General features: G+C 37.2%; 3 protein-coding genes, 1 non-coding gene and 1 pseudogene across 4 annotated transcripts in view; all 5 read right to left on the bottom strand.

Annotated features, from left to right (window-relative positions):
* Positions 1-811, bottom strand: part of LOC136219747 (G-type lectin S-receptor-like serine/threonine-protein kinase LECRK4) — a 2,606-nt gene extending 1,795 nt beyond the window's left edge. The window contains exon 1 of the mRNA XM_066007252.1: positions 1-811. This exon is cut by the window's left edge and continues 1,795 nt beyond it. Within this exon, the coding sequence (XP_065863324.1) occupies positions 1-748 (748 nt within the window). The 5' untranslated portion in view covers positions 749-811.
* Positions 812-10,465: 9,654 nt separating this feature from the next.
* Positions 10,466-16,692, bottom strand: LOC136219748 (primary amine oxidase 1-like). The gene is made up of 5 exons (XM_066007253.1): positions 15,490-16,692; positions 15,104-15,317; positions 14,910-15,023; positions 12,525-13,066; positions 10,466-10,901 (listed from the first exon to the last, which is right to left on the bottom strand). Exons 1-5 carry the CDS (start codon positions 16,482-16,484, stop codon positions 10,736-10,738), a joined length of 2,031 nt encoding a protein of 676 aa, XP_065863325.1. The 5' UTR covers positions 16,485-16,692; the 3' UTR covers positions 10,466-10,735.
* Positions 16,693-19,852: 3,160 nt separating this feature from the next.
* LOC136219745 (amine oxidase [copper-containing] alpha 3, peroxisomal-like) lies at positions 19,853-24,596 on the bottom strand. Its single transcript, XM_066007251.1, has 4 exons — positions 23,215-24,596; positions 23,019-23,132; positions 20,603-21,141; positions 19,853-20,391 (listed from the first exon to the last, which is right to left on the bottom strand). The coding sequence occupies exons 1-4, from the start codon at positions 24,370-24,372 to the stop codon at positions 20,193-20,195; spliced, it is 2,010 nt and encodes a 669-aa protein (XP_065863323.1). The 5' UTR covers positions 24,373-24,596; the 3' UTR covers positions 19,853-20,192.
* A 13,298-nt stretch (positions 24,597-37,894) lies between these two features.
* Positions 37,895-115,275, bottom strand: LOC136217413 (amine oxidase [copper-containing] alpha 2, peroxisomal-like; annotated as a pseudogene).
* LOC136221110 (small nucleolar RNA R71) lies at positions 82,878-82,983 on the bottom strand. The gene has a single exon (XR_010684898.1). It is a non-coding gene; the product is annotated as a small nucleolar RNA R71 (small nucleolar RNA).
* Positions 115,276-144,179: the final 28,904 nt, after the last annotated feature.

The raw sequence follows: 144,179 nt of genomic DNA, 5'->3' as shown, positions 1-144,179 counted from the left end.
GGTCATTAATCATCAGCAGATGGTAGTAATCTTGAATTGGAGTAGGAGCTTTTCTTGTCAATGAGTATATAACTGAAGTGCCATTAAAAACATAGATCAAAGCACTAGTCTGATTGAAAATCAAGCTCACATTGGGGTTTCCTGCTGTTAAAGTGAACCAATAACCAGGATCAGCAATCTTGTAAGCAGACATAACAATGTTTCCATCCATTTGAACCTCTAACATGTATCTCCCTTTCGAGTAATCGGCTGTTCCATTGGCATTGGAATAGAGCTTCTGCCCCATAACCAGTTTTTGTCCCAACAGAAGAGTGTCTGTAGGAAAATCAAAACTTTGCCAGATGATTTTTGAAGAAGAAGATAGCAAGACAAGGTTTCCATTGTCTTGCAACATAGCTGAACTAGCTGATGTGCCATTATAGATAAAGTATTCAGTCCCATTCGAGTGTAGGAGGATGAATTGACCATTAAGGCTAAGATTAATGGTGGATCCAAGTTTTGCTGGATGATCACGGTTAGCTGACCATACAAGTGTTCTTTTGGGGATTTTATTGAACCAGATTCCAACCAGAAATTGACCATTAAGAAGAGGGTAGAAGCCAAAAGCAAAATCACCAGAGGGGGATTTCCATGAGGAATTAGACCCAGCAGCTATGGTGCTACCCAGTGTTTGTGCTGAAGAACTGAATATTAGAGCAGTGAAAAATAGGAGAGAAGAAATAATGATTGTTCTTGAATTCATGTTCATAGGAAGGTGAAGTGTAGGGGAAAACAATAAAGTTTGAATGATTTAGAATGGAACAACTATTTGATTAAAAAAATGGAAATAATCGTCATATCATATCTAATCTAATGTAGTAGAATTAAATACGGCAAGTGGGATTATACAATCTACAGCAATCAATTACAATTTCTTACAGTGAGTTAGTCAACGATTAAGTACAAGACTTAGGCACATATTATACGCTAGGATGGCAACCATCGGTGCGGTTGTGTCAATCCAAAACCTTTACCCGTTTATTTTTTAATTATTCATACTCGTTCTATTATCCTTAGGGGCGGAGTCAGGAGAGGGTCTCCCGACCCTCCGACCCTCCGGAACACCCTTAACGAACAGTGGTTCAATCCCGAGCAACTCCAAAATAGTTAAAATTAGTACTTATAATGTAGAATGTGATTATATGACATAAAACTAAGTTTGCATAGTTGGTTGTAGTGATAATTAAAGGAATATCTATATCCAATTGGTCCTATGTTCGAATCTACAATTTGATGAATAATTTCTCCAATTGACCAAATTTGTCAACGTTAGGGATAAAATTGCTCTTGGCTGCCAACGTTAAGGGTAAAATTGCATCATTTTAGACGTTAAGGGTAAAATTGTTCTTAGGTGTAAACATTAGAGTATTTTTACACTTTATCCTTACTTTACATTGAATCTCAGTTGTTTTGTACCTTAATGTTTCCAATTATGATCAAATTTACCCTTATATTATCAAAAATTTGAAAATTTTGATTTGACTACTATGAATCAAAGCCTTCAGTCGTTATTAAGAAAAAAAAAATCTTCATGCAATGGAGCCCCTCCAGACTTTGAGCTCTGGCTCCGCCACTGATTACCCTAATAGATTGCATCTCATATCCGTTCCATTTAATTCACGGATACCCTTAGCCGTTAAGAATCAATAAATAAAACAAAAAATATTACAAATTTAACAAAGTAGAAATTAATAAATCATCAATCTAAAAATTCAACAAATTGAACCTTAATCTATAAGAATCTCAATGGTTGAATTACAAAAGGTTAGGGTTTAGATATCACATTTACATCTGAAAAACAATGATATCTTTTAACATTTAAACAAGTGATGACTGGTACCGAGTACCGTGGGAGTATTCTCATACCCGTCTCTTTACCCTTACGGATAATGGTTTTGATATCATACCCTTTTATACAAGATATAGATAATCCTATTAGGGTCGAGTAGTGTCGGATACAGTGGCGGAACCAAAACCCAAACTAAACCGTGGCTTAAATATTTAATAATAATTTTTTATAACGTTAAAAATATTATATCACATAAAATTCAATAATTTTTAACACAATAATTTGGGAGGCTAATTTTAACAGTGCGGTTGATGGTAAATTTTCAAAGTCCATCCCAATAAGGCTGGGCAAAGTTTTTTTAGCCTCCAATGCGTTAAAACTGTAAAAATGTTATCATTTTTTAGAAACTAACATTGAACTAATGAATATTAAATATGTTTACTTTTTTTTAATGGTAAAGACATAATAAAAATGAATATTAAAAGATAAGGAATGTGGAACAAGTCCATTAGGCCCACTAAGCGTACTGGTGGAGGCCCAAGCCCACTAGTAGAGGCCTATAAATACACTCACTCAATTAAGGTAAAAGGGATACATACATAGACATTTGCTCTTCGATCATATGCTTAGAAATCATTTAGAACTATTAACTGTCTTGATCGTCGGAGTGTCTGTAGGGACCGCTCCCCGCGCAGGGACGTTACTCGCAGGATCCAAGATGCCGAGGAGCTGACCGAGCCACTGTAGTTCGTTACCTAATTATTAAATATGTTTACTTTTTTCATGGTAAAGACATATTAAAATGAATTTAAAAGTGTTATCAAAATAGGAATAATGAGTCCATTTAAATTAATTAACAATGGTAACATGTTTTTATAATTATTGAAAAATAAAATTAAAATACATAAAAACTTTTTAAAAGAAAATGAAGTTGAAGGGAGTTGAACATAAGACTTCTCAAATATAAATAAGCATTCTTAACCATCTCATCTACCTTTAAACATTGAAATATTACTACATATAGTCAATATAATTCCATCAAAAATATTATCAGACACCATTACTAAAAAAAATTCTCAATTTTCGGTGGTTTGCCAGGGCTCGAGCCCACTCCAACCCTCCTAGTTCCACCCCTGTCTGGATACCCTCTGGTACAGTATGCGTTGTCATCCCTAATTATACATTAGTGAGTGTATTAGCATGATTATTTGATGTGGGTTTCGGATTTTGGAGTTTTTGAACCCTATTTTTATTGAAAACGGGCCAATGATCCACACTCATGGATTTGTCTAGAACTCCGACGACCATGCTCTTTGCGATTCTCCTCTCTATCGTTCAATTTCTTTCTTTGGTTTGCTATGAAAAACGAGGATGCAGACTCAAAGGGAGGGAGCTGCGATTGACAACATCGATGAAAGGAGAAGCAAACCCAACTCCAGCGAGTGACGGAGAGACAAAATGAACTCCGACTCAAAGGGAGGGAGCTGCGATTGACAACATCGATGAAAGGAGAAGCAAACCCAACTCCAGCGAGTGACGGAGAGACAAAATGAACTCCGGTAAACGAAAGAAAGGCAGACAAAACTTTGGACAAAACTCCGGTGATATATGATTCATGAAGAGTTCGAGTCGTACTATAGATACAACTCGAAATCTTCATGAATCGAATCGAATCGTACGAGTCGACTCGCAACTTGTACGATTCTAACAACTATGATTCTTTAAATTAATGATTCTAATTTAGTATTTTGGCTATTTAAAGCATTGTTTTGGATGTAAGAAGAGATTTGTTAATAGTCATAATTTTTTTTTTTCAAAATTCTTTTCAAGGTTAACTATTCATAACAACGTGTTGTTGTGTTTAGGGGTGCACTCGAGCCTAACCGAGACCGAACAGAGACAAACTCGGCTCGAGAAATGTTGAGATTGGGCTCGGCTCAAGCTCGAAGCTCGCCGAGCCTAAAATTTTAGAACTCGGCTCGAGCTCAATATAGGTTCAGCTCGAGTTCGAAGCTCATCAAACAGCTCGTTGTGATTTAATAAAAAGCTTTTAACATATTTTTTTTAAAACCTGATTATTTAAAAAAATATTAGCCATGAAAACTAAGGACACAATCATCCCAAGTTCAATGGTGGTCACAACCTTAAGCCATGACCCTCACTAATCAGCCATTTATCCATGCAAGCAAGTATATTAAGCCAATTCTTCTTTCTTATTTATAGGCTGGTACCTCATTACTTTGAACATATATTTCCGATGTGGGATTGCTTCCCAAATGAAATCTTAGTTATTTGTGAATTCCAATGTTTGGACGTGTTGAGTTTGGTAAGCCTACTACTTATTGGGCTTGTTAAAAAGCATAGAGTTTAATATATTTGACAGGCTAATATCAACTGAATTATTATTCAATATTATATAGCAAAAATTAAAAAAGTTGGTAAAGATTTTTATTTAAAAAGTATACAACAGAATTTCAATTTGTTTTACACCAATCATTTTAAGATAATTATTTTTTTATCATTATTTGTTACATTATAAATTATAAATTAAATATTAATATATATATATATATATATATATATATATATTAATTAAAAAATTAATCGAGCTTGCTCACGAGCTTTCGAACCGAACCTAAGAAAGCTCGGCTTGGTTCATTAATGTCTCGAACTGAGCTCTATCGAATCGAGTTTTGACCGAGCTTTGACTGAACCGAGCTCGGATAGTTTGCGAACCACCATGGTTCGCTTGCACCCCTAGTTGTGTTCTCGGTATTCCATTACGTCATTCTTGAATTCATGTTCGTAGGAAGGTGTAGGGCAAAAATAAAGATGGGTAAGAAAATAACTTAAACAACAAGTTTATATGTATAATTGAATATTTAATGCAGCTAAATGAAGTTTGAATGATTCGGAATGGAATAACTATTTGATACAAAAATAAAAATGTAGACGTTAGAAAATGCAGATTGCCATGATTTTTGGAGTTGCGTCGTCATATCATATCTACTAGTAGAATTTAATATTGCTAGTGGGATTTCTGCAATCTGCAGCAGCGGTCAATTACATATATAACACCATATAATATGATTTTAATGGTTTTGCAGACACTTAGTCAACGATTACATTACAAGACTTTTTTTTTTCCTTTTTTTTGCATACATGAGTTAAAGAAATCGAAATTCCAAAAATGAACCAGACCTTGCCAAACAGGAGAAATTCCAATGTAAATTTCAAGCAATATATTGCATATGTTTATTTTGGATTTAAGAGTTGTTAACTTGGCTAAAAAGGTTGATTAGACTGATAAATTTATAAAGTGTCTCGTTAGTTTTATAAACTTAATTAAAATTACGAGTCAGACCAGAACAAGATTGATTTTGAACAAATTTAAATGTATATCATACAGAAAAATATATCTGACTGCTTGGTGGCAGTTTAGGCTATTTTATCTCCGGAGCCTAATTTCTTATATCGGTCGGAATTAATTGCGGGTTGTCGATTACTTTTACATGATTTAGTAGCTTGCTCTATTTCTTTTGTAAAACGTTAAGTGAACATGGTAGCTCATGCTCTTGCTAAAGTTGTCTATTCCGAATCTGTTTGTGGAGAGTGGGATTGTCTACCTCTATTTCTTATCGATTTGTTAAACTTTGATTCTTAATAAATAGTTTTATTTAAAAAAAAAAATCAATGGATAAATATATTAATATAAACAAGTTGATGAAGTTAATAAGCGATGCTAATGCATTAGCCTTTTTATTTTAAACATTATCTCCCAATGAAGTGATATATCTCTCTCTGTTGATTGTTTGCGTGTTTTATTCTAGGAGAATGATAGAGGATCTCACAAAAAAAAAAAAAATATACAATGAAAGTAGATTAATATCTTGCAAGTAGACTTTTACGGGTCTAGGTTCGCGCCCGATCCATCTACATCTTGTATGAATGGATCGGATTTAGACAAAGAAAATTAACATCATGCCGAAATTTGCAAAGGTTGTCTACTTTTAAAACAAACTTGGGTTTTATAAAATAAAATGGATCTTCCAGCCTGTATATTAATTTGTTTTTATCCTGTATATTAATTTAATTATTACATTTCTATTTTCATAAATTAATATTTATTTTTATTATTATCTATACTATATATAATTACGGAAGCAGAGAGAAATGAGGAGAAGTGTTTTAGAGGTTTATTTCATGAGTTGTCAAACACTTAAAAATCAAAATTAAAAAAGATTTAATTAATTAAAAAATATATTTAATACAATAATATAATTAACTTAATGAAAATCCGAGTGACTTAATCTACATAATAAATGACAATTCAAGTAAGTGAATGAGTGGGTACATAATAAATGAAAATTGAAGTGAGTGAATGAGTGGATGTATATATTAATTAATAATAAAAATGCTTTAATCTCTACAATAATGAATGTATAGAATTTGTAAAGCTCATGAAAAGTGAGTGCATGTATTAATAATAAAACGAATTTGTAAAGGTGATGAATAGTAAGGGATGTATTAATAATAAAACATAATTTAATATATAATAATCTATATTTATACTATAGATAATAGCGGAAGCAGAGAGAAATAAAAAGAAGTGTTTTAGAGACCTTTTTTATGGGTTGTCAACGTAGTAAAAAATCAAAATTAAAAAGATTTAATTACTTAAAAATAAATAATATATTAAATCATTAATAGCCCATTAATTAAAATAATAAAAGAAAGTAAGAGTTACAGGAAGATGAAAAAACACAAAGCAAAAGAAATCCAAAAGTCACAAATAAACTTCTATATAAAGCATGATAGAGAGTATTCCACCATTATATTCATCGGTCATGATAGATAGTATTATATTTCTGAAGGTAATTATTCGATTTTTTCATATGTTGTAGTTATTTTGTTCTTAATTGTGTTGTTGTTTTATTTTTATTAAACATTAGTTATTATAGTTCATCTTTCAGATCTATTTTTGTTGTTACCCAGGTTCTATATCTCTTGCTACTTTACCCATGTTTTCTTTTTTATTTGTCTTTTTTTTTTCAAACTGATATCTCCAATTAAAGAAATCCGATAGAAATAGAAGATGCATAAACAACTAAATCGGGAAACACAAAAGTGTCAAAAATTACAAGAAATTTTTATGTTTCTCAAGGTAACTATTCGATATCTTTTCATATGTTGTAGTTATTTTTATTCCCAACTGTGTTATTTTTTATTTTTATTAAACATTAGTTGTTATAGTTCATCTTTCAGATCTATTTTTGTTGTTACCCAGGTTCTATATCTCTTGCTACTTTACCCATGTTTTCTTTTTTATTTGTCTTTTTTTTCAAACTGATATCTCTAATTGAAGAAATCCGATAGAAATAGAAGATGCATAAACAACTAAATCGGGAAACACAAAAGTGTCAAAAATTACAAGAAATTTTTATGTTTCTCAAGGTAACTATTCGATATTTTTTCATATGTTGTAGTTATTTTTATTTCCAACTGTGTTATTTTTTATTTTTATTAAATAATAGTTGTTAAATAGTTTCATCTTTGAGAGATGAAATTCTATTTATGTTGTTACCCATGTTCTATACATCTCGCTACCTTATCAATGTTTTCTTTTTTATTTTTTTTTCAAAATGACTAAAATAAAAGATTTTGTATATTTGCATTCTTTTTTAGTATATGTTGATAGGTGTTATCGTTTTGATTGTTAACTCTAACTAAAATTTAGATTTTTGGCTTTATATGAACTCAATTTTTAGTTTTAGTTGAAATAGATTAATTTTTTTAATTCGGAACCTGTTGAAATCCACTCATTTTTTTAGTTTGATTTTATCTAACTGATATGGATTGTATTTTTTATTTTTATGCATTTTGGTACAAATAGATATAAAGCTTCACACAATAGTTGTTCATTGAAGTTGGAGATATATTGAATAAAATATTAAACAGGTATAAAAATATCTATCTATACTATATATAATAGCGGAAGTAGAGAGAAATGAAGAGAAGTGTTTGAGAGACCTATCTTTTCAAATTCTCAAATGTTGAACATACTGATTCTAATTAATATAATTAATTTCACATATTAATTATAAATCGTTTTTTTATTGGGTAGTTACAACTTCGATTTAATTTTATTTAATTAAAATTAATTTATGGAATTAATACTTCATTAAGAAAAAATAAAAATTTTATTTTAAAAAAAACAGAAAAAACAAAATTTTTAATTAATGGGTAAAAAATATTTCCACTATCCTCTTTATATGCTTATATCTTGACATTCTCTCTTATTTTCGAATAAAACAAAAGGGAGATATTTCTCTTCCAGTTATCATTTTTGTCCTTTCATTTTTGTTTTCTATTCTTTTGATTGTTTTTCTTGCTTACGAAATTCAAAAAATATATAATTATTAGAAAATATTAATGAAGTCAAATAAGTGATATCTGCGAGCATGAATGACATTCTATACAGTGAAAGAATGAAGAACAAATTGATTGAATGTCTTGATGAGGTATTACGAGATGAAAATAGGAGAAATCATCACCTTAAGCTGATTCAATTGGATATATTGGGTTATTGTAGCAGAATGAATAATTGAATTCGAATACTTGGTGATCATGAAATTCCATCAAGCAAAATGATTATCATTAAGATGAATTTGTGACTAATTGTTATGAAATTTATTTTTTTTATATGTAACATATTGAATTGATAAAGTTTCTTCATATGCAACATTAGAAAAGTATTGATTGTAATATATTATAGTATAATAACACATTTAATTTTTTTGTTGTAATAATTAACATAATATTTTGGTTAAAGCACTTGCTTTTTTGCGCATTGTGTGTAATTTTTTTTAAAAAAAAATTAACATAATATTTAAACCTCCAAACTACTATATAAACCAAATAAAATTTAAAAAGTAAGACATGTTTATTTCAATTTCATAGATTTATCAAAGATTTTAGAAAGCAAGTTAAAAATAATTTTAAGGAGGGCTAGAATTTGGTTGAAAAAACATCGTCAAAAAGTGTAGTAAATATTTTAAAATTGCAAGATTGTATAGAAAAAATATTATACAAAAACATAAAGGAATGACCTTTACAAACAAATCAACATAAACAATAGATTATGACTTCAATAACTTCTAAACATTATTATCAAACAATTATAAAAATATGTTTGTAAATTTAAATTACTTCAAAATAAAATATTAATATCACTACATATAATGATATAAAATTTAAAAAACATTAAAATATTAAATTTTTGTATAACAAATTTATCCACTCGCGCAACGCGCGGTCACAATGCTAGTTATATATATATAAGATAGATTTATTTGGAATGAGTTTTAAATTTTGATTTTTAAATCTCCATTGACACGTTGAGTTCTTTGTAATGGTCGCATAAATTGTTGGATTCCTTACGGGCCCAAATCCATTTTTTAGTTGTGAAATTTTCATGGGAAATTTACAGTGAAATTCAAATTTAAAAACTTATTTGTATTTTTATCAATCACTTATTACAATTATATCAAATATAAAAATATGGCGGTTAAAAAAAATTTTGAAGTTGTCATGGGCTTTATTTCTTTTTCAGGCCATGAGTTGATAAAATTTTGATTTGGATCAAATACATGAATATCATAATTAAGTAAAAAATTACAACTGAGTCATATCACCAAACTTAATTCTTAATATGTCATTATTCTCTATATATTATGATTTTACACCATAATTTAAAAAATCTAGACTCCAATTCATAAATCATAAAACCTAAAAAATATATTATAGATTTTTAATTTATAAATTGTAATCTTTAAAATATATTAAAAGTACTTATTTTACTAGTTTGACATAATCCAAAATCATGACTTGATATAATTGTAAATAGTTTTTAAAAGATGAATTTCTGTGTAATTTTCCCTTTTGATTTTTTGGGGTCAAATACATTGATATTCAAATTAAATAGAAATACAGAAATAGTGTCATATCATCAAATTTAATTCTTAATATGTCATTATTCTCTATATATTATGATTTTACATCATAATTTAAAAAATCTAGACTCTAATTCATAAATCATAAACCGTAGAAAATATATTATAGACTTCTAATTTATAAATTATAATCTTTAAATTATATTAAAAGTACTGATTTTACTAGTTTGATATAATAAAAAATTATGACTTGATATAGTTGTAAATAGTTTTTGAAAGATGAGTTTCTGTGTAATTTTCCCCCTTTTTTTTTCTTTTAGGAATTTACTTCCAAACATCTGGTAATTAGCACCCACGAGTTACATAAGTTTTGACAATACTTCTAAAAAATCACAAATTTTTATTTTGTTTAATAACATCATTTATCTTTCATTTTATCTCTTGCCAGAAATAATGATGATACGGTATTCACTAACAAATGTTAATACACATCAATGCTATGTGAACATCACATCACGTTTATTAAGGAAGAGTGAATTTAACCTCCACATATAAGAGAGTATAGTCTTAAGCCTAACATTTATCAAACGGTTGAATTTCAAAGTGTTAATATGTTAGCATTAGAATGAATTAATGTTAAAATCAATTATCAAAGTCTTAATGTGTAAAATAAATGATTAGAAAATTGAAGAATGTTACAGTGTGTTGCCTAAATATCATTGAATAATTGTATCCATTATTCACAATAAGCATGAATGTATAATGTATATATAGTCACAGAACTGTTCACATGGACCCTGATTACCACGTAAATTTGGTCATTCACCGTTAAATCTAGACGGATTAAAATGAGATTCAAAACATCTTAAGGCTTATATTTAATCCGCCTAGATCTAATGGTGAATGGCCAAATTTACGTGGTAATCAGGGTCCATGTGAACGCAACTGTATATAGTCAAACATGATCCATCAGCAATGGGTTGCTTTCAAAAAAATTGGCGGGTCGAAGCTCAAATCCATCATGGAGTGTGGCCATTATTGGATAATCTTCTTGACATGGGTTGTGGTGAAACCCTACGGTATACCATAGAACTATATCTTTGTTTTCAATTTCTCTATTCCTGCATCCCACATAATTACATATTTTATATTATATACTATAAAACATTTTAATTAACCTTAATATATATAACTGTACACCTAAACTTATTAAACGTATTACTTTTTTTTTTGTACATCTAGATTTGTTAAACATTCAACACAACTTATTTGTTAATTTAACAAATTTCAAAGTTAATATGACACTATCAAATTAAATTTCTGCAAAATTGTATCAAGGACCATTTCTTACCCAAAAAACCACCAATGCTGTTTTTATCATAAAAACGACACGTGTTATTCGATGTGAGAATCCTCCAAGGAAGAAATTACATCGTTCTATATAGTTCTGAGGTTGGAATTATGATAGAATGATAGAATTTCTCGTGTTAGACGATTGGTTAAAATTGTGATAGGTTAATAGTTTTACATGATAAATGTTACATATAACTTCCACGTAGAATAGAAAATTGATATTTCAAAATAATTGATAAAAAAAATTAATGTATTTTTTTCTAGATAATGCATATATGTGGCCTAATACATCATTTCCCTATCAACTTGCAAAAAAAAAATTGGATTAGTCGCATGAACTTTCAAAGTGGTTCGGTAGTTTTTTTAATTGTCATAAAATGTTCAAATAACTCCATCAACTTGTTTAAAATATAATCAATTAATTATTTGATTGTAAAAAAGTAACCTGCATGTGGAATATGTGTTGCACGCTTGCAAAACACATTATGTGTGCAAGTTACTTCTTTTTATAACCAAAATATTAAATGATTACATTTTATGCAAGTTGATGAGGCTATCTGAATTTTTTATACAAGTTGAAATCGAAGGAATCGCCAAGAGATTTAAAAATTTAGAAGGTTAATCAAACTTTTTAAACAAATTCACGAGACCAATGATGTATTAAGCCTATCTATTTAAAAGATCATGATTTAGCTCAAACTTTAGGTTTAATCAATAAAAATGGGTCTAATATATCACCAGCATCCTGAATTTGTCCAAAATAGTAGATTGGCTCCATGAACTTTGTAAGTGTCTTACCAGCTCCCTAAACTTGCCTATTTCGTATCACCAGCTCCCTAAACTTATCCATAAAAGTAGATTAGCTCCTTGAACTTTTCAAGTGTCTCACCAACTCCCTAAAATTGCTTATTCTGTAACAACTAAATACAAAAACTTATTAAACCTAAATTCAAAAAATACGTCTTCATCTATTCGAGAGGTAATTTTTTCGCTTCTCCTACCTTTCAACCTATTATAAGAGTTAGTATTGCAGGTTTGAGAGATTGAATGGATAGGGATCGAGAGTTACTATTACAGTTTTTGTATTTAGTTGTTACAAAATAAGTAAGTTTAGAGAGTTTGTGAGACATTTGGAAAGTTTAAGAAACTAATCTACTTTTAGGGACAAGTTTAAGGGAGCTAGTGATGCGAAATAAGCAAGTTTAGAAAGCTAGTGAAATACTTTTGTAAAGTTCAAGTAAACAATCTAAGTCGAATCGAGGGAGCTGTTATTACGCCGTAAAAATGTGATTGACCAAAAGCTTAAATATGCAATTTAAAAGAAAAAACTTAATGTGTAAAAAAAACAATATATATATATATATATATAAAAAATAGAGAAGATTAATTACCTGCTGCTCCACACCGCTAATCCATCATCACCGTGGCTTCTATCAGCGTAAAAGCCAGCCGGCCATCTTTCCGATTTATTATAGGCGGTAACCCAGATCTGATTTTTGGTATATGCCGCTCTAATCTGCGGATAATCATCATCAGATAGAAGGGAACTCACAGGTCCTCCCGGAATCAACCGGTAACCGACTTGATTACCCACTCGAGTCTTCTTATTTGGATTCACAAACCATAGATCGGCTGGTTTTCCGAGTTGAATCCTTGCATCCGCTTCAGTTTTCGCCGCTTTTTTAACCACCGTCCAATAACTTTTCCTTCGTGACGGCGGTTTAACGGTGGGTACCTTTTCCGTTACCAGATGGGCTTTGACGAATGAATTTTGGTTACCGTCAATGTCAAGATCAAGGTAGTATGTCATAAAATGGTCATGGTTAACGGCCACAGAATTCTCCGTTACTAAGGTGCCGTACACATTTTCAGTTACTTGGTCGTTATTTGTTGCTGACGTGGCTTTTATCTCCACTATACCCGTTAGTGACACCTGTCAATGCATTAGTACCAAATACTTGTAAGTTGTAAACATATGTAAATAATTATTAGCCTTTGAAATTAATGTATTGTACTTTACTTTATTATATATATAAACCGTGAGTTTACCTAACTTGGAAATTTTGTGACTAAAAACGTTTTTGAAAAATTGTTACGTTAACACGTGAAAATTATCATTATTAGTTAACCTTTTTTCCCAAACATATTATTTAAGGGTTGAAAAATATTTTTCCCTGAAGCCTAGAAGATGTAATCGTATTGTACCCACAAAAAGTAAGGTGTTTGTGGCTTATCAAACTCAACAGGGGTTAATATATATATTTGCTCTTGTATTATCACGAAAAAACAGATATGCCCTTATATCAAATAAACCCATCAAACTATCCTTGAATTTTCCACAAACCTGCAAAAATACCCTAATCTAACAGATCTCTGATGTGGCATAAACGGCGTACCCTCTAATTGATAAACTAATCTAACAAAAGCTTTTCATCTCAAATCAAACCCAAAAAAAATGGCAGCAGCAAAAACTTCTCATCTCAAATCAAACCCATTGAATATCTCCATTTCAGACCAAAATCAAACCCACAACTCCATTGCAGACCCATAACTCCATTTCAGACCAAAAGCTTCTCATCTCAAATAAAACCCATTGCAGAATTTTAGAGAGAGAAAGTTAAGAATATATAGATAGAGAAATCGAAGATTATATCAATTGGAACATCACAAGTCTGCCATATGATGTTGGAATCGAAATCATAAAGAACGAAGTTACCGGAGTCGAGCATGGAGGCGGAGGAGGTTGATGGATTGATGGCATGAAGACTCCAATGGAAAGTGGCGGCCATGTGGATTCAACAGTGTCTGTTGCTTATAAAATAGATTTTGAGGCATTCTATTGTTACTCAAGAAATGAAATGGGAGTTGTAAATTCAATTGTCCCTAAATAACCCAGTAGATCCTATAAGAACAATTGACCAGACTACAACAGTACCTTTATCTTTATAAGGTTGAATAACTTTCATCGGGAAATTGGAAATGTGAGATGAGTAGTTTAACTTAAACTTTCACATAATAAGCCTTGGTCTTTTTGATAATTAACTCAATTCTGAAATTCAAGAATTCACAGTAGAAATAGAACACGGTGACGAGCAGTAGACGGTGGCGGAAATGTCGGCAGCCATGGATGAAGCCCGATGGAGAAGGATGGTGATGGAGAAGATGGGTCTAAATTTTTTAAATGACAGGTGTTAAACTCTGAGTGGATGGTGATGGAGAAGATGGTCTTCAAGTGTGGCACCGTTAGTGTCGTATATTAGTCTGTTAGATTAGGGTATTTTCGCAGGTTTGTGGAAAATTCAGGGATAGTTTTGTGGATTTATTTGATATAAGAGCATATCTGTTTTTCCGTGATAATATAAGGGCAAATATGTATATTAACCCAACTCAACAGTATTAGATCATTTTCTTATGAGTTAGTAAGAAAATTAAAATAAGGACCATTACATGTAAAACTTAAAATTCCTAAACCCCTATTAAAATTCTATCTCAATTCATTAAGATGCATTAGTAAAAAGGATGGAGGTATAAGCGGTTATAAAGGGTTCGTTTAAATAGGGTTTCTGATAAAAAAAAATTATAATTTTTATTGGCGATTCCAATCTATTCAAACTTATAATGGATTTAGAATCTGGGACAATATTTGTGATAGAAATATCTGTAATTGATTCTTTTTTTTAAACATCTATAATTTTTAACATATGTGTGTCCATTTAGCTCCGTGCTAATTAGTATTACTTCGCTACCGAATTGTAAGATGAAATGCGAGAACTTACCCCAACTTTGATGGAACCACTTTTTTTGAACTCCCAATCAAGAATATAATCATAGTTTCCAACAGTAGCTACCATCCGAGCTACCAAATTGATTTCGGGCTCCCCACTTCGAATCTGCAAACCCCAAAACAAAACCAAAATAATTATATAAACTCTTAATTCACTAATAAAATAAACTAAATTTTGCAACTTACCACTTGGCCAGGAACATTAATTTCTGCATGTCGCATAGCTGGATCTCCACTATATCTTTCAAATATACATATAACCTTCGACATCTGTTGCGCCTTCCCATCTGCACCACCCACATATCCATCTAAATATACTGCATTGGCCGGACAATCAATCAGCGGTTGTAGACTATCGGCTGCTCGTCCAAACCCGAATTCCCCAATGTCCATAAACGTCCTGAAATCAAGTATTATAATTTCTGATGATTTATAAAGATAACTTAATCTACTATATTTATTTTTATTGCATTTATATTATATAATTATATGCAAAACGGACAAGTCCGAACACTTTATTGAACTTACGCATATAATATATAATAACGATAACTCAGAATTGTCACTTCTACCTGAAATACCATTCCTCAGTAGGATTAGAATAAGGGACAAATGTTTCAGCAATATGACCCCTATATAGCACCGGCCGATACTTCTTCAATTTCCCATCAAACACACAGGCCGTCGATATAACAATTCCAGCCCGAGCATTAAACGCTATATGAAAATCCCAATTCGCCCATTTAACCCTATTTCCATCAATTCTAAATCCACCATCAGACACATTATAAACCACCGATTTCGCCTTCGTCGTCGATCGAAAATCGTTCCCTTCAGATTTAGGCATAGGAGCTTTAAATCTGTCAACATATTCCGTAATCTTCATCAATTCAACATCAATCACAATCGTAATCCCTCCAATTGGCCTCGTAAATACATTCACCGATCCGTCTCTGTAAAAACAGGTGTCTTTGACTTGTCGTTTATCAACATTTTCGCCGTACCAACCCACCGTGAAAGGGACACAAGAAACTTCCGATAAATTCAGCCCTCTTTTCTCAATTGATTCGATGAATTTGGGGAATTTCAAAGGCAATTTGCTGGCTAAGAAAAGCTCGTTGAAAGTAAAAGGGGGAAATCCATGGCCAGTATGTATAGTGTTTGATGAAATGACACCTTTAGCAATGTCGACAATGAGCTCACGTGTCTCACCGGCGGCTCGAACAACCACCTTGGCTTGCCGGAGAATGGAAGAAACATTCTGATTTGATGATGATGACGATGAAGATAACCAAGCAAGAACCTCTGATTTATCAGGTTCTTCGACATCGATAAAATGGAAGGTTAAATTGGGGAGTTTTGAGAGGGTGGAGGAGTTGTTGATAATTAGGGCTATTTTGTTGATTTCATCGGCAGTGAGAGGGTCTAGTGGGTGATAAAGGGTAGCTACGAAGCAGAAGTTTAGAATAAAGATTAGAACTTTGAAGGGAATAGACATGGATGGATGGATGCTATGCTTTTGAGAAATTATTGGGTTTGGTTGGTAAATTTCAGGTTTGAATGACATGTATTGAGAAATAAATCCTAATTTGGTGGGTCAATTTTGAATATAAAATGGCTTGATTTAGCAATAAATCTGTAATGAGAAAAGTTTGCTGTACGTTTTGGTATCTGTAAAGATTGAATTGATTAGTGCAGAAAGTAGAGAAAGTGTATCTTGCAGTTCGAGCAAGAATCGTTGCAAATTTGTTATTCTCTTAATCAGCATTCATTTTAATGAATCCGATCATCAAGACTATTAGGTAGGCCTAAAAAACTGAATTTAAATAGATGCATGAATGGATATATGAAGCCTCACTAACAAAATAATATATACCCCGAATCGTAATCTCGGTAAATTATAGTGCGATAAGGTACCAAAATAGGTCTATACTTTTTTTTTTGGAAAGTATCAATTTAGGTATCACGTATAAAATAATATTAATATAGGTTTAACGTTTAGAAAAAGAATTTAGGCCTCGATAACGGAACGAGACACGCCATTGATATTACTCCGTTAAACTCTGTATGTGGATGGAGAAATCAGAACTTAACGAAGTAATAAGAATGACGTGTCCAATCCGTTATCGATGTCTAAATTGATACATTTTTTAAGCGTTAAGCCTATATTGATCAGGGGTGGCAACGGTACGGGGCTGGGACGGTTATGTATTTACCACTCCGTCCCCAAATGTTTACGGGACGGTTCTGGAGAATCCCCGTTAAGTGATTCAGGGATTTTTTTCATCCTTATTCCCTCCCCATACGGTTTCGGGGAATCCATGTGCCCAATAAATTAATAATACTCTTTGTAATCGACAATTAAAATAAACCCAATTTAAATAAACTAATTGTATTCCGTTGAAATTAGCTAGTTCTCAAAACAAAATAAACTCAATCAAAATTAATTATACCTCTAGCAGAATTTAAATCACAAATCTGAGTCAAAATAATTTAAAATACAAAATGGTAAACCTAATAATTCTGTGTAAAGTCTAATATGAGTTAGAAGAATTTAAATCATAAATCTGAGTTAGAAGAATCTAAACAATCACAAATCATAAATATAAAATCTGATATGAGTTAGAAGAATCCAATATATGACGAAGTAAAGTTCAATATTTTCCCCGATATATATATATATATATATATATATATATATATATATATATATTTTCAAACTACACATTATGTGTAAATATTAGATCAATCACTAAGGCCCTGTTTTTTTGGGGGAAAATACTTTCCCAATTTTTCAATGTTTGTTTGGGCAGGAAAATAAGTCAAAAGAAAATAAATGGTAAGTCAATGGAAAATGAAGGAAGAAATAAGGGAAAATATTTTACCCCCAAAATATACGCGTTTAGAGAAAAATGGGGAAAACATTAAAATAATATAAAAATACGAAAAACACAAATAACATGAGAACGTTACAAAACACGAGAATATGAAAAAAAAAACCCGCAAAAAAGCAAACACTTGAAAAAGCACAAAACATGAACAACGTGAAAAAGTGACAAAACACGAAATATACAAAAACGTGAAAAATACAAAAAAAAAACACGAAAACATAAAAAATACGAAAAACGCAAAAACGCATAAAATGCTAAAACACAAAAATGTGACAATACGTGAAAAACGCGATAAACATGAAAAGACGAAAAATACGAAAAACATGAAAAACGTGAATAACACGAAAAAGTAACAAAATGCAAAAATAAAAAAACACAAAAGAAAAGAAAAAGGGAAAACCCGAAAAACTAAACGTGAAAACACGAAAAAAATGCAAAAAAAAAAAAAACATAATAACGTTAATAACACGAGAAAACGTACAATTTATAGTAATAGTTTTGAGCGTAATATTGTCTTTTAAATGAAAAATTATATATTTTATTTCAACCAACCAAACATATAAATAGTTATTCCTAAGGAATTTCTATTCAATACTATTCCTTTGGAATAACAATTCTATTTCATTCCATTCCACGAACCAAACCAAACGACACCTTACAGTTTATGTGTATTTTTTGTGCTTAATTTGTACTTAATACATGTGAATCTCTTTTTTGTGTTTTATATATACAATTGAAAATAAAAAAATACAAAAAATCTATATTTAGTGGTTGAAAAATATTTTTCATTGTAGCGAAACACCGAAAAATATTTTATTTATTGCCAAACACAGAAAAATATTTTATTTTTCTGCATAATATTTTCTCCCAAATAAACAGGTCTAAGTGTTACTGAGCATTTCTCTGCCTCCATCTTTGGTTGAATAAGTCTTATTTTATGGGTTTTACAAATTATTTTATAACCTATTATTTGGATTTAAATTTTTTTAAGAAAATTTATGGATTCAAAAAGTTTTTTAGAAAATTATTTGGATTCAAATTATCTGCACTTTTTTTAATGTCTCCTAACAACTTTATAATATTTCAAAGTGAGCGTGACTTAATGGGTTACTATTTAGCTTTGGCTTAAATTAAAAACAAGCACTAATATTGTTTATTTCTCATTTTTTTAGGGATAATGTGTAAAATACTCTAACGTTTACGGTCAGGAGTAATTATACCCCCTAATATCTAAAATTATATGTTTTACCTCTAACGTTAATAGAAAAGAGCAATTTTACCCATAACATTGATAAGTTGTTTGGTCAATTTTAGATATCATTATAAAACATAAATATTTTATTTCTTATTCTGTACTAATTGTATATCCGTTGATTCTAAAAAAAAAATTACATTTTATTATTATTTAATAATAGAATTTTGTTCCTACCAAATGGTGGAAATACAATATAATCTTTCATAGGTGATGGTATGTCCCCAACTATCTCGCTTTGTTTGCTAAAATATTTTGAACAATATTGATATGGATTCATAGGTTTATAAACATGTTATAGCTAACACTAACACATGAGCAATTGGAATTAGGTGCTTATTTTATTTTATGGTTTAATAAAATCTAGTTCATACAATTAATATGTAATATTTGGAGAAACTATACTTTCAAATGATTCTTTATTTTCTTAACCCTTCTGAGCTTCTTATTTTCTCAAAATCCTTTTTTTGCTTTTGAGACTAAATAACTTGATTTTTGACTAAATTTTAATTTATGAAAATTATATGAAATTTGCTACTACAAAATAAAAAGATATAATTTTATAATTCAAAGAAATTAGTGTTAGACTTACTTACGAAAATTAAAGATATCTACTTTTAGCAGAAATTAATTGTAAACATGAAATAAAAGGTTTTTGGTACGAATTGGAAATATCTGCTTTTAACAGAAAAATCGTTTAATAACAACTACATGTCATTAAAAGTGAGAAGTTCTACAGTGGACTAGGTGCAATGGACCCGACCAATAAAAAAAATAGAAAATTCTATAATAAACCGTGTATAATTGTCATATTTCTATTAGCAGTGAACTGAGACCATAAAGAAAATACACAATCAATAATAAACAATTGACAACAACATTAAAAGAAAAGAACCCTAATAATACAATTTTATCATTTTACGTTAATACGTATATTGTTTTTCTACGTATATTGTTTTTCTAAAAAGGGTTAAAGATAATCTTCGATTTCTCAAAACAACTTTATAACATTTCAAAATTTTCTACCAATTTGTTGAATCATTTCCTAAGGAGTTACTATTTAGCTTTGGCTTAAATTAAAGCTAACCCAGTAATGTTGTTGATGTTGAAGTAAAATCCACCATGTTTTAATCTAACAAGAGCAATTTGTGAACTTTACATGTTGAGGTGATTTGACTTTGAGCATCGGATTTCTATCGAAGAAATTAGCTGGTCGGAGCTCAAATCCATTGGTTAATGTTGGCATCATCGGAAAATCTTCTTGATATGGTACATGATGAAAACCCATCGTGTACCATACCACTATATCTTTATTTTCTATCTTTCTATTCCTGCATTCATAATCAATAAATATTTGATTATATAATAAATTTAATTGATTGTCGACTAGTGTAAATATCGGTTGACCACGTGAAATGCTTGTAAATTAAACTCATTTGCTAATACAATGGCCCCTCATAGAGCGTGATTTATTGACATTTCACGTGATCAATCCGTATTTACACTGATCAACGATTATTTGGACTTAACAAAAGAGTTTACCTAAGACTCCATGAAGCTAAGGTATCGTCCCCTCTGCTCTGATCAGCATATAGTCCTCCGGCCCATTTTTCCGACTTGTTATATGGTGTAACCCACACATTATAATTAGTGAAGGCAGCTCGAATTTGAAGATAATCATCATACGATAAAAGAGGATTAGAAATTGATCCAGGGATCAGACGGTAACCAATGAAGTTACCCATATTAGTCTTTTTATTAGGATTAATCACTAGTAAATTAGCTTCATCTAGTCCAAGCTTAATCCTTGCATCGGCTTCAGTTTTCGCAGTTTCACTAATCACCGTCCAGTAACTTTTTCTAGGTGAATTGTGATGATTCACTGTGGTCGATTGCAACTTGGACTTAACAAAAGAGTTTGCATCACCGTCCACATCAAGATCAAGATGGTAAGTGATGAAGTGATCATGATATGAACCGATCGTATTTTGTGCTAATAATGTACCATATACTTCCTCTTTTATTTGATCTTTGTGGGTGAATTTTGATCCTGTCACTTCTAGCAACCCAGTCAGTCCAACCTGCAAAAAAAAAATCATAATATTTATTTCCCGCTACTTAATTTTGTTGTGAGATCCTTTGTGAAATAAAAGGAATTTAATTAATTTTATTTGTAAAATTTTATATTTAGAAAACTATGGAAATTAAAAAAAAAAAAAAACTATGCTAAATATGGGATTTTGTTAAAATTTTGTTGAAATACTACTAACAACTTGTTTTCCTCTACTTTTTTTTTATGCTTTCCATCCAATAAGCACAATAATGAAAATATTTTATTAATTATTAAATATATTATCCTTTCCAACTTAATTGACAACTCTAAAATTTCAGTTCATTCTAAATTATATATAAAAAATAGTTCATGTGTAAATAATTATTTTCTAACTTTCCTAGTAAAAAAGCATACAATGATTCTTTGACTATTGGATTGAACTCTTAATATTTCAACATACTATTAGATTACTTATCAATAATTATTGTTGTCACATTATGCTTCAGCTTTAATTTAATTAAAAAACTGCTACTCATTTCATTTATATCTAAAATTGTAAATTTTCATCTAAAATTGTAAATTTTCATTCAGAATAAAATTCTCTACTGTTTTTATATAAAAAAAAAACCATCACACATATTGCTATATTTTCGAACTATTAAAATGTAAATTTCATCTAATATGATAAAAAAAAAACAACTAAAGACTTAATGTATTGGAATAAAATACTAAAACTTCAATCCACCAAAATTAAAATGATTAGCGAATGGTTTTACCATCACATAATAATACATCAAGTTAACTTGAAATTATAAATATTTTACCAAATCGTAAATAATTAGTTGAATTATTGGGTATTAGTTAAATTCTTTCCCATGTAGGATTTTCTCAGACAAGAAGCTACTTAAAAAATACACTTAGAAAAATTTAAACTCTATTTTACGAGTTTTTATATTAAGCATCCGGTTTTTCATGTCACTCGGAGGACCCCCAATTTATATTTGGACACATGTATTGTAACTCCATGTAATAATTAAAATAGTTGGACCTCTTATAATAAATGTGGGTACATATTACACGTGTCAAAATATGTATGGGAGGTCCTCCATTTGACATGAAGAACCGAGTACTCCAAATAATTGGCCCTGTTTTGCATACCATTTTCATATTTGCAATGATAGTTATTGTTTTTTTCTTCTAATTATACTACTTATTTCTTAGTTCTATAATTAATATTAGGCAAATGATATATACAACCCTAAGGGTTGTATATAAGCATTAATTATCCATAAGTTTTCTTATATTTTTCATAAAAAAAAAGAGAGTTTTAATTCTAAAATAAACATTTATTTGTATTGGAAATATAACAATATATTATTACAAATGTATTTAAATATTTAAACATTAAAGTATCAGCAAATTTTATGTATTGGAAAACAAAATTAACACTAATAACAAGAATTTTAAGGTTTTTATTTACAGCCCTAAATAGTACTCCCTCCATTCTCAAATAAGTGTCGTTTTAGAGTTTTTCACACAAATTAAGAAACAATTAATATGCACTTAAATTAATAAATTTAAGTAGATTAACTAAATAAAAATTCTCTCTCCTATAATGGTTGGAGAAAAAACTTTGAAAGCTTAAAAAACACATAAATCAAGACAAAATTTAAATGCTTAGACCAAAAAATTATACTAAATTTTATTGAAAAACGAAAACGACACTTAAAAAAGAACAAAAACAATTATCTAAAACGACACTTATTTGAGAATGGAGGGAGTACTAAATGTCAAAATAAGGATAATTAAAATTGAAGTCAAATAAAAACCGGAAATAAATTATTTTCAAACACAAGATCATTGGGAATAGGAAAGGAAGGGTAAATGAAACCATTTTTTACTTACCTTGATCAGAATAGACCCACTTTGCTTAAACTCCCAATCATTAATGTAGTCATAATTTCCCACAGTTGAAACCATCCTTACCACCAATGTCATTTCTGGCCTAACCTCCCTTATCTGCAAATTCATAAATGCCCAATTCAGCTGCCACCAAATTCACAACATCAAAAATCAAACAAATTAATTTCAATTAAATTACCGGTTGCCCTGGAAACGAAGTTTCAGTATGTCGCCACATAATATCTCCACCGTACTTTTCAAAAACACAAAAAGTATTAGGCATCAACACCGGCATCCCATTTTCCGCCGCAAGATAAGCGTCAATGAACACAGCGTTTTCTGGGCAATCCCTGTTTGGTACCAATGCGACACCGCACATACCATACCCAAATTCACCGGCATCGAGAAAAGCCCTATAGTACCAATCTTCGCTCAAGTCCATGTACGGCACAAACATTTCCGATACGAATCCTCTGTATAAAACTCGACGATATCTTTGCTTGTCAGTATCATAAATTGATGCTAACGATATTATTGGGCCTGCTCGAGCGTCAAAACTCAAATGAAAATCCCAATTCGCCCACCGGATATTATGGCCGGTAATTTCAAAATTGGGCCGGTGAGGTTGCAGCATTGCGATTCCTCTCAACCTGGACGGAAACGGTGGAACTTGCTCGGATTCTCTATAATCAGTCCCATCGGACTTCGGAACAGGAACAATCTGTCTATCTATAAACCCGGTGATCTTCATCTCATCAAGATCGACGGTGAAAGTAATACCTTCAATAGGTCTTAAATAGAAATTAACACTGCCCTCTAAATAATAACAAATTACTCTAACAATCCTCTTACTTCTTTTTTTCTCACCAAACCATCCGACTCCAAGACCCATACATCCAGTCTCTTCGATTTCGAGTCCTCGACTCCTAATGGAGTCCAAAAACGGTGCGTGTTGGAATGGGAGTTGATTAGCAGCGGTTTGCTCTGCGAAAGTGAGAGTGGGGTAACCATATCCGTCGTAAATTCGATCGGAGACGATGCGGCGTCGTGTCAAGTCGACGGTTATTTCGTGTGTGGTTTTGTTTATACGGGCGATTACGAAGGATTGGCGATTTGGGTTAGTGTGGGAGGAGTTTTTGAGCCATGAAAGAATGGTGGATTTGGGTGGTTCTTCGAGGCCGACGTAGTGGAAAGTGGAATTGGGGTATGAATCGTTGATTATGGTGCGGAGGAGGTTGATTTCGGCTGGGTTTAATGGGTCTAGTGGGTGTGGGTGTGACTGTGAGTAAGTGGTGAAGAAAATGGAGAGGAGATGGAGGAGGAAGATGAAGAGAAGAGGATTTGAGATTGAAGACATGGTGTTTGAAAGAGGGGGGCACCCAATGGAAAGAAAGGGTGATTATAAATTTTGAGTCAACGGATGGTGTTTTAATTTCAACGAAAAAGCTATCCCGAATGAAAAGAAGATTTTGTTATTACTAAAATACCCCGTAGTTATCGGGGTATTTTTTTTTTTTTTTACGACGGATGCGGTTGAATCATGGAAATCTACATATCAATCAGCAACTACATAGCTTTAAAGTTAAAGGTGGCCGTTAATATGGCAAACACAGACCGAAATATCCAAAAATTATCAAGGCCCTAGAAATTTCAACTTAGGATTTTCATTGCATATGGTGGAATGGGGCATCTTTCACCACCCTCGTAGTATTTTGTAGTGCTCTGGTCTTCTTCCTCCCATCCTTCCTTTTATCCTCGTTATCAATTTCCACTGCTTCTAATTGCCTCTTATTTTCACCTACTCTGGCCCCTTTGAAAATATTGTCCTTCTCCCTTTTTGGTAGTTTCTCGGGCGAGCTGTCTTACTTTATAAGACTTCCTAGGGCGACCAAGTGATTTTACATAAGTCAGTCATATCAAACTCTTTTTTCACAGAATATTTAAACTCAAGCATCATGTCACGTCCGTGTCTAAATTTTTAAAATTTATATCTTGATATTAGTATATATTATGATTATTGGGTGTGTGAAGTTAATTTGGTGCTATAGAAAAAGTTTGGAGTTAATTTGATGGTTTTATATGTAAATTAAAAGTTAGGATAATTTTTAAAAGATTATAGAAAGATGGAGGATCAAACGTGATGTTTGCCAAATTTGATATATATATCTCAAATCTCAAGCGGTGATACAATCATCATTTCTTTCCTTTTCTTTTTCTTTTATATTTATCAGTTTTCTCTAAACCATTTCTCTATCGTTTTTTTGATTTACGGAGATTCGGTCGTCCGAATTACTTGAAATTTAAAACATAACATCCTTATACATAGATCTAAGTTCTAACTGAAGAGTTTTTATCTTTCGAAAGTGTTTGGAGGGAAAACGTCTTAGACAGAATTTAGAGACGAATCGATCGAGTGTATTTTCTTCAATTAGTAGCCAAGGTAAGTCACTATCAACTATTTTGAGTTTTATGTATATATATATATATATATATATATATATATATATATAATCAAAGAATTTTAAGAAATCGATATTTTAGGGTTATGTAAGAATTTTGTAAAATTGGGTTTTTCATGATTTTGCTTTTTATTGTGAAATTATGGTTCAAATGAAGCTATTGACTATGCTTCTATGTGAATTTCAGATTTTACTTGATTATATTGATTTAAGGTTTAATTTGATTGATTAATTTTGGAATTTTTATTGATTAATGATTGATATTTTGAATAACTGTGATTACTTTTATAAAAGGGCTAATTGAAGCCAAATGATTTATGGTTATGAAATAGTTTGGAATTTGATTGTGAAAGGAAATTTGAGCACGTTATGATTTTATGATTTTATATCCATCGAGAGGTATCTGGATCAATGGTTTTATATTTGAAGACCATGTTCAGTGAGAGACATGGTCTGTGTACACAGTCTGAAGACCTATCGAGTATGGCAGTGAAGTATCAGGTAAGACCATATGGGATAGGCAATGTTAAGAGACGTCTCGACTATATATGTGGTTATGGATTGATACTTAAGGGGAGAAACTCGAGGATGGATACAATGTTTTAAGTTCATTTGGATTATACTTTCGATTATGATTGATTTTGATATAAGGTTTTACGTTTGATTGATTACGAGTTGGTTTGATAAAACATTTATTTGTTTTGATTCGTTTTGATAAGATGCATTATATATATAAAGTTATATGAACTTAAGTTTTGAGTATATTTTATAAGGTTTTGATTAAATCCCTTTATAAATGTACATATGTAGCTATGTTAAGTAAAGTTGGTTTTTATAGCTGATAGTTTCTTACTGAGATTTTTGTCACACATTTTTAATATTTTTAGGTGAGAAAGTGCAGGATATAGAGAATGTTACCGACCGATTAGGCGAGGTTTGAAAGTTGGCTGCTTATTGTTAGAATTATGGTTAGAACTTTGGTATTTTAATTGTAATATAATGGAGTTGGTAAATATATGTTGAGGTCTTCGAATGACTAATGTAGTAGGAATATTAATTATTCTAGAATATATATCGAAGAAGAAGGCCAAAATAAATAAATATGATATTTGGATAAATTGAAGACTCCTAAGTATTGATTATGATCTTTCTATTTCACGTCCAATGCCGATTGAGGTCGTCTAGGGTCGGGTGTGACACATCATATCTTTATCATCACTAGTAAACAGCAAATCATCAACGTAAATACCCACAGTGAGAGTTGTACTTTTTTTTACCTTTTTTGATGAATGGAGTTTGTTCATTATAGACATCGCAATGGGCCGATGAGCCCGTCCGCCCGGCCCGAGCCCAGACCCATTGAGCCGGGCTTGGACACGTAAAATTAGTGTCAGGTCCGGTCCGGCCCAAGCCCGATTAAGCCCGCCTATAAATGGGCGGGCCTGGCCCGGCCCGGCCTGTTATATATATATGCTGCTAGTGGGATTCAAACCCTAGCCACTTCACTTATACTCCATGCCACTTACCAATAAGCTAATTGTTTTCCTTGTCCATTATGGAGCGCGCTGCTTAATATACCATTATCCATGTAGCTTTTATTGTTTAATATTTGACACATGCACTTATTAATATCGATTAAATATGCATAATAATAAATTATTAATAGAAAAAAATGTGCATAATAATGAATTATTAATTATTTATTTCGCAGTTTATTATTTATAAAAAATTCTAAAGAGGACAAGTGATGACGAAGGGAAAAGAGAGGGTTAGGGCACGCGAGAGATCCGGATCGCATGGGAGGCAGGCGGTCGGCGGTCTAACTGGCAGGTTTTGGGAGGAGGGGGCAGATCCGAAGGGGAGCAAGGGTTATGGCGTGGGGGAAGGGCCGGATGGGGTGATTGAGGGAGAGGGAAGGAGTGATTCGGGTACGGGAGCGGAGGGGAGGGGATTAGGAGGTTTATGCGGGGCGGAGGCCATAGAAGGTGATGGAAGGGGGGAGATGGGATCGATAGGGGGTGGGTTGGAAAAGAGGGTGAGGCGGCTTTTCTGGAAGGGGGAGTGTCGCGATCTGGTGTAGGGGATTGGAGGCAGGGCGCAGGAGGCGGGGCGGCAGATCCGGATGGGGGAGTACCGCGGGTTGGTGTAGGGGATAGGAGGCAGGGCGCAGGTGGCGGGGCGGGCGGCATTCTATGCCAGGCGGGGGATGTGTCCGCAGGCAAGGCGCAGGCTGGCGGTGAGAATTCAGGGAGGGTAGGTTTTTCTAGGGTTGGCCAGAAAATTTGGGGCGCGGATGCCTCCGTGAACCCCGTTATACCAATTATGTCACCTAGGTCCTTTGGTGATATGGTAAATAAAAATAATTCTAACTATGGAATTGGGAAAGCGTCGTGGAAGGATACTGTTATGGGAGTGGTTGAAGAGGAGACTTGTTTAGATGAAGTAATTATGGAGGGTGAATCGGTTGAAGTTTATTCGGAGTCTGATGAAGAGGATGAGGATCAGGATGATCCGTTATGTCCCGTAATACGTCTTTCCTCAGCTGATAAGCGGGCGCTTAGGGATAAGTGGAGGATCTCTTTAATAGTAACGATGCTTGGAAAGAGAATTAGTTTTAACTATTTCGCTCAGAGGATCCAAGCACAGTGGGCTAAGAAAGGGAAAGTCAGTATTACTGACTTAGAAAATGATTACTATGTTATTAAATTCACTCGGGTTGAGGATTATAACGCGGTGATCAATGGGGGTCCGTACATTATTTCGAATCATGTTCTGGCCTTAAGGTCATGGGTTCCTAATTTTAATCCGCATGATTGCTTGGTAAACAGGATTTTGACATGGGTTAGGTTTCCGGGCCTACCTATCGAATATTATAGTGATAGTTTTCTTAATAAGATATGAGGTTTTGTTGGGAAGGTTCATCATGTGGATAAAACCACCATTGGGGCTATTAGAGGTAAGTTTGCAAGAGTTTGTATTGATATTGATCTTGCTAAACCTCTTTTGTCAAAATTCTGTGTTCATAATAAGGTTTACTTTATTGAGTATGAATGATTACATAATATTTGTTTTGATTGTGGCATGTACGGACATACTTCTGAGGGATGCCCTAAGAGGGAGAAGGTGGTTGAGGAGGTAATCGAGGATGTTATTGGCAGAATTGGAGGGATTCAAGGTGATGGGGGGAACTTTGGCCCCTGGATGGTGGCTAAGAGGTCGGCCAAACGAAGGACTCGTCCATCTGTTGTTCAAAATCGTCCCCCTGACATTAATTTGGAGTCTACTCGGACCCATCCTATTGCTAATCATGTTGTCAAGGAAAAGCCTAGACCAATAATTAGTGTAGATTCTGGGGTTGCTTCGGGAATCACTTCAGGTTCCAGATTTGGGTCCCTGGCTATTGAGGAGGTCTTAGATTCTGACCAAGCGGACGATGTCATTGAGCAAAGTATGCCAGGTTTAGAATCTGCTGAACCTTCTAATAATGTGGTTGAGAATGTTAATCCCCTTTTTGTTTCCAAAGGCGAAGCCCAGATTGGATCTCAAGCTCTGGATTCTCAAGATAAGGAGAAGTTTAACGAGGTTAGTATTCCTAGCAACTGTGCTGAACCTAGTATAGGGAAGGCAATGGGTGTTAACAAAACTAGCCTGAAAAAGCCTAATGGTAAGCAGAAAATCGCCCATAGTTCTATGGGTTGTCAGATAAGAGGGGACCTGCTGATACCTCGTTGAGGCTCTCAGGAGCCCCTAATAAATACCTGGTTTAGGGTTGTGGGTGGGGTCAGTCTTCCTCCTTTCTATGGATTTGTTAGTTTGGAATGTTAGAGGAGCGGCTAGTAAGGCTACCCGTATCCATCTGAAAGATTTAATTAAACAATTTAATTCTTCTTATTTTGTTTTAATGGAAACTAAGATTAGTGGTGTTAAAGCAGATGATGTGGTTAAAAAGTTTAGGAATTGGAATTGTGTTAGATCGGAGGCTACTGGCCGGGCCGGCGGGATTTGGCTTTTCTGGAAGCCAGACCGTGTTCATTTCGATATCGTTGGTATGGATAAACAGTTTATTCATAGTAAAGTGAGCTTTTCTGGTAACAAACCCTTCTTTGTTACCCTAGTGTATGCTGATCCTGTCTTGGCTAATCGGAAACGGCTTTGGGAGGTTCTTTACTCTATGAGTGTTAGCATGACTGATTCTTGGTTTGTGGCTGGTGACTTTATGATATTGCTCTTATGAGTGATCAGAAAGGGGGCGCGCATCACTATGTTAATTGTTGCCTCAATCATAAGAATACTATGGATTTATGTGGGCTTTCGGATCTAGGTGCTGCTGGTCACAAGTTCACTTGGAAGCGCAACAACACCTTTGTTCGTTTGGACAAAGTTTATGCTAATGTTTCAGCTCAAACTAGATTTCCTGAAGTTTCTGTGTTAAATCTTCCCTTCCATCATTCGGATCATTGTCCTATCTTAGTCAGGCTGGTGAGAGGTAGTCGGCCTAGGGGGGAGAGACCGTTTAGGTATCTAGTGGCTTGGGATTCTCACCCTAAGTTTAAGGACTTCGTTCAAGACAATTGGAAGCCTCACTCTAATGTCCTTCAAGCTGTTGAGGGCTTCAGAAAGAATGTGCTGGGGTGGTATAGAAACGTCTTTGGGCATATTATTAGGAGAAAGAATAAATTATTGAGTCGAATTGAGGGCATTCATCATAGGTTGGAGGTTAATTTCGATCACAGTTTGGATGGTCTCCTCAGATCCCTTCAGAAGGAGTTGGAAGCTGTGCTTAGATAGGAAGAGCTTCTTTGGTTTCAGAAATCTAGGAGAGCCTAGATCAAAGATGGGGATCGGAATACCAGGTATTTCCATCTCTTTACCATTATTAGAAGACAGAACAATAGGATTGATGTTATTAAAGACTCTAATGGTGATTGGGTCTATGAGGATGAAGATATTCGTCACTTGGCCCTTGACTTCTATAAAGACCTTTTTAAAGAGGAACATGTTAATCTGGATAAGGCTCAAACTGTTGCTACCTTTCCCATGGTGGGAGAGGATATAACTTTGGAAGCCTTCCGCCCTATTTCCCTAAAAGAAATTGATCAAGCCATTTTTAGTATTGGGGCTACTAAAGCTCCTGGAGTTGATGGTCTGCCTACGGGGTTTTACCATAAACACTGGGAGGTTATGAAGGAAGGCATCTATAACTTTATCAAAGGTGTTTTAATGGCTCTCAGGATATTGGGCTTGTGAACAGAACTCTTCTAGTTCTGATTCCTAAAGTTGAGAAGCCTTCTTCTTTCTTACATATGAGGCATATTAGTCTTTGTAATGTTCTCTATAAGACTATTACTAAGATTGTGGCAAATAGACTCTGTTGCATTCTTCCTGAGATCATTAGTCAGAATCAGGCAAGCTTTGTGCCTGGTAGACAAATGATGGATAATGTGGTTATTGCCCAAAATATGGTCCACACTATGAAAATCAAAAAGGGGAAGAGAGGTATTGTGGCTCTAAAGTTGGATCTGGAGAAAGCCTATGATGGCATAAACTGGAGCTTCCTTCTTGAGAGTCTGGAGAGAGCAAGGATCCCGGACAATTGGAGGATTTTTCTCCTCACCGGGGTATCCGTCAAGGGGACCCAATGAGCCCTTTTTTATTTGTCATTGTAATGGAAAGATTGTCTCACCTTATCCAAGATGCTGTTGATAATGGGAAATTCCACCCGGTGGCCATCAATAAGTTTTGTCCCCAGGTTACTCATTTGTTATTTGCAGATGATGTTCTGATCTTTCTGGAAGGTAATGAGGAGTAGTTAAGTGTGATGATGGATATTCTTGATTGCTTCTGTTCTGCCTTTGGTCAGAAACTCAACATCCAGAAGTCCAAGATGATGTGCTCTAAGAATATGAACCAGATAGCCTGCAAAAGGTTGAGTGATTTGTCTGGAATTCCTCTGACTAGTTCTCTTGGGAAGTATCTTGGTATTCCCCTCCATAGTGAGAGAGTGTCGAAAGTGTCTTTTAAGGATACTTTGGATAAATCCAATAAGAAGTGTGCAACTTGGAAAGCTAAGACTCTCTCTCTCGCTGGCCGCCTTACTTTGGTTCAATCGGTCAATTGTGCGACTCCCAATCACATTATGCAGGCTTGTCATCTTCCTGAGCCTGTTCTCAAAAATCTTGATAAAATTAATCGTCGGTTCCTGTGGGGGGGGGGGGGGGAAGCTGAAGAGGGGAGGAAGATTCACCTAGTGCCTTGGAATGAGGTTTGTCAACCTAAGGATAGGGGAGGTCTGGGCATTAGGAAAGCCAGAGATAATAATAAAGTTTTATTAATGAAACTTCTGTGGCAAATGTGGCAACTTCCTTCAGCTCTTTGGGTTCAACTTTTATGCGTGAAATATCGAAAGGATAAGGTCTTTGGGGGTCCTAAGGATAGAGTGGTTAATTGTTCCTTTCTTTGGAAAGGCATTAGTGCGGTCTTTGCTGAGTTTTGTTCAGGGATTGGGTGGAATGTGGGGAATGGTAGATCCATCAACTTCTGGAATGATATTTGGATTGGCAATAAGCCATTATTGGAAGTTTGTGAGTCTTTACCGCCTTTAGAAATTCAGAACTGGAGGATTGCAGATGTGGTGGATTCTGAGGGGGAGTGGATTTGGTCTAAATTTTATTCTTACCTCAGTCTGGAATCACTCCTGAGAATTAGAGGAGTTCAAATTAGTAGTAAATTGGAGGACAGGGATAGTTACTGTTGGTCTTTGACGAACAACGGGACCTATTCTTGTAAATCGGCCTTTCAGGCTTTCTATCAGGAATTGGATACGTCGCACCCAGGGGTGTGGAAGACAATTTGGGCCTTAAAAGTGTCGTACCGTATTAAAAGCTTCCTGTGGTTAGGGGCCAAGAATAGGTTGCTTACTAATTCTGATAGGAAAAGAAGGCATTTGGTGGAGTCTGGAGCTTGTGACAGATGCAGAGGTCATGAAGAAACTTTGTGCCATGCTCTCAGAGACTGTGAGAAAAGTAAAGAGGTTTGGAGGAAAGTTCTCCCTATAGAAGTGCTATCTTCTTTTTTAGCCCACTCTGAGCATGATTGGTTTGTGGATGGGATTAATGGGAAACTTCTGGCTGAATTGAATCAGGGTGTTCTCTTATTTGTGGTGGTTTGCCATCAGATTTGGAGATGGAGAAATGAGGATATTTTTGGAGGAGAAACGGTTGTTTTGCCAAATTTCTTGGATTTCTTTTCCAAAAAGATTTGCACCCTAGTGGATAGCTTCGTTGAGGGTCCCTTGGCTAGGGCTATTCAGAGGAAGGAGGTCCATCTCTTAGGCTGGTGTAAGCCTAGGGAAGGTATGGTTAAGCTTAATACTGATGGCTCCTGTCTGAAGGATGGGAGAATTTCCGCAGGAGGGGTTCTGAGAGATGATGGTGGCGGTTAGGTTTCTGGTTTCTCTCAGAATTTGGGAATTGGTTCGTCTTTCTCTGCAGAGCTTTGAGGGATTTTTTCTGGCCTTAAACTAGCTAAAAGTCTGGGGGTAAAAAAGCTTCCGGTGGAGTCTGATAACCTTGAAGCGGTTAAAATGATTCCAGAAAACAATGCTATTTGCCGGAATAGCCAAAATTTAATCAAAGGTATTCGAAGGATTGGCTCCTCCTTTGATTTTCTTAGCTTCGATCATATTTATAGGGAGCAAAATCGAGTTGCGGACCGTCTTGCGGTTGAAAGTCATTCAAGGTTGTTGGGTCTCTCAACCTTTTCTTCTCCTCCGTTGTTCATTTCGTCTCTGATCTTGGATGATGTGGTGGGGGTCAGTTTTCCCAGGCTGATCCCAGACTAGTTTGTTTTGTTTGTTTTTTCTTTCCTTTCCTACAAAAAAAAAAAATAAAACAAAAAATCTAAAAACATGCTCCAATTTCTTATTTATTTAATTCCTCTATATTTTTGTATGGGACACTTGCTTTAATTTGTTCATTATACAATTCTTTTATTTATAAATTATTAAGTGCCTCTGATGCTAAAAAAAATTCAATACTATATTTTTTAAATAAAAATACACTTGCTTTAGTTTGTTTATTATACAATTCTTTTATTTATATATTATTAAGTGCATCTGATGCTAAAAAAAATCTAATACTATATTTTTTAAATAAAAATATATTATATATTTTAATAAAATCATATAAATATTTTTAGAACATATGATATATTTAGAACTTATGACATTAAATTTAGAACATATGTTTTAATTTTTAGAACACAAACTATAAAGTTTAGATTTTTTTTAAAGTATAAAGTATAGATTTTTTTAAACATTATACTTTATACTTTATAGAACATAAATATATTTTTTAGAACATATACTTTATACTTTAAAAAACTATACTTTATACTTTATAGAACATAAATATATTTTTTAAAACATACGTTAGTACATATATTTGAACTTTTAGAACACGAACTATGAAGTTTAGTATGTACGACATATTTTTTGGAACATACGTTATGTTTTTTAGAACATGCGTTACGTTTTTTCGAACATGAGTTATAAATTATATTATAGAACAAATGCAAAAATGATCGAGATATTTACTGATTTTTTTAAACATTATACTTTATTTTTAGAACATAAATTATAAATTTTAGAACATATGTAACATTATTTAGAACATCGTCCTTAACATTTTAAAACATAGATTACAAAAAATATAGAGAAATTAAATAAATAAAAAATTGGAGCATGTTTTTGGATTTATTTCTATTAATAATTCATTATTATGCACATTTCTTTTTTTTTCTAAATAATTTATTATTATGCACATTTAATCGATATTAATAAGTGCATGTGTCAAATATTAAACAATAAAAGCTACAAGGACAGTGATATATTAAGCAGCGCGCGACATAATGCACAAGAAAAGCATAACGTATGTTCTAAAGTTTATAGTTTGTGTTCTAAAAATTAAGTATAATGTTCTAAAAAAATCAGTAGATATCTGGATCGTTTTTGCATTTGTTCTATAATATAATTTATAACTCATGTTCGAAAAAACATAACGCATGTTCTAAAAAACATAACGTATGCTCTAAAAAATATGTCGTACGTTCTAAACTTCATAGTTCGTTTTTTAAAAGTTAAAATATATGTTCTAACGTATGTTTTAAAAAATATATTTTCTTATATAAATAAAATATTAATATAAAATTTTATTAAAATATATAATATATTTTTATTTAAAAAATATAGTATTGGATTTTTTTAGCATCAGATGCACTTCATAATATATAAATAAAAGAATTGTATAATGAACAAACTAAAGCAAGTGTATTTTTATTTAAAAAATATAGTATTGGATTTTTTTAGCATTAAAGGCACTTAATAATATATAAATAAAAGAATTGTATAATGAACAAACTAAAGAAAGTGTATTTTTATTTAAAAAATATAGTATTAGATTTTTTTAGCATCAGAGACACTTAATAATATATAAATAAGTTCATTGTGTAATAAACAAATTAAAGCAAGTATCCCAGCGATAGATGGCACGTGCGACACTCCTTCTATGCCCCAGTCCCAGGTTTGAATCCCTCCTCCCTCATTTTTTTTATTTAATTTTTAATTAAAGGTACAAAAACTATGTCGTTTCATCTTGTTCTCACCTAAGGGAGGGTTCTCACTTGATCCCTCCCCTATATATATATATATATATATATATATATATATAAATTTAATTATATAAATTAAATGAGTCCATATATAAATTTATAGATAGTTAAATAAATAACCAGTGTTACAATTTACAATTAGTTTTTCTAAGACTTATTAACTATTATGTTTATTATTTTTTATTAAAAAAGTTACTATTTTATTTTAATTGATTTTTTTAAATATAGATATGGGCTTGGGCGGGCGGGCTTGAGATTCCTTGTTTAGGCCCGAGCCCGACTCTAATTAGTGTGGGCTTGGACTGGACTTGGGCTTATCATGTTTTATCACAGGCCCGACCCATGCCGAGGTCTAGTTCATTATAGGTTTTCTGAAATCACTCCTTAAGAAAGTAATATTCAATTCGACCAAACTAGGCTCTTGGGGCTTGTTTTAGTCCATAAAGTGCTTTCTGAAACGTGTAAACCTTCTTATCCTAATGGTTGCTCCACATAAACCTTTTCACTTAACTCTCCATATAAAAAGGCAGATTTGACATCGAGTTGATAAAGTTACCAACCTTTATTTGCAGTAAGTGTTATGATCAATCTCACAGTATCCATTCTAGCTACAGGTGCAAAAATCTCTGTATAATCCACTCCATGTTGTTGTGAGCAGCCTTTAACCACTAGCATTGTTTTGTATTTATCAACCTCTCCATGCTTATTCAATTTTGTCTTATAAATACATTTTACTCCAATTTTCTTTGCTCTAGTTGGTAAATCTGTTAACTCCCAAGTTTGATTCTTCTCAATGGACTTAATTTCTTCATCCGCCATTTGGAGATTTTTACTGCTTCCTCAAAAGTCCATGGGTCTGAAGTTATGTTGAATGTCATATCTATTTCTTCTTCTTTTGATAGGCCTTCACTAGAAACATAATCTGTCATCCATGAGGGACGCTTATTTCTTCCCTCCTTATCATTTATACCTTCTCCATTGGTGTTTATTGGAGAGGCATATTCAACTCTTATTTCTTCTCCCCCTCCAGTTTTACTTGTTTCAGCTTCTTCTTCTGCTACAATCTTCACATTCTTCTACATCCTCAATGTCATCCATTACAGCTCTTCATTATAGCTTGTATCCCAATGCCATTGTTTATCTTTTTCAAAGACCATGTTCTAACTGACGACAATTATTTTGGCAATGGGATCAAAGAATTTATACTCAGTTCTCAAGCCAATAAGCACACACGTAGTACTTTTTTCATCGAGTTTTGTTCTTTTTGCATCTGGAGTATGAACATGCCCCCACGCACCCAAAAACTCTGAAATGCTTCACTAAGGGTTTTTCACCGGTTCATGCCTCTTCTGGAGTTATGTCTTTGATGGTTATTATAGGAAATCGATTCCAGACATATGCTGCCCATTTCACGGCTTCAGGCCATAAAGTTTTTGGCATTCCTTTTTTCTGACAACATTGATTTTACAAGATTCATCACGGTCCGATTTTTACGCTCGACTACACCATTCTGTTGTGGAGTGTAAGCCGTGGTCAGCTGCCACATTATATCATTCCATTTAAACTCATCATGAAGTTTTTCATTGATATATTGTTTCCCCTAAAATAAGCATCTTATGACCGATACCACACTCCCCTCCTCTAATGTGCTCTTTCTTTTAGACCGGCTTCATTTTTTTCTTTAAACCGCAGTTAAAGGTTCTCAATTCTGATGGTGTAACCCTTAAGTCTGGGATATAAGGTCATTCTCCTTCCTCGGTCTCTTCATGTTTTATCTCACAGTCTGCATAAACATGCCCTAGGAATGTCCCACATCTTAAGAGAACCGCTGCTGAAAAACCTAAAGAACGAAACCTAATCATACATAGGGCACGATAGGCATCAGTTCCTCATGTCAAGGCGGTATAATTTAATTTTTAATTCTCACTAAATCATTTTTTTATAAGAAAGTACATTAAGCAAGAGTTGAAATAGTATTACAAACTAACTTTCAAGCGGGAATAAGACAATCCTCCACCAACACAAACTAACTTTGGAATGAGCCACACAATTTTTTTTCTCTATGGATAAACTTGAACTAATGGGAAAGAAAAAAATGCACTCAAATGAACAACATCCACATAAACGAATTTAAAAGAGCTTTGTGGGGTGAAGCCCGCAATTAAGAGCATCAATAACCATCTTCACATCCAACTCAATACAAATATTCATTAACTTACACAAACCATAACAACAATAATATATATAAATCAACCGCTAATAGTCTTATTAATCTTGACGTAAAATCCTTTATTTTTTTCGATGAGATAAGGTATAAATTTAGCTTTATGATTATTTGAGGAGAGTGAATTTAGTTTTCACGTACACAATAATATAATCTTAAATCTAACGCTTACCAAACGGTGCAATTTCAAACTTCATTAATGAAAATTGTGTTTTTTACAAGAGATGTATTCATTAATGGAAAGTGAGTTATTTTTTCATTAACAAAAGATGTACTGATTGATAGAAAATGAGTTTTTTTTCATTAACAAAACATATATAATTTCAAATCTAAAGTTCAAGGTTGGAGGATGACCAGAACATGCAATTGCATGTAAAAAAAAATCATGTTCCTTTAATGAGATTTAAAATTGCACTGTCTAATAAATATTAAACTTAAGATTATAATATTTAATACGTGAAAAGTTAAATCCACTCTCCATCAATTACTATAAGACTAAATTTTTACCTTTTTTTTATCTCTTCTGTAATCTAACAAGAGCAGTTTGTGGACTTTAGAGGTGGTTTGACTTTCAGCACCGGATTTCTATCAAAGAAATTAGCTGGCCGGAGCTCAAATCCAGTGTAATATGTTGGCATCACGGGAAAATCTTCTTGATATGGTACATGATTTACACCCATTGTGTACCACATCACTATATCTTTGTTTTCTATCCACTACAAAAAAAGGATCTATTACGATGTTAAAATTTAAGGTTTAACAACGCTTTTCAACGTCTCTAAATACTTACCCACGCTTTTCAAAGCGTCATCGTAAGCGTCATTAAATCGCGTGTCGTTAAATTTAACGACGCATAAAACATTGTGTAGGTAAATCCAATCCGATGACATACCGCATACAAGCGTTGTCATGTTTCCAACGCTTATATTTTTCGCGTCGTGATTTTTTTTATATTATTTATTTTCAATTTCAAAAAGTTTCACTACATTTTAATAAAGCGTCGCAAAGTAAACGACACAAAATACTTGTTATGTCATTATTTTGCTTCAGAAAATATTGATAGCGTCTTGAATACCATGACACTTTAATTTAAAAGTGTCTCCAAATTGATGACATTTAATTATAAACGTCTAGCTACATAAAAATCCATTACATCCCAAATTCAACGACATTTTGCAACTGAAATATCGTCTATAAATTGCGACAATTGCATATTATTATTTCCTTGGTATAACAACATTTTCATAAATAAGCACGTTGAATGAATCTAACTACATTTTTATTAAAAAAAACATCTCTATGAGATTTGACTTAATAATGGTACATAATGAACAACATTTCCCCACTATCTTAATACAAAATAATATTTAACACAATTCTGAAATTGATTCTGTCAAGCTTAGTTAAGGATATAGTCTCTAAGTCTATATGTTATATGAGGTACTGCAACTAATAGTGAGCGGACAACACCAATAGTAGCATCATGGGATCCATCTTCAAGAAAAGCACCCATTTGAACATATATTCTACCAACAATCTGAAATACCACAATTTTGATGAGTTAAGCATATAAACTGCTCCTTCAAAATTGTAAATACAGCTTAAGGGTAAACATTTACCATTTACCATGTCATTTTTTAATGGTTGCGCGACATCTCCAAATGCATCTATTCTAGCATACTTTACATCTAAACTTTGATAGAACCAAGAGTAATCAGGGCAGGAAATATATGGGCAAAATCAACTTTTGCATCAACATATGGCACCTATTAAGAGAATGAAGTTTAACTGTAAATAAAATAAAGAATAAATAAATATAAAAAATAAAAATAAACCAAAGCTAGCATTAAATAATCGTTAAAGAAGATGAGTAACTCACTAAGGCTTTCAACAAATAGGTTGTTGGTCCCGTGTAACGTGACAAGATTAGTTCCAGGGGGGATAGGAACTATTCCAAATTTTTCATGTTAGGCTGACTGTTAATGTTGAACTTAGACTTGCTCGAAGTCTTTTAGCACGATGGTACTGAGTAAGTTTCAGATACAAGCTTAGTCAACAGGTGACTAAGTCTGAATCTGTTCTTGAGTCAGGAGATAGCACTTGAGTCTATTCCTAAACTCAGCTTCTCAGTTCACTCAACTCAGATTATGTTCTTTTTAGTGTTTAACTAGGCAGTGTTATAGCAAGCAATAATTCAAGGAGATAAAGGTTAGAAAGATATTACTCAGCAGACGTATCCTGGTTCGGCCTCTCCACCTACGTCCAGTCTCCGGAATTCCTTCCGAGCTTTTTGGAATCCTCTACTGAGCTCTTTAAAGGTAGAGCACAAACCTTTTACAATAGAAAGCTGAGTATACAAGAGTACCTTCCTCTATACCTCTACTCACTCCTATTTCTACTGCTGAGTACTATAACCGAGTACTCAGCTTCTCCTTTCTATACTTCTAGAAATGATAAATGTTTGTTTGTCCTAAACAACAATTGCTAAGACACTTTAGATGATTTAGATCACTCTAGACTTTTACACAGAATTGGAATTGGTGTAAGATTTGCTTTGCTTTTCTCACAGAACTTCGAATAATAATTTGGTCAGCGTTTCGACTTAATTGAAGATCTGCATCGAATGAAGCGTTTGAGTGGCCTATTTATAGTGACACTTTCGAATTTCGAAATAACCGTTGGAGGGAAACGGCTTCCTGTCACTTTCACTCAGTACGTGCTCAGCGTCCTCGACCAATCAAATTCTTGTATCTTCTGTCTTTGGCAGTGCTCAGCAGCTTTCCGTCAGACAGGACAGAATGTTTCCACATTTATGGTAAAGTCTTCTAGATAGCTTTCTGCATCTTCTGAACTTTACCCGAAGTAGAAATACTTTGTCTTCAAGTTTATTCAGGTCAGCCGCTGACCTGACTTTCTTGTCGCTCAACTCAGCAGCTTCGTCTTGAAGCTTTTGGTCGAAGGCTTCTCGATCCTTCTCATTGCTGGGCTTGCGTTTTACTCAGTACAAACTGCGTTTTGATCTGCTTGGGCCGTGAGGCATTGATTCGTTGACTTGGGCTTGACTTTCTCTTGTGGGCCTTTGGGCCTTACAACTTAATGTGTTATAGATTAGATAACTCAACATTGAACAAACACATTAGTACGAATAAATCAAAGCATTTAAATTTAATTTGGAATATTTTTATCATGGAGTTTTAATTTTTGTTAAATAATTTTGTCAAATCAAAATCATGTGGAAAGGTGTTCCAACAAACTCCCACATTTTGATGTTGGCAAAAATATTCAATAAGGAACTCAGTGTTGAGCTCCCCCATGATGGTTGACCTTTTCTTAACTTCTTAAGATTCTCCCCCGTAAGGGTTGAACTACTGACTTAGTTTTACTTTAAACATTTCAAGGTTTAATCAAGTAAGTCTAAAGTCAGTTTTCAGAGTAAGGTCAGTACTTGGAACATTTTGACTTTACTCAGTTTCGATATTAAGTTAAGCGGAAGATTAAGTTCAGATATCAGAGTAGGCTGAGTGAATTAGTTGAGGCTGAGTAGTTTTACTCAGTGGCCAAATACTTGATTAATTTTTATGTTTACAAGCTTTAGTTACTTTGTTCAAAGAGTTTGAATAAGAAGACATGTGAGACAGGTCATGAATCTAGATCAACACAATAGATAAGCATAAAGCGATAAACAGATAACACAGATGTTTAAGAGAAGATACGATAATATATTAACTCAGCAAAGCAAGAAACATGTCAGCAGCAAACACTAAGTTTACACAAGTTATCGTCTAATGTTGACAGAAACTTGGTTCATTTTGGGTTTGGTTTGCTGACTGGACTTTGTTGTATCTTATTGCTGAGGCTGTGTGCTGGGAGGGACATCAGAAGTGGAACCAGGATGTTTCTTCTTTTGAGTTCCTTCTGCCGGTTGTTTGTTTTTCTCCCCCATTTTGCTAGCATCAATGGGCTGAGGGACAGCAGCATAAAACTTCCCTTGATCAACAGCACGAGTTGGCAAGGTTGAATACTGTTGGAGTTGACTCGTACTGTGCTTAAGGCCTTCAAACACTTGTATACCACCAGTCATGTTGGACGCTGGATTGTCCATATAGGAGCTGATGACACTGAGTATGAACTCAATTTACTTGCCCATCCAAGTAATGGAGTCCGTCATTTTGGCGTAGGACTGATGGTACATCCTGAGCAGTGCAGCATCATAGTGATGGCGCTGATTGGATTGATGTGTGACATGTTGATAGGTGGTCTTGGCGAGTTGGAAGATTTCCGATGACTTCGCCTGGTCGGTTTTCATCTCTTCTCTAGATAAGCTGAGCATACAAATAGCTTCAGCGATTTGCTCTATAGTGCATTGAGAGGAAGAGGAAACCAAGTCTCTAGTGACAGTCAGCTTAGTATTGAGTTGAGTGAAGACCTGAGCTACTTGTGCCGACTGAGCTACACCGGAGTTTGCAGCAGATAGGGCATTCAGCTTACCTTCAATAGTATCCATGTGGTGCACCATGTGCAGATGAAGGTTGTCCATCTTTGTAGCAAACTCCTGCTTTGGCTGTTGAGCAACCATATCGGTTAGCACACACAAAAGCTCCTTAAGACTTTTGAGTTCAGTCAGAAGTTGCGTTATGGTGCTCAGTTTAGTAGGCTCAGCAGAATGATACTCAGCATCAGAGGCATGAGTGTGTTGTATGTCCGCGATCAGTTCTTGAGCAGCTTGTAGGATTCTTTTTCCAGAGGTGGAAGTTGTAAGGAAGCTCAGTGGATCAGCTGATGGAATTTCAGGGACTAAATTCTGGTTGGCAGCAGGTGTTTGGATATTTGATTGCTCACCATGAATGGAGGTGCCCTCTTGATGAAGTGAAGGTTGAGCAATGGGAGTGGCAGACTCCGTGTTGAGGCCAGCAGTAGGTGCTGACTGGTTTGCTGACTGCTCAGTAGGAGGATTGAGTTGTGCAGCAGCATTATCTACCTGCTCAGTATCATTCTGGAGCTGAGTATTGACTTGTGGAGGAGTCAGCTCGAGATTGTCCTGAGCAGGAGTTTTCTCAAATACTTGTTCATTTTCTTGAACAGCAGGTTCTTCGATCACTTGCTCAGTTGAGGCATGAGCAGCGGTGTTGGCAGACTTCTGACCTTGAGGAGCGTCAGCTTCGGCATATTCCTGACTGCAAAAAACAGAGGCTTGTTTTTCTTTGACTGGCGAGGGCTTTGTAATTGGTTTGGAGAAGAAGTTGAACTCCAAGTCAGTCAAGTTAACAATAGGATCACGCAGAGGGGAGTCATCTAGTATATCAAACACGAGTGGTTTGCGTGATTTCCTTTTGAATCTCTTATCACTGCAATCTTTGGATAGTTTTGGAGACGGGGTTTGGTCAACAGAGATGACGTTTTGGACATCCTCAGCCTGTTCTTCAATAGTCGTGGTGTCAACAGGGGACTCAATTTCTGGCTCAGTAACAAGTTCTTTAGCAGTTGAGTTGCTCGGTGCATTTTTCTTTGTCTTCTCAGCAGAGACAAACTTTTGAAGTTGAGTATGTTGGGTGGTTTCAATATTATTAGTTTCCTGAGCTCGCATGAAGAAGGAGTCCTTTGGAACAGCAAAACCTAGAGGAATTACGTTCAATGGTGTATCTCCAGAAGCCTTCTTCCTCTTTAGGGGTGGCTCAGTTTCCTCATGCTCATCCTCAATCTCTTGGACAGCAGCGGGTCATTTTTGGGAAGGCTTAGGAGGGTCAGCTTTCTTCTTAGCTGACTCAGCTTGAGAGGGTTTGGCTAGTGCCACTTTAATTCTTTTGGCTGTTTGGAGTGCCGGCATAGCTTTTGGTGCAGCTGACATGTCTACTCTTCTCTTTTTCCCTTTACTGGGCAGCTCGACCTCCTCTTCATCTTCAATCAGAGTGTCCTTTCCTTTCTTTGATTTGGATTTGAAAGGAAGGTTGTGTGCTAGTCCAGCGAGGATCTCGACAGTGATTTCTGTTCCCATTACACTTTCTTCACCTTTGAAGCTGATCTTATGATCCTTGAGGATCTCGGTGATGAGTGATCCCATCCGAAGAACTCCATTGGTTATTTGAAATGCTCCAATTAAGAACATAGGCATATTCAGAGGTTTGTAATTCAGCATGTGCCAGAGGAAGCACTGTTCAAAGTTGGATGCAGAGGATGTGGCGTTGACCTTTGGGAACAAGTAGTTGGTCAGGAGATAGTGGGCGTGTCGTTGATGCTGACTAAGTGAGGTGCAAGAGACTTCACCTACGTGTCCTTCTGGCTTATAGAACTCAGCTTTATACTTGACTCGTTTATAGTCATTGGTTTTCCTTAGCTGAGCCCCTTCCTCCTTTAATTCTAAGAGTGTGGCCAGGTAGATGGGGTTGATGATGATTTGTTTGTTATCTATGTATGTTACCATGAAATCAACATCGTCTTTTGCAACCAGTAAATTTGAGTAGAACTCAGTCACTAGCCTTGGGTAGGTCAGGCCGTTGAGAGAAAAGAGTTTGGTCCATCCGTTCTTGGATATCCAGTCGCTGTAGGGTTTCTCAGCTTCGACGAAGCTCTTGGAGAACCATCGTGAAAGGATGACATCGAGGTTCTCAACATCAGAGAACACGGATAGAAAGGTTCTCTCCTGAGGCTTCTTTCCCTTGTCCTTCTTCTTCTTCTTAGAATGAGTTGAGTGTTCCGTGTTGGGGTCAATCCCGAGGATGTTGACTTCATCCATGGGTTTGTCGTGCTGACCATGACCCGTTTGATTTTCTTCATCAGAAGTTTCTTCATACTCCTGCTCAGTTGGAGAGTCGGGATTGATATCTGATAGATTGTCTTCGTACTGATCATCAGAGAGATTCTAGGAATCGAACATGGTGTTCTTGAAGACTTCTTTGGAAATGCTTAGAGATTTGGGATTTGAGAGAGAGAGAGTTCGAGTGCGAAAATCAAGCGTAGAAAGTAAATAGTGAGAAATCTTTCACTATTTATAGCCGGTAAGCGTTGATTTGATAGTTCGGGGAGAACGGTGGGAATTTGAACCATCGATAGTCAGTTATTACTGACATTAATTGCGAGAAATGACGCATGTTTTTACTAATGATGATGCTTACGTCATCCTAGAGGCTACTTAAATACGCGTGCAACCCCTAGTTTTGCAAGTTGCTTTACTCAGCAACGTAGTTACTCAGTAGTTCAAGTGCTGAGTGTATAAGTCAGTTTTATAACTTTGTATGGTAAAGGCACTCAGCATGCATATCAACTCAGTATATAACAAATCACTCAGCATGAATTGTACTTAGAATTTATTGAAGAGGATTAAACATACCGATAGCTTCTCTAAGTATGTTGAATTGCTCACGAGCCAGCGGCTTGGTGAAGATATCGACAAGCTGCTCATCCGTTGGGACATAGGTCAGCTTGATCTCACCTTTGAGTACATGGTCTCTGATGAAGTGATGCCTTATGCTGACATGCTTCATCCTGCTGTGCTGGATTGGGTTCTTTGATAGGTCAATGGCACTTTTGTTGTCACATTTGACTTCAATCACTTTGGTCTGAACACCATAATCTTCTAGCTGTTGCTTGATCCAAAGGACTTGAGCAACACAGCTTCTAGCAGCAATGTACTCAGCTTCAGTGGTTGACATGGCTACTGACGACTGCTTCTTACTGAACCAAGACACAAGACAGCTTCCAAGGAAATGACATCCTCCTAAAGTGCTTTTTCGCTCCAGCTTATCTCGTCCATATTCAGCATCAGTGTATCCGAGAAGTGTAAAGTCATGAGTGTTGGGATACCATAAACTTGCATTCACTGAGCCTTGCAAATATCTAAGGATTCTTTTTACAGCTATGTAGTGAGATTCCTTAGGGTTAGATTGATATCTAGCGCAATAACATACTAAGAACTGAATGTCCGGTCTACTAGCTATTAAGTAAAGTAAATAGCCAATCATACCTCGATATAATTTGCTATCTACTGACTTACCACTTTCATCAGCACAGAGGACAGTGTCAGTGCCCATTGGGGTAGATATTGGTTTACAATTTTCGAGTTCATATTTCTTCAATATCTCCTTAGCATACTTCGTTTTACTGATGAAGATGCCATTCTTTCCTTGTTTGATTTGAAGTCCAAGGAAGAAGTTGATTTCTCCCATCATTGACATTTCAAACTCAGTCTGCATCTGCTTACTAAACTCCTTGCACATAGACTCATTAGTAGCACCAAAAATGATGCCATCAATATATATTTGAGCCAGCAGGGTGTCTTTACCCTTTCTCTTAATGAATAAGGTTGTATCAGCTTTGCCTCTGACATAATTTCTAGTCAGCAGGAAACTGGTCAGCCTCTCATACCAAGCACGTGGTGCTTGCTTGAGACCGTATAGAGCCTTTTTGAGTTTATAAACATGGTTTGGGAATTTAGGATCCTCAAACCCTTGAGGCTGATTAACATAGACTTCCTCGTTTATAACTCCATTAAGAAATGCACTCTTGACATCCATTTGAAACAATTTAAAATTCATGAAACTGGCATATGCGCACAATATTCTAATTGCTTTAAGTCTTGCCACTGGGGCGAAGATCTCATCATAGTTAATACCTTCCTACTGACTGTAGCCTTGAGCTACAAGTCTTGCTTTGTTTCTGACTACATTCCCCTGTTCATCTAGCTTATTGCGGAAGACCCATCTTGTTCCTATGGTCTTCTGGCTTCTTGGATTTGGCACTAAGTCCCAAACTTCATTTCTTTTGAACTGATCAAGCTCTTCTTGCATTGCACCCATCCAGTACTCGTCGTTCTCAGCTTTTGAGAAATTCTTTGGTTCCTGAACTCAGACGAATGCTACATTGCTGAGGTATCTCCTGAGTTGATTTCTTGTCATCAGGGTGTTCTCAGCAGCATCGAGAATGATGCTTTCAGAGTGTCCTCTTGGGATTCTGATTTCTTTTGGGAGTGTAATGTCTTGGGCTGGTTGTGTTTCAACAATCTCTGCAGGTATATATTGATCAGTGAAAATAATTTGAGTATCATTTTTACCTTTGGTCAGCCCTTGAAGTGGTAACTCAGCGGCTCCACTTTGCTCAGCATCTGCTGAGTATGGTTCATCCTCAGTTGGTTGACTTACTTTCCCTGCAGGGTTAGTTTCATCGAACTCAATGTGTACTGACTCTTCTAAGACCTGAGTTCGTTTATTGAAAACTCTATATGCTTTGCTGTTCGTTGAGTAGCCTAAAAAGATAGCTTCATCAGCTTTTGAATCAAACTTAGCAAGGTTGTCTTTAGTATTTAAAATAAAACATTTACAACCAAAAGCACGAAAGTATCCAATGTTGGGTTTTCATCCTTTCCAAAGTTCATAGGGAGTTTTCTTCAATATGGGTCTGACCAGAGCCCTATTAAGTATATAATAGGCTGTGTTAACAGCTTCACCCCAAAAAGTACTTTGGAAGCCTATTCTCACTCAGCATTGTCCTGGCTATTTCAACCAAGGTTCTGTTCTTCCTTTCGACTACCCCATTCTATTGAGGAGTTCTAGGAGCAGAAAAGTTGTGGTCAATGCCGCTGGCTTCACAGAACTCAACAAACTGTTGGTTTTTGAATTCTCCACCATTATCACTTCTGATGTGAGCTAGTTTTAGGTCTTTATCATTTTCAAGTTTTCTAACTAATGTTGAAAATGTCTCAAAGGTTTCATCCTTGCTACTCAGCAAGATGATCCAAGTGTACCACGAGAAGTCATCTACAATGACTAAGGAAAATCTCCTACCACCCAAGCTCAGCGGCTGGACTGGTCCGAAGAGATCCAAGTGTAGCAACTCAAGTGGACGCTTAGTTGAGACGATGTTTTTACTGTGAAAAGATTTTTTGGTTTGTTTTCCTTGCTGACAAGCATTACATAATTGATCCTTTTCGAACTTAAGTTCGGGCAGTCCCTCAACTAATTGCTTTCTTGCTAATTTTTCCAGGAGGTCCATGCTCACATGACCAAGTCTCCTGTGCCATAGCCAGGAATTTTCTTCCTTTGACACTAAGCATATGCTTTTTGAAAATTTCTTTTCTAAACTCAACATAAAGACATTGTCAACACGAGGGGCGGTTAAAATCAATTCATTTGTTTTCCCCTCGAGTATTTTACATCCAATGGCATTGAATATAACCTTTCTACCGCTGTCGCACAGCTGAGCTACGATCAGTAGATTATATTCGAGTCCTCTGACTAGGGAGACTGACTCAATAGTAGGATTACCGCCGATGGTTCCTAACCCTACTATCTTACCCTTTTTGTTGTCTCCAAAACTTACAGTTCCTCCTCGTTTAAGCTCAAGTGTGATGAACTGAGTTTCATCACCCGTCATATACCTCGAGCATGCGCTTTCAATGTACCACAACTTTGACTTCTCCGCACATCTCAGGCCGACCTGCAATATAACTAGTTATCTTTAGGTACCCAAGTCTTTTTGGGTCCTCGTTGGTTAGGCACAGCAGGTGATACATCATATTTCATTTTATGACGGCACACGTTGGTGGTGTGGCCAGTCTTCCCACAGAAGTCACAATAGACCTTCCTTTGGGGACGCCTTATTGGCGGGTCAGCACCATTGTGTTGAGCATGCCAACACACCTTGGTTGTGTGGTCTTTCTTCCCACAGAAGTCGCATTGGACATTTCGTTGGGAAGTCCATTTCCGCTGACTAGTACCTTAGTACTCAGTGTAATGATGGACACTTTTCTTATTCGGAACCTTTAGCTGGTTCTAAATAGATGTGATATCTTTTCTCAGCTTCTTAGAGTCTGATTTGACCTCAGTGACATAACTATGCATGATTTTCATCTTGCGTAGTATTGTCTTGGAGAAGATGACGAAGGTCATTGAGTTTGACCTCCTCAATCTCATCACATCGCCTGCTGAGTGTTCGAACTTTCTTGTTACACTTTTTGACAAGTGTGTAAAGATCACTCAGGGCGTTTATCATTTAATTTCTGAGCAAAGGTAGAGTTGTTACCTCAGTTGGTTGTTCCTCATTGTCAGATGCACATGATGAATCAGCTTGCTCAGAAAGATAGGGGTCAGCAGACTCATCTGCCATAAAGCAGATGTTTGCTGACTTAGTGGCTTCAGCTCCTGATGAGGATGATTCATCGCTATCGCTCCATATGGCCACCATTGCTTTTCTTCCACTTTTCTTGTCCTTCTTCAGGGTAGGACAGCTTAACTTGATATGGCCAGTTTGATGACATTCAAAGAATGTGATTGGCTTTGAGCTTTCCTTCTTGTACTTGCTGTCGCTTGACTCAGCTTTGTATTTGTTATATTTCTTGAATGGCTTTCTGCTGTACTTGTCATTCTTGCGGAACAGCTTCTTTATCTTTCTTGTGAACATGGCCATTTCTTTATCATCAGATGAGTCATCATTAGTGGAGTCAGCTTTCATGACAAGAGACTTTTGCTTCTTGTCCTCAGCTTTTTCTTTCACCTCAAAGTTATTCATCGATATCTCATGGGTCAGCAGAGATCCAATAAGCTCATCATACTTGTAGGTGGTTAGGTCTTGGGCTTCCTCAACGGCTGTCTTCTTCGCCTGCCAGCTTTGGGGAAGACTCCTCAGTATTTTCTTCACTTGCTCTTCCTCAGTGAAGATCTTGCCGAGCCTCTTGAGTTCGTTAATAATGTTGGTGAACCTTGAGTTCATGTCAGAAATTCCTTCACCATCATTCATCTCGAACAACTCGTACAGACTCATGTGTTGGTTCTGTTGAAACACCTTTCCACATAATTTTGATTTGACAAAATTGTTTAAGTATAATTAAAAACATATTCTAAACACACTAAGTTTAAACTCTTTGATTTATTCTACTAATGTGTTTGTTCAATGTTGAGTTAAATTGTTTATAAGACACAAGATTAAAAGGCCCAAAGCCTAATACGGAAGTCAAAGCCCAAGTCAAACAGTTTAAAGCAACTCGGCCCGTGTATGTCAAAACGCTGTCGTTATGTACAAAACGCAGCTCAGCAAGAGAAGGATCTAGAAGACCTTTGTGGAACAACTTCGGGACGAAGCTGCTGAGTTGATTCGACAAACAGTACAAGACAGCAGCTGGCTAAGAACAACTTCTAGACAAAGTGTTTCCACTTTGGGTAAAGTTCAGAAGACACAGTATGCTGTCTAGTTGACATTACCATAAATGGAGAGACAATCTGCCGAGCTGACCAAAAGCTGACCGAGGACAGAAGATACTCAAATCTGATTGGCCGAGAGCTCTGAGCAAGTCAGGATGACAACGACAGGAAGCCGTTTCCCTCCAACGGTTATTTTGAAATTCGAAATGACCGACACCTCAGACGTCTCTATAAATAGAGCCCTTCAGTTGCTTCATTGAACAGAGAACTTGATCAAGCCATTACGCTGACCAAATTTCTACGCAAAGTTCTCCAAGCAAAAGCAAAGCAATCTTACACTAAATTTCATATCTTTTGTGTAAAAGTCTAGAGTGATTATTCAATCATCTAAGGTGTCTTAGCAATCATTGTTTAGGACAAACACTTATCATTTCTAGAGATTAGAAAGGAGAGGCTGAGTACTCGGTTATAGTACTCAGCGAGAGATTAGGATTGAGTAGAGGTATAGAGGAAGGTACTCTTATTATACTCAGTTGCTAAGATTGTAAAAGGTTTGATGCCCTACCGTTAATGAGCTCAGTAGAGAATTTGAAATCTCGGAACGTGTTCCGGGGACAGGACGTAGGCTTGGAGGCCGAACCTGGATAAATCTGCTGAGTAACATATTTCTAACCTTTAACTCCTTCATATATTTATTGCTTGCTTAAACAAAAAACTGACCAATTAAAGAGGTCAAGCTGAGTTGTGCGCATTGAATATCTGAGCTCAGGAATAGACTCTAAGTGCTATCTCCTGACTCAAGTAAAGAAAACTGACCTAGTCACTAGTTGACTAAGCCAGTATCTTACTATTCACTCAGCGCCGCTGTCCAAACCTTTTTCTCACGAAAAAGAAGTCTGCCCTAACTTAAAATTTTTAAATAGTTCCTAACCCCCCCCCCCCTTGGAACTATACTTGTAACGTTATAAGGGACCAACAAGTGGTATCAGAGCTTAAAAGCTCACTGTAAAAGGTTTAACCACCTTGAGCTGATCCCCACTATGGGCGAAAACAGCACTCGGTTTCTCCCAGGAAACCAAACAACTCAAATCTTACCTGAGGGGCTGTCCATTACTCGGCCTCCCCTATTCTTCAGGTCTAACTACACCTTCTGGAAGAATAGGATGAAAAATTTCATTCAGGCTACAAATATGAGTGCCTGGCTATCCATAGTCTAAGGTCCATTTGTACCTGTCGAAGTTGTGGCTGGCCAAACAGTTGTTAAAGCTGAGGCCAAATGGACAGAGGATGATCTCAAGAAGCTACAAAATCATGCTTCGGCTATAAATATGCTTCACTGTGCGCTCGATGCTGCAGAATATAATAAAATCTCAGGTTGTGAGTTGGCGCAAGAGATCTGGAAGAAGCTGGAGGTCACCTACGAAGGAACCAATAAAGTAAAGGAGTCCAAGGTGAACCAGCAGATGAGACTGTACGAGCTGTTCGAAATGAACAATGATGAGGGCATATCTGACATGAATGCAAGGTTTACCAACATCATCAATGAGCTCAAGAGACTTGGGAAGATCTTCACTGAGGAAGAACAAGTCAAAAAGATACTCAGGAGTCTTCCTAAAGACTAGCAAGCAAAGAAGACCGCTGTTGAGGAAGCTCATGACTTAACCACCTACAAATATGACGAACTCATCGGCTCGTTGCTGACCCATGAGATATCAATGAAAAACTTCGAGGTGAAGGAAAATGTTGAAACACCTTTCCATATAATTTTGATTTGACAAAATTGTTTAAGTATAATTGAAATACATATTCTAAACACACTAAGTTTAAATGCTTTGATTTATTATACTAATGTGTTTGTTCAATGTTGAGTTAAATTATTTATAAGACACAAGAATTAAAAGGCCCAAGCCCAATACGAAAGTCAAGGCCCAAGTCAAACAACTCAGTACAACTCGGCCCGCGTTTGTTAAAACGTTGTCGCTTTGGACAAAACGCAACTCAGCAAGAGAAGGATCTAGAAGACCTTTGGGAACAACTTCAAGATGAAGCTGCTGAGTAGTCTCGACAAAGCGTACTAGACAGCAGCTGGCTAATGAAAACTTCCAGATAAAGTATTTCTACTTTGGGTAAAGTTCAGACGACACAGTATGCTGTCCAGTTGACTTTACCATAAAAGGAGAGACAGTCTGCTAAGCTGACCGAGGACTGAAGATACACAATTCTGATTGGCCGAAAGCTCTGAGCAAGTCAGGATGACAACGATAGGTAGCCGTTTCCCTCCAACAGTTATTTCGAAATTCGAAATGACCGATGCCCAATAGAGCCATCAGAAGCTTCATTCAACATAGAACTTGATGAAGCCATTACGCTGACCAAATTTCTACACAAGTTCTGCAAGCAAAGAAGCAAAGCAAATCTTACACTACAACTCTTATATCTGTGTAAAAGTCTAGAGTGATTATTTCAATCGTCTAAAGTGTCTTAGCAAATCTTTGTATAGGACAAAAAACTTATCATTTCTAGAAGATAGAAAGGAGAGGCTGAGTACTCGGTTATAGTACTCAGCGAGAGATTAGGATTGAGTAGAGGTATAGAGGAAGGTACTCTTGTTATACTCAGTTGCTAAGATTATAAAAGGTTTGAGGCTCTACCTTTAAAGAGCTCAGTAGAGGATTCGAAATCTCGGAACGTGTTCCGGGGACAGGACGTAGGCTTAGAAGAAGCCGAACCTGGATAAATCTGCTGAGTAAAGTATTTCTTACCTTTAACTCCTTATCTATATTGCTTGCTTAAAATAACCAAAAACTGACCAAGTAAAGAGGTCAAGTTGAGTTGTGCGCGTTAAACGTCTGAGCTCAGGAATAGACTCTAAGTGCTATCTCCTGACTCAAGCTAAGAAACTGACCTAGTCACCAGTTGACTAAGCCGGTATCTTGCTGTTTACTCAGCGCCGCTGTTAAAACCTTTTTCCTTAGAAAAAGAAGTCTGCCCTAATTGCGAAAAAGTTTAAATAGTTCCTAACCCCCCCCCCCTTGGAACTATACTTGCAACCTTACAAGGGACCAACAAGTGGTATCAGAGCTTAAAAGCTCACTGTAAAAGGTCTAACAACCTTGAGCTGATCCCTACCATGGGCGAAAACAGCACTCGGTTTCTCCCTAGAAACCAAACAACTCAGATATTGCCTGAGGGGCTGCCCATTACTAGGCCTCCCCTATTCTTTGGGTCAAACTATACCTTCTGGAAGAATAGGATGAAAAATTTCATTCAGGCTACAAACATGAGTGCCTGGCTATCTATAGTCCAAGGGCCATTTGTACCTGTCGAAGTTGTGGCTGGCCAAACAGTTGTAAAAGCTGAGGCCAAATGGACAGAGGGTGATCTTAAGAAGCTCCAAAACCATACTTCGGCTATCAATATGCTTCACTGTGCGCTCGATGCTGCAGAATATAATAAAATCTCAGGTTGTGAGTCGGCACAAGAGATCTGGAAAAAGCTGGAAGTCACCTACGAGGGAACAAATAAAGTAAAGGAGTCCAAGGTGAATCAGCAGATGAGACTGTATGAGCTGTTCGAGATGAAAAATGATGAGGGCATTTCAGATATGAATGCAAAGTTCACCAACATCATTAATGAGCTCAAGAGACTTGGGAAAATCTTCACCGAGGAAGAACAAGTCAAAAAGATACTCAGGAGTCTTCCTAAAGACTGGCAAGCAAAGAAGACAGCGGTTGAGGAAGCTCAGGATTTAACCACCTACAAATATGACGAACTCGTCGGCTCGTTGCTGACCCATGAGATATCCATGAAAAACTTTGAGGTGAAGGAAAAATCTGAAGACAAGAAGCAGAAATCCCTTGTCATGAAAGCTGACTCTACTGACGGGAGCTCAACTGATGATGAGGAGATGGCTATGTTCACAAGCAAGATGAAAAGGCTATTCAGGAAAAATGACAAATACTCTAAGAAGCCTTACAGAAAGTTTGATAAGTATAAAGCTGACTCAAGCGGCAACAAATACAAAAAGGACAGCTCAAAGCCCATTACATGCTTTGAGTGCCATCAAACTGGCCATATTAAGTCAAGCTGCCCCACACTGAGGAAAGACAAGAAGAGTGGCAAAAAGGCAATGGTGGCTACATGGAGCGACAGTGATGAGTCTTCATCTACAGAAACTGAGGCCACCGAGTCAGCGAAGATATGCTTCATGGCTGACGAACTTGCTGAGCCATGCGTCTCTGAGCATGCTGACCTATCCGTCGCATCACATGACGAGGAGCAATCAAATGAGGTAATTTCTCTTCCCTAGCTCAGAAACGATATGGTTAATGCTCTGAGTGATCTCTACACACTTGTCAAGAAGTGTAATAAGAAAGTTAGAGCACTCAGCAGGCGCTGTGATGAAGTGGAAGAGGTCAAACTGAGTGACCTCAGATTCCTTCTTCAGGACAATACAACTCTGCATGATAACATGAAGATCATACATGAGTCTGTTGTTGAGCGATTTCCGCAAGTGCACGGTTTCGCTTGTAGTAATAAAAATATCGATCCCACAGAGAACGCTTTTTAACGAAAACTTATATTAATTTAGTTTAAATACGACTTAAGGTTTATTAAATAGATAAACGTTATTTGAAATTGGATTTGGTTTAGAAATTGCTAGAAATAGAATTAGATTAGAGTATTTTAGATGTTAGAAATTATTTATGATTTAAAAGTTAATTTGCAAGACAGGAACGTTTAGAACTTTTAGAAAAACAAATAAATGTATTCGTTTGCATTAAGCAAAGAAAACAACTTTAAACTTTGTATTAATTATAATGATGAAATAAATGACGGAACCTCTAATTAATTGGCTTTGAACGCGACAAAACCCTTTCGGGATAGTTGCCCTTACTCAAATTAAAACTCTTTCGAGATGATAATTTGCCTAAGTGTTCAACAAAGTTTCCTTGTAATGATTTTGAATTCAACTGCGTATTAATGAAAACACCAGCCTCACTTATATTGGATTGGTTACCATAAGTGCTGCATAACGATTTGTCAAATAGAACGGACTTTATTAGATGAAATATAAATTGATACAAGTTTACAGAGTGAAATCGCATGGACCCTTCGAGGGCGTGCAAGTGAACGGATTGATCAGTCCCTTCCTTGGGTTTCCTTAGAGGTTGTCAGGCTCAGGGGCGGATCCTTTTACTAATTCTTCTTGCTGTAACTTCGGAATAGGGATTCGGTCGGCCACTACCAAAATGCAAAACTAAACTGGAACAATGTCTAAACGCTACTAAACTTGCTATTATTGAGTAAACAATGTGTGTACAGCATATTGCTTTGAACAGAAATAAAATCTAAACTCTGACTCTTTTTTGAGTCAGAGTTTCTACATAAACTCTGCACTAATCTCTCTATCAATATTACATTACATTACATAACATAACATGTTACATAACATAACATTTCATCATCACAACATAACAACTCATTTCTCTCCTTATCAACTCTTTATTTATAGATGTTGAAGGGTTGTGACTGAAGTGATGTGTCCTTTGTGAAGAGTCGTGTCCGTTTGTGAAAGGACGTCTTTATCCACTTGAACGAACGCGTTTCTTGGATTTCAGCATGTGTTAAATGCATTTGGTAAATTTTCTACACTTACCGAGGATAGGAATCCTCGGCCGTGAATGACGTAGCATTAAGTTGAACGACGGACGAAGGGGAGAAATGGCTATACCACGCGTGTCGCGGTCGCGGGTGGTGGATTCGCAGTCGCGGCATGCTGTGTTTTCTGTTTCTTTGCTTTCGTTCGTGTCCTCGACTTGGTGCTTTCGATTTACGTCGTCTTTGACTCCTTTTGTAGGGTTTTTCTTCTGTTTTTGATCCTTTTTTGTTCCTATTTGGATTTTACCAAATATTTAGGTACCTTGCAAGAAAGAAAGATATTGGAGAGTAAAAGTAATCTAAACAGATATAAATAACACAAATTCGTAATAAAAATGATGTAAATATTAATGATATTTTAGGTATATTTTGGGCTTAACAAATCTCCACACTTAATCTTTTGCTAGTCCCGAGCAAAATTTCACTGAATTTATTCCTTAACTAATCTCTTTATGAAAATAAAGCATATATCTTTGTGTTTATCTTTTAAATTAGTTAAGCCGAAAAGACTAACTTCGCATGGCAAATTTATACGCAAAAATATCAAACTAACTTAGTATAAATACGATATATCATTCGTCTTGTATTTCAATGTTTAAATTTGAAGTATTCGGGACGATGTAAGCACGCATGTTATTGAGTCTTTCATCTCAAGGCATTTCAAAGCACCAAATTTCCTTTCCCAAACTTGAATTATGATATATGAGTATTAAGTTTAATTTATTTGCTTAGTTACGCCCGTGATAAGGGTGGTCTCGGTCGTAACTTTATATGCATTCTATTTGTGTTCGCTTAAGAGGTATCGACCATGCCATGGGTGGACGCAATCGTTACTTTAAACTTTAAACACGCTTAATTTTTCTAATTTAAACGTTCCTTTCATACCTCGATTGTGATAAGGGTGGTCGCAACCGTGGCCAAAAGTACGCTTACTTATTAATTTCTTCCCTTTCATACCTCGACTGTGATAAGGTTGGTCTCAATCGTGGCGAAAAGTTCAGAATACGATTTATTGATTAAATTGTAACTTGGGAAAAAGAAAATTAGCACATTCATCCTATATTGACTTAAAATTCAACATGTATTATGGCTAAAGTTTCCTTAAAAACTTCAATTGGTGTTAATGTAAGATAAAATCAAAACCGAGCTAAAAATTGTTAGTTCAATTTAATGCCTATAAACCTAATTGAAAATTAAAAATAAGATTTATTGTATCATGAAATTCATGATATGAAATAGAGATTAAAAATAAAGAATTTTTACTTAAATACATTCGCTCGAGACAATTTTTACTTAAAATCGTGTCGAAGATTTGTGAAAAGTTTGAAAAATATTACCCGCATAGAAATATTATTTCTATCGATAATGATAACCTAAAAATAATCATAAGTTAAATATATTTTAAAATAATGTTAAATAAATTGTTTTGCAATATATGTTGCATTTGCATAAAACAAGTGTTGCATTTATAAATGTTGCTTTAAAAATTATTCTTATTCGTTACATTTATTTGTACTAAAAATGATATATGCAATATCTCCTCCCACACTTAAATTGGACCATGTCCTCATTGGTGCAAAATTGATAAAACACGAAAAATGGTACGAAAATAAATCATACGAATGAAGAAAGAAAAAGTATGAAATTAAAGTAGCCAAATTAAGATATTAAAGGTATACCAAACATAATATAAAATAGGTGTATGGTAACAAATCAAAATAAATGAGTAAAGAAAAGATTAGATATAACCTGATTACGTGATCGTGAATTCGGTGGAGACGGTGTGGTCACTACGCCTTGACGACGGAAAAATGATAATAACCGGCGTCGGGTTGACGTGTGTTCTTTCCTTAAAGTATGATATTGGTGCCCACCACGGATCATCTTTGGAATGCTTGTAACAAATATCATCTAACCAAACTTTGGTGCTTGTGTGTAGGAAACAACATGCCCTTGTGCTTTGCATGCTCATCCTCTTTAATACGAATCTCTTTATCCCCAACTGCATAAATTGGAACCGTTGCCCTTCCGAATCTGAAATGATGCTGAATGGATCCATATTCAACATGCAAACAAATTATTAGAGGTAAAGGAATCCTAATGAGTAACCGTCTTATGTTTAGGCATGGTGTGGAAAACTTTTAAAGGTATGGGTGGGAAAGAAGTATATTGGGTAGGTAAAAATTTGGTAAAAGTAAAGGTGATATGGTGTGGAATTAATTGTACGGGGAAGAGTTTGGATTGTGTAAGTTGGGTAAAATGGAAAGTGATGTTAGGTTTGTGTAAGGGATAGGTACATATAGGGGTAAAATATAGGTGTTTAGGAGTTATGGGAGGAATAGGAATTGGCTCAATTGAAGTCAAAAATCCAGAACTGGTGGCTCTACAGGCCGTGGGTCGCAACCGAGGATAACCACCCGCGGCCGCGGCACGCGGTATTCAGAGAATTTTTCTCTGAATTTTCTTGCGATGCTTGCTGAAGTTACCGAGAATCTGACATTCTCGGCCGCGGATCAGCCCCTGATCATCCATATTTTGCATTTTAACTCTGTTTTGTGTGATTTCTTGAGAAATTATATCCTGAACTCCTTGAAAATGTAATCTGTACTTAAAAACATAAATGTAAAACATTAAATGATAAGGAAAACCAAAGGTTTGCCCTTATTAATGGAAAAAACAAATGATATAATTAATTCAATGAAGATAAGAATAGCAAAGGTTATGAAAAAAACATTAAGAAGTTAAATGAATCTATATTTAGTCATTTACATTTAATCTAGTCATGTACTTATTAATGTCTTATTTAAGAGATTCATAAGATGTTAAATATAAACTGAGAATTATTGTCATCGATTAATTATGTCTGAGAAAATTTAAACAGACATAAAACTAGTACTCAGACGAAATAATAAAAAAGAATGGATTTATTATAATTGCATGAAATAAATATGAATTTAATTATAAACAAACAAACCTATTGACATACTATGTGAAAACAAAAATGCTAAACATCACAAAGGCAAATTAAAGCGTCATCCCGTTGAATTGGGAACCGCATAGCCCGATAACGATCAATCTCCGCTTGCACGAAGATCTGTCTTTCTTCTGCAGAAAGAAATTGTGGGCCAATCCTAAAAACATTTTTAACCAGGCCCTCATTTTCCATGTATTCATAATCCATAAATGGAAAGGGTTCTGGATCGGTCCACGGAACATCGACTAATCCTTTCGCTCCGAGTATAATGCCACAGATTATATTCCCATATCCCGTTGACTTTCTCCCTATCAACCTAGAAGTGGCAACCAGACCGTCCATCAAAATCTTCGATGAATTCACGGTATTGCCTCGGAAGATGTTGCCTAAGACATACAGGTCTGTGTCTTGGACCATACTACTAGAAGTGCGTCCAAACAAACTGTGACACAAGAATTTATGTAAATAAACCATAGAATTGGATTTGATACTCTTATTGTAGGCGAGGCTGGGATTGAAACGCCAAAAACCAGTTAGCATTCGCCAGATGTCTCTAGACGTCATATTTCTGCCAGGACGATGTGTGGATGTATTCCGTAGGGGAAAACCAAACCAGGCATGTAACTCTGGGTAGCCAAATGTGTAAGTTTTGCCGTCGTGGCGAAAACTAAGACGCATCCGACGTTTGTTAACAAAACGTACAGAACAGAGAAATTCCAGAATCCAATCTCTAATTATTGGAAATTTCATATGAGCAAACTTAGTCCACCCCAATTTCTCCAAATAGCGATTCATATCGTTGCTTATTCCGAGTTCATCATTTAAGAACTCGTCCATATATAACATCCCGACGGGCATTGTATATCGAAATTGATAATAACGGCGTCCCTCATCATGATTATACACCGGAAAGAAACAACCATAACGTGCTGATAAGTCAGGACGTTTATTGTCTGAAGCAGAAGTCATGGTGTTTGGAAATAGGTAAGGAAGCAAAGTTCTCTGAACTTAGTTTCTGGTTAATTAAGATATAAGAATATCAGAAATTTATTCTGTTAGAGATGAAAAGAATGTAACAGAACTTTGATCCTCACTAACTTATTTATAAAATCATAGGATGAAAGGAGGTGTTGTTTTGATGCGAAAAGGTGTTAATCAAACCTCCTAAAGATGAAGAAACTCAATTTTTCGTTTCTGAAAAGTTGTGTCTGCAGGAAAAGAAGAATACAGGTCTGATTCTGCAGGAATTCACCGTGTCGCGACCGAAGATACTGAGCCGCGGTCGCGGCACGCTAATTTTAATAAAAAAATTTCCGCTGAAGTTACAGAGAATTCTGATTCGCGACCGAGGATTTCAATCCTCGGTAAGTTCAGAAATTTTTATTTTCTCTTCATTTCCCTTGAAATTTTGAAATTCTGAATTCTCAACTGAGAATTCAGATTCTCTGTAAGTTCAGAAATTTATAAGGCAAAGAAAGTAAAATTCTCAACTGAGAATTTACATTCTCAGTAAGTTCAGAAATTTATTTTTTTCTTCCTTTTGCTTGGACAAACTTAGAACATGTCTTAAATAAATTTTTATTGATTTAAAACTCGACATACTAAAAATTAAAAAATCATAAACAAATGTAAATTAAATTTAAAATAAGTAAAGATGAAAATAAAACAACAAATAAGACTAAAAATAAACAACAACAGGTTTGAAAACTTACCTGGAAATAATTTCAATTTGGAATCAAAAAGTAGAACTGCATCCCAAACTTTGAAATTATTTTTATATTTTTGTTTTTTTTGGGTTTTTTATTTTTTTGGTATTTTCTTTTTTTTAGGCCCTTTTTTTTAGCGTTTTCTCAAATTAAGGATCTAATGATTTCGGTTGAATGCCCAAACTTTTGGTTCCGCGCATGAACAAAAACTACGCACATGAACCGAAACTTTCAAAACTATATTAAAACTATACAATTCCTTCCTGTAGGATAAGGTAATTTCTTCCTACTTCTGATATATCTGTCTGAGAAGAGTTGATCGGCTGTTTCTTAGAGAGATAAATGTAGGTGTTGAAGGAAGTGATAAAAAGGAAATTATTTGGGTTATGTGTAGGAATTGAATAAATTTCTTAACAAAGAGATATGATATTTTGGTGAAAGGTTAAGTTTATGGAAAAGAGATAAATGTGTTTGGGAAAAGGTAAATTTTCTGGAAAAGTCATATGTCACGTCTGACATCCTGTTTCAAAAATTCTTCTTCTCCTTCTAATGTATTTGCATGCTGAATTTCTTTTCTGTAGACTCCTTCTGTGTATTTATATTGATAATCAAATCTCCCATCTATTGTTGAAAAAAAAACTTGAATTTTTATATCTGCAAACATCTAATTGCAAACGTTAAATAACAACGAGGATTTAGTCCTAGTGACCATCCTCAAAAACTAAATAAAAACTATAAAAATAAATAAATAGATATATAAACCAAAGTTCGAAATAAAACACGAACATACATTTTTGTTAAAAATTTGGCGTTCCCCGGCAACGGCGCCAAAAACTTGTTGAGCGATTTCCGCAAGTGCACGGTTTCGCTTGTAGTAATAAAAATATCGATCCCACAGAGAACGCTTTTTAACGAAAACTTATATTAATTTAGTTTAAATACGACTTAAGGTTTATTAAATAGATAAACGTTATTTGAAATTGGATTTGGTTTAGAAATTGCTAGAAATAGAATTAGATTAGAGTATTTTAGATGTTAGAAATTATTTATGATTTAAAAGTTAATTTGCAAGACAGGAACGTTTAGAACTTTTAGAAAAACAAATAAATGTATTCGTTTGCATTAAGCAAAGAAAACAACTTTAAACTTTGTATTAATTATAATGATGAAATAAATGACGGAATCTCTAATTAATTGGCTTTGAACGCGACAAAACCCTTTCGGGATAGTTGCCCTTACTCAAATTAAAACTCTTTCGAGATGATAATTTGCCTAAGTGTTCAACAAAGTTTCCTTGTAATGATTTTGAATTCAACTGCGTATTAATGAAAACACCAGCCTCACTTATATTGGATTGGTTACCATAAGTGCTGCATAACGATTTGTCGAATAGAACGGACTTTATTAGATGAAATATAAATTGATACAAGTTTACAGAGTGAAATCGCATGGACCCTTCGAGGGCGTGCAAGTGAACGGATTGATCAGTCCCTTCCTTGGGTTTCCTTAGAGGTTGTCAAGCTCAGGGGCGGATCCTTTTACTAATTCTTCTCGCTGTAACTTCGGAATAGGGATTCGGTCGGACACTACCAAAATGCAAAACTAAACTGGAACAATGTCTAAACGCTACTAAACTTGCTATTATTGAGTAAACAATGTGTGTACAGCATATTGCTTTGAACAGAAATAAAATCTAAACTCTGACTCTTTTTTGAGTCAGAGTTTCTACATAAACTCTGCACTAATCTCTCTATCAATATTACATTACATTACATAACATAACATGTTACATAACATAACATTTCATCATCACAACATAACAACTCATTTCTCTCCTTATCAACTCTTTATTTATAGATGTTGAAGGGTTGTGACTGAAGTGATGTGTCCTTTGTGAAGAGTCATGTCCGTTTGTGAAAGGACGTCTTTATCCACTTGAATGAACGCGTTTCTTGGATTTCAGCATGTGTTAAATGCATTTGGTAAATTTTCTGCACTTACCGAGGATAGGAATCCTCGGCCGTGAATGACGTAGCATTAAGTTGAACGACGGACGAAGGGGAGAAATGGTTATACCACGCGTGTCGCGGTCGCGGGTGGTGGATTTGCGGTCGCGGCATGCTGTGTTTTCTGTTTCTTTGCTTTCGTTCGTGTCCTCGACTTGGTGCTTTCGATTTACGACGTCTTTGACTCCTTTTGTAGGGTTTTTCTTCTGTTTTTGATCCTTTTTCGTTCCTATTTGGATTTTACCAAATATTTAGGTACCTTGCAAGAAAGAAAGATATTGGAGAGTAAAAGTAATCTAAACAGATATAAATAACACAAATTCGTAATAAAAATGATGTAAATATTAATGATATTTTAGGTATATTTTGGGCTTAACATCTGTCTCTGAAGTCCAGTCAGTTTCAAAGAAACTGAGAAAGGACGTCACAACTATCCAGAACCAACTAAAGGTTCCAAATAAAAGAAACAGTCCTCTGAGAACTCAGTACCAAGGTACTCAGCAGAGATGGAATCCCCAACGAAAAGTCCAGTTTGACTTTTGTGGGAAGTTAGGACACACCACTAAGGTGTGCTGGCACACTCAGCACTGGGGTGCTGAAAAGTCAGTGAAACATCCTAAACAGAAGGTCAGCTGTGACTTCTGTGGAAAGAATGGCCATACTGTCCATGTATGCCGCCATAAAATGAAATATGATGCTTTACCTATTGCACCTAACAAGCAAGGACCCAAAAAGAATTGGGTACCTAAAAGTAACTAGTTACAATGCAGGTAAGCCTGAGATGTGCCGAGAAGTCAAAGATGTGGTATATTGACAACGCATGCTCAAGGCATATGACGGGTGATGAAACTCAGTTCATCACGTTTGAGCGTAAACGAGGAGGGAGCGTAAGTTTTGGAGACAACAAGAAGGGTAAGATAGTAGGGTCATGAACCATCGGAGGTAATCCTACTATTGAATCTATCTCCCTAGTCAGCAGACTCAAATATAACTTACTCAGCGTAGCTCAGCTATGTGACAATGGGAGAAAAGTTATATTTGATGCTACTGGATGTAAAATATACGAGGGTAAAACAAATGAGTTAATATTAACTGCCCCTCGAATAGATAATGTCTTTATGCTAGACTTAGAGAAAAAGTTTTCAAAAACTGTGTACTTAGTATCAAAGGAAGAGAATTCCTGGCTATGGCACAAGAGACTTGGTCATGTAAGCATGGACCTCCTGGCCAAACTAGCAAGAAAGCAATTGGTTGAGGGACTGCCTGAACTTAAATTTGAAAAAGATCAATTATGCCACGCTTGCCAAGCTGGAAAACAAACCAAACAATCTTTTCATAGCAAAAATATTGTCTCAACTAAGCGTCCGTTAGAGTTACTACACTTGGATCTCTTTGGTCCAGTCCAGCCGCTGAGTCTGGGTGGAAGAAGATTTTCCTTGGTCATTGTAGATGACTTCTCTCGGTATACGTGGGTCATCTTGCTGACCAGCAAGGATGAAACGTTTGAGACATTTTCAAATTTGGTTAGAAAAATTGAAAATGAAAAAGACCTAAAATTAGCTCACATCCGTAGCGATAATGGTGGAGAATTCAAAAACCAAAAGTTTGTTGAATTCTGTGAAGCCAGCGACATTGACCATAATTTTTCTGCACCTAGAACACCTCAACAAAATGGGGTTGTAGAAAGGAAGAACAGAACTCTGGTTGAAATAGCCAGGACAATGCTGGATGAGCATAGGCTTCCAAAGTATCTTTGGGGAGAGGCTGTTAACACAGCGTGCTATATTCTTAATAGGGCTCTAGTTAGACCTATACTCAAGAAAACCCCCTATGAACTTTGGAAAGGACGAAAGCCCAATATTGGATACTTTCATGCCTTTGGCTGTAGATGTTTTATTTTAAATACCAAAGATAGCTTAGCAAAGTTTGATTCAAAAGCTGATGAGGCTATCTTTTTGGGCTACTCAACAAACAGCAAAGCATACAGAGTTTTTAATAAGCGAAATCAAGTTTTAGAAGAGTCAGTACATGCAGAGTTCGATGAAACTAACCCTGCAGGTAGATACCAGCCGCTGACCGAAGATGATCCACACTCAGTAACCACCGCTGACCAAGAACCAGCTACTGAGTCATTCACGAAAAGGCTGACCAAGAGTAAGAGTGAACCTAAGATTACTTTTACTGACCCATCTACTTCTGCAGAGATTGTTGAAACACAGACAGCACAAGACATGAATCTACCTAAAGAGATAAGGATCCCAAGAGGGCACTCAAAGAGTGCAATCCTTAATTCTGCTGGGAATACCCTGATGACGAGGAATCAACTCAGGAAGTACCTCAGCAATGTTGCTTTCGTCTCAGTTCAAGAACCGAAGAATTTCGCTGAAGCTGAGTACGATGAATTCTGGATGAACGCAATGCAAGAGGAGCTCGATCAATTCAGAAGAAACGATGTATGGGAGCTAGTGCCTCATCCAAAGAGTTAAAAGACCATGGGAACAAGATGGGTCTTCAGGAACAAGATGGATGAACAAGGAAATGTAGTCAGGAACAAAGCAAGGCTTGTAGCTCAGGGCTACAGTCAGCAAGAAGGTATTGACTACGGTGAGACCTTTGCCCCAGTGGCAAGGCTAGAGGCAATTAGAATTCTATGTGCATATGCATCTTACATGAACTTTAAATTATTCCAAATGGATGTCAAAAGTGCATTTCTTAATGGAGTTATAAACGAGGAGGTTTATGTTAATCAACCTCCAGGTTTTGAGGATCATAAATTCCCTAACCACGTTTATAAACTCAAAAAGGCTCTGTACGGCCTCAAGCAAGCACCACGTGCTTGGTATGAGAGGCTGACCAGTTTCCTGTTGACTAGAAATTACGTCAGGGGTAAAGCTGATACAACCTTATTCATTAAGAGAAAGGGTAAAGATACCCTGCTGGCCCAAATTTATGTTGATGATATAATATTTGGTGCAACTAACGAATCAATGTGCAAGGAGTTTAGCAAACAAATGCAGACTGAGTTTGAAATGTCCATGATGGGAGAACTCAACTTCTTCCTCGGTCTTCAAATTAAACAAGGAAAGAATGGCATCTTCATCAGTCAAGCCAAATATGCCAAGGAGATATTAAAGAAATATGACTTGGAAAATTGCAAGCCAATATCCACTCCTATGGGCACTGACACTGTCCTCTGCGCTGACGAGAATGGTAAGTTAGTAGACAGCAAATTATATCGAGGTATGATAGGCTCTCTACTTTACTTAACAGCCAGTAGACCGGACATTCAGTTTTAAGTATGCTACTGTGCTAGATATCAATCTAACCCTAAGGAATCTCATTACATTGCTGTAAAAAGAATCCTTAGATATTTGCAAAGCTCAGTGAACGCAGGTTTATGGTATCCCAATACTCACGATTTCACACTTATTGGATACACTGACGCTGACTATCGATGGGATAAGCTGGAACGTAAAAGCACCTCTGGAGGATGTCACTTCTTAGGAAGCTGTCTGGTATCCTGGTTCAGCAAAAAGCAGGCATCAGTAGCCTTGTCTACCACTGAAGCTGAGTACATTGCTGCTGGTCATTGTGTTGCTCAAGTCCTATGGATTAAGCAACAGCTTGAAGACTATGGTGTTCAAACGAAGACAATTGAAGTCAAATGTGACAACAAAAGTGCAATTGATCTTTCAAAGAACCCAATTCAACACAGCAGAATGAAGCATGTCAGCATCAGACATCACTTCATTAGAGACCATGTACTCAAAGGTGAGATCAAGCTGACCTTTGTCCCAACGGACGAACAGCTTGCGGATATCTTCACGAAGCCACTGGCCCGTGAGCAGTTCAGCATACTGAGAGAAGCTATTGGTATGTTTAATGCTCTTCAGTAAATTCCTGAACTAAATGAATATGCATGCTGAGTGAATTACTATGCTGAATGATTGTTTTTGCTGTGTACTCATTTAAACAGCAAATACTGAGTAAACTTGCACACTGAGTAAGTTAGTTTAAACTTAAACTTAGAAATCATCCCATTATGCAATACTGACCACTCAGAATATCAAACGATTAGTATTCTAAACGCTGAGTGTTATATCCGTTAGAATAAATGCAATAGCACGCGTATAGCCCTAGGATGACGTATACGCCGTATGTGTCATAAATGCCAGGATCTTTGTCGGTTCAAAATCCCGAGGCAAAACTGACACATGGATTCGATAAGATCCATTTCTCACCTCTATAAATAATGGGTAATTCCCCATTTTTTATTCTTTACGCTTATCGCACTCTAAGGCAAAGAAATTCCTTCTCTCTAAAAATCCCTCTAAGCTTTCCCATCCTCAACAATGACTAAGGTTTCCTACAACATCTCCGGTGCTAGCCACTCTAAGCCCAGCTCCGATGACACTTCCAGGCAAACCTCTATGCCGGAACCTACCAAAGTAACCTCGCCGAGCAAAGGACAAGCTGGCCAAACCTCTGGTCAGGGAAAGCCTGTAAAGGTCAGGACCTACTCCAAGGTCTTTGAGAACATTTACGAATGGAAAGTTGAGCCCTCAAGATGGGTATCAGAAAACTTCATCCAAAACGAACAACCCTTCTGCGAGTGGATTTCACAAAATGGCTGGACGGAGCTGTTTTCGGTTAGGGATGACACCTACCCTGACATGGTAAGGGAATTTTACCACAACCTCCGAGTTGCAAATGACAACACTGACTACCCGTGCACAGTGGTGAAAAAGAAAACCATCTTCATCAACCCTCTCTACTTAGGAAATCTGCTCAAGTTGAAAACTGAGGGAGCAAAGCTGAGAAGATCTGGAGATCAGGGTGGCACTGGGTATGCACACAACTTCTGTAAACCTGAGGGCCACTCAAGAGAAGTCTCAGCTTCATCCATAGGTCAGCACCAGAAGATGGCTCATTACTTGCTGACCTACTTTATCTACCCGAAGATCAACTGCACTACATCAGCAACAAACTTCGAGCAATGCTTTATATGGCATATGCTGACGTACACTCCAATCAATATGCCAGTCTTTCTTGTCGCTGGCTTCCTACGCAGCACTGGTACGCTGAGGCTAGGATCAATCATTACAAGAATCCTCATCGACCATAAAGTTGATCTCGAAGGTGAGGACAAGACTCGAGGATCTAAGATCACAGCGGCCTCGCTGAGAGCACTAAAATTTGGACAGCCCTTGAAGAAAGGTAAAGCTGCTGCTGCTGCTGCTGCTGGACAAGCTGAGGGAACTGCTGAGCCAAAGAAAGGGCGAAGGACTAAGGCCCCAGCTTCCCGCAAAAGAAAAACTGCTGAGACTCTTTCCAAAAATGTTGAGTCTCCAGCAAAAAGATAGAAGTCAGCTGGTAAGTCAGCTGAGAAACGAAGCAGGCAAGGTGAGCCTGGAACTGAGGAAACTGCTGAGCAACCTCAAAAAAAGCAGAAGGGTTCTACACTGACTCCCCTCAATGCCATACCTATAGACTTTGTAGTACCGGGTGACTCTCACTTCACCCAGTGTCAAGTTACAATAGCTGAGTCCGAAGAACATGAGGTACAACTGGATGATCATTTCATCTCACAAGTTGAGGAAGAACTTGATGGTGACAGTACCGAAGAAGAAGAAGAAGAGGCCAGCGGACAGGATGACGCTGAGGACTCTGAAGAGACAGCTAGTGAACATGAGACTGAGCAGGCCAATGCTGGGTTTGCTGCTGGAGATGAGGAAGTACTTGATCAACACAATGTTGATCCAGTCCAAGAACAAGCTGACCAGCCTCATGATGAGCAACACGAATCTTCTCCTTCTCACTCATGAGATCCTAGTCAAACTGTCACTCCACCTCGTAGAAGAAGAAAGTTGGTTAAGGCCAGTGAGAAGCCTGTCAGTGAAGATTTTGTGCCACCACCAACTCTTCCTAACTTTGTCATCTCAAAGACAACTAAGGACCCCTCTACAGTCAAGCTGACATTTTTCAAACGCCAACAACCCTCTACTGCTTCAGCGTCCTTAGAAAAGCAAGCCTCTGTTTCTTCTCAACAGGAACATGCCGACCAAAATGCTTCCGCCACCTCAACCGGTCAGGTTGAGCCGATTACTGTGAATGCTATTTCTTCAAGCATGGTGCTGACTACACACACTTCTGCCGTCAGCACAGACAGTATTCGAATTACCACTTCTCCAACTCAACGCTCTGCCGATCACTCAACTCTACCTAAAACTCAAGTGCAGATTGAAAATGCTATTCCAGTCACTGACCAGGTCACTCCTTCCACTCCTCTTCCTTCCGGTCACACTGATGTCCCTGAAGGCTCTCCAAGCTATTTGAATGCCACTGAGTCCGGCAAAAAGATCATTGACTCAGTGCAAGCATTGATCAGAGACCTTCAACAGTCCACTCCTCCTGCTGCTGGGTCTTCAACTTTTGAGAATACTCAGCTTTCCCAGGTCACTCAACTTCTCAACGAGGTTAAGGGACTCAAGGACTTGCTGAATGTAATCATTACCTTCCAAGCACAGCAAGCTAAGTAGGATTCAATCGCCAAACTGGCTGAGATCCAGCTGACAACTGTGCAGTACTTGACCTCCTTACAACAACAGATCTAAACTTGTCAGCTGTGAACCCCGACCATGCCACTTCATCTGAAGTCAAGATGCTCTTTGCTCAGCTTCACACTGAGCAACTCAAGACCAACGAGCAAATGGTTTCTTACAATCAGTGCTCAGTAGAGCAAATTGGTGAGGCTATTCGCTTGCTTAATCTGAATAAGCAAGAGATGGATACTGACTCAATGAAACAGAATGAGATGCAGTCTATCGTGCAACAAACCTTCAACCACATTCGTCATAACAATATTCAACGTCAGTATTACGACACAGCCCTTTTAAAGACCTTTCACCAAATCTTTGCTGGTCTTACTGAAGCTCTCATCTGGCAAGGCAAAGCTCAAGCGTTTAGCGTCAATATGCTCAGTGCTGCTGAACTCAAAGTACCCGAAGAGGTATCAGCTGATGGAGTTGCAATTTTTGACGGCGTCAACGAAAGCGCTGAGAAACTTAAGGAGCTGTCTAAAGAACTGACTCGAGCTGTCTTAACTGATGCTTCCAGACTTCCTCCTCCTGATGCTGACAAAACGGGGGAGAAAGAACAAGCAGCTAGAGCTCAGCATGAGCGAAGTCAGTCTCAACACAAGAAAAAGAAATAGATAGGCTAGCTCAGTATAGACTAAGTCAGATGTAATCTATATGCCTTATCTATAAGTTTTGTTATGTAACCACTGACTACTATCATTATATCATATCTGCATCTTTTATTCCTATTCCCGAGTTATGATATATGTTAATATATGTTACTGTGTACTGAGTCATTACGTATCTTCAATTAAATCAGCTATGTTTTATACTTATAAATCTTATTGACTGAATCAAATGCTGATAACATGCTTGACATTGACTTATGTGCTTATAAAACATTGTCTGTTAAGAACTCATTGAACAACATATTACTCAGCGCACTCTATATGATTATACCTTCCGCTTAATACTGAGTAAATAGAATATGTTTAATAAGCTGACCTATATCTGAAAAACTGACCTTAGACTTACTCGAATTAAAACCTTTAAATGTTTAGAGTAAAACTAAGTCAGTAGCTCAACCCTTATGGGGGAGTTTGCTAAGTTGAAATAGGTCAACTATCATGGGGGAGCTCAATACTGAGTTCTTCGCTGAATAGTTTTGCCAACATCAAAATGGGGGAGTTTGTTGAAACACCTTTCCACATAATTTTGATTTGACAAAATTGTTTAAGTATAATTGAAATACATATTCTAAACACACTAAGTTTAAATGCTTTGATTTATTATACTAATGTGTTTATTCAATGTTGAGTTAAATTGTTTATAAGACACAAGAATTAAAAGGCCCAAGCCCAATACGGAAGTCAAGGCCCAAGTCAAACAACTCAGTACAACTCGGCCCGCGTTTGTTAAAACGTTGTCGCTTTGGACAAAACGCAACTCAGCAAGAGAAGGATCTAGAAGACCTTCGGGAACAACTTCAAGATGAAGCTGCTGAGTAGTCTCGATAAAGCATACAAGACAGCAACTGGCTAATGAAAACTTCCAGACAAAGTATTTCTACTTTGGGTAAAGTTCAGACGACACAGTATGCTGTCCAGTTGGCTTTACCATAAAAGGAGAGACAGTCTGCTGAGCTGACCGAGGACAGAAGATACACAATTCTGATTGGCCGAGAGCTCTGAGCAAGTCAGGATGACAACGACAGGTAGCCGTTTCCCTCCAACGGTTATTTCGAAATTCGAAATGACCGATGCCCAGACGTCTCTATAAATAGAGCCATCAGAAGCTTCATTCAACACATAACTTGATCAAGCCATTACGCTGACCAAATTTCTACACAAGTTCTGCAAGTAAAGAAGCAAAGCAAATCTTACACTACAACTCTTATATCTGTGTAAAAGTCTAGAGTGATTATTTCAATCGTCTAAAGTGTCTTAGCAAATCTTTGTATAGGACAAAACACTTATCATTTCTAGAAGATAGAAAGGAGAGGCTGAGTACTTGGTTATAGTACTCAGCGAGAGATTAGGATAGAGTAGAGGTATAGAGGAAGGTACTCTTGTTATACTCAGTTGCTAAGATTGTAAAAGGTTTGAGCCTCTACCTTTAAAGAGCTCAGTAGAGGATTCGAAATCTCGGAACATGTTCCGGGGACAGGACGTAGGCTTAGAAGAAGCCGAACCTGGATAAATCTGCTGAGTAAAGTATTTCTTACCTTTAACTCCTTATCTATATTGCTTGCTTAAAATAACCAAAAACTGACCAAGTAAAGAGGTCAAGTTGAGTTGTGCGCGTTAAACGTCTGAGCTCAGGAATAGACTCTAAGTGCTATCTCCTGACTCAAGCTAAGAAACTGACCTAGTCACCAGTTGACTAAGCCAGTATCTTGCTGTTTACTCAACGCCGCTGTTAAAACCTTTTTCCTTAGAAAAAGAAGTCTGCCCTAATTGCGAAAAAGTTTAAATAGTTCCTAACCCCCCCCCTTGGAACTATACTTGCAACCTTACAAGGGACCAACAATAATATGGAGATCATATATAAGTCTGCCTCTGAAGTCCAATCAGATTCAAAGAAACTGAGAAAGGACGTCACAAATATCCAGAACCAACTAAAGGTTCAAAACAAAAGAAATATTCCTCTGAATGCTCAGTACCGAAGTACTGGTCAGCAGAGATGGAATCCCCAGCGGAATGTCCAGTGTGACTTCTGTGGGAAGAAAGGATACACCACAAAGGTGTGCTGGCACGCTCAGCACTGGGGTGCTGACCAGTCAGTGAAAAATCCTAAACGGAAGGTCAGCTGTGACTTCTGTGGAAAGAATGGCCATACTGTCCAAGTATGCCGCCATAAAATAAAATATGATGCTTTACCTGTTGAACCTAACAAGCAAGGACTCAAAAAGAATTGGGTACCTAAAAGTAACTAGTTACAATGCAGGTAAGCCTGAGGTGTGCTGAGAAGTCAAAGATGTGGTATATTGACAGCGCATGCTCGAGGCACATGACTGGTGATGAAACTCAGTTCATCACGTTTGAGCGTAAACGAGGAGGAAGTGTAAGTTTTGGAGACAACAAAAAGGGTAAGATAGTAGGGTCAGGAACCATCGGAAGTAATCCTACTATTGAGTCAGTCTCCCTAGTCAGCGGACTCAAATATAACTTACTTAGCGTAGCTCAGCTATGTGACAATGGGAGAAAAGTTATATTTGATGCTACTGGATGTAAAATATACGAGGGAAAAACAAATGAGTTAATTTTAACTGCCCCTCGGATTGATAATGTCTTTATGCTAGACTTAGAGAAAAAGTTTTCAAAAACTATATGCTTAGTTTCAAAGGAAGAAAATTCCTGGCTATGGCACAGGAGACTTGGTCATGTAAGCTTGGACCTCCTGGCCAAATTAGCAAGAAAGCAATTGGTTGAGGGACTGCCTGAACTTAGATTTGAAAAAGATCAATTATGCCACGCTTGCCAAGCTGGAAAACAAACCAAACAATCTTTTCATAGCAAAAACATTGTCTCAACTAAGCGTCCGTTAGAATTACTACACTTGGATCTCTTCGGTCCAGTCCAGCCGCTGAGTCTGGGTGGAAGAAGATTTTCCTTGGTCATTGTAGATGACTTCTCTCTGTACACTTGGGTCATCTTGCTGAGTAGCAAGGATGAGACCTTTGAGACATTTTCAAATTTGGTTAGAAAACTTGAAAATGATAAAGACCTAAAACTAGCTCACATCTGAAGTGATAATGGTGGAGAATTAAAAAACCAACAGTTTGTTGAATTTTGTGAAGCCAGCGGCATTGACCATAACTTTTCTGCTCCTAGAATGCCTCAACAAAATGGGGTTGTTGAAAGGAAGAACAGAACACTGGTTGAAATAGCCAGGACAATGCTGAGTGAGCATAGGCTTCCAAAGTATTTTTGGGGAGAAGCTATTAACACAGCGTGCTATATTTTTAATAGGGCTCTTGTTAGACCTATACTAAAGAAAACCCCCTACGAGCTTTGGAAAGGACGAAAGCCCAACATTGGATACTTTCGTGCCTTTGGCTATAAATGTTTTATTTTAAACACTAAAGATAGCCTAGCTAAATTTGACTCAAAAGCTGATGAAGCTATCTTTTTAGGCTACTCAACAAACAGCAAAGCATACAGAGTTTTCAATAAACGAACTCAAGTTTTAGAAGAGTCAGTACATGTTGAGTTCGATGAAACTAACCCTGCAGGAAGATATCTGCCGCTGACCGAGGATGATCCACACTCAGCACCCGCTGATCAAGATACAGCCGCTGAGTCATTCCCTCAAGGGCTGACCAAAGGTAAAAGTGAACCAAATATTGTTTTCACTGACCAGTCTTCACCTGCAGAGATTGTTGAAACACAGACAACACAAGACATCAATCTACCCAAAGAGATAAGGATTCTAAGAGGGCACTCAGAGAGTGCAATCCTTGATGCCGCTGAGAATACCCTGATGACAAGAAACCAACTCAAGAGGTACCTCAGCAATGTAGCCTTCGTCTCAGTTCAGGAACCTAAGAACTTCGCTGATGCTGAGGAAGATGAATTCTGGATGAGCGCAATGCAAGAGGAACTTGACCAATTCAGAATAAACGACGTATGGGAGCTAGTGCCACATCCAAGGAGTCAGAAGACCATTGGAACAAGATGGGTCTTCCATAACAAGCTGGATGAGCAAGGAAACGTAGTCAGGAACAAAGCAAGGCTTGTAGCTCAGGGCTACAGTCAGCAAGATGGTATTGACTACGGTGAGACCTTTGCCCCAGTGGCAAGGCTAGAGGCTATTAGGATTTTATGTGCATATGCATCTTACATAAACTTTAAACTGTTTCAAATGGATGTTAAGAGTGCATTCCTTAATGGAGTTATAAACGAGGAAGTTTATGTTAATCAACCTCCGGGGTTTGAGGATCCTAAATTCCCAAACCACGTTTATAAACTCAAAAAGGCTCTATACGGCCTCAAGCAAGCACCACGTGCTTGGTATGAGAGGCTGACCAGTTTTCTGCTGACTAGAAACTATGTCAGGGGCAAAGCTGATACAACCTTATTCATTAAAAGAAAGGGTAAAGATACCCTGCTGGCTCAAATATATGTTGATGATATTATTTTCGGTGCTACTAATGAGTCAATGTGCAAGGAATTTAGCAAGCAAATGCAGACTGAGTTTGAAATGTCTATGATGGGAGAACTCAACTTCTTCCTTGGACTTCAAATCAAACAAGGAAAGAATGGCATCTTCATCAGTCAAGCTAAATATGCCAAGGAGATATTGAAGAAATATGATCTTGAAAATTGCAAGCCAATATCCACTCTTATGGGCACTGACACTATCCTCTGCGCTGATGAGAATGGTAAGTCAGTAGACAGCAAATTGTATCGAGGTATGATAGGCTCTCTACTTTACTTAACAGCCAGTAGACCGGACATTCAGTTCTCAGTATGCTACTGTGCTAGATATCAATCTAACCCTAAGGAATCTCATTACATAGCTGTAAAAAGAATCCTTAGATATTTGCAAAGCTCAGTGAACGCAGGTTTATGGTATCCCAACACTCATGGATTTACACTCGTTGGATACACTGACGCTGACTATGGTCGAGACAAGCTAGAACGGAAAAGCACTTCTGGAGGATGTCATTTCTTAGGAAGCTGTCTTGTATCCTGGTTCAGCAAGAAGCAGGCGTCAGTAGCCTTGTCTACCACTGAAGCTGAGTACATTGCTGCTGGTCATTGTGTTGCTCAAGTCCTATGGATTAAGCAACAGCTTGAAGACTATGGTGTTCAAATAAAGACAATTGAGGTCAAATGCGACAACAAAAGTGCAATTGATCTATCAAAGAACCCAATTCAACACAGCAGGATGAAGCATATCAGCATAAGACATCACTTCATTAGAGACCATGTACTCAAGTGTGAGATAAAGCTGACCTATGTCCCAACGGATGAGCAGCTTGCGGATATCTTCACAAAGCCACTGGCTCGTGAACAGTTCAGCATACTGAGAGAAGCCATTGGTATGTTTAATCCTCTTCAGTAAATTCCTGTTCTAAAAAGTAAATTTATGCTAAGTAAATTACTATGATGAATGATTTATACAAATGCATGCTGAGTAATTGTTATGCTGAGTACTTAACGCAATATACATATCAATACTGAGTAAATATGCACACCGAGTAGTAATCTCAAACTGAGAAATCATCCTTTCATATACTAACTGACCACTCAGAATATAAAACGCTTAGTATTCTAAACGCTGAGTGTTAGATCCGTTGCATTAAATGCAAAAGCACGCGAATAGCCACCTAGGATGACGTATGCGCCGAATGTGTCATAAAAGCCAGGATCTTTGTCGGTTGACAATCCCAAGGCAAAACTGACACATGGATTCGATAAGATCCACACTTCATCGCTATAAATAATGGGTAAATCCCCATTCTTTATTTTCTTTACACTTATTGAAATCTCTGGCAAAGCATTCTCTCTCTCTCTCTAAGACTCTCAAAGCTTCCCAATCTTTTTTCTGAAACAATGACTAGAGTTTCCGTCAATATCTCCGGTGCCGGTCACCCTAAGACCAGCTCCGATGAACCCTCCAGGCAAACTACTGTGCCTGAAACCACCAAGGTCACTACGCCGAGCAAAGGCAAAACTGGGCAAGCTACCTCCTCCAAAGGAAAACCGACCAAAATCAGAACCTATACCAAGGTATTTGATAACATTAGCGAATGGAAAGTAGACTTCTCACGATGGGTTTCTGAGGCCTTCGTGACATCCGAACAACCCTTCTGCGAATGGATATCGCAAAATGGATGGACCGAGCTGTTCTCCATTAGGGATCACACCTATCCTGACCTAGTAAGGGAGTTCTACCACAATCTCCTAGTCGCTGACGATAACCAGGACTACTTAACAACAGTGGTAAGGGGGAAAACGATTTTCATCAATCCCACCTATTTGGCGAATTTGCTAAAGTTGAAAAATGAGGGAGAAAAACTGAGAAGAACTGGAGATCAGGATGACACTAACTACGAAGTCAACTTTTGCAAGCCCCCTGGTCATTCTGGAGAAATCTCAAGTTCATCCATGGGTCAGCACCAAAAGATGGCTCATTACCTGCTGACCTACTTTATTTACCCAAAGATAAACTGCACCAGCTCAGCGACAAATTTCGAGCAATGCTTTATATGGCATATGCTGACATACACGCCTATCAACATACCCGTATTCTTGATTGCTGGGTTCATAAGGAGCACTGGAACTCTCAGGCTGGGATCGCTCATCACTAGGATCCTCATTGATCATCAAATAGACCTAACTGATGAAGTTAAAGCTAGAGGATCTGAAATAACAGCTGCTTCGTTGAGGGCTTTGAAGTTCAATCAGCCACTAAAGAAAGGAAAAGCTGCTGCTGAACAACAAGCTGAGGAAACAGCTCCAAAGCAAAGCCAAAGGACAAAGGCTCCAGCTGCCCGCAAGAGGAAAGCTGTTATGACCTCTTCCAAGAAGGCTGAGCCTCAGACCAAGAAGTCAAAGTCAGCTGCTGAACCAGGTCAGGAAAGACCTAAGTCAGCTGAGAAAAGGAGCAGGCAAGAAGAGCCTGAAATTGAGAAAGAACAAATGCTGATGAGCAACCTCAAAAGAAGCAGAAGTCTTCTACACTGACTCCCATTGATGCTATTCCTACTGACGTAGTTGTTCCTGGTGATTCTCACTACACACAGTGTCTAGGAACTATAGCTGAGCATCAAGAAGATGAGGTGCATCTGGATGATCAGTTCATTGCACAAGTTGAGGAAGAGTTAGATGGTGATAGTGAAGAAGATGAAGAACAAGAAGTAGAAGGCGGTCAGGATGACGCTGAGGACACTGAGGAAACAGCTAGTGAGGTTGATGCTGAGCCAACCAATACTGGGTTGGCTGCTGAACAAGAACCTGACCAACACAATGTTGATCAAGGACAAGAACAAGCTGACCAGCTTAATGCTGATCAAGAAGAAACTTCCCCATCTCACTCAGGAGAGTCTATTCATGCTGACACTCCTCCTCCAAGAAGAAGATTAATCAAGGCAAGTCAGAAGTCTGTCATTGACACTCCTCCTCCAACTGTCCCTGACTTTGTTATCCAGAAGCCGACCCAAGACCCTTCTAAGCTCAAGCTGAAATTTTTTAGAAAACAACCAACTACTACTCCATCGGCTTCCCTTGAAAAGCAAGCCTCTGTTTCTTCACCAAAGGAACACGCCGACTTGAATGCTTCCGCCAACTCAACAAGTCAAGTTGAGTCAATTCCTGTAAATGCTGTCAATCCAAGCATTGTGCTGACTCAAAACATTCCTGCCCCCGTCAGCACAGACAACATTAGAATCACTTCTTCTCCAATCAACACTTCTGCTGATCAATCAGCTTTACCTGAGACTCAAGTGCAGATTGGAAACACACTTCCAGTCACTGACCACGTTATTCCTCTGACTCCTCTTCCAACCGGTCATACTGAGGCAACAATGCAAGTTAATGAAGGCCCTCTTAGCTACTTGCATGCCACCGAGTCTGGTAAACGAATCATCGACTCGGTGCAAACACTGATCAAAGACCTTCATCAAACCACTCAACCTGCTGCTGGGTCTTCTACTACTGAGACAACTCAGCTCTCCCATGTAACTCAGCTTCTCAACAAAGTTAAGGGATTCAAGGACTTGCTGAGTGTCATTGTTACCTTTCAAGCACAGCAAGCTAAGCAGGATTCCATCGTAAAGCTGGCTGAGATCCAGCTGACAATAGTTCAACATCTCAATGCTCTTCAAGAACAAGTTCAGACTTTGTCAGTTGCGAACACGCGCTATGCAACTTCTGATGAAGTCAAAATGCTTTTTGCTCAGCTTCACACCGAGCAAATCAAGACCAACGAGCAAATGGTCTCCTATTCTCAGTGCTCAGTGGAGCAAATTGGTGAGGCCGTTCGATTGCTGAACTTGAACAAGCAAGAGATGGATACTGACGCTGTGAAGCAAAATGAAATGCTGTCTATCACCAGACAAACCTTCAACCACATACGTCACACAAATATTCAGCGTCAATACTACGACACATCCTTACTGAAGACTTTTCATCAAGTCCTTGTTGGTCTGACCGATGCACTTACCTGGGTAGGAAAATCTCAAGCTTTCATAGTAAGCATGATCAGCGTTGCTGAACTTACTATACCTTCCGAGGTCTCAGATAATGGAGTTGCTATTTTTGATGGTGTCAATGAAAGCGCCGATAGACTTAAGGAGCTGTCCACAGAACTGACCAGAGCCGTCTTAACCGACGCCTTTAGGATTCCTCCTCCCGATGCTGACAAAACGGGGGAGAAAGAACAAGCTAGAACACAGCATGAGCATAGTCAGTCCAAGCAAAAGAGAAAGAAATAGAAATTAGGCTAGCTCAGTTATGCTATGTTTGTAGTCTCCATGTGTGTTATGTTTTTCTTTCTTTTGCTGTATACACTGACTACTTCGAGTAATATCAATACTTGCATCTATTTATCCAAAAACTGAGTTATGAGTTATTATAGTATTAAGTTATTATGTATCTTCAATTACATCAACCATGTTTAATGCTTATAAAACTTGTTGATCGTACCTAATGTTGATAACATGTTTGACATTGACTTATATTATTATATAATATTGTCTTATAAAACTCATTGAACAACAAATTACTCAGCGCTCTCTGAATGCTATAACTTCCGCTTAAACACTGAGTAAAATAGAATATGTTCCATGAGCTGACCTATATCTATAAACTGACCTTAGACTTACTCGATTAAACCTTCAAATGTTTAGAGTAAAACTAAGTCAGTAGCTCAACCCTTACGGGGGAGTCTGCTAAGCTATAATAGGTCAACTATCATGGGGAGCTCAATACTGAGTTCTTCGCTGAATAGTTTTGCCAACATCAAAATGGGGGAGTTTGTTGAAACACCTTTCCACATAATTTTGATTTGACAAAATTGTTTAAGTATAATTAAAAACATATTCTAAACACACTAAGTTTAAACGCTTTGATTTATTCTACTAATGTGTTTGTTCAATGTTGAGTTAAATTATTTATAAGACACAAGATTAAAAGGCCCAAAGCCTAATACGGAAGTCAAAGCCCAAGTCAAACAGTTTAAAGCAACTCAGCCCGCGTATGTCAAAACGCTGTCGTTATGTACAAAACGCAGCTCAGCAAGAGAAGGATCTAGAAGACCTTCGTGGAACAACTTCGGGACGAAGCTGCTGAGTTGATTCGACAAACAGTACAAGACAGCAGCTGGCTAAGAACAACTTCCAGACAAAGTGTTTCCACTTTGGGTAAAGTTCAGAAGACACAGTATGCTGTCTAGTTGACATTACCATAAATGGAGAGACAATCTGCCGAGCTGACCAAAAGCTGACCGAGGACAGAAGATACTCAAATCTGATTGGCCGAGAGCTCTGAGCAAGTTAGGATGACAATGACAGGAAGCCGTTTCCCTCCAACGGTTATTTCGAAATTCGAAATGACCGACACCTTAGACGTCTCTATAAATAGAGCCCTTCAGTTGCTTCATTTAACAGAGAACTTGATCAAGCCATTACGCTGACCAAATTTCTACGCAAAGTTCTCCAAGCAAAAGCAAAGCAATCTTACACTAAATTTCATATCTTTTGTGTAAAAGTCTAGAGTGATTATTCAATCATCTAAGGTGTCTTAGCAATCATTGTTTAGGACAAAAACTTATCATTTCTAGAGATTAGAAAGGAGAGGCTGAGTACTCGGTTATAGTACTCAGCGAGAGATTAGGATTGAGTAGAGGTATAGAGGAAGGTACTCTTGTTATACTCAGTTGCTAAGATTGTAAAAAGTTTGATGCTCTACCGTTAAAGAGCTCAGTAGAGAATTCGAAATCTCGGAACGTGTTCTGGGGACAGGACGTAGGCTTGGAGGCCGAACCTGGATAAATCTGCTGAGTAACATATTTCTAACCTTTAACTCCTTCATATATTTATTGCTTGCTTAAACAAAAAACTGACCAATTAAAGAGGTCAAGCTGAGTTGTGCGCATTGAATATCTGAGCTCAGGAATAGACTCTAAGTGCTATCTCCTGACTCAAGTAAAGAAAACTGACCTAGTCACTAGTTGACTAAGTCAGTATCTTACTATTCACTCAGCGCCGCTATCCAAACCTTTTTCTCACGAAAAAGAAGTCTGCCCTAACTTAAAATTTTTAAATAGTTCCTAACCCCCCTTTGGAACTATACTTGTAACGTTATAAGGGACCAACAGGTTCACCTTGGATTCCTTGACCTTACTGGTTCCTTCATAGGTGACCTCCAGCTTCTTCCATATCTCATGTGCTAACTCGCAACCTAAGATTTTATTGTACTCTACAGCATCTAACGCACAGTGAAGCATGTTTATAGCAGCGGCATGATTTTGCAGTTTCTTGAGGTCATCCTCTGACCACTTAGCCTCAGCTTTGACAAACGTTTGTCCGTCAACAGTTTCAACAGGGACAAACGGGCCTTGGACTATGGAAAGCCATGCACTCATGTTTGTTGCCTGAATTAAGTTTTTCATTATGTTCTTCCAAAAGGTATAGTTAGACCCGAAGAATAGAGGAGGCCTAGTAATGGACAGTCCCTCAGGAAGAATCTGAGTTGTCTGATTTCCTAGAAGGAAACGAGTGCTGTTCTCAGCCATTGTGGGGATCAGCTCAAGATAGTTATATCTTGTTCAGTGAGCTGTTAGGCTCTGATACCACTTGTTGGTCCCGTGTAACGTGACAAGATTAGTTCCAAGGGGGGGATAGGAACTATTCCAAATTTTTCACGTTAGGCTGACTGTTAATGTTGAACTTAGACTTGCTCGAAGTCTTTTAGCACGATGGCACTGAGTAAGTTTTAGATACAAGCTTAGTCAACAGGTGACTAAGTCTGAATCTGTTCTTGAGTCAGGAGATAGCACTTGAGTCTATTCCTGAACTCAGCTTCTCAGTTCACTCAACTCAGCTTATGTTCTTTTTAGTGTTTAACTAGGTAGTGTTATAACAAGCAATAATTCAAGGAGATAAGGGTTAGAAAGATATTACTCAGCAGACGTATCCTGGTTCGGCCTCTCCGCCTACGTCCAGTCCCCGAAATTCCTTCCGAGCTTTTTGGAATCCTCTACTGAGCTCTTTAAAGGTAGAGCACAAACCTTTTACAATAGTGTTAAGCCCAAAATATACCTAATATATCATTAATATTTACATCATTTTTTTGCTACGAAATCGTACTGTTTATATCTATTTAGAGTACTTTTACATTAGAATATATTTCTTTCTTGCAAGGTACCTAAATATTTGGTAAAATCCAAATAGGAACGAAAGAGGTTAAAAACAGAATAAAAACCCTACAAAAGGAGTCAAAAACGACGAAGATCAATTACACCAAAACGAGGACAAAGACGAAGTTAGAAACAGAGAAAAATACCAAATTCTCGGTTGAGGAAACCAAATTCTCGGTAGAGAATTTGTGAGCCGCGACCGAGAATCTCAAATTCTCGATCACGACACGCTAAAGTCCAGCGCCCCTCCATTTCGTCCGAAGACCAAATGTTTGCTCCCCCATTCTCGGCAAGTTCAGAAATTCCTGGAGAACCCTTCGCACACATTCATTTTCGACGAAACGCGTTTGTTCAGGTGGATAAAAACATATCTTCATAGAGGATACGACCCTTCACAACGGACACGACACTTCAATCATGACTCCTCAACATCTATAAATAAAGAGTTGATGGAGAGTTGGATATAGATAGAAAAAAGAGAAGATTAGTATAGAATTAATGCAGGAATTCTGAGTCAAGCGATTCAGAATTTAGAGTTCATTTCTGTAAAAAGCAATATGATATACACACATTGTTTATTCAATAATTACAAACACAGTAGCGCTTAGATTTGTTCATATTAGTTTACATTTTGGTAGTAGCCGACCGCATCTCTATTACGAAGTTACAGCGAGAAGATTGAGTAGAGGATCCGCCCTGAGTCTGACAAACTCTAACGAAACCCAAGGAAAGGATTGACAACCCGTTCACTTGCACGCCGTCAAATATTTTCATGCTTCTTGTTCTCTGTAAACTTGTATCAAATTTATATTTCATCTAATAAAGTTCATTCTATTCGATAGATTTTTATGCAACACTTTGGTAAAGGATCCGAAGTGGATGCTGGTGTTTTCATTAAAACGTAGTTAAATTCAAAATCTTTACAAGGAACTTTGTTGAATACTTAGGCAAATTGATATCATCAGTAGAGTATCAATTTGGTTAAGGTAGCGATCTAACCCGACCGTAGGAGGATTGACTGCAGTTCAAAGCCCTAAAATTAGAGGAATCGACGTTTATTTCATTGTTTTAATTTATGCAAAGTTTAAAGTTGTTTTCTTTGCTTAATGCAAACGAATACATTTGTTTAATTTTCTAAAGAACTAAACGTTTCTGTTTTGTAAATTTATCCCTAAATCAGAAGTATTTTCTAACATTGGTTATACTCTATTCTAGTTCTTATTCTAGCAATTTCAAAACCAAATCCGATTTAACGATTTTCCATATTATAAACCTTAAAAGTAAATTTAACCAGTTCAAATTAAGTTTTTGTTAAAAAACGTTCCCTGTGGGATCGATATCTTTTATTACTACAAGCGTATACCGTGCACTTGAGGAAATCGCTCAACAAGTTTTTGGCGCCGTTGCCGGGGAACGCCAAAATTTTTGACAAAAATTTAGATTTTTCATGTTTTATTTCGAATCTAGGTTTATTTATACTTATTCAAAATTTTATATTTTACTTATTTCAAATTACTAACATATTTATTTTTCAAATTCTGTTTTGAAGGTAGGTTCGGTTCGTGCGAAATTTCAAGTTCATGCGCAGTTCTCGAAGTTCAGGCATTCCATCAAAACCGCTAGACCCAGAAATTGAAAGAACGGTTAAAAAGAACAAGAAAAACAAGAAAAACAAAAACAAAAAAAAAAGACTCCAATTAAAACTAGAGTTACTGAGCCAGAAATTATGGCTACACTTATGGATTACGCTAGGCCAGGGGTGGCCGGTGCAACAAACAGCATAGTTAGACCCCAAATAACTGCAAACCAATTTGAAATTAAGCCAGCATTGCTTAATATGTTGCAAAATAATGTAACATTTTACGGGTTACCTAACGAAAATCCTAACACCCATTTGACAAATTTCTTAGAAATTTGTGACACTTTTAAAATACCAAATGTGACTGCGGAAGCAATCAACCTTCGCCCTTTTCCTTTTACTTTGAAGGATCGAGCCAAAGAATGGTTAACTTCTATGCCAGCCGCAACATTTGAAACTTGGGAGCAATTAGCCCAAGCATTTTTATCAAAATATTTTCCTTTAGTAAAAACCGCAAGAGTCATAAAAAGAGTTAACATCTTTTTCTCAAAATGATAATGAAACTCTTTGTGAGGCTTGGGATCGTTTTAAAGAACTTCAACGTTTATGCCCACACCACCAATTGCCCGCTGAACTTCTAATGCAAACATTTTATAATGGATTAAATCCTACAACTAGAGGTTCATTAGATGCTATGTCTGGAGGGTTATTCATGAAGAAAATGTCGGCCCAAGCAAGAGAACTTTTGGAGGAAATGGCAATCAACAGTAGTATGTGGCCCCGCAGAACGTGGACATATAACAGTGGCGAAACCATCATCCTCAACTACATCATCAGTTAAAGGTATAGTGAATATTGATCCAGTTGCGATGTTGCAAGCCCAATTTTCTGCCTTATCGCACAAAATTGATAGGTTTATGGCACCGTGCGATCCTAATGGTAAGCCAATCCAAACGGTTGTGGATTATGAAGGTATGAGCGAAATTGAACAGGTAAATTTTGTCCAAGGGCAAAACCAAACTATTGGAGGGAAACAGCTTCCTATCACTTTCACTCAGTACGTGTTCAGCGTCCTCGGCCAATCAAATTCTTGTATCTTCTGTCTTTGGCAGTGCTCAGCAGCTTTCCGTCAGACAGGACATAATGTTTCCACATTTATGGTAAAGTCTTTTAGACAGCTTTCTGCGTCTTCTGAACTTTACCCGAAGTAGAAATACTTTTTCTTCAAGTTTATTTAGGTCAGCCACTGACCTGACTTTCTTGTCGCTCAACTCAGCAGCTTCGTCTTGAAGCTTTTGGTCGAAGGCTTCTCGATGCTTCTCATTGATGGGCTTGCGTTTTACTCAGTAAGAACTGCGTTTTGATCTGCTTGGGCCGTGAGGCATTGATTCGTTGACTTGGGCTTGACTTTCTCTTGTGGGCCTTTGGGCCTTACAACTTAATGTCTTATAGATTAAATAACTCAACATTGAACAAACACATTAGTACGAATAAATCAAAGCATTTAAATTTAATATGTTGGAATATTTTTATCATGGAGATTTAATTTTTGTTAAATAATTTTGTCAAATCAAAATCATGTGGAAAGGTGTTTCAACATAGGTGGCATTGATCTGCATTTTCACAATGAAGAAATTGGCATACAGCACAAAGAGAAAAAAAACAGAATCCATTGTTGTTAATACATTCCTAACTTTTCAGCCCATTAAACATTTCATCTAACAAAATAGCAACATAAGAAGCTGAAAATATGATTCAAACAAATATATACCTTGGAGTAGGGGTGAGCATGGTCCGGTTTGATCCAAAAATCGAACCAAATAAGAGTACTTTTTATGAACCAAACCAAACCAAATTTTGTTTCAGTTCGGTTCGAACCGAGCCAAACAAATTCGGTTCGGTTCGGTTCATGTCAAAACCTAATAAAAATTCTCTAAATTTCATTTAACACTTTATAATACAAAAAATTAAATGTTATGATTATTATTTTTGAAAAAAACTGTTATGATTATTATTTGTTTAATTTTGTGATTAATAATAATAAAAGTCCAAGAGCCTGTAATTGAGTTTGAAAAGTGATATAAGCACTACCCACGTACTCCATTATCGTCCTAGATAATTGTAACCACGTTCAGCACGATCTTTTATAGATAACTCACAGGTAACTTCCTCCCTTATTCCTATAAACAGGTTTAAAGCTGAAGAGGAAAGGGTTGGCTTTTGGAGAGATAAAAGAATACTATATTTTACGGTATCTGACTTAAGCATCGGAGCATTTGTGGGAAGACCGCTTCCCACACTGTAACAGGTTAATCCTCAAGGAAGTTCAACCTTCATCCAGAGACGTTCAACCTTCATCCAGGAGGTTTGGTCCTCAAGGAACGTCGACCGTCATCATCCTGATTGGAAGGACTGCCTTCCTTCAGAAGTTCAACATTGATCTCACATTATACAAATTTATTGTTTAGTTCAGGCTACAACAATTGGCACCGTCTGTGGGAAAAGATCAAAAAGTCATCTATTCTACATCATCTACTTTTCATAATAAAAAAAGATGCCTCCCAAGAAATCTCAAGTTCCACCTTCTCAAGCATCCCATATTCCGGACGAACACGATGCACATCCAACCAACGAAGAAGAACGTGTTGAAAACGTTGAAGACCAACATGGGCCGTCAAGAACAAATCCACCTACCGTTCCCTTGGCGGATTATGAAGAGTTGAAGAAAAAATTTGAAGAAAACAATAATCAACTCCAAGAATTAATGTTTTTTGTCCAAGAAGAAATGCGAGACAAAGAGTTTCGAAACAAGGAAAAAGGTCCTGAAGTAGAGATACCACACGATGAAATTGAAGTCTCAGAACCACATGAAGGAGGAAAGCGTAAGGGAAACAACTTAAAGATCCATGATGTTGTGGAAAGTTCTTGCAAAGAAAATTCGAAGGCACATGAGAAAGCCGGAGAAGGATCCATGTTCAACGCGAAAGAGACAGTAGACCTTAAGAAGATGATTGAAAAGGTGCTAGAACAAAAGAAGCTAGTTCCGAGCAATGATGAACAAGTAGCAAGGAAAATTCCTTTTTCGGGAGAGATCATGAATAAACCTCTCCCTCAAAAATTCAAGATGCCCCAACTCACCACTTATTCCGGAAAGGATGATCCCTACGATCATATGCAGAGTTATGAAGCAGTAATGCTATTACACGGATGGGAAGATGCCATAATGTGTCGAGCTTTCTCCCCCACTCTATCAGATCATGCTCGCGCATGGTTCAATAGCTTAAAGGAAAGCTCCATCTCTAACTTTGATCAATTGAGAAGAGAATTCATAAAAGCATTCATCATCAACACCAGAAGGAAGAAGGATGCGACGTATCTCCTCATAATAAAGCAAGATGAAAAAGAAAGTTTGAAGGACTATATAGAAAGGTTTCGCGTTGCAACTCTGGAGATTCAGGATCTCCAAGCAGGAATGGCAGTTGCAGGAATACTCCAAGGAACGAGATCGTGAGATCTCCAAAAATCTCTTTCTTATGATCAACCCTCAACCTTGGGAGATCTGTTCAGCCGGGCTAATAAGTTCATCCTTTCCGAGGATGTGATGAAGAACATAGGGACGAGGGAAAATCAAGATAGGAAAAGAAAGGAAAGGGACGAAGTTGGTGATGTAAAACAGGGAAGAAGGAATGAAGCAAGACATGCGCCAAGGCCGAAATAGGAGAATTTCACACCCTTACTCCAACCACGTTCTAATATCCTGGCAACCATTGAAAGATCTGGACTCCTTACGTTCCCCCCAAAGGCTAATGGGACGATGGGCAGATTGACGGATGCTTATTGTCAATTCCACAAGACTCATGGTCACTCAACTAATCTATGTAGGCAATTGATGAATGAAAATAGAGTCATTGGTACGACAAGGTAAGCTTGAAAATTTTGTCTATGCAGAAATGTGGAGAAGGCAAAAGCCACAAAACCCCAAAGAAGAAAGGTATTTGGAAAACAGAGACAAGGATGGTCGAACATACGCCAGAGGGAAGGTAGATAAGAAAGATAAATCCATAGCCCTTGATAACAAGCCGACGTATCCAGCAATAAATGTTATCTCTGGAGGGGGAACTTTAGCCGGTGAATCCTCTTCATCAAGGAAGGCTTATTCTAGACAAGCTTATGAGGTCAACAATGTGATGAAAGCCCAAGAAGAAGAGTCCATAACCTTTACCCTTGCAGATCAAGGAAATGTAGTGATACCCCATGATGATGCAATGGTGGTTTTTGCTACCACAATGAAGTTCCCAATGGAAAGAATTCTCATTGACAGTGGAAGTTCAGTCAACCTCCTCTATTGGAATTGTTTCAAGAAGATGAACCTATCTTTGGATAGATTGAAGAAGGTATCGGCTCCACTCTTTAGCTTCTCGGGGGAAGACGTCCAAGTGGCAGGGTCTATCCAATTACCAATCACGTTGGGCGATGAGCCTTGTAATGTTACAAGGACGGTGAATTTTATGGTAGTAAAATCTATATCTCTAGCCTACAGTGTGATACTAGGAAGACCATTAATTATTGGCAGGGGAGCCATGATATCACCGAAAAACTTATTGATGAAGTTTCCTACACCAAACATTATAAGGCAAGTGAGAAGAGAGCAAAAGAAAGCTCGCAACTATACGTTCTTCCATTAAAGGAAAAGCATGGTGCAAGTGCAGAGACGATGGTGATTTCTGAAGAATCTGACAATAAGCCAAAACTAAAGCCAGTTGAAGAAGTTGAAGCGATACCGCTGGCAGAAAATGATCCAGCAAAAATAACATATTTTGGAAGTAAAATGGAAGAAGAAGTGAAGGGTGAAGTAATCGCATGCCTTAGGAGGAACATGGACGTGTATGCTTAGGCTCCTACAGTTATGCCTGGCATAAGCTTGAGTGTAGCTTCCCACCACTTGAATGTTGATCCAAGGATCAAGCCAATCAAGCAAAAGAAAAGAAAAATAGCTCCAGAGAGGCAAAAGGCTCTAGAAGAAGAAGTTGACAAGTTACTTGAGGCAAACTTTATTCGAGAAGTTTATTACCCAGATTGGCTTGCAAACATGGTGATGGTGAAGAAACCTAACGAAAAATGGAGAGTATGCATAGATTTCACTGATTCGAAGAACGTGGACCGTCATTATTCTAGTTGGAAGGTCTGCTTTCCTTCAGGAGGTTCGATCATCATGGAGGTTCGATCCTCAAGGAGGTTCAATCCTAAAGGAGGTTCGATCATCAAGAAGGTTCGATCATCAAGGAGGTTCAACCCTCAAGGGGGTTCAACGCTCAAGGAGGTTCGATCATCAAGAAGGTTCGATCATTAAGAAGGTTCGATCATCAAGGAGGTTTAACCCTCAAGGGGGTTCAACCCTCAAGGAGGATCAATCCTCAATGAGGTTCAATCCTCAAAGAACTCGACCTTCGTCATCATTCTGGTTGGAAGGTATGCCTTCCTTCAGGAGTTCAATCCTCAAGAAGGTTCGGTCCTCAAGGAGGTTCCATCATCAAGAAGGTTCGATCCTCAAGGAGATTCGATCCTCAAGGAGGTTCAATCCTCAATGAGGTTCAATCCTGAAAGAACTCGACCTTCGTCATCATTCTGGTTGGAAGGTACACCTTGTTGGTCCCTTATAACGTGACAAGTTAGTTCCAATGGGGGGGATAGGAACTATTTAAAATTTTGGTACGTTAAGACTGACTTCTTTTACAATGGAAAGGATTACACAGCGCGCTGAGTGAATTTAAAACACTAGCTTAGTCAACTTGTGACTAAGTCAGCTTCTTTCCTTGAGTCAGGAAATAGCACTTGAGTCTATTCCTGAACTCAGTTACTCAATGCACACAACTCAGCGTGACCTCTTTACTTAGTCAGTTTCAAGCAAGCAAAATATATTAAAGGAGTTTAAAGGTTAGAAAGATATTACTCAGCAGATTTATCCAGGTTCGGCCTCTATGCCTACGTCCTATCCCCGGAACACGTTCCGAGCTTTCGAATTCTCTACTAAGCTCTTTAAAGGTAGAGCACCAAACCTTTTACAACTAGAAGCTGAGTATAATAAGAGTACCTTCCTCTATACCTCTACTCACTCCTATTCTACCGCTGAGTACTATGACCGAGTACTCAACCTCTCCTTTCTATTCTTCTAGAAATGATAATGAGATTGTCCAAAACAACAATTGCTAAGACACTTTAGATGATTGGAAATCACTCTAGACTTTTACACAATAATATGGAAATTGGTGTAAGGTATTTGCTTTGCTTTTTTTTCTCACAGAATCTTCGAGTATGAAATTGGTCAGCGTTTTGACAACTTGAAGTTCTGCTTGGATTAAAGCATATGGATGGCCTTTATATAGTGACACTTGAGGCACCTGGTCATTTCGAATTTTGAAATAACCATTGGAGGGAAACGGCTTCCTGTCGTTGTCACTCTGGGCGAGCTCAGCGTCGTTGGCCAATAGAATTCTTGCATCTTCTGTCTTCGTCAGTCTTCAGCAGAATGTTTCGCCATTTATGGAAAAGTCCACGAGACAGCTTTCTGCGCCTTCTGAACCTTTCCCAAAGTAGAAATACTTTGTCTAGAAGTTGAACATTTCCTGCCGCTGTCCAGACTGCTTTGTCGTCCAACTCAGCAGCTTCTCCTTGAAGCTTTTGCCACGAAGGCTTCCAGATCCTTCTCTTGCTGAGTCGTCGTTTTGGTTGATACGGCTTCGTTTTGAACTTCTAAGCCGAATGGTGTGATGTGTTGACTTGGGCTTGACTTCCACTTTATGGGCCTTTGGGCTTTTTAATCTTAATGTCTTATACACAATTAAACTCAACATTGAACAAACACATTAGTGTAAATAAATCAAAGCATTATAAATTTAATGTGTTAGAATATTTTTATCATAACTTAAATAATTTTTTCAAATCAAAATCATGTGGAAAGGTGTTTCAACACGCCTTCCTTCAAGAGTTCAATCCTCAAGAAGGTTCGATCCTCAAGGAGGTTCCATCATCAAGGAGGTTCCATCATCAAGGAGATTTGATCCTCAAGAGGTTCAATCCTCAAGGAACTCGACCTTCGTCATCATTCTGGTTGGAAGGTCCGCCTTCCTTCAGGAGTTCAATCCTCAAGAAGGTTCGATCCTCAAGATGGTTCGATCCTCAAGATGGTTCGATCATCAAAAAGGTTCGATCCTCAAGGAGGTTTGACCCTCAAAGAACTCGACCTTTATCAAGGATGTTCAATCCTCGAGGAATGTCAACCGGCATAGAGGAACGTCAACCGTCCTCAAGGAGGTTCAATCCTCAAGGAACTCGACCTTCGTCCTCACTCTGATTGGAAGGCCCACCTTCCTTCAGGACTTCACCGACTGACCTCTCATCTTACCTTATTTATGATACATACTCTTGAATTTATATATATATATATATATATATATATATAATATGGAGGAAAAGCTAACGCTTCCACCATTGTGTATGCAGTTGTCTCTATCAAAACCGTTAAGACATATGGGTGTAACAGACCATAGATGCACACGGATCAAGACTGTTAAGACGCCTGGTGTAGGAAAAAGCAAAACACTTTCACCATGGTGCACGCAGTTATCAAGGCTGTTAAGACACCCTGTGTAGAAAAAAGCAAAACGCTTTCACCTTGGTGCACGCAGTTATCAAAACCGTTAAGACATATGGGTGTAATAGACCATGAATGCACGCGGATCAAGGCTGTTAAGACGCCTGGTGTAGAAAAAAGCAAAACGCTTTCACCATGGTGCACACAGTTATCAAGGCTGTTAAGACACATGGTGTAGAGAAAAGCAAATCGCTTTCACCATGGTGCACGCAGTTATCAATGATGTTAAGACACATGGTGTAGAAAAAAGCAAAACGCTTTACCTTGGTGCACACAGTTATCAGGGCTGTTAAGACACATAGTGTAGAAAAAGCTAAATGCTTTCACCAAAGTGCACGCAGTTATTTCTATTAAAGCAATGTCAATAAAGTTCATTAAAATCACATTCAATTCAGATTGAATTTCAAGTGATTAGGGAGCAGGAATGATTGAATCTAGAAGAGTTGAGGTTCAAAATCAAATCAAAAGCATTTTTTATGCTGAGCTCCCTACAAAAGAGGAATTTACATTAAAGAGGAATCCACCTCAAAGAAGATTTTACCATAAAGAGGAATCTACATCAAAGAGGAATTTACCTCAAAGAGGAATCTACATTCAATTCTGATTGAATTTCAAGTGATTGGGGAGCTGAAATGATTGAATCCGGAAGGATTCTGGATCAAAAGCATCTTTTACATTGAGCTTCCTGCAAAAAAGGAATCTACATCAGAGAGGAATCTACCTCAAGGAGGAATTTACCTCAAAGAGGAATTTACCTCAGACGAAACAAGCTAACTGTAGAAGAAAAAGCTCAAAACGATTAAGATGAAAATCATCAAAAAAAAGCGTTGAAGTCATAACCTGTTGAGTCATTCACCAGGCTCAGGTATGAACTATGGAGAATCTTTCAACAATTCAGACGTCAAAGGAACATTAAATTGTTGCTCAACCAAGGATGGGCTATCGACGAAATCAGATGCGGATGTCATGTCTGTAAGGGCAGGGGCCGTAGTTTCGTTCAAAAGCATTGAGGATCGTTTTTATTCAAAATGAAAAAACGGTAAAGGTTCGAGCTCTGTTTGAAATCGCAAAAACGTTGAGGATCAATTTTATCCAAAACGAAAGAGCGTTAAAGGTTCGAACCATAGAAATCATCAAAAAGCGTTGAGGATCGTTTTTATTCAAAACGAAAAAACGTTTGAGGTTCGAGCTCTATTTAAAATTGCAAAAAGCGTTGAGGGTCGTTTTAATTCAAAACGAAAAAACGATAGAGGCTCGAGATTCGTTCGAAGCGTTGAGGATCGTTTTTATTCAAAACGAAAAAATGTTAGAGGTTCGAGTTGCGTTCAAAATCGCAGAAAGCGTTGAGGATCGTTTTTATTCAAAACGAAAAAACGGTAGAGGCTCGAGTCTTGTTCGAAAGCGTTGAGGATCGTTTTTATTCAAAACGAAAAACCCTTAGAGGTTCGGTTTCTGTTTTAATCTCAAGAAGCATGGAGGATCAATTTTATCAAAAACGAGAAAGCGTTAGAGTCGAGTGTCGCGGGAAAAAATCGAGGATCGTTTTTTTATGAAAAAGCGGTTGAGGATCGTTTTTAATTGAAACGAAAAAGCGGTTGAGGATCGTTTTTTTTACGAAAAAGCGGTTGAGGATCGTTTTTAATTGAAACGAAAAAGTGGTTGATGATCGTTTTTAATCGAAACGAAAAAGCGGTTTAGGATCATTTTTTAATTGAAACGAAAAAGCGATTGAGGATCGTTTTTTACGAAAAAGCGGTTGAGGATCGTTTTTTATTGAAATGAAAAAGCGATTGAGGATCGTTTTTTACGAAAAAGTGGTTGAGGATCGTTTTTAATTGAAACGAAAAAGCGGTTGAGGATCATGTTTTAATTCAAACGAAAAAATGGTAGAGGCTCGTTTTTTCATTCGAAAGCGTCGAGAGTCATTTTTTTAAGGGTTTGCAGATTCTGTTGTTTAAAAATAAAAAAACATATAAGTCTGATTTTATTCAGAATCGCAAAACATCAGGGATTCGAGGCTGTTCGATCCCAAAAATCGTTTGCGGATTCGACTGTTTGAAAAAACAAAAGTCGAAAAAACCTTATAGGTTCAGACTTGTTCAAAATAGAAAAATTGCAAAAACGGAGTCTCATCCCAAAAAAGGAAAAAACGCACCGTCAATTATCTAAGTTACAGATTGATCAAACGTTTTTCTCCTATTCCTTTAACCGATATAATATAATTTTTGCATTCCACAGATATAAAACTTCGGAATCAAGGGAGAAGCTAGCCTGAAAATGGAGTTTTTCCCGAAGCCAAAGGAATCCAAGACTAAGCACAGAGGAGAGAAAATCGGTGCACTTGAGGTAAAAAAGAAATCCTATGCTAAGATCCTTAAATATTGAGGATATCTTATGGAATCCTAAAAGGAATAGGATTCTTATATTTATTATTATTATTGTTTATCCTAATCCAAAACAAAATGAGATTTTATTTCCTACTAATATTCTAAATTATCTTGTATAGTCCCAGACGGAGAGGATTCTGATGTTCATTACAATTCTAATTTATCTCACGAGGTAGGGTTCTGAACCCATCTTTAGTGAAGATAGAAACTATTAAGGTTATCCTTGTCAGGGTAATCAAGTCAAGTTGTATCCCGTAAAAACGCAATAACGGGAGAGAAAACCGATTTTTTCTATCTCATCGGGAGAGAACCTGATTCTTCTTCACTCCCGTTTCTAATTCCGTTCTCTCTTCTCGTACAAAATTGATAATCCTAACAGGAAGATTCATGCTGCCATTTTTTAAAATCATTTATCGAGCGGTTAAGGATATTTATTTTTCTCACTCTTATTTTGGAAAATAATCCGAAAATAACAATGGGGAGCAATTGATATAAGAACTACCCACGTACTCCATTATCATCCTAGATAATTGTACCCATGTTCAGCACGATCTTTTATCGATAACTCACAGGTAACTTCTTCCCTAATTCCTATAAATAGGTTTAAAGCTGAAGAGGAAAGGGTTGGCTTTTGGAGAGAGAAAAGAATACTATATTTTACGGTATCTGACTTAAGCATCGGAGCGTTTGTGGGAAGACCGCTTCCCACACTGTAACAGGTTAATCCTCAAGGAAGATCAACCTTCATCTAGAGACGTTCAACCTTCATCCAGAGACGTTCAACCTTCATCCAGGAGGTGTGGTCTTCAAGGAACGTCGACCGTCATCATCCTGATTAGAAGGACCGCCTTCCTTCAGAAGTTCAACATTGATCTCACATTATACAAATTTATTGTTTAGTTCAGGCTACAACAAAAAGTTTAACTAATAATATGGTTTACTTGGTATATGCTTACTGTCAAACTTAATTTGTTTGATTTCAGATATAATAAATATGGTGTTTGATATAACTCAGTGATAACTTGTGGAAAAATCCTTGATTGGAGCACTTCCCTATGAGGCGCCATTGGGATCGGCTCCGATGCCAAAGTCAGTAATATTTCTGAGAATAAACTGTAAGCACAAAAGTAGAGAATCAGTAATTGTACCTTTGATCCTAGGAAGCTGGGGTATTTATATAGGTTTCTGTAACCTTCAGCATTAATGGGGAGGCAGGTGAAGAGTCGTGTCATTACTCATCTTTGATTGCTATCAATTCTCCATTAATCCCAGCATTTAGCATTGAAACCCTCCGAGTTGAGGTATTCGAACAGTCAAGTCTTTATTCCCCTTTAATGGCTATTAATTGCCATTTAATTGTATGTATTCCCATTCATGGATGGTAATAAAGGCGTCTTTTGGTATTCTTAGATCCGTCAAGGCGTATGTACGCTCTCCTTGAGAGCTATGGCGGGTCTCCACTACTCGCTCTCATCGGGCGTATCTCGTTATGACGTATCTCGCCATGGTCCACGTGGTGTGGCATAATGCTAGAAACTCCTTCCTTTTCTCCATTATTTGCATATTCACCCATGCATTAATCCTGCAATAATTGTCATTAATTCCATACTAATCATGCATAAATATCTCTTTTAGAAGGAATAATGGTTTGCCATTAGTTCTATTAATTTTCCTTTATTCCTTATTCAAGAATAATTTGGGTTGTTATCAGAAGCCCCCCTAAAGGTATAAAAAGCTTTTTAAGGCTGTCTAAAGGGTGTTTTATTTTTTTTATCTTAGAGGAAAGTGGACCCGCCCTAGAGAGGGGGATCACTTTGTCCTATCTTTGAGGAAAGTGGACCCGCCCTAGATGGGATCATATATGGATATGATGTGCTTTTGGGGTTTTTTCTTCTTCGTGGACAGGTGGTCAACTGTATCCATTGTTAGCCTCTAGGGGCTTCTTGAGAGTTATATTTCCTTTAGAAAGGAATAACCCGCCCTTTATGGGACCATTTGTTCCTACCGCATAGGATTACGATTCGCCTTAGGGACTTCTTTTCTTCAGTTCTGCCATATTGAGGAGAATGACCCGCCCTTAGGGATCAGTAAGAATGATCAACCATTTAGGGACTTTTGCGCATTTTGTGGGGGGTTTTGACACTCTAGGCACTTGTCTTTTCAGCCTTTACTCATTTTCCAAAGTGTTTTTACTTTGCATTTGTGAGGGCGAGACTTCATTGCTTTTGATGAAGACGAGGCTTCATTAATTGGATGAAGACGAGGCTTCATTACTTGGATGAAGATGAGGCTTCATTGATTTGGATGAAGACGAGGCTTCATTGTTTTGATGAAGACGAGGCTTCATTAATTAGATGAAGATGAGGCTTCATTGTTTTGATGAAGACAAGGCTTCATTGCTTTGATGAAGACGAGGCTTCATTAATTTGGATGAAGATGAGGCTTCATTGTTTGGATGAAGATGAGGCTTCATTGATTTGGATGAAGACGAGGCTTCATTGATTTGGATGAAGACGAGGCTTCATTGTTTTGATGAAGACGAGGCTTCATTAATTGGATGAAGACGAGGCTTCATTGTTTGGATGAAGACGAGGCTTCATTGATTTGGATGAAGACAAGGCTTTATTGATTTGGATGAAGACGAGGCTTCGTTGTTTTGATGAAGACGAGGCTTCATTAATTGGATGAAGACGAGGCTTCATTGTTTGGATGAAGACGAGGCTTCATTGATTTGGATGAAGACGAGGCTTCATTGTTTTGATGAAGACGAGGCTTCATTAATTGGATGAACCCTTTTCTTTCCAGAACTATTTTTACTTATGCATTATATCTTTTAGCAAGTAATTTTTTAGAATCTGGTTTAAGATTTGTTTGGTTTGTTCAAGGTAGGTGGCCAGCCATACCTCGGAGTATGAGCCTTTTTGAAGGCTAGAAGCTTTTATTCCTGGTGAGGAAGTTAAGCTGCCCCATGTGATCGATTGTTTCCGCCAGCGGGTCTTAATACTCTCCTTTTGATAAGAATACTTGAGGGTGTAAAGGTCTCACGTCTGAGAAATTTTTAACCCGTCCCTGATGGCGATCAATCGTTTCCTATCTTTGAGGTAGATCGATCCGACGCTGAGATTACTGTTCTCCTATCTTTGAGGAGAAAGTTTAGGGTGTAATTTTCTCATGTTTGAGATAATTTTAACCCGCCCTTGGTGGCGACCAATATTTTTTCTGTCTTTGAGGAGAGAGTTGAGCTCATTTGAAAGCTCTTGAGGGTCTATGTTTCTTATCTTTGTGGAAAGGGGATCCGCCCTTGATGGGGATCAATTGTCCTATCTTTGAGATAATTGATCCGCCTGTGGAACTTTTCATTTGCCAGCCATTGGGCGTATATCACCTCTTTGATTACATCCGCCTTCTTCAGCTTTGCTATTTTATAACAGTTTAATGCACATATAAGAATATGTAAAAATACTGATTTTTAGGCCCATGGTTCCGTCTTTTCTGAGCAACTAGAATCGTATCCTCAATGATGTTTAACTTATGAGTAATCACATCTGGGCTTACTCTTGTGAGGATCTCATTCTCCCATGCAAACACGCTTTCAGACTCAATGAGAACTTTCGTAACATCCTCCTTGATCTCAGGTTTTAATCCTTTGGCGATCCGCACCCGCTTTCCATCAGCAATAAGGAACATTTTCGTGTCGCCCAAAGCTGTAGTGACAAGTTCATCTTCCTCACCTTCGTCATCTTTGGATTGTGGGCGGATCGATAGCGACGCCGAGTAGGTCTCTTGAGCCACCTTTTGGTTCCCACTAATCATTATTCCTCCTTTGTTGGTGGGAATGTACATTGCCAAACGACGGATGAAAATTAGGGATGCAACCTCTGAGATGAACGGCCACCCAAGAATGATGTTATAAGCTAATTGTCCATTCATAATAGAGAACTCTAGATCACCAATCCACGCTTGATCATTATCCGCCAGCTTGCATTCCAAAGTTACCTGGCCCTTGGTCTGGATAGTGTTACCTGTCACTCCCATGATGTCAACAATAGTTGTTTCTATTTGGATCGGATCAACCTTTAGTTTGGCGAATGCACCTCTGGTGATGACATTGCAAGAACTGCAGGTATCCACCATTACTCACTTCATTTCCCAACCTTCCACCACCATAGTAATAACTAGAGCATGTACTGGACCTGTTTCTGCAAAAGGGGCATTTGAGGGATGTTTTATCCAGGGCGGATATTTTTGCTTTTTTCACGAGTGGCTGATACACTGGTCCATCTGCTATGACATTAATGACACTTTTGAATTTCTTTCTGGGCTCTGTCTCCTGCTTGTCGTCTTGTTATTTGTTATTCTGGACGAATCTATCTAGTTTGCTAGCTCCCAGCAAGCTTCAGTGTGGTGGCCATTTCTTCTATGGAACCTGTAGTACGCTTTGGCATTTCTTCCAACGGTTACATGCTCCCCTCCTTTGGGTTCGGGATATGTAATGTCCCGTTTATATTGACTCTTCTCTTTTATATTATGGCAAGTTAGAAGCTTTAAACATTCTGTCCGCCTCGTACCTCAAGATCCGTGCTGTGAATGGTGAATTTCTGTTAACTGGATGGCGTATCTTTCTGCATTGTTCTCTTGTCTATCTAGAGCGGCATGCACTCGCCTTTCAATCTCATCATCTGTGTGTACAATGTTGAATCATGGTGGTGAAGCTGGCTCTTGATCTTGATCATGTTCAAGTTATGCTTGGAACTATGGTTTAACACGGATGGATGTTGTCACAACCGCCAAAGCCATTTTATTTAGCTTCAAATATCTTGTCTCCGCATCCTTCAACATTTTGCTAACATAATAGATGGCGAACTGTTGACCTTCTTCTTCTGGAATAACCACGGTGCGCATAGCTTTATCCATGATAGATTGATACAAATGCAGGTCTCCCCTTCAGATTGGTCTGCTCATCGAGGGCGGTTCTGCTAGGAATTGTTTTATACCTTGATATGCTTGTTGACAATCTTTCTAGTACGATGATCCGCTCGTTCAACCTTTGGATCTTTCTCATCCATTGTGGGGATTTCATTTAGGCGCTCTTTTCACCTTTCTCCTCGTTGGGCTTTTATTTAGGCACTCTTTTCGCCATTTGCCTCGTAGGCCTTTTACTTTATCTGGATTTGCTCTAACTCCTCTTTGGCTAATGATGTAGTCAATGAATTTTTCTGAAGTGGCTCTGAATGTACACTTCTTTGGATTGAGCCTTATTTTTCATGTCAGTGTTAGGCGCTGGTTGCAGTATTAGCGATTCCCTTGTACTTGTGGGTTAGTACTGAAAGAACTCCAGAAGTGGGGCATACCCTGTCCATTATTAAAAGATTGTGGTAAGGCATTGGCCTTTGTTTGCAAATATCATGTACGATGCAATGTCTCTTTATGGAATTTTTAGTTCATCTCAGTATCAACTTAATAATTCCTTCACGTTGGTCACTGACTTTAGAATGAATTTAGTCAAAGGATAAAACCGAGTAAATATTATATGTCAAACAAATTCATAATAGAATTTTATTCATGCTTGTGTTAATAATACCACATATAACGGTCATAACCATAAAGATTACTACTGCACATAAATATCATAATGAATTCTTAATGAATAACCATAATGAGAATGGTTTAAGAACAATGTCCTTTTGTATTTCAATGCGCATTAATATCCAAGATAGCATATTTATTTTAAACATCATAATAACATTCTATATTGGGTAAAATATCTGACATAGTTGCTTTTTACTTGCAATTAATATTGTGCATCCATGCATTAATGACATTCAGAAATCATTAAGGCCTCATTTGAATGAGGTGTAATTAAAGTAAGGTAAGTGATGATTTAATAATGTAGTTATATAGAAAATTACTCTTATATCATTTTATTTGTATAAATAAAATAAAATATAAAGGGTAATTTTGGAAGAAAAATACATGTACCATGATTCTCCTCCAATTCGGGGTGTAAGAAAAATTACTCAAAATTCACCCTCACCTACCTTCATATACAATCATCCAAACAATCTTTAAGGAATTCTCATGTATATCCTAAGAACTTTGCATAAATTAATGTTCTTATTCAAAACTGACACTTACACTCTTTTGTAGTTAGCTTAGGACATGAAAATTTTGTTTATCCAATTTGGTAATTCATCATCCCAGAATGGCCTTAATAGTTAGGGACAATTACATGATAATCACAAATAGATTCAATATGTTCAAGTCTCTTACGTTGGTAAAAGAAATTCTAACAATGTCAAATAAACAGTTTTTATATGAATAAACACATCCTTGTAAAAAAGGGGATGAAATAACTGTTTGACAAAACAATATTCAAAAATATGAATTTCTAATATTAAAAGTACTATATATGAGAAAAGTCATACATAGATGGTGGTGAATAGATGATGGTGAATTGTACCCTAAAAAACCAAATATGATTTTCTTTGTAATTTCTTCTAATAATTGAAGGGAATTAGGCTAAGGTATAGCAACGGAAATATAAAATTTTTAGCCTACTTCCTTTTAACCATAAGATCCGTTAATCGTTATTTCATATAAAGAGGGATAAGAAGAAATACCTTTTGAAGAACAATCTACCGTTGTTAATGAAGCGCCCACAACGCTTCTCCGAGTTCCCAAGCACGAAGTAAAACACGGTGAGGTTAAGTTAGAATCAACCGTATGAGATGCAACCAAAATAGATTGCCTCTAATTAACCAACACAAGATCAAAGAAAAAGGAGATAGATGAAATTAATCGATCGATGGAAGCCGTATGAATTCTTGTCCACGAACTAGGGGAGTCGAATTCTCTTTCTCTCTCTTACTTGCAATTTCGAAAATCACAAAGGGGGGGATTAGGGAGCTTAGTCGAAATTCATGTAGTAGGGGGTATATATAATCACTTGTATCTAAACCCTAGTTAGATAGGAATATGTTACTTAATAGGAATTCAATTTGGAATAGGATTCCCAATTATTATCTCATTATATATCTAATATATCTAGGATAATAATAAATAACCTAATTGGATAATAATAATAGGAGTATATTAATCTAATTAAAACTCCTAACTTAATTATCTCTTAATTAATTTAATTCACAAACCTAATCAAATTAGGATTAATGGAATTAAAATAATTCCTTATTTATTACATATAAATTTCGGCCCCCCTCTACTTAAATGGGCCTTACTGGGCTCAATTGGGCTTCCATCAATTAATAACATCCATCTCTCTTTTGGTTCCAAGTCTTATGTGTGATCCCATTAGGTTCTTACTACTCCTGGCCGTATGCAACTATTAAATTAATTTCTTCAAGAATTATATTTAATCTTTGCATAACGGAATGATGTACTGAGTATGTTATTGGCAAGTTTGTAATCATTCCCCCAGAGTCCGTTAAGAAGACAGGTTGATTTTGTAGTTAACCCTTCCGTATTAGTTACAGTATAATTCGATCCTTTATCAACTACATCCTTGAACTGAATCTTATGACTATGGGTGATGTCAAGTCACATATAGCGAGACGTTCATTTTACTTGTATAGGCCGAGTCAACTCAAATAGATAGGTTAAGTGAAATCTGTATTTCTTACTCTTAAGCTATCACCTTGCAAGGATTTAGAGTCGAGTCTTCCACAAGCGATCTTTGGATGTATCTCCCATTAATCGGGAGTGATAAATGCTCAATCCAATGTATAACTACCCTGATATTACCTCATGTGACACCCAACCTTTGCCGTTCACACCCCAGAGTCATCTCTGTTAAGGATCGTGGGACAGCAGGATCAAAGTCTCACATTCAGTAATTCAGGATGACCAATTAACATTCCTTTGAGTCTGAGGATTAGTTATACCTATTAATACCAATGAGATGAACAGGTGACAAGGATGAATCTACCCATCCTGTTATCTCAAAGCGGATCCCCAATCCTAATGAACGACGTTTCATCGGATCTATGTAACTGTCCAGATATCTGTATATATGAAGCTTGTGAGATCAGCTTTCTGTCGGACAGAAGACATTGTTACATACAAGTCTCAACAGTGATATATCAATCCTAAACATATCACTTGACTTGGGGTGGTTTTAAGTTTATTAGTTTATTATAAAGTTTTGTCTCACTTCATGCTTGTATGAACACTTTATAATCACTTTAAACAAACTTATGGATTTCCTTTTATTAGACTTTATTTAGTGCTTAAAAGGGATTGTCTTTATATAGTTATAAAACATATATCTCATTAAAACAAATGATATAAAGAACAATTCATTTACATTAAGTTTGTATCCTAGAACAATTGTCTATAGGACACTAAACCCCAACAATAATTATATGCATGTTCATCCAAAAGACTGATCAGACCTAAGTGATCTGTAATTACATGAGCCTTTTTTTGATATCTTAATATTAAGTGACAAAATCACCTTGAATGGATGGATTTGTTTTCCTATAAAATTCCAAGATTACGAATTTTACACATGCATCTTGTACTAATTCAATGATAATAGCCTATTACACTTGTCATGCATAAAAATATGAGGCATATTAAGCATGCAAGATTTAATGAAAGATCCATCTCTATGACTTTATCTTTCACAATTTAATAGATTTATCATAATAACATGTATCGATATTCATAGCACTTTATAAGGGTGAGGAATCTCAAATTTCTTTAATTAGAAATGGAACAAAAAAGGAGAAGAAACTTATCTTATTTAACATAAAATTCCAGATTTCATGTAGAAAACTCTTCACACCAATCCGTAGAGAAGCCTATATTTGGATAGATTTGTTTGTACTGATTGAGCCAATGTTTGAGATTGAGATTTCTATTCTGTTGACTCCATTGTTTTGTTCTTTGTGAAACTCTATACAATCAAGATTTTGTGATCTTCTGTTTGCTAGAGATCCACAATCACCGCACCAATTGATAACTTGTGGAAAAATCCTTGATCGGAGCACTTCCCTGTGAGGCGCCATTGGGATCGGCTCCGATGCCAAATTCAGTAATATTTCTGAGAATAAACTGTAAGCACAAAAGTAGAGAATCAGTAAGTGTACCTTTGATCCTAGGAAGCTGAGGTATTTATATAGGTTTCTGTAACCTTCAGCATTAATGGGGAGGCAGGTGAAGAGTCGTGTCATTACTCATCTTTGATTGCTATCAATTCTCCATTAATCCTAGCATTTAGCATTGAAACCCTCAGAGTTGAGGTATTCGAACAGTCAAGTCTTTATTCCCCTTTAATGGCTATTAATTGCCATTTAATTGTATTTATTCCCATTCATGGATGGTAATAAAGGCGTCTTTTGGTATTCTTAGATCCGTCAAGGCGTATGTACGCTCTCCTTGAGAGCTATGGCGGGTCTCCACTACTCGCTCTCATCGGGCGTATCTCGTTATGGCGTATCTCGCCATGGTCCACGTGGTGTGGCATAATGCTAGAAACTCCTTCCTTTTCTCCATTATTTGCATATTCACCCATGCATTAATCCTGCAATAATTGTCATTAATTCCATACTAATCATGCATAAATATCTCTTTTAGAAGGAATAATGGTTTGCCATTATTTCTATTAATTTTCCTTTATTCCTTATTTAAGAATAATTTGGGTTGTTATCACTCAGCTTTCAATATGTTGTACTTATTATGTGTTTACTTTTTTTTATTTCTACAAGTATTTCCAATTATGAATAAATTCATTTATTAAAGATAATTCCAAGACTGCCCCTCCAATATCAGAAACGAAAGAGAATAAAATGTTCAAATAAAGTGCAACATGACAGGTGAATAGATATTGAATCTAGAAGTTGAAGAAATGGAAATAGTGGTATAAGATGGACTAGTTAGCAGAGAAGAACAATGCCCAAACTACCAATAAGTAGGATTAATTATTGTATTATGATGTTCTTAAATCTGACATTAACAACTGTTTATCAATACAAAAAAATTAGAAGAAAATAGAAGCAGAGACAAAAAAAAAAAAAAGTTGTGTAATTTAACTATGCAGGGAAACTTAGGCAAAAAATAAAATATAACTTCGGTTCGGGTTTGTTCGGTTTTGAACCGAACCAAACCGAACTGAACCGAGAACCGAACTATTTAAAAAATAAGAACCGAACCAAACCGAATTACAATTTGGTTCGGTTCTGTTCACCCCTACCTTGGAGAGTAAAATGGGGCCTCCTTGTGACTCAAACAAATGCTCATTGTTCATCAAATTAATAAATATTTTAGTGAACCTTTGCATTGCCCTCTGCAACAACAAGTTAATATCCTTCTTAGAACTATGCTACAGAGTGAAAAATCTAAGAAATTCAACTAATTTCTAATTAATCTTATAAACACAATGAATGAAGAAAAAGAAAACCTTGAAAGGCTAATATAATTTCTAATTAATCTTATAGAAGCAATGAAGGATGAAAACACAAAACCTTGAAAGGCTCATTGTGTGTTCAAAAGCTGACGCATGGGATAGATATATTTTAACCAAATTGGAAATCCTCTGCAAATAAGAATAAATTTAGCATCCATAAGATTAACCAAAATTTAAAGGGAGAAAACAGAGCAATTGTACATCTAAAGAAAGCGGAAATTGTAAGTACCCAAAATTCTATTATGCACAAACATAAGGTTTGATTCCAAGACGAGCATAAAAGACTTGCTTTCTGTTCTAACTTTATTAATCTCACCAGATCATATCTCCCTTCAAAATTGTACTATTACCCACAAAGCAACATGTTATACAGTATAATTTTTTCATAAGAAACTGAAAAATTTGGTGAATTAATGCAATATACAATTCGAAACTCAACAACTTAGAAACTGGTGAATTAATGCAATATACAAGCACATCAACCTCACCAACTTAGAAACTGAAATATACAGTTACATCCAGTTACATCCTATTAACATGAATTAAATTGCATAAGGATGAGACCAGATTATGAACAAATGAAATGAAACCACAGACCTTTGGGCAATATGTCCAATATCCTCCTTCTGAACGACTTTAGGATCATCGAACCCAACGATATAGTTATGTAAATAAGCAAACACAACATCGGAAATACACGAATTCGTGGCAAAGACTATGGCACCACCTGCAGCACCATTTCAGCAGCCTGCCCAAATCCAAATTAACCCATAAACTAATATCAGAAAATTGAGATGTGAGATTAAGAGCCATAGTTCAAATAACTTCAACAATACAATTGAAAGATGATTGTAAATAAAATACCTTCAAAATGGAGACGATTCGCTCCTGCTCTTCAACTTCTTCAAAATGCGTTCTCCATCGGTGCCAATCCCACTCTTATTTAGCCCTAGATTACATCTCATCCCTCTTCAATCAGAGTAACTCCATCTTTTCACATTGGTTCGGAACATTTGGATGGATCGTTTGATGAACTCATCCCACGTAGAGATGGAAAGTTAGAGGTGAGAGTGGGTACAGAGGAGAGCCAAGATAAATTAGGGCTGTAAAATGAAATTATTTGGGGAGATGCATTTTTATTTTGGGGGGAAAAGTTCCGCTTCTTTTCCAATCAATAATAATGAGAATGTTTCCATAATAACATAAAATTTTAATTTTTTTTTATACGGATAAAATTTTAGTTTTGATAATGTGACATTTGCTACGACTACTAAAATCATACACTTAATTAATTAGGGTATTTTATTATCTTTATTAAATTTTTCTATTAATGCTTGTTTTTTTATGAAAATTAATGCTTGTTATGCTATAGTCATATATGTTGATCCTTAAAAATTTAGGAAGATTAATTTTACAATAAATTTTCAACTTTTATGTTTTTTCTAATTTAAACTTTATATTAGTTTTTTTTTATGATTGTTATTTAATTAAGAGGAAATTATATTTAAAAATAATTTTTAGTGTCCAGTAAAAAATATACAACTTATATAAATTACTAGGTTATAAAAGACATAAATATAAATAAGTAAAATTGTGTTGATTTTTAAGATAAGACAAAATAAAAATGATTTTAAATTAAAAAATACTAGGATATTTTTTTTTATCAATGCAATATTTAAACTGTTTTTAACTTTAACAAAAAAATTGCTATGTTTTAAATATGTAATTAGATTTTTAGAAATATCACAATAAACTAAAAAACGTTAATTATAAAAAAAAAGCCACATAAACAAATAAAAAGATTCTGGTAGAATTTTTAACTATAGGAAATAAAAGTATCTTCAACTTAAAAAATATTGGGACACTTTTTATCAATACAAAATCTAATTTGTTTTTAACTTTAAAAAATTGTTCATATGTTTTTTTTTAAATCTGAAGTAAAAAACTTAAATTTCAAATTTAAAAATTACCTTAACACTTTAGAGACACAAAATTTAACACGTCTTTAACATTTTAAAAATATCGATGCTTTTTTCAAAATGCGTAGTTAAATTTTAAAAAATTCCATCACAAGAATTAATTGTGTCGTTAAATGGTTATAAAAGGCGACACAAATTAAAAATGTGATTGAATTTTAATTACGGGATAAAAAATAAAAATATATTAAAATAAAATAAAAATACAAAGACACTTGTTCACGACGTAAATTCTAAACTGTCTTTAAATTTAAAGAAGTGCCGATGCTTTTTTCAAAAGCGTAGTTACTTTTTTAAAAATACCAACGTATAATAAAAAGTGTCTTTAAGTGACAGTAAAGACCGACACAAATATAAAAGCGTGTTTAAATTTTAAAACATGGAGACACATCCTAAAAAGCGTCGCGAAAAAAATATCGTAATATACCATTTTTTTTATAATGATCTTTCTATTCCCGCATTCAGTAAATCAATAATATCACCAAAAGAAAGAAAAATCATAAGCCAAGTAGAAGAAAAAAAAACAATTTTCCACTTAATTATTTTAATTATTATTTACCTATACAATATTTATTATGAAATTCAATTAGTGATTGTTCTAGTGATGTTGGCTCTAGCTCTTGTATCGTCCCAATTTCTGTAAAAAAAAAAAATAGTTTAGTCCAATTTCTCGGTTGGAGCTCGTCATGTTAGGACTCAAACTCGAAATCTAGCTTAAGCGACTGGAGACTCTTAACCATTCAAGTCCATTTTAATTGGTTCCTAGATTATCATGTTAGTAACTCCAAAATTGAGAGCTCGTGGTTGTATTTTACCCGATTATTTTTCTAAACTATAACACTACTAATATTATAGCATATACCAATTACATAAAAAAAAAAATTAATAATACCTGAGACTCCATGTATCTAGGGTATCATCGCCTCTGCTCCGATCAGCATATAGTCCTCCTGCCCATTTTTCTGACTTATTATATGGTGTAACCCACACATTATAGTTAGTGTAGGCAGCTCGAATTTGGGGATAATCATCGTACGATAAAAGAGGATTAGAAATTGATCCAGGGCTCAGACGGTAACCAATGAAATTACCCATATTAGTTTTCTTATTAGGATTAATCACTTGTAAATTAGCTTCATATTATGATCCCAGTTTAATTCTTGCATCAGCTTCAGTTTTTGTAGTTTCACTAACAACTCTCCAGTAACTTTTTCTAGGGGTATTGTAAGGATTCACTGTGGTCGTTCGCAGTTTCGAATTGACAAAGGAGTTTGTATCACCGTCTATGTCAAGATCAAAATGGTAAGTGAAGAAGTGATCATGATGTATACCGACCGTATTTTCTGCTATTAATGTACCATATATTTCTTCCTTTATTTGATCTTTGTGGGTGTATTTTGTGCCTTTCACTCTTAGCAACCCAGTCAGTTCAACCTGTAAAAGAATTCATAGATTTTAAGAGAGGTTTTGTAAAATAAAAAGAATTCAATTCAATTAATTTTTTATTAGAAACAAAAATTATTACGAGAATCTAATTTTTGTCTATTATGGACAAGAAAGATTGTAAAACACGTTAGGTGCTAAAGTCATCGGGTGGGTCAGTCTTTTTGTTTGTCTTTTTTAAATTTAAAAAAGAAAAAAAAGTGGACAGAGCCCTCATGAGTAGTTGGAGATTAATCTGACTTGTTTTTTTATATCTTTTTTATTTATTAATAAAAAAATTGTTATATAAATTCAATTAAAATGTGTATATTACCTAAAAATAATAATATAAAATGATTTAATATAGAAAAAAACGTATATTTATAACATATATCTTAAAAAATATGAAAATATTAACGTATTAACAACTCAAATAAATAAAATATAATGTTAGCAAGTAATATAATTTACCAAAAGTTATGAAACAATGTCCTTAAAGTCTTAAAGCATATCATAAAAACAAGAATTCAATTAAAAAAAATATCTGAAATACTAAACACAATTTACAAACCACCATGCGATAATGTTCAAAAGTTAACTGCAATAAAACAAAATAATAATAATAATAATAATAATAATAATAATAATAAACGTTTTTGTTTATCGTCGTTTAAGCGGTGGCTAGGCGGCACCTAAGCGGCATACGCGGAGCCCATGCGGTTAAGAATCACTTAATGGACTAAAAAACACCTAAAGATACTAATCGGATAAAATGGAAACAAATTCTAAATTTCGAACGTCTAGAGGGTGCCTAAACGTTCCAAACGACTTTTTTTAACACTAAAACAAAGTATGATTATTATTGTTTTTGTAGGAATAAATGAAGTAAACAAGCCATAGTCTATTTACTGATCTATTTACGGTCCATCCATAACCTAATCAGTTTAGGGTTAGAGTTTAGGTTTAGCCTAGGGCCTGTTTGGCTACTTGCTATTTGTTGTTTGTTATATATTGTTCCAATTTGCTGTTTCTCAAAAAAGCAGGGATTCCCTGTTTTGTAAAAAGCTACTTTTCAGCTGTAAAAGACAAACAAAAGTTAACCAAACACCTAAAACTGCGTTTTAAAGTGAAAAGACAAACAGTATATGAAAAGTAGGTAACCAAACACCCCCTAAATCTAAGAGAGACTAATAACACTATAATTAGAGATATTGCAAAAGGCAATATTAACTCTGCCTCCTACATCCTAGCTGATGCCCCCCTCTTTGATCTCGGTGTACGCCCTTAGTTTGGTAGTAACCTCCTAGACTAGTGATACATAGTCAAGGTTGATTACTTCCTCTGTTGTTCAACGGATCTGCGCTATAATAAGTAAACCTAAATTTGTTGATAGATCCGAGTTCATTACTCGTCCCTTTAAGATTAGAGAAATCTATTATGGCTATTAAAATTTACATTTTTTTTGAAGAAGCAAGGTATGATTATTAAAAACGGTGTATAATATGATAAGTGAATTACTATATCCAGCCATGAATTCCCACCCCTAGCCTCGTGAAAAGACCGAACTACCCTTTACCCAAAATTTGAAAAAACACAAAACCTCTCAAACACCCTACACACTCTTTGATCAAATCCGGACTAATTTGTGAACCAAAACATGGAGCGTAACAACAACCGTAAAGGGAAAGCGAAAATGATAAGATTTACTGTTTTTGTTTTTTGATTTAAGCTTAAAAATGGAATCTGTGGGCGATTTTACAAAAACGCCGGAATTACAGTCGGGCGTATAAACATCACGCCCGACCTACGGTTCCGGCATATGAATATCATGCCCGACCTGTCGTTCAGGCGTGATAGCCTCATGCCCACACCATAGGTCGGGCGTGATATTCATACGCCGGAACCGTAGGTCGGGCGTGATGTTCATACGCCCGAGGGGTTTTTGAATTTTTTTTAAAAAATTATATTTACATTTTAATTAAATTGTTAAATGTTTAGATTAATTTGGGGTTTAATTTATATGTGAAATTTTGATATTAATTTTATTATAATTTATATGTTAAATTTTTAGATTAATTTAGTGTAATTTTGTAGATGGAGCGGCCTACTATCGGGGGGAAATCCGTTCCGTCATCTGCTCGTCGTCTAGATATGATATTGATATATCGGGTCATCGGCGGAGAGGATGGCGATGGGTTTATTAGAACTTATTACATTTTATTTTATTTGTTAAAGGGTAATCCGAGTTAAAAATGCTGTAATTTTTAGTTGTTGTAAATTTTATTTTGTTTAACTAAATTTTTATTTTGTTAGTTTTAGTTAAATTTTTATTTTGTTAATTTTAGTTAATATTTATTCATGAACTTATATTATTGTTACGGGTTTTAATTAAAATTGTGTAGTTTGAACAAGTAACAGGTATTTACGGGTTTAATTCAATAGCGGACTAATTTTTTTTACCCTCCCCACACGCGGGCGTGTGGCTATCACGTCCCACCGTGAGGTCGGGCGTGTGACTATCACGCCTCACCGTGTGGTCGGGCGTGATAGCCCCACGCCTCACCGTGTGGTCGGGCGTGATAGCTACACGCCCGACCACATGGTGAGGCGTGGGGCTATCACGCCCGACCACACGGTGAGGCGTGATAGCCACACCCCCGCGTGTCGGGAGAGCAAAAAAAAATAGCATTTTCCCACCCTTAACCCATGAAAGGGCATTTTCGTCCTTCACGGGGCTAGAGGTGGGAATTTGAGGCTAGATATAACACCCCTTTATTGGAACTATGTTTCTATTTATTTTTGTTTCTAATTGGGCGGGTGCACCCGTATGATAAACTATAAAATTGAATTCAAAACCGAAAATGAATTCTTTCCAAACACAAGATTGATTGTTGATAAGTATAAACTAAACTTGTTTACTTATTTGTTACTCTTTTGGTGCTTTTAATGTATGTCATTTAATATTTTTTTTTTCCAAAACCAATAAAATATTAATTATATTATTAAAATTATTAATTTTTTATTATTATTATTATTATTTTCTTAAAATTCTATGTCCATGCAAAAGAAATTCTTTCATTTTAATTTTGTCTTAATTAGAATTATTTACTCTAAGACTAACCTATTTGGAACCATAAATAAAGACACATTTATGAAATAAATTATTAAACGTGTATTGATATGTAACGATCCGGTTCAGAGTGGGTGACGTCGGGGTAAAAAGCCTGAGCAAGGAGCGGCCCTAAGGGATGGCGATAGGGGGCAGGAATAAACTGAATCCCATATTGAAAATGGAGAGTGAGTGATCGAGGCTTATTAGTAAGGTGAGACATGCAGACATGTTTTAAAGCCGTGAGGTCCAAGGTGTTGGATTTGGACCAAAACAGACAATATCTATATGGTATTGGGTCAGAATGTTACAATTGGTATCAGAGCCGACTCTCTACGTACGATGTGTGGTTTGGGAACAAATCAGGCGGAAGCTGGTTGGTTTGTAACGACTCGGTCCGGAGTAGGCGGCGCCAGGGTAGAAAGCCTGAGCAAGGAGCAGCCCTAAGGGATGGCGAGGGGACAGAAATGAACTGAATCCCATATCGAAAATGGAGAAGGAGTGATTTGGCTTATTAAAAGTAAGAATTCAATACATGCAGATGCGGTTTAAAGTCGTGAAGTCCAAAATGTTGGATTTGGACCAAAGCGGACAATATTTACATAGTATTGGACCAGATTGTTATAGATAAATATAAAACATCATATAAAAATAATAATTTTAAAACCGCGTTTATTAAAGATCAGATTGTGTATTTACCGAGATTAAAATAGAACCTGTTTGCTTGAATTCCCAGTCATTAATGTAGTCATAGTTACCACAGTAGCCACCATCCTTACTACTAAGGTGGTTTCTGGTCTAACCTCTGTTATCTGCAAAACCATAACAACTTCCAATTTTTCAGTTGGAAAGCACTTCAATATTATATAAAGGGCTTAATACATTAGGCGCCTATTGAATTTGATTCGGAAAATTAATTGGCTCATGATATCTTGTTAGTCTCCTGAACTGTTTAAAATGTCTCATTAACCTTCTATATTCAAATAGTAAAAAGAAGAGTTCGGACAAGTTAAAATAAGTATCACTTTAAGCAACTTTAGATGATTAAGGGCTTGTTTGGTTCAGCTGTTTGTGGTTGCAGTAAGTTTGCTGTTAACGGTTTGGTATTAGCTGTTTAATCATCAGTATTTGGTAAAATTACGATGAACGCTTATTGTTACTATGTAAAATATTTAATATGGACATATTTTAAATTAATCAATAAATAAATTCTAAAATAAAAAATGTATTACACAAATTAATAAAAATAATCTAACCACGGGGTTGTGGTAGAGTGGTAAAAGCTCCTCCTCCCTTAACCAAAGGTCCAAGGTTTGATCCTCGTTTTTGGGAATGGAAAGAATTTCTGTGGCCAGTTGTCCCACCCATAGAGGTGCAAACCATCTGCGAAAGTGTATAGTCATTGTTGTCGACGGTAGATACACTTACGAACCAATAAAAATAATCTAAATAAATAAATAATTTAAAATAAAATTGTATTGAACACAATAAAACCTTATTCTTTCATTGATTATATTATAAAAATAAATATGTTTTGTGGAAATAATAATAATTTTATTAATATTAAATAACTACAAACATTTGTTAATGAAAAGTTCAAAAAAGAAATTTTGCATAAAAAACACGAAACTCAGTTGCTCTAATAAAAAAAGGTTAAAAGATGTTTTTAAACCTAATCACACATTGTATTTTTTGTGGTTTAGAATAAAATGTTAAACGTTCTTCCAAAAGGTTGAAACAAAAGTTCCATAATATGTTAATGTAACAATTCAGAAAGTTTTTTTTTAGATTTCAATTCAAAAAGTTAATATATGATTTTAAACAAGTTTTGACTAGTGAATAAATACCGGCTGCGGCAGAATAAGAGGGTGTTTGTTTTAGCTTTTCGGATGAGCGTTTAGCGTTTCACTCCAAACCGTAGGAAATATAGCGTTTGGTTAGGTTTATATAACCGAACCGTTTAACATTTTCTCTGGAAACTGCAGCGTTTTGTAGCGTTTCATGAAAAGCTCCTATTTGGAGCTTTTCATAAACAGTTGTTTGTAGTTGGTTGTTATTGACAGAATTATCCTTCTTATTTCCACAAAATATATTTATTCTTTAACATTATTTATATTTCTACAACATGATTAGCGGAAGAATAAAGTTTTGTTACGTTCAAGAATTTTTTTATTTTTTATTTGTGCAAATATACAACATTTATAGCTAGGAGCAATTTTACCTTTAACGTCTAAAATGGTGTAATTATATCCCTAATTTTGGCAGTCAAAAGCAAATTTATCCATCACATTGACAAGTTGGGTCAATTTGAAAAATAATCTATCAAACTGACTTCTTGATCATGAATATTGTCATCTACACTTCACATGTGCACCATTTTATTATCGTTAGTAACAGATCACATACATATGATTAGATGTGATTTTTTTAAGAAAATAAAAAAAAATATATTGTCTTTTGTACGAGTTGGACAGAAAAATTTCAAATATTTTATCGAATTTATAAATATTAATTTTCAATTTTTTTATTAAATCACAAAAAAATATGAAATCTCTGTTTTAGAACTACTGGTATGTGCAATTGGTATAGAATAAGATACAAAATATCTATATTTTCTAGTAATATATAAAATCGACCCAAACTTGCCAATGTTAGGAGTAAAATTGCACAATTTTAGACATTAAGAGTAAAATCATTCCTAGTTGTGAACGTTATGGACATTTTTTCATATTTTTTCTTTTATAATTTCATTGTTGATTAATTTAAAACATGTCCATTTTAGACATTTTAAATCCGAACAGCAACCGTTCAATATAATTTTACTAAACACTAGTAATTAAACAGCTAATAACAAACAGCTAACCGCAACAGCTAACAGTTTACTGCAACTGCAAACAATTAACAGCAACCGCAACTGCTATTAGCTTGTTTTTTTTTTTGGTACTTAGGAGCTTTACAGCAGCAGCAAGAAAAGGAAACAAAGGAAAGAAACAGAACAAACGCAGGCCAAGGGAAGGGAAATCCCAGCACCAACTACAAAGATATACTAGGATCGGAGACCCTTCGCATTGAAACTACACCCCTAAAATCGTCTTCAATTAATTGTCTGAGTTGCATAGGTGGTTCCAGCAGAGTGTGCTTTCCCTATGGCGCCTTCATCGCCTCTCTCGCTAGCGAATCCGCACAACGGTTTGATTCGCGAAAAATGTGCTGGTATCTAATGTTCAAAATCTTGTGGAAGCCTAGTATGTTACCCAGGATAGCCTTTAAGGGGTGGCAAGCCAGTTGTTCTTTTTTTCAGCGAGGAGGCCAATCAGCTCTGAGCAGTCCGATTCAACACAAATGAGTTGGAGCCCAAGATCTACCGCCAGTTCCAAGCCGGTTAGTATCCCCCAGCACTCCGTGATGAAGCTGACCCCCTTGCCTATGTTGTGGATGAAACCTTGAATCCACCTCCCATTGGAATCCCGTATTAGACCTCCCGCGCCAATGCTATCCGTTCTTGAGCAACATGAGCCATCGGTATTCAAGGTACACCAGGGGAAAATGGGTTTCTTCCAGCTACTCATGATTTCGGATTGGGGCTTGCCGGTTCCCTCCGATCCTACTTCCTCACTTATTTTTGTATATGCTTGGATACATCGGACTTTATCGTTTGGAATTGCCCCCTTGTTGTCGAAAATGAAACAGTTACGCCATTTCCATTGGAACCAGGCACAGACGGCGAAGGAGATGTTCAAGTTTATCCCCCAAGGGCCTTTGTTGTTATTTTTTAAATTCTCCATCATCCAGTTCTCGAACTCAAGGGAGAAGAAATTACCTACAGTCAGGGAGGGGCTGAGGGCTGTCCATGTGTGACGACTAGAGGAGCAGTCCCTGAGGGTATGGAGGGTCGTTTCTTCACTCTGGTTGCAGGTTGTACACGAGCTAGAATCCACCAGGTGTCGTTGTTTCTGTTGGTCCCTAGTAATTAGTTCCAAAGGGGGGGTTAGGAACTAATGTAACTTTTTTGCTTTTAATTATGCTGACTTAATGTTATTTTAAGAGTTTGATAACTCAGCGTGTTGGTCAGCACGGGCGTTTGATTAGTCAGGCAGTTTTAGTTCTATGCTGACTAAGACTGCTTGACTTGAGAGTTGGGAATTGACACTTGAAAGGTCAGCTTCCAACTTAGCACTCAGATTTACTCAGTTTCAGTTTTAACAATTTATAAGCCGAGTAAATACAACAAGCAACACATGCACATATATATATATATATATATATATATTGGGAGAGAGAGTTTAGAAGTTACTCAGCACGACTTATCCTGGTTCGGCCTCTCTGCCTACGTCCAGTCCCCAGTTCCTCCTGGGATTTTCAATCCAATACTGAGCTCTTTCAAGGTAGAGCACAAACCCTTTACAAGGCAGTGAGTATGCAAGAGTACGTCCTCTATTCGTCTACTCAGCTCCTACTAAGTACTACAACCCAGCACTTAGATTTTTCTACCACTGAATACTTACAACCAAGTACTCAGCTCAACACTCTCAATATTCCTATTGATCACACACTTGTTCTTTTTCAACTAAAGAACACCTTAGATGATTACAAAACAATCAATCTAGCATTTACACAGAGAATAGAAAAGTTGGTGTAAGATCTTTTTTGTAATTGAGTGCTTTCACAATTTTCTCTCTTGTATTTTTCTTTTGATACTTGAGCAAATGATCCAAGGACTCTCCTTGTCCTTTTATAGATGAATTTCTGAAGATTGGATCATTTTGAATTGGTTTAGTCGTTGTGTCCAAAACGGCTCTTTTAGGAGACAGCTTCTGGTCAGCTTCAGACTGTTCCGCCATTCCCTTCTTCTGTTTTCTTCAGGCGTCAGGTTTTGTCTTCTTGCATCAGACTTGTCTTTTTGTGCCAATTGTCTTTTACCAATAATCCACAGACCCATGATTCTTGGAATTAGTCTTCTGTGTGCTCTCGAGGCTTCAATTATTGGTGCAGAAGATTGGCAGACTTTGTCCTTTAGTGAACGGATCTTTCATGATGTCCTGACTGTTACTCAGCTTCATCCGTTATCTTCGAATGTTCAACTTCTATGCTGAGTTCCTTCTTAGTCAGCTCCATTCTTGTTTATTCAATTCTGAAGGAGTCTTCTAATTTAGTCAGCTTCGTTCTGGCAACTTTGAAAGAAGCTTCTGATGCTGAGTTCTACTTTACTCAGCTTCTATCCTTTCATGCTGAGTTCCGTTCCACTCAGCTTTTGGCTTATGCTGACTTCTGACCTGTCTTACTTTATATGTATATTTTTGCACTCAATATTGAACAAACACATTAGTACAATTAAATCAAAGCCTTTAAATTTAATTGCCTCTTAATCATGGATGATTTTGTCAAATCAAAATCTTGTGGAAATGTGTTTCAACAAACTCCCCCATTTTGATGTTGGCAAAATACATAATTATGGAACTCAGTTATAAGTTACCCCATGATTGATATATTTTTGAAATGACTCCCCCGTAAGGGTTGCACATATTGTTTTAACTGAATTCTAAACCTTCTAAGATTTAATTGAATTATCTTTAAGACAAATAAGATCTGAACTTTTTGAATTTTAAGTCAGCTTTCAAAAATATTAGAAGTATGTTGTTACTCAGTTTATTACCTAAGTGTTTTAGTGTTAATGTATACTGAGTATGTCTTACTTCTTAATTTGTTTGTTCAATTTTATCGACTATATTGAGAAAATAATACTTGGCATAGATTGAACAAGAAAAATAAGGCAAACACATATATGAAGGTTTCTATGCTAAGTTCTAAACATTTACTAGACTATATCTAGTTCTTCTTCTTCTGAGCTTGGTGGTCAGCTTTAGCTATTCCTTTGCCTTTGTCTTGGCTTCCTGAGGCATTACCTGCAAGCTGAGTTCCTCCTTGACTTGTCTCCCCCGTTTTGCCATCATCGGGTTTATAAATGAATGTGTCAGTGCGAGCATGAGCGGAGAGGTGAGTTGAGTAGCGTTGGAGCCTCTTAGTACTTTCTCGCAAGCCATCAATTATAGGAACACTGTCATCTTGGACATGGCGAGGAACTCGAAGAGAACTGCTAATCATACTGAGCAGGTATTCATGGGATTTGCTAAGCCAGGTGAGCGAGTTGGTAAGCTGGCCAAAAGATTGGTGGTACATCTTGAGCAAGGCAGAGTCATAAAATATGCGCTGGGCATTGTTGATACGCATTGCCTTCATTATGGCTTAGGAAAAGCTCAAGAGTTCACTGTTGGAGACTGGATCAACATCCATCTATGCTTTGTTGATGTTGAGTAGGCTGACTGCTTCACTCAGTTGGTCAATTGTACACTGAGAAGAGGAAGATACTAAGTCATGCGTACTGGTCAGCTCAGCAGTAAGCTTGGTAAATCATTCTTGAAGTTTGGCAGAAGTGACAAACTCAGCATTGCCAGGTGCGCTCGATTTGGTCAGTTCTGCAGTTAACTTGGCAAAATATCCTTGAAGTTCAGCAGAAGTGGCGTACCCTGGATTGACTTCTGAGGGTTGTTGAATTTTACCTTCAAGTGAGTTCAGATGGTTTACCATTGTGAGAACCAATTCAGTCAGCTTTGTGATTTGGTCTTGCTTTGGTTGCTGAGTCTGAATGGTGGTCATAACACTTACTAGATCCTTGAGTCCTTTTAGCTCATTGAGAAGCTGAGTAATTCCAGGCAGTTGAGACTCAGTATCAGAAGATCTAGCAGCATCAGCTTGAGGAGGGTTCAATTCTTGAAGCAAGGACTGAGCAGAGGCAATGATGCGTCGGCCTGACTCAGTGGCATTCAAGTAGGTAAATTGAGCCGCATTAGTCTCAGAGGCTGGAATAGAGCTTGATGGTGGAGGAGTTTGCTCTTTGCCAGACTGATCACCTTGATTGATGACTGGACTTTGGTACAGATTACCTTCAGGAGCTGAGTTATCAACATGCTGAGTTGGAGGTGGAGTTTGGTTAGTCATGTTGACCTGTTCATCCTGAGTGGGTGAAGTTGAGGCAGGATTTGTTCCTTCTTGAACAGTTGGATTTGGATCTTCAAGGGTTTTGGCTTGTTCCTCATCTTGAGTAACAGAGGCTTGTTTTTCCTTAGAGGGAGACTCAATATCGTTTGCAAAGTATGCGAACTGTAGCTCAGACATGCCAATGAATTGTTCTGGAAGAGGAGAATCTGCAAGAAGATCAATAACCTGAGTTTTATGGGCTTTCTTCTTAAGCCGCTTGAACCTTTGTTCCTTGGGAGGAGAAGGGTCAGCATCAATGTCTTCCTCATCAGTATCAACTGTCTCCTCTACCATGGTTGGATGCTCATGCTGCTCAGCATGATCCTCAACAGCAATGTTTTCTTCTTCCTCAGCTCTTTGCTCCATATCACCCTGAGGTTGCTCAATATCAGTATGTTCTTCATACTCAGTATGGACATTTTCCTCAATATGGGTTTCTTTCTCACCTTCCCTTTCTTCTTCAACAGTTGTTTTCTCAGCTTGTTGCTCAGTTTCTTGCTCAGCTTCCTTTTCTAGGTCAGTTCCATGACCTTTGGACGATACAACCCAATCTAGGGGATCAGCTTCAACTGTTTGCAAGGAATTAACCTTCTTCCTTTTCATCAAGGGGGATTCTGGAGTACCCTCTTCTTCATCCTCAGGCTCTTCTAGCCTCTTTCTCTTCTCTGCCGACTCAACTTTTTCCTTAGCTTTGTCAGCTTTAGCCTTTTCTTGAGACACTAGTCTCACTTTCTTTGGGATAGCATGGATGTCTTTGGAGCATGTTTCAATGGCCTTTCTCTTCTTCGTCTTTTTTTCCTTAGGTGACTCAGCAGGAACCTCCACTTCTTTTTCAGGCTCATTTTCAGGCTCAATGTCTAGCTCAGCTTCATCATCAACAACTTCTTCATATCCCTTCAACGGTTGATTGTACAACAGTCCAACCAGCAGAGCTGATGTGATCTCACTTCCCAAAGTGTCAGTTTCATTGATTGTCTCAATCTGTTTGTCCTCAATAATCTTAGTGATCAAAGAACCCAGCCTGAGCTTCTTTCCACTGCGTTGAAGAGCCCCAACCAGAAAGACAGGCATGTTGAGTGTAGTGTAGGTCAACATGTGCCATATGAAGCACTGTTCAAAATTTGAGGCAGATGAGGCTGAGTTGAGTTTGGGGAAGATGAAGTTGGTCAGCATGTGGTGAGCCATCTTCTGGTCTTGTCCCATACATGTGCTGGGTATTTCCCCTTTATGATCTTTGGGTTTGTAGAACCCCTTGATCTTGTCAAGTTTTTCCTTTGGTACTTTCTCTTTTGTGGTCCTAAATTCTATTCCTTCGTCTGGTAAATCAAGCAAAGTAGCTAGATAGGCAGGGGTTATGATGATTTTTTGACCTTTGACTGTAGTCTCCAAGTAGTCAGCATCATCCTCATCAACGAGCATGTTAGCGTAAAATTCTCTGACCAGCCTGAGGTACGTTTTTCTGGTGAGTGAGAAGAGACCGGTCCATTTGTTCTTCTCAATCCAGTCGCAGAACGGTTTCTCTGAAGTGACGAAACCTGGAGAGAACCATCTACATTTCAATACTTCCAGGTTATTGACCTTTTTATGGACCTTGATCATATTCCTTTCGATTTTCCTCGAAGAACCTGCGGGGTCAGCTTGAGTGGGTTTGCCAGAGGTTTGTCCAGGCTGAGTGGTGAGGTTAGGGATTTCGTTCTTGCCGGAAGCCATTGTTACCGAGGAAGGTTTTTAAGATTTAGGGAGAGAGGAGAATTAGATTTCAAAGGATCGTAAGCGTAAAGAGGAATGAGTGGGGATCCTTCCGCTACTTATAGAGTTTTTTTAGTCATTAATGAACTAGCCGTTTTCATCTTGGGACTCTAATCGACAAAGATTCTGCCATTTATGACAGGTTCAGCGCATGGGTATTCATCATTACTTGCGTTTTCCTAGGTATGATTTGTCACACGTGTCATTGTTTATCGGTGCACGTGGGCATTTACTCAGTTTGCCAGAATATGAATCGTTTATGATACTGAGTATTTAATTCTACGTAGATGGATTTCCTATCTCTAGTAACTCAACATTCGTTCATCACACAACATGTACATTCACTCAGCATAAGGTGATTACTCAATATGTCTATCTACTCAGCACAGAATATTTGTTCAGCATTTGTATCTACTCAGCATAGACTATTAAGCTCATTGTACAGTAGTTACTAGATTAATATCAGTCAGCATGACAATCACTCAACATTTATTCAAATACTTAGAATTATTGAAGAGGATTAGACATACCGATAGCTTCCCTTAGTATGTTAAATTGTTCACGAGCCAACGGCTTGGTGAAGATATCTGCAAGCTGTTCATTTGTTGGTACATAAGTTAGCTTGATCTCACCCTTCAGTACGTGATCTCTGATGAAGTGATGCCTTATGCTGACATGCTTCATCCTGCTGTGTTGAATAGGATTCTTGGATAGATCAATGGCACTTTTGTTGTCACATTTAATCTCTATTGTCTCAGTTCTTACTCCATAATCCTCAAGTTGTTGCTTTATCCATAGGACTTGAGCTACACAGCTTCCAGCAGCAACGTACTCAGCTTCAGTTGTAGACAGAGCAACTGATGACTGTTTCTTGCTGAACCAAGATACTAGACAGCTTCCAAGGAAATGGCATCCCCCTGAAGTACTCTTACGTTCTAGCTTATCCCGTCCATAGTCAGCATCAGTGTATCCTATGAGTGTGAAGTCATTTGAGGCTGGATACCATAAACCTGCATCAACTGAGCTCTGCAAATATCTAAAAATTCTTTTTACAGCAATTAAGTGAGATTCCCTTGGGTCAGCTTGATATCTTGCACAATAACATACTGAGTACTGTATATTAGGTCTACTAGCAGTGAGATAAAGTAAGGAGCCTATCATACCTCGATAAAGTTTACTATCTATTGACTTACTTTTGTCATCTTTGCATAGGACAGTATCAGTACCCATAGGGGTTGATATGGGCTTACAATCTTCCATATCAAATTTCTTTAACATCTCCTTGGTGTACTTGGACTGACTAATGAAGATGTCGTTCTTACCTTGCTTGATCTGAAGTCTAAGGAAGAAGCTGAGTTCTCCCATCATAGACATTTCGAACTCAGTCTGCATCTGTTTGCTAAACTCTTGACACAAAGATTCGTCAGTAGCACCAAATATTATGTCATCTACATAGATTTGTGCAAGTAGGGTATGTTTACCCTTTTTCTTAATGAACAAGGTTGTGTCAGCTTTTCCTCTGACATAATTCCTGGTCAGCAGGAAGTTGGTCAACCTTTCATACCAAGCTCTTGGAGCTTGCTTCAGGCCATATAAGGCCTTCTTGAGTTTATAAACGTGGTTTGGAAACTTTGGATCTTCAAAACCAGGAGGTTGATTAACATATACCTCTTCGTTTATAAAACCATTAAGAAATGCACTTTTAACATCCATTTGATACAATTTAAAGTTCATGAAACTGGCATATGCACACAATATACGTATAGCTTCTAGTCTAGCAATTGGTGAAAAGGTTTCACCATAATCAATGCCCTCTTGCTGACTATAGCCTTGGGCTACAAGTCGAGCTTTGTTCCTGATTACATTTCCATGCTCATCTAGTTTGTTTCTAAAGACCCACTTAGTTCCTATGGATTTCTGATTCCTAGGTTTAGGTACTAAATCCCATACCTCATTTCTTGTGAATTGATCAAGCTCTTCTTGTATAGCATTGATCCAATATTCATCATGCTCAGCATCAGCAAAGTTCTTTGGTTCATGGACTGATACGAAGGTGACGTTGCTAAGAAACTTCCTAAGCTGATCTCTAGTCATTACTTTGTTGTTTGCATCATCAAGGATGGACTCTTCTGAATGTCCTCTTGGAATTTTTATCTCCTTGGGTAATGTTGAGTTGTTTGGAACAGGTGTTTCTACAATCTCTGCAGGGACAGATTGGTCAGCAAAGATAATTTCAGTTTCGATTTTACCTTTGGTCAGTTCTTGTACTGGTGACTCATCATGTCCATTCTGGTCAGGAGGAGATGAGTTGGGTTCTTCCTATGTGTGTTGAGTTGTTCTTCCTGCAGGGTCAGTTTCATCGAAATCTACATGGACTGATTCTTCTACTACCTGAGTCCTTTTATTATAAATTCTATATGCTTTACTGTTTGTTGAGTATCCCAAAAAGATCGCTTCGTCAGCTTTGGCATCAAACTTTGCCAGATTATCCTTAGTGTTGAGTATAAAGCATTTACACCCAAAGGCACAAAAGTATCCAATATTGGGCTTTCGTCCTTTCCAAAGTTCATAAGGGGTTTTCTTTAATATAGGTCTTACCAATGCCCTATTTAATATATAACATGCTGTATTGACAGTTTCTCCCTAAAAATACTTTAGAAGCCTATTTTCACTCAGCATTGTCCTAGCAATTTCTACTATTGTCCTATTCTTCCTTTCAACAACTCCATTCTGTTGAGGAGTTCTAGGGGCAGAGAAATTGTGGTCAATACCGTTAGTTTCACAGAATTCATCAAACAATTGGTTTTTGAATTCTCCACCATTATCACTTCTAATGTGAGCTACTCTTAGGTCTTTCTCATTTTCAAGCCTTTTGACTAATGTGGTAAACATCTCAAATGTCTCATCTTTGCTACTCAGCAAGATGACCCAAGTATACCTAGAGAAATCATCCACAATAACTAAGGAAAATTTCTTACCTCCCATGCTGAGTGGCTGGATAGGTCCGAAAAGATCCAAATGTAGTAATTCCAATGGTCTTTTGGTTGAGACAACCTTTTTGCTATGAAATGACTTTTTGATTTGTTTACCTTGCTGACAAGCATTACAAAGTTGATCTTTTTCATACTTTAATTTGGGTAATCCCTCAACTAATTGCTTTCTAGCTAGTTTGGCAAGGAGGTCCATGCTAACATGCCCAAGTCTCCTATGCCATAGCCAGGAGTTGTCCTCTTTTGACACTAAGCATATACTTTTTGAAAATTGTTTTTCCAAACTCAACATGTAAACATTTTCTACACGAGGGGCTGTTAAAATCAAATCGTTTGTTTTTCCCTCGAGTATCTGACACTTAGTATCATCAAATACAACCTTCCTTCCACTCTTGCAAAGCTGATCTACGCTTAGAAGATTATATTTGAGACCTTTAACTAAGGAGACTGACTCAATTTTAGGGTTACCTCCGATAGTTCCTGAGCCAACTATCTTGCCCTTCTTGTTGTCTCCAAAGCTTACACTACCTCCTCGTTTAAGCTCTAGTGTGATGAACTGAGTTTCATCACCTGTCATGTGTCTTGAGCATGCGCTGTCTATATACCAAAGTTTTGATTTCTCCACGCATGTCAAGCTGACCTGCATTTTAAACTATTCGTCTTTAGGTACCCAATTCGTTTTGGGTCCTTTCCTGTTAGTGTAAACAGGTGCAAAGTCATATTTCAACTTGTGACGACATACTTTTGTAGTATGGCCACTTTTACCACAAAAGCCACACATAGTTACCCTTTGAGGGTGATATTGAGTGTGGTCAGCATTGTTGTGCTGAACATGCCAGCATACCTTGGTAGTATGACCTTTCTTACCACAGAAGTCACATTGGATAGTCTGTTTGTTATGCCAGCACACAACTTTTGTGTGTCCTTTCTTCCCACAACAGCTACATTGAGTAAACTGTTTATCCTGGCCAGTACCTGAGTACTCAGCATGGGGTTTATTCTTAGTTGAACCTTTTATTTGGTTATGCAAAGTTGTGACATCCTTTCTAAGTTTCTTTGACTCAGTTTGAACCTCCGTGACACACTTATGTAAGATTTGAATGTTCGTATGTAAATCTGAGTTGTCCTGGAGGAGATATCGGAGGTCACTCAGCTTGACCTCCTCAATCTCGTCACAGCGCCTGCTGAGTGCCTTAATCCTTTTGTTACACTTCTTAGTTAGTGTATATAAGTCACTCAGGGCATTTACCATTTCGTTTCTAAGCAAAAGTATCCTCCTGCTCAGAATCTCCAGAGAGGTCGGCTTGCTCAGATTGAGATTGGTCAGCTCCATCATCTGCCATGAAACATATGTTGGCTGTCTCATTTTGCTCAGCTTCAGATGATGTTGACTCATCACTGTCACTCCACGTGGCCACCATTGCCTTTTTGCTTCCATTCTTATCTTTCTTCAGATTAGGACAGCTTGACTTAATATGCCCAGTTTGATGGCATTCATAACATGTGACAGGCTTGGAGCTGTCCTTTTTGTATCTGGTGTCACTGGACTCAGCTTTATATCTGTCTCCTCTCTTATATGGCTGCTTACTATTTCTTTCATTTCTTCTGAACAGCTTTTTCATTTTTCTAGTAAACATGGCCATTTCCTCATCATCAGTTGACTCACCTTCTGTGGAGTCAGCTTTCATCACTAGTGATTTCTGTTTCTTATCCTCAGATTTTTCTTTAGCTTCAAAGTTTTTCATGGAGATTTCATGGGTCAGCAAGGAACTGATCAGCTCATCATATTTGTATGTGGTCAGGTCCTGAGCTTCCTCTACAGCTGTCTTCTTGGCTTGCCAGCTTTTGGGAAGACTTCGTAAGATCTTCTTCACTTGTTCTTCTTCAGTGAAATTCTTACCGAGTCTTTTAAGCTCATTTATTATGTTGGTGAACCTGGCATTCATTGCTGAGATATCCTCATTGTCAGTCATCTCGAACAGCTCATACAATCGCATGTGTTGGTTCACTTTGGATTCCTTAACCTTGCTGGTGCCTTCATAAGTTACTTCCAGCTTTTTCCAGATCTCATGTGCTGACTCACAACCTGAAATCTTATTGTATTCTGCAGCATCTAGAGCACAGTGAAGCATATTGATAGCCGAAGCATTATTTTGTAATTTTCTGAGGTCATCCTCTGTCCACTCAGTTTCACTCTTGATAACTTTCTCATTATCAATAGTTTTACAAGGTACATGTGGACCTTGAACTATTGCAAGCAATGCACTCATGTTTGTGGCTTCAATAAAGTTCTTCATCCTATTCTTCCAGAATGTATAATTGGATCCAAAGAATAGGGGAGGTCTAGTGATTGATAATCCCTCAGGGAGTATCTGTGTTGTTTGGTTTCCTGGGAGGAAACGAGTGCTATTCTCACCCATTTTTCGGGATCAGCTCAAGATTGTTAGATCTTTGAGTAGTGAGCTTACGCTCTGATACCACTTGTTGGTCCCTAGTAATTAGTTCCAAAGGGGGGGTTAGGAACTAATGTAACTTTTTCGCTTTTAATTATGCTGACTTAATGTTATTTTAAGAGTTTGATAACTCAGCGTGTTGGTCAGCACGGGCGTTTGATTAGTCAGGCAGTTTTAGTTCTATGCTGACTAAGACTGCTTGACTTGAGAGTTGGGAATTGACACTTGAAAGGTCAGCTTCCAACTTAGCACTCAGATTTACTCAGTTTCAGTTTTAACAATTTATAAGCCGAGTAAATACAACAAGCAACACATGCACACACACACACACACACACACATATATATATATATATATATATATATTGAGAGAGAGAGTTTAGAAGTTACTCAGCACGACTTATCCTGGTTCGGCCTCTCTGCCTACGTCCAGTCCCCAGTTCCTCCTGGGATTTTCAATCCAATACTGAGCTCTTTCAAGGTAGAGCACAAACCCTTTACAAGGCAGTGAGTATGCAAGAGTACGTCCTCTATTCGTCTACTCAGCTCCTACTAAGTACTACAACCCAGCACTTAGATTTTTCTACCACTGAATACTTACAACCAAGTACTCAGCTCAACACTCTCAATATTCCTATTGATCACACATTTGTTCTTTTTCAACTAAAGAACACCTTAGATGATTACAAAACAATCAATCTAGCATTTACACAGAGAATAGAAAAGTTGGTGTAAGATCTTTTTTGTAATTGAGTGCTTTCAGAATTTTCTCTCTTGTATTTTTCTTTTGATACTTGAGCAAATGATCCAAGGACTCTCATTGTCCTTTTATAGATGAATTTCTGAAGATTGGATCATTTTGAATTAGTTTAGCCGTTGTGTCCAAAACGGCTCTTTTAGGAGACAACTTCTGGTCAGCTTCAGACTGTTCCGCCATTCCCTTCTTCTGTTTTCTTCAGGCGTCAGGTTTTGTCTTCTTGCATCAGACTTGTCTTTTTGTGCCAGTTGTCTTTTACCAATAATCCACAGACCCATGATTCTTGGAATTAGTCTTCTGTGTGCTCTCGAGGCTTCAATTATTGGTGCAGAAGATTGGCAGACTTTGTCCTTTAGTGAACGGATCTTTCATGATGTCCTGACTGTTACTCAGCTTCATCCGTTATCTTCGAATGTTCAACTTCTATGCTGAGTTCCTTCTTAGTCAGCTCTGTTCTTGTTTATTCAATTCTGAAGGAGTCTTCTAATTTAGTCAGCTTCGTTCTGGCAACTTTGAAAGAAGCTTCTGATGCTGAGTTCTACTTTACTCAGCTTCTATCATTTCATGCTGAGTTCCGTTCCACTCAGCTTTTGGCTTATGCTGACTTCTGATCTGTCTTACTTTATATGTATATTTTTGCACTCAATATTGAACAAACACATTAGTACAATTAAATCAAAGCCTTTAAATTTAATTGCCTCTTAATCATGGATGATTTTGTCAAATCAAAATCTTGTGGAAAGGTGTTTCAACAGTTTCCATTCAGAATTGGTGAGTAAACGGTTGTGGAGAGCTGTCTGAAGGAATAATTTAATGTGGTGTGGAACCTTGAGCTGCCAAATAAACCCCCATTTCCAGTTACCGGTTCCCCAACCTTCATTAGCAACCATATGGTAAGCCGATTTGGTTGTGAATTTTCCATTGCTGGTACCACTCCAAATTATATTATCTTTTGTAGAACAAGAAATATCCAGTCGGACTGCTGCCATTAAAAGACGCAGCTCTAGGGGTACCCACTTTTCTAAAATTGGCCAATTCCATTTGCCGTCTCCATCCGTGTAGTCACTGATTTTACAGTTTAGGTGCGAGTCGGGTATGGGGGACACATGATCACAGAGTCGGAAGTCTCCTAACCATTTGTCATGCCAGAAGTTGATGGTTTTCCCATCCCCCGGTGCTCCAAACCAGCCCCCTTTTGAATTCCCCTATGATAGAGAGAAAGCTCCTCCAGAGGTGAGAGCACTTATCACTCCGATTTTCCACATCGAAGAGTTCCTTATTGGGGAAATAGTTTGCCTTCAGGACTCTAACCCATCGGGTATCGGTTTTGCGGAGAATACGTCAAGCCAGTTTCATCAACAGGGCTGTGTTCTGGTCTACAGTGCTATTTAGACCTATTCCCCCTTTCTCCTTTGGTTTACACACCTCCTCCCATTGAATAAGATGGATTTTCCTTTTGTTTTCTTGGCTACCCTAGAGAAAATTCCTATTAAGACTGTCAATTCTCCTAGTGGTGTATTTGGGTAGGCGGTTAGTGAACATTGGATGGGATGGGATAACATTGGAGACAGCTTGGATCAGTGTCGCCCTACCTGCTAGGGAGAGAGAGTATGCTTTCCACTCAGTTAGACGCCTGTTAACCTTGTTGATCACCCCTTGGAAGTCCGAGGTTGTCATGCGCTTCTGGAGCAAGTTTACCCCAAGGTATTTGCCCAGACATGTCGTAAGGGGGATCCTGCTCAGATTGCTTAGTTTCCGAGCCAAATTGGAGGGAACATTTTTGGAGAAGTTGATTCTTGATTTTGCAAGGCTGATTTTCTATCCTGACATCTTGTAGAAATTATCCAGGCAATCATTTAAGATTTCCATTTGTGTTGGAGAGGCTTCAGCAAACAACAGTAGATCATCTGCAAAAAATAGGTGAGAGAGTCTTGGACAATTTCTAGCAATTGAGAGTCCTTTCCATCTCCCTTTAGTGACTTTGGACTGAATCATTTGACTTAGGCGTTCCATACACAGCACGAACAGGAAGGGGGACAAGGGATCACCCTGACGGATGCCACGAGACGATTTAAAGCAGTCAGTGAGATCACCATTAAAGGCCACGCAGATGTTTGAGGAGGAGACACATTGTTGCACTAGAGTGACCCAATTCTGAGGCATTCTGGTGCTGTGTAGGGTATCTGCAATGAAGTCCCTCCTGAGCCTATCATATGCCTTCTCAAGGTCTATCTTAATTGCCATAAAACCCCTCTTACCGGTTTTGATTCTCATAGAGTGGACTGCTTCTTGGGCCAAAATGATATTGTCATGGAGCTGTCTTCCTTGGATGAAACTTGTCTGACATTCATTTACCAGCAGGTGAAGGAAATTAAGGCTAAGGTATAGCAGCGGAAATATAAAAATTTTAGCTTACTTCCTTTTAACCATAGGATCCGTTAATCGTTATTTCATATAAAGAGGGATAAGAAGGAATACCTTTTGAAGAACAATCTACCGTTGTTAAAGAAGCGCCCACAATTCTTCTCTGAGTTCCCAAGCACGAAGTATAACACGGTGAGGTTAAGTTAGAATCAACCCTTATGAGATGCAACCAAAATAGATTGCCTCTAATTAACCAACACAAGATCCAAGAGAAAAGGAGATGAATTAATCAATCGATGGAAGCCGTATGAATTCTTGTCCATAAACTAGGGGATGCGAATTCACTTTCTCTCTCTAATTGTATGTTTCGAAAATCAAAATAAAGGGGAGGGATTAGGCTTAGTCGAAATTCATGTAGTAGGGGGGTATATATAATAACTTGTATCTAAACCCTAGTTAGATAGGAATAGGTTACTTAATAGGAATTCAATTCGGAATAGGATTCCTAATTATTATCTTATAATATATCTAATATATTTAGGATAATAATAAATAACCTAATTGGATAATAATAGGAGTATATTAATCTAATTAAAACTCCTAACTTAATTATCTCTTAATTAATTTAATTCACAAACCTAATCAAATTAGGATTAATGGAATTAAAATAATTCCCTAATTTATTATATATAAATTTCGGCATCCCCTAATTAAATGGGCCTTACTGGGCTCATTTGGGCTTCCATCTATTAATGACATTCATCTCTCTTTTGGTTCCAAGTCTTATGTGTCATCCATTAGGTTCTTACTACTTCTGGCCGTGTGCAACTATTAAATTAATTTCTTCAACAATTATATTTAATCCTTGCATAACGGAATGATGTACTGAGTATGTTATTGGCAAGTCTGTAATCATTCCCCCAGAGTCTCTTAAGAAGACAGGTTGATTCTGTCATTAACCCTTCCGTATTAGTTACAGTATAATTCGATCCTTTATCAACTACATCCTTGAACTGAATCTTATGACTATGGGTGATGTCAAGTCACATATAGCGAGATGTTCATTTTACTTGTATAGGCCGAGTCAACTCAAATAGATAGGTTAAGTGAAATCTATATTTCTTACTCTTAAGCTATCACCTTGCAAGGATTTAGAGTCGAGTCTTCCACAAGCGATCCATGGACGTATCTCCCATTAATCGGGAGTGATAAATGCTCAATCCAATGTATAACTACCCTGACATTACCTCCTGTGACACCCAACCTTTGCAGTTCACACTCCAGAGTCATCTCTGTTAAGGATCATGGGACCGCAGGATCAAAGTCTCACATTCAGTAATTCAGGATGACCAATTAACATTCCTTTGAGTCTGAGGATTAGTTATACCTATTAATACCAATGAGATGAACATGTGACAAGGATGAATCTACCCATCTTGTTATCTCAAATCGGATCCCCAATCCTAATGAACGACGTTTCATCGGATCTATGTAACTGTCCAGATATCTATATATATGAAGCTTGTGAGATCAGCTTTCTGTCAGACAGAAGACATTGTTACATACAAGTCTCAACAGTGATATATCAATCCTAAACATATCACTTGACTTGGGGTGGTTTTAAGTTTATTAGTTTATTATAAAGTTTTGTCTCACTCCATGCTTGTATGAACACTTTATAATCACTTTAAACAAACTTACGGATTTCCTTTTATTAGACTTTATTTAGTGCTTAAAAGGGATTGCCTTTATATAGTTATAAAACATATATCTCATTAAAACAAATGATATAAAGAACAATTTATTTACATTAAGTTTGTATCCTGCAACAATTGTCTATAGGACACTAAACCCCAACATACTCCCACTTGGACTAAAGCCAATTGTTTCTAAAACTTATCCCAGTAGAAGTTAAATGACGATCATGTACTTTCTAGGTTAAAGGCTTTGTCAACGGATCTGCAACGTTGTCCTCTGTAGGTACTCTTTCTATTCTCACATCTCCTCTAGCCACAATCTCTCTTATGATGTGGTATCGCTTTAGGTAGTGCTTGGATGCATTATGAGACCGTGGTTCCTTTGCTTGCGCAATGGTTCCATTGTTATCACAGTACAGAGTAATGGGATTGACAATGTCAGGCACCACACCTAGTTCTGTAATGAACTTTCTAATCCAAACTGCTTCCTTTGCTGCTTCCGCAACAGCGATGTACTCTGACTCGGTCGTAGAGAAAGCTACGCTTCCCTGCTTGGAACTTTTCTAACTGACCGCGCCCCCATTCAAGATAAACAGGTATCCTGATTGGGATTTAAAATCATTCTCATCTGTGAGATGACTAGCGTCTGAAAATCCTTCAATTTTCAGATCTCCTTCTCCGTACACTAGGAACATATCTTTAGTCCTTCTCAAGTACTTAAGAATGTTCTTGACGGCAATCCAATGCTCGTCTCCCGGATTCCCTTGGTAACGACTCGTTACAGATAACGCGAACGCTACGTCAGGTCTAGTGCATAGCATAGCATACATAATCGAACTGATCGCGCTGGCGTACGGGACTACAACCATGCGTCGTTTGTCATCATCAGTTTTAGGACATTGATGATTGTTTAACTTTACTCCATGTAGCATGGGTAAGTTACCTCGTTTCCATTCAAGCATGCTAAACCGATTTAGCACCTTTTCAATGTATGTAGCCTGTGAAAAACCAAGCAGTCTTCTCGATCTATCTCTATAGATCTTTATACCAAGTATATAAGCTGCTTCACCAAGGTCTTTCATTGAGAAGTTACCGGATAACAATACTTTTACCGACTGTAATAGAGCAATGTCATTTCCCATTAACAGTATATCGTCCACATATAGTATGAGAAATGCTATAGAGCTCCCACTTGCTTTCTTGTAAATGCAAGCTTCTTCGCAATTTTGTTCGAAACCAAATTGTTTTATGGTTTCGTCAAAACGCTTATTCCAGCTTCTAGATGCTTGCTTGAGTCCATAAATGGATCTTTGAAGTTTGCAAACTTTATTTGCATCCTTTGATATGAAACCTTCAGGCTGCATCATGTATACAACCTCAAGCAGGTTTCCGTTTAGGAAAGCTGTTTTCACATCTATTTGCCAAATCTCATAATCGTAGTGAGCGGCAATAGCAAGTATGATTCTGATTGATTTGGACATAGCAACAGGAGAGAAGGTTTCGTCATAATCAACACCTTGTTTCTGACGATATCCTTTCGCTACCAGCCTAGCCTTGTAGGTGCTAACCTTTCCATCCATGTCAGTCTTCTTTTTGAAGATCCACCTGCACCCAATGGGAATTATCCCTTCGGGTGGATCAACCAAAGTCCACACTTGGTTAGTATACATGGAATCCATTTCAGAATCCATGGCCTCAAGCCATGCTTTAGAATCTGGACTAGTAAGAGCCTCTTCGTAGTTTTCGGGTTCGTCGTCTAACACGGGAACCTCATTATCATCTCCCACTAGAAAACCATATCTAACTGGGAGTTCACGAACTCTTCGTGATCTACGAATAGGTGCCACTGGAGTCTCATCTAATGGGACTTCTTCGGGTACCTCAACCGCTTCTGTTGTTTCAGTCGGTGTTTCTTCCTCTTGAACTTCGTCGAGTTCAATCATGCTTCCCTTTTGTGTTTCTTCGAGAAACTCTTTCTCTAAGAAGGTTGCGTGCTTGGATACGATTACTTTCTGATCATCTGGATGATAGAAGTAATATCCCATAGTTTCCTTAGGGTATCCAATGAAGAAACATTTATCAGATTTTGAATCTAGTTTGTCGGACGCAATGCGTTTGACAAACGCTGAACAACCCCATATTCTCATGAATGAGAACACGGGTGTCCTACCAACGAACAATTCATATGGTATGGAACTAGCGGATTTATTTGGCACTCGATTTAGGGTGAAGAGGACAGTTTCTAAGGCATAGCCCCAGAACGACTTTGGAAGTAAGGCCATGCTCATCATGGATCGTACCATATCTAGTAGGGTACGGTTTCTCCTCTCGGATACACCGTTGTGTTGTGGTGTATAGGGAGGTGTCCATTGTGAGCATATCCCACATTCAGTTAGATAATTCAAGAAATCATCTGAAAGATATTCGCCACCTCGAACAGATCGAAGCGTCTTTATTTTCCTTTCTAATTGATTTTCCACTTCATTCTTGAAGCATTTGAATTTCTCAAAAGCTTCTGATTTGTTCTTCATCAAGTAGATGTAACCATATCGAGTATGGTCATCTATGAAGCTTATGAAGTATCTGAATCCTCCTCTTGCTTGGACCGATATGGGACCACATACATCTGAATGAATGAGTCCTAGAGTGTCTGATACACGCTCACCTTTATTGCTGAAGGGTGTCTTTGTCATTTTACCTTTTAAACATGATTCGCATGTTTCCAATGATTCAGAATCGATTGGATCTATAAGCCCATCTGAATGTAGCTTTAGCATGTGTTTCTTGTTTATATGGCCTAAACGACAATGCCATAAGTAAGTTGAATTATCTAGCTTATGTCTTTTGGTATCAATTGCAAAAACAGGAGTTTTATCATCTAACACATAAATCCCATTTTGTGATATTCCTGAAAAATACAAGATCGAATCTTTATAAAAATTGCAACTATTGTTCTTTATTGAAATATGAAAACCGTCGTCAACAAGACGGCTAATAATGTTACGAGACATCTCAGGAACGTATAAACAATTCCTTAATTCTATTACAAGCCCAGAGGGCAAAGGTAAAACATAATCTCCAATTGCGAGGGCGGCAACTCTTGCTCCATTTCCAACTCGCAAGTTTATGCTTCCTTTCTTTAGTTCCTGCATATTTGTACAAATATGAGATCCACATCCGGTATCAAGTACCCAAGATTCAGACAGTGAAACTGTGTTTATTTCAATGTAGAAGATACCAGATGTAGAAGCACCGCCTTTTCCCTTCTTGAGGGTGGCTAGATACTCCTTGCAGTTTCTCTTCCAATGCCCGTCTTTACCACAGAAGTGGCACTCTCCTTTGGGCTTCTTCACTTCCTTTCCCTTGGACACAGCTTTCTTACCTTTCTTGGGATGTTTAGGATTGGGAAAATTCCCTTTCCTTTTCTTCGATCCCTCAATTACAAGAGCTGATATGGTCTTGTCTTTCTTCATATTGGGCTCAACTGACTTGAGCATGTTTGCAAGCTCTTCAAGAGAGGTTTGCAAGTCATTCATCTGATAGTTCATAATGAACTGTGAATAACTTTCTGGGAGGGATTAAAGAATTAAGTCAACACTTAATTCGTTATCCATCGCAAATCCAATACTAGAAAGTTTGGTAATGTAGCCAATCATCTTGACACAATGTGTCATGACTGATGTGCCCTCTTGCATCCTGCAACGATATAACAGCTTGGATATTTCGTAGCATTCGCACCTGGTTTGTTTCCCAAACAATTCCTTTAGGTGCATGATGATGGAATAGGCATTCATCTCCTCATATTGCCTTTGTAATTCCGATGTCATCGATGCAAGTATGATGCATCCGGCATGATCGTCATCAGCCTTGTGCTTCTGATAAGCATCAATTTCCTCGATGGGAGCATCATCTTCAGGGACAGGGGGTATCGATGTATCAAGTACATACCCAATTTTCTCGAACTTCAAAACAATTTTGAGGTTGCGAAACCAGTCGGTGAAGTTTGAACCATTCAGTTTGTTATCAGTAAGAATGTTTTGCAGGTTGGTTTTAGTCATGATTTTAAGAGTGTGTGTTTAAACAAAATCTGAGAGCGAGAAAGAGTAAACGTATGTCATTCATTTGCTTTAAAGTATAACAATCTAAAATTATAGGCCTTTTAATTTATTTCAGATTGCTCCCACTATTTTGCCAAATTAATAGCCCTTCATATTAATTCGAAGAATTTCACAAATCCTTTAGTGAGCTAGGATCCTAACTCCTGAGATTTCGCCTTGAGTTTACTCAACAAGCTAGTCTCATTCATTAGGTAGATTTATATGATCAATCACATCTCTAATGTGATTCCTAGGTTATTGGGTTACTAACCACATTAGTAACTAATATGCTATTCATATTAATCCCAACCATCTTGCCCATTAGTTTATGACAACATGAGTTTACTCATCCAATTATCATAATCTAATTTAAGTATTACCCCATATTCATGAAAGAACGATTTTCGATAATTCAGGTGTTACCATAAGACCCCGATCTTGAGTTTACTCAACAACCCAAAGGCCCCCAGTACTGCCGGCTGAATTATAATATTAGGGAGGGGCAACCGATTTTAATAACTTGCTTATTTACTTAACTTTTAATGAGGGATTTTATTTTAGGTCTCATAATCTAACTTAGTCTTGATTTGCTTTAGCATACATCAGACACATACATTCACATACATTGGCGTTATGGACATATCGTCTAAATTATTCCGTCGAGCCAGAGACGGAATAAAATGGCAAACATAAGGAAATACTAACTATTACATATTTCTCTTTAGGTCCTCCGTCTTCTCAATGGCGCCTTGAAATTACATATTAATTTCTATACTACTAAAGAAAACTTCAACTGAATTGAAGGTAATTAGATGAGAGGAGAAATTATAATAGATAGTAGATAGGCAGGACTCGCAGGCCCTATTTCAAAAATACCAAAAGACTAAAAAGAGGGTCCAAATATGTCCATAACTCCAAACATGCATAGACTCAATTAAATAAATTTAATTGGTTGATTACATAACTATCTTATGTAATATTTATGTTAATCACATTAACTTAACGAATTAACTTTCATCCAATTTTACTTCTAATCGTTTTGTATCTTTATATTAATTCTTAGATTAATATAACCATATAAAACGTTGATTATGCATGTCCCAATTATTTTGATTTCAATTCATTTAACACTTTGATTTACAACTTGGTAAAAACAAACATTTAAACGAATTTTCATTCGATAATCAAAACAGAAAACTATTAATTTCTGAAACATATATATATATATATACAAAATATTTTCAAGCCGATTTTAACAATTAAAATCAAGTGGGATTCGGGCCTGGCCCGAGAGTGGGCCGCTGCCGATTGGCAGCGGCCCTTAGGGCGCGCGGGACGCCGATGCCTTGTGGCAGTGGCGCCGCACGCAGCTACTGCCGCGAGGCAGCAGCCGCGCGCGACTTGGGCTGCTGTCGCGTAATTTTTTTTTTATTTATAAAACATATATATGTATATATATCAGATTTTAAAACGGTTTTAAAAAACGATTTTCAGAAATAGGAAAAACTACAATAGATTTCCGTTTTATCTTTTAGAATTAATAAAACTAATTTTATTAACCTAACTATAAAACTAATAGATTTTGTTATAATGATTATCAACCGAAATAATTAGGAACATACGCATAATCTATTTTAATTAACAATTAACTAAAATTTATTTATCTTTAGAATTAATTAATCAAACTATTTGTTAATTAATCCTAACCATAAATATTAATTCAATCCTATTGAAAAACTTCTAAATTTTCATATATGAAATAACGGATTTAACGATGGCTCTGATACCACTGAAGGAAATTAAGGCTAAGGTATAGCAGCGGAAATATAAAAATTTTAGCCTACTTCCTTTTAACCATAGGATCCGTTAATCGTTATTTCATATAAAGAGGGATAAGAAGGAATACCTTTTGAAGAACAATCTACCGTTGTTAAACAAGCGCCCACAATTCTTCTCTGAGTTCCCAAGCACGAAGTATAACACGGTGAGGTTAAGTTAGAATCAACCCTTATGAGATGCAACCAAAATAGATTGCCTCTAATTAACCAACACAAGATCAAAGAGAAAAGGAGATGAATTAATCAATCGACGGAAGCCGTATGAATTCTTGTCCACGAACTAGGGGATGCGAATTCACTTTCTCTCTCTAATTGTATGTTTTGAAAATCACAATAAAGGGGAGGGATTAGGCTTAGTCGAAATTCATGTAGTAGGGGGGTATATATAATAACTTGTATCTAAACCCTAGTTAGATAGGAATAGGTTACTTAATAGGAATTCAATTCGGAATAGAATTCCTAATTATTATCTTATAATATATCTAATATATTTAGAATAATAATAAATAACGTAATTGGATAATAATAGGAGTATATTAATCTAATTAAAACTCCTAACTTAATTATCTCTTAATTAATTTAATTCACAAACCTAATCAAATTAGGATTAATGGAATTAAAATAATTCCCTCATTTATTATATATAAATTTCGGCCCCCCTAATTAAATGGGCCTTACTGGGCTCATTTGGGCTTCCATCTATTAATGACATCCATCTCTCTTTTGGTTCCAAGTCTTATGTGTGATCCATTAGGTTCTTACTACTTCTGGCCGTATGCAACTATTAAATTAATTTCTTCAAGAATTATATTTAATCCTTGCATAACGGAATGATGTACTGAGTATGTTATTGGCAAGTCTGTAATCATTCCCCCAGAGTCCGGTAAGAAGACAGGTTGATTCTGTCGTTAACCCTTCCGTATTAGTTACAGTATAATTCGATCCTTTATCAACTACATCCTTGAACTGAATCTTATGACTATGGGTGATGTCAAGTCACATATAGCGAGACGTTCATTTTACTTGTATAGGCCGAGTCAAATCAAATAGATAGGTTAAGTGAAATCTGTATTTCTTACTCTTAAGCTATCACCTTGCAAGGATTTAGAGTCGAGTCTTCCACAAGCGATCCTTGGATGTATCTCCCATTAATCGGGAGTGATAAATGCTCAATCCAATGTATAACTACCCTGACATTACCTCCTGTGACACCCAACCTTTGCAGTTCACACCCCAGAGTCATCTCTGTTAAGGATCGTGGGACCGCAGGATCAAAGTCTCACATTCAGTAATTCAGGATGACCAATTAACATTCCTTTGAGTCTGAGGATTAGTTATACCTATTAATACCAATGAGATGAACAGGTGACAAGGATGAATCTACCCATCCTGTTATCTCAAATCGGATCCCCAATCCTAATGAACGATGTTTCATCGGATCTATGTAACTGTCCAGATATCTATATATATGAAGCTTGTGAGATCAGCTTTCTGTCGGACAGAAGACATTGTTACATACAAGTCTCAATAGTGATATATCAATCCTAAACATATCACTTGACTTGGGATGGTTTTAAGTTTATTAGTTTATTATAAAGTTTTGTCTCACTTCATGCTTGTATGAACACTTTATAATCACTTTAAACAAACTTACGGATTTCCTTTTATTAGACTTTATTTAGTGCTTAAAAGGGATTGCCTTTATATAGTTATAAAACATATATCTCATTAAAACAAATGATATAAAGAACAATTCATTTACATTAAGTTTGTATCCTGCAACAATTGTCTATAGGACACTAAACCCCAACAGCAGGGGCATAATGTGCTTTAGACGGTTTGTGATTAATTTGGTGACTGTTTTGTAGATCACCGAGCACAAGCTAATAGGCCGGAATTGGTGAAGATGCTCAGGAATGTTCACCTTGGGGATAAGGACAAGAAGAGTCTCGTTTACAGACTCAATGGAGGTCTCCCCCGAGAAGCATCCGAAGACAAAACGGTAAATGCTATCTGAAACTATTTTCCAGTGCTTTTGAAGAAAACCTGCTGTGATGTCGGCGATCCCTAGAGCTTTATTGGCCCCCATGTCAAATACTTCTTGCTTGATTTCATTTTTGGTGATAGGGCAAAAAGTATTATGGAGCTGATCCTGTGGTATTGTGGGGAAATTCGTCGGGGTAGGAAACGATGGGCTACTGTCCTTTTCCTGAGTAAACAAATCTTTGAAGAAGTTGTAGGCCATATCTTTCAAAATTTCCTGGTCTTCAACGCTCATCCCCGCATCATCCTTTAGGGAAACAATGCGGTTTCGATGTCTTCTAATCATAGTCGAGATATGGAAATACCTTGTAATTCGGTCCCCATCTTTAATCCATTGCTTACGGGACTTCTGGAACCATAGCAGCTCTTCCTGTTTCATGATTTCCAACAGTTCTAACTGAAGCCTACCCTCTAACTCATAAAGGTGATTAATCCATCTTTGTGCTAGAAGCTTTTGGATACCCTCGATATGCTTGAGGATATGGTTCTTCTTCTGAAAAATGTTTCCAAACACCTTCCGGTTCCACAACTGGGCTTTGGATTTGAAATTTGCAGCAACTAGTTTAAAATTGTATCAGGGAGTCCAGCTTTGTCTAACCAACTTCGGGAATGAGTCGTGCCTCTCCCAGGCTAGTTCGTACCTAAAGGCTTTGCTTTGCCTAATTGAGGTGTTGAACCCATTTAGACTACACAAGATTGGCGCATGATCAGAGCTTCTGAAGGCGAGCGTTTTTGTCCCAGCCTCCGGATAGAGGATGCGCCCAGAAGCATTTAAATAAGCCCTGTCCAGTCTCACTTAGAGCTGTTTCCTGCGCCAAGAAAACCTCATACATGTGGTACCCAGATCGATCAAGCCAGCTTTATCGATTTGTTTTTTATAAACCTCACACCTTTTCAGGTAGAGAGTGGAGCCCCCCCCCCCCCCCCCCTCCCCGCTGATCCTCGATATTAGCTATGTCGTTAAAATCCCCTAATGTCAGTCAGGGGTCACTAGGAGCAGGCTGTAAATTGTTTAAGTCTTCCCAAAGTCCACTTCTAATATAGCTGTTAGTGCTAGCATAAATGACAGTGAGGAAACATATTAACTGGTTCCCCATAGTGAGTTTCCCATGGATGAATTGATTGGTAGAGGTTAGTTGGTAGAAATGACATTGGTGATGCCTCCAGAAGAGCCAGATGCCTCCTGATCTACCCGTTGCTTCAGCTCTAACTGATACAGTTCGGTTTCGTGACGTGTTAGTTTTAATCGTAAACTAGCAAAGATGTTCTTCTCTAACTAAACTAGAAGGAGTAAATCCCGAGTTTCATGGACTAAATCCATAAGAATAGTGAAATCCCCATTGTTGAAGGTGAAAACCTTAACAAACTTCACAAGGAAGAAGATATATTTTTTATTGATAAAAGTCTACCTATTGCAATAGAAAGAGATGTATTTATACAATCTCAAAACCCTAATTGCCAAATTACATAAAGGGTAAATTACATAACTAATTAATATATAAAGACAAAGGGTAAATTGGGTTAATGGTAAATGGGTGGCATGGTTGTAAATAAGGAGTGGTAGAGTTGTAATTAGGGAGTGGTCCCAAGCATGAAGAACTTGGTGAAGAAGTATCCTACAGACGGGACACGCCCCGTGTAGGTCTGGCTACGCCCCGCGTGGTGCAGTTCTTGATCCTGGTGCGTATTGTTGATGGGGATTACGTGTGGCGTCTCTAGTGTCACGCCCCGCATGGTTGACCTCCTGGAACTGGTTCTCTTGAAGGTTCGATCCACGCTCCGCGTACTGGACACTATGCTCCGCGTGGAATGTCTTAGTGATCCCCCTTCCGCATGGGTTTCTTCCTTTCTTTCGGCTCCGGATTCACGCTCCGCGTGTTTTATCTTACGCCCCGCGTATGAGTGCAAAATGCCCTCATCATACTCCTCTTATTCAAAAGAGTTGGTCCCCAACTCAACTATAGAACAAGAATGGTGCTTGGTAGGTGTTACCCACTCCACATGTTGTTGGTTTCTCCTTCTCTTCATGAACTCTCCCCACACCTCAACTTGTGTTTTGTTCCCGGTGCTCATCCCCCGTAATGCTCGTCTCTATATCCAACCAACATCGAATGGAATATCTCTATGAAGTTGATCAAACCAATCCTCCACAATGTCTTGGAAGCTCCTCCACACTCCCACGACATGTGGAACTGACCAACCCCGGTCCTCCTCAATCTCCACTCCACGAACATGGACATTGGCCACAACTTCATTCCACTCATAGCCAACATCAAATGGGATGTCCCGACGACACTTGTCAACCCACTTCGTAGTGATCCTAAGCAAACTTGTATCAACTCCTTCTTCGTCTTGGGTTAACAATCTCGTGGGTTCTTGAGTCGTCTCTTCACTAACTTGCTCACTATCCTGCCATTCTTGAATTCCTTCCCTTCTCTCTTCATCGCCCGGACGGCCATTCCCATTCACCAAATACTCTCTGAAGCTCAGCCTCTTCCCCTCAAATCCACTTCTCATGGACTCCTCATAGGGTTGATGTTCCCTCAACAAGCACAACATATATCCCAACACATGCATCTCGATCAAGAACAAAATAACAAGTTCTGAATTTACCATGTGTGAGGCTCGGTTCACTCCTAATGTGTATGTGCTAGGAACCTCATTTCTTCCTAGAGGCGTCACAAGAGACCATTTATCCATTTCCTTGAAGCTCAAGTGACTATGAGGAAGACATAGCATACGACTTCCGGGATCCCATGCAATGTCACGTGGTATCTTCCCCAAAGGTAGCATGCCCCGTGGTTGTCCGTTGAAGACACATACTCCCCATCCTCGGACGTTGGCCCCACATCACCACTTTCCTCCATTCCCTTCCGGAACTCTCGCTCATAATAGTCAAGTTCATCATCGTTAAGTAGCTCAATGTCGAAGTTTCCTTCTCCATCAATATCCTCTCCTAGCTCATCTTCTTCTTGACCATACGCCATTTCACTTCCCTCTTCGTCCCCAATCTGTTTTCTCCTATGACCTATCATTTCCATTGGCTTCCCTCTATGGCTCAAGCCGACTAACTCACGTGCCAAGCCGCTTGACTCAAAAGACATGCAACCACCCAACATGGTTGAACCCCCAACATCTCTCCCATCACCATAGCCATCAATCTCTACACATAGTGTGATTTCCTCATTCGCCTTAAAGAGATCAACAAGCCCCAAGCCATTCTTCCCCTCCTTAAGAATAATACCCCCACTTTCCTCAATCATACAAACAAAGTTATGCTTAAGGGGTATTTCATCAAACACATGGGAAGCATCCCTTGCAACATGGATTTCCCCAATACCCTCACCTACAAACAACCTCTCCTCCTCATCCACACATGCATTTAAATCCTTATCGACAATTTCATTAACAATAAATCCACAATGAGAACTTAAATCTACTTCAACACCACAAACAACCAAATCCTCACTAATAATAGGCATACCCACAACTTCCTCATCAAGAATTGAAAGTTTTGGATTTACCTCTTTAATGTGTAAAGGAGAAAAGATTGGTGATGGATCTTCAAGAGGAACCTCTATGGCTGTTTGGGAGCTATTCCGGCATTCTTGCTTGAGGCCCTTTACGGATGTCGCAAGCTCCCTCGTTAGCTCGTTTATCACTCGGAAGTCCTCCTTAGCACTCTCATGATACCTCATCACCATGGCTTTGAGGTTTTCCAACCCCCAGTTGAAGGTTTCTTCATATTTTTTTGATAAATTTGGTTGAACCATAGTCGAAAGAAGTCTCCGTTCAAGGAAAACGATCGGCTCTGATACCAACTGATACAGATCAGTTTCGTGACGTGTTAGTTTTAATCGTAAACTAACAAAGAAGTTCTTCTCTAGCTAAACTAGAAGGAGTGAATCCCAAGTTTCATGGACTAAATCCATAGGAATAGTGAAATCCGCATTGTTGAAGGTGAAAACCTTAACAAACTTCACAAGGAAGAAGATATATTTGTGATTGATAAAAGTCTACCTATTACAATAGAAAGAGATGTATTTATACAATCTCAAAATCCTAATTGCCAAGTTACATAAAGGGTAAATTACATAACTAATTAATATATAAAGACAAAGGGTAAATTGGGTTAATGGTAAAGGGGTGGCATGTTTGTAAATAAGGAGTGGTAGAGTTGTAATTAGGGAGTGGTCCCAAGCATGAAGAACTTGGTGAAGAAGTATCCTACAGACGGGACACGCCCCGTGTAGGTCTGGTTATGCCCCGCGTGGTGCAGTTCCTGATCCTGGTGCGTATTGTTGATGGGGATTACGCGTGGCGTCTCTAGTGTCACGCCCCGCGTGGTTGACCTCCTGGAACTCGTTCTCTTGAAGGTTCGATCCACGCTCCGCGTACTGGACACTACGCTCCGCGTGGAATGTCTTAGTGATCCCCCTTCCACGTGGGTTTCTTCCTTTCTTTCGGCTCTGGATTCACGCTCCGCGTGTTTTATCTTACGCCCCGCATATGAGTGCAAGATGCCCTCATCACTAACACAGGACCAATTTTTAAACTTTTTAATAATCTCGTCCGCTCTGGCGCCCCAAATTTTGGTTTCCAAAATGGCGAAGACTGATGGCCGGTGAATTTTAAGAAGGTCATGAAGATGCAGGAGGTTTTGCTTGCTGGCAGCCCCCCTAATGTTCCAACTCATCACTAACATAAAGATGCTTAATGTAGACGAACAGTCATGCTAAAGCTATAGAAGCTTTTTAGAAACGGGTTTTTTCCCCATATTAGAGGCCGAGATACCCAGCTTTGTCTGGTTGGCTGCTGTTATGGAAGGTTCAGCGTCACCATCTGGAGGTCTCCCTCCTCTTACAGATTGGCTAGAGAATTCATTCCTGAAAGCTTCTAACAATCTTTGGATCTGATTGGTAATGGCTAATGCTGCTTGCATATTTCGGCTTGAAGCTTCTTCTTCTTGGTTATGATTTTTTGGATCAGAATTGACTTTGGGGACTATAGGCGCAGGGACGTGGTTGCCGTTGGGTTTAGAGGCCAAAGTTGTCAAGGTTTTGGGAATTATGGGTTTAAGGGTAGGGTTGGTAGAGAAAGATGATTGGAGGTTGGTTTTGGCAGTATGGACTTTTGAAGGTCCTGGTATGCTATTAATGCTTGGGATCAGGCTTTTTCCAAGAGGGACCCCTGTGCCTTCCAAATTAGAAACTGGGTGGGAATTGGAGTCTTCCGCAGCACCCACAATAATGCCTTGTTATTATCCCGACTAACAATATTAATCACCTCTTTGTTTTTATTCTGACCCATTAGTATGGTAAGCTTGTCTGTATGCGCAAGGGGGTCCTTTGGAATGGGTGCGAGGTTGTCCTTTTCTTCAATTGCTGTAGGTGTTGTCTTACCTGCATGGGTTTCCTGGATTGTGTTGGAGTTGACTATCTTAGACGATTTCCTACCTTTGGATCGGCGGACGACCATCCAGGGGCCGTAATCGTCAACCACCTCACCCCTGAGACCAGGTTCTTCCTTTTCCGGTTGTTTTTCCGACATGGTTGAATCATTTTGCATGGCCTCCTCCTTATGGGCTGGGCAGTGGTTAATGTTGTGTCCATATCTGCCACAATGGAAGCAGATGTTATGCAGCCCTTCGTATTCGATTCGGTAAATCCTTCTTCGTAGCTTGTATTTCGCTAAGAGCGGCTTGGAGAGATTGAGTTCTACGCAGACCCTAGCGTATTTACCCCTTGTACCTTCCGAGGAGTTCTTGTCCATGTACTGGGCTGTCTCGACCAGATTGCCAAACTTCATTAGAGAGGAGGCACTGTAGTATTCAATAGAGAGACCAGGAAACCTTGCCCAGGCTAGGATCTTAGTTACCTTGTCATCTGCAGAATCAAAGTGAGGTTTCCAAGGCCTGATGGTGACTATATGGTCTGCCACAATCCAAGGACCCCCGGATAACGCTAGCTTGTAGTCATCTTCGTTAGAAAACTTGGCTAGATAGAAGTCATTGGTTAAGTCTACCAAGGTGACATCTCCATCCTTAGACCAGAATGTAAGAAGTCTTGAGTCCAGGTATCAATAACCAATTTTCCTGCCCAGAACCTTAACAATGAGTGATAGCTTCCATGGATCCCATAGTGTTTTCTTTTCTGCAGATGAAAATCGGACCACCGGACATTTATCATCAGCTTCCTCTTCATCCTCGCTATCAGATACTGGTTCGTAGTTATGAATATTATGGAGGTGCTCATCCACATTTTCGTCTGATTCTGCCATGTTGGTATCGCTGGATGGGGTTCGTCCAAGGACTTTGTCTTTCCAGGAGGTGGCTCCTTTCCTGAAGGGAGAGCTACTTGGTGCAGGTACGCAGGAAGGTTTTGGGGTTGCATTTCCCTTTGAATCTTTAACTTTTTTATTGCTGCGTTGGAGTTGGTCCTCTTCTTCATCAATGCCTTCAAATGTTGCAGAGGGGTTTCCTGTACTCATCATATGATTTTTTCCTGTACTCATCATATGGGTAAAAGTAATTTGCTATTAGATCGTTAACGAAATCACTACAGGTCCATCAATGACAGCTATTAGCTAACAGCTGAACCAAACAGGCCTTAAATCAATATACATAAGTTTAGGAGAAAAACAAAACATAATACTAAATAGACTAATCCATTTATTTATTTATTTTTAGAGCAACCGTGATGTATTTCAAAATATATTTCGAATTTTCAAGTACCACTTGGCCTGCCAATGTAGGTTGAGCATGTCGCCACATGATAATATCTCCAGTATTCTTTTCAAAAATGCAAAAGGTGTTAGGTGTTGGGGTTTGGTGTCCTATAGACAATTGTTCTAGGATACAAACTTAATGTAAATAAATTGTTCTTTATATCATTTGTTTTAATGAGATATATGTTTTATAACTATATAAAGGCAATCCCTTTTAAGCACTAAATAAAGTCTAATAAAAGGAAATCCGTAAGTTTGTTTAAAGTGATTATAAAGTGTTCATACAAGCATGAAGTGAGACAAAACTTTATAATAAACTAATAAACTTAAAACCACCCCAAGTCAAGTGATATGTTTAGGATTGATATATCACTGTTGAGACTTGTATGTAACAATGTCTTCTGTCCGACAGAAAGCTGATCTCACGAGCTTCATATATATAGATATCTGGATAGTTACACAGATCCGATGAAACGTTGTTCATTAGGATTGGGGATCCGATTTGAGATAACAGGATGGGTAGATTCATCCTTGTCACCTGTTCATCTCATTGGTATTAATAGGTATAACTAATCCTCAGACTCAAAGGAATGTTAATTGGTCATCCTGAATTACTGAATGTGAGACTTTGATCCTGCGGTCCCACGATCCTTAACAGAGATGACTCTGGGGTGTGAACTGTAAAGGTTGGGTGTCACAGGAGGTAATGTCAGGGTAGTTATACATTGGATTGAGCATTTATCACTCCCGATTAATGGGAGATACGTCCATGGATCACTTGTGGAAGACTCGACTCTAAATCCTTGCAAGGTGATAGCTTAAGACTTGCAATGCGGATTTCACTTAACCTATCTATTTGAGTTGACTCGGCCTGTACAAGTAAAACGAACGTCTCGCTATATGTGACTTGACATCATCCATAGTCATAAGATTCAGTTCAAGGATGTAGTTGATAAAGGATCGAATTATACTGTAACAAATACGGAAAGGTTAACGACGGAATCAACCTGTCTTCTTAACGGACTCTGAGGGAATGATTACAGACTTGCCAATAACATACTCAGTACATCATTCCGTTATGCAAAGATTAAATATAATTCTTGA

This window comes from Euphorbia lathyris, chromosome 2 (genome assembly GCF_963576675.1).
Source record: "Euphorbia lathyris chromosome 2, ddEupLath1.1, whole genome shotgun sequence".
Lineage (NCBI taxonomy): Eukaryota > Viridiplantae > Streptophyta > Magnoliopsida > Malpighiales > Euphorbiaceae > Euphorbia > Euphorbia lathyris.
The sequence above is the reverse complement of the archived record's forward strand: the minus strand, read 5'-3'. Positions and strand labels throughout refer to the sequence as shown.

Bases quoted from the DNA above. Each gene is read 5' to 3' on its own strand.
- LOC136219748 (XM_066007253.1), bottom strand. From the start codon at position 16,484: ATGTCATTCAAACCTGAAATTTACCAACCAAACCCAATAATTTCTCAA. The intron at 13,067-14,909 runs GTAAGTTCTCGC...ATGCATTGACAG, and splicing joins GTGGTTCCATCAAAGTTGGG to GTGTCACTAACGGGTATAGT. The intron at 10,902-12,524 runs GTAATTAATCTT...TGTGGGATGCAG, and splicing joins TTAGCGGTGTGGAGCAGCAG to GAATAGAGAAATTGAAAACA.
- LOC136219745 (XM_066007251.1), bottom strand. From the start codon at position 24,372: ATGTCTTCAATCTCAAATCCTCTTCTCTTCATCTTCCTCCTCCATCTC. The intron at 21,142-23,018 runs GTAAGTAAAAAA...TTTTTTTTGCAG, and splicing joins GTGGGTCTATTCTGATCAAG to GTTGGACTGACTGGGTTGCT. The intron at 20,392-20,602 runs GTAAACTCTTTT...TTATGAATGCAG, and splicing joins TTAGCTTCATGGAGTCTTAG to GAATAGAAAGATAGAAAATA.